General features: G+C 39.6%; 2 protein-coding genes and 1 long non-coding RNA gene across 3 annotated transcripts; 1 reads left to right on the top strand and 2 right to left on the bottom strand.

The window, feature by feature from the left end:
• Positions 1-3,595: 3,595 nt before the first annotated feature.
• On the bottom strand, positions 3,596-4,524 carry LOC134285941 (uncharacterized). The gene is made up of 2 exons (XR_009996822.1): positions 4,243-4,524; positions 3,596-4,012 (listed from the first exon to the last, which is right to left on the bottom strand). It is a non-coding gene; the product is annotated as an uncharacterized LOC134285941 (long non-coding RNA).
• A 60,191-nt stretch (positions 4,525-64,715) lies between these two features.
• On the top strand, positions 64,716-140,039 carry LOC109407009 (sialin). Its single transcript, XM_062850677.1, has 4 exons — positions 64,716-65,214; positions 115,003-115,217; positions 137,956-139,032; positions 139,191-140,039. The coding sequence occupies exons 1-4, from the start codon at positions 65,172-65,174 to the stop codon at positions 139,401-139,403; spliced, it is 1,548 nt and encodes a 515-aa protein (XP_062706661.1). The 5' UTR covers positions 64,716-65,171; the 3' UTR covers positions 139,404-140,039.
• On the bottom strand, positions 88,489-95,026 carry LOC134288776 (uncharacterized). Its single transcript, XM_062854648.1, has 3 exons — positions 94,569-95,026; positions 88,565-94,509; positions 88,489-88,506 (listed from the first exon to the last, which is right to left on the bottom strand). Exons 2-3 carry the CDS (start codon positions 94,427-94,429, stop codon positions 88,489-88,491), a joined length of 5,883 nt encoding a protein of 1,960 aa, XP_062710632.1. The 5' UTR covers positions 94,430-94,509; positions 94,569-95,026.
• Positions 140,040-144,179: the final 4,140 nt, after the last annotated feature.

Here is a 144,179-nt window from a genome sequence, read left to right as displayed (position 1 = left end):
TTGTACCATTTGGGCAGGTGTACCTATTTTGGGCACTTGCCGCTATAACTAAGTCAACTTCAAACCGATTGATTTGAATTTTTGTACAGAGTTAGATACTGTACGTGTCTAACTCTATACAAAATTTCAAATCAATCAGTTTGAAGTTGACTTAGTTATAGCGGCAAGTGCCCAAAATAGGTACACCTGCCCAAATGGTACAAGACCCTATATGCAAAAACATATCCTCTATATAGAGGGGCCCCCATAACACTGTGGCCCCGGGCCCCCACATTTCTAAATCCGGCCCTGAATTTGCAACTCATTTTTTTAAGAAATATCATCAGAAATTTCTTCAAGTGATTTGTATATTCAAGAGTACTATAGGTAATCATTCATTATGGAATATTTCTGCAAGGAATTCTTGGAAAATACTTGAACAAATAAAGTTTTTTTCAAGAATTCCTTCATAAATTTCTCCAAGGATTCTCGTATAAATACAGGGGGAATAACACTTCCTTTCTTAGCCGTAAAAATCCGCATTCATCCGTTGCTAACCGTCGTTGACCGCGTCTAACTGTTGTTCAGTTAGCAGCGGTTAGCGATGGTTAGGAACGGATAAATGCGTGCGCAGCGAGTTTGGTGGGTCGATCAAATGGAGGACGATCGGCGGACCCTACGCAGAGTGTGGAACTGGAGACAAACAGCCATGGACCGAGTGGAATGGAGTCACTCAGGTCTTAGTCTGACCGGTAAGATAAGGTAAGGCTTTATATATAGTGTTACGTTTGTAAATTAGTTGTGACGTATGTAAAGTAGTTTTAAGAATTTTCCATGAATTGGACAATGCAATTCTTGGAAAATTCTTCGATTGTTGCATGGAGTGTGTTACGTTTGTAAATAGTTGTGAACATTTTGTCAGTTGATTTTCCATTTTATACTAAGGTTTGTACATCTGTCCCTGAATTTTAATGTACATTTGTAGTGCTCCAAACATTTTAGGAGTGATCCAGTACAAAACACACAAGCCGTCCCCTAACACGGACATCAAATTGTAGACGGTCTTGTGTTGTTGCTCAAATCAGGAAGCCTCTTTAGGATTAGTAATTCCTAGACCAAAACAAGCTATGAATGCCGCAACAGATGCTGCGAACTAAAAGGTGAACTGCCAGAAAAAATACGATTACAGGATTGACTGATTGACCAAGAACAAAAATGAAACCTCGTCATCCTGGGTTCGGACTTAGTTATCTATTTGGATAACTGGACACTAGACCTGTTCACTTTGAAACTTTTTTTCTCCGATTCTCCGTGACACATCAAATTATCAATCCACATGTAAAACCAAGTCTTCAGTCCAAAATTGAGCCAAATTGATGAAGATTTAAAGGTGTATCAAATCGATTTTGTGTTTTTTTAGCCGTTTTCACAGGAATTTACTCAGAAATTCACAAAATTGCTCCGAAAAGATGCCGGAGATACCGTTAAGATATAGTAAGAACAATACTCTACAACTTTGCCGAAGACACTACGGTGTTCAAATTGCGTATTTCGAAGTTATTCAACAATTTTAGTTAAAAAATCACGAAAAAACACGATATTTTTACGATTTTACATATAAAAGTCATGTAATTTTACATTGTTTTACGTGACTAAATTGATTAGCGATTACTCCTTTGTATAACGAACATTTCGTCCATACATCGTTTTGGTGTAGGAATTAGTTTTCATTGACTAATTATCAAAAGTATGTCACGTTGATACTAAAAATCGCACAGAGTTACCAGCACGAATTAAAACAAAGTTACCCATGATTAAGACGTCATGCCATCGTATTCTAATGTCTTTTGATTTAAGTATCAGAAATGGTGCAGATGGAAAGGCTCGAGCTTGCGGATCAGAAGGTCCCAGGTTCAAGCTCATATACATGATAAACTTTTTTTTCTTTCTTTGTAGCAGTTAGAATGATGAGTCTGCCATGACTTACACGCAATCTCCCAAATAATAATGATCGGGACCTGCCAATTAAGCCCATTCGAGGACTAGCTAGATATTTAGTTTATACTTGTTGACAATAAATCGTGTCGACGATATCAGAAATTGAGAAATATTGAGCATTTGCATGATAATGATCAATTTAGCTAAAACAATTCAATACGATGATTAAACTGCTTCTGGATGCAACATTTTACAGACAACTGTGGGTGGAGCTTACTTGTTATCTATCTACCCACAAATCAATACAACTACACGATGAAGGGAAACTTCATTCTTACTATGCACTCCACGGTTCCGAAACAATGCCATGATGCCAAATTGCAATGAGATGCAGTGCGTAGTTTCATCAACTTATAGCAGGATCGAGACGCAAAATAAATGCTATTCCAGGACTCGAACCTTGAATCTTCGAATCCACAATCTCATGCTCAACCAACTGCACCAAATTTAAACTGATGCAGATGAGACAAAGAAGTGTAATGACGTTTAAATCATGGGTAACTTTGTTTTATTTTATGCTGGCAACTCTGTACAATTTTTAGTCTCAACGTGACAAACTTTTGATAATTAGTTAATGAAAACGAATTTCTACACTAAAATGATGTATGGACGAAATGTTCGTAACACATAGGAGCAATAGCTAATAAAATTAGTCACCTAAAACAATGTAAAATTACATGACTTTTTCATGAAAAATCGTAAAAATATTGTATTTTTTGGTGATTTTTTAACGAAAATTGTTGAATAACTTTGAAATACGCAATTTAAACACCATAGTGTCTTCGGCAAAGTTGTAGAGCATTGTTTTAACTATATTTTAACGGTATTTTCGGTACCTTTTTGGTGCAATTTTCTGGATATTGAAGTACATTTTCGTGAAAATGCTTGAAAAAACACAAAATCGATTTGATACACCTCTAAACCTTTATCAATTTGGCTCAATTTTGGACTGAAGCCTTGTTTTTGCATATGGATTGTTAATTTGATGTGACACTGGTAGGTCAAAAAAAGTGAACAGGTCTACTGGACACAATTTATGTTATGTGTTGCATGTTTGTGTTTTGTGCATTTGTAATGTTCCATTTTATTTTGCGTATCTAAGTTCCCAGACGTGGGGCCCGATACGGAAAATAAAATGTGCATTTGTAAGGTTCCAATGTATTCGTTATATTTTACTTTTCCCACTAGCTCAAAATGTGGGGCTCGATACGGAAAATAAAATGCGCATTTGTAGGGTTCTTTCAGCAGTTGTCTACATTGTGGTACCCATCGGGAGCACAATGCATTTGTAGTGTTTCGCAAAACTCCAATGTTTTCGTTACATTGGCGCCCAACGTGGGGCTCGATACGGAAAATAAAATGAGCATTCGTTAGGTTCCAATGTTTTCGTTACATTGGCGCCCAACGCGGGGCATTGTGCATTATAAGGTTCCAATGCATTTTCCGTTACATTGTTACATCCGACATCGCGATTCTTGAAAAATTCTAAAACACTCCTATTTACCATCCTTCCAAGTGGTCGGTTGATGGCAGCGATGATCAATATATTTGGTGTCACCAGACTAACTAAATTACGTAAGCCAAACGCTTACCAGATAACTCCGCGAGTTAAATTGCCACCAGGCTAACCTTAAACTAATTGCCACCAGGCTAACTTAAAACTAATTGCCACCAGGCTAACTTAAAACTAATAACGCCAGCGAATTCTGGCAAAGGATATAATCTAACGCCATTAACCAACGGCCAAAGAACTGCCATCAACCAAGCATTTAATCTTCATCTATCTTTACTGTTGCGGACGCTCATATCTGATCTACTCTAAGTTTACCTAACCGAAACCAGATGGATCAACAAAGAAACAATAAACTATAACATAAACGTGGGTTTTTTAGTTGGGCGCCAATGTAACGAAAACATTGGAACCTTATAAATGCGCAAGGCCCCACGTTGGGCGCCAATGTAACGGAAAATGCATTGGAACCTTATAATGCACAATGCCCCGCGTTGGGCGCCAATGTAACGAAAACATTGGAACCTTACGAATGCTCATTTTATTTTCCGTATCGGGCCCCACGTTGGGCGCCAATGTAACGAAAACATTGGAGTTTTGCGAAACACTACAAATGCATTGTGCTCCCGATGGGTACCACAATGTAGACAACTGCTAAAAGAACCCTACAAATGCGCATTTTATTTTCCGTATCGAGCCCCACATTTTGAAGCTAGTGGGATACGAAAAGTAAAATATAACGAATACATTGGAACCTTACAAATGCACATTTTATTTTCCGTATCGGGCCCCACGTCTGGGAACTTAGATACGCAAAATAAAATGGAACATTACAAATGCACAAAACACAAACATGCAACACATAACATAAATTGTGCCCAGTTATCCAAATAGATAACTAAGTCCGAACCCAGGATGACGAGGTTTCATTTTTGTTCTTGGTCAATCAGCCAATCCTGTAATCGTATTTTTTCTGGCAGTTCACCTTTTAGTTCGCAGCATCTGTTGCGGCATTCATAGCTTGTTTTGGTCTAGGAATTTCTAATCCTAAAGAGGCTTCCTGATTTGAGCAACAACACAAGACCGTCTACAATTTGATGTCCGTGTTAGGGGACGGCTTGTTTGTTTTGTACTGGATCAGATGAACAAACCTTAGTATAAAATGGAAAATCAACTGACAAAATGTTCACAACTATTTACAAACGTAACAATAGTGAGTCTAAGAGTAGTTAAGAATTTACAAGAATAATGTTAATCAACACATTTTCTAAAGCATTTAAAGTGTAGCATATGCAGAGATATCAACAACTTTCGCTAATCACCATTCCACGGCCGTCAATCACATCTGACTGCCCATTATTGCCAGTTCATCCGGAAGTTCGAAACCAATTGGCGCATAATTGAATTCACAATCTGTGAAATGTCACATCGTCGCCGTCGTTGTCACCGCTTCTCTTGTAAATGCTTGCCAAGACCACACACTCCGTCTGCATCATTCATCATTACCCATCATTGCATTGGCCCAGGCTCGCTACAAGGATAAACATAATCAATGTGCAATTTATTTTCAATTACCACGAAGCGTAAATTGCTTGTCTATTTGCAAAACTTGGTCCACTGAAGCATCCAGCCCATTCTGGGAATCCGGGGCAACGGAGCGCACTACTGCCAGGTAAGTAACACGAAGTCAAGACTGGTACCGTCTGGCGGGCTGGCTGGCTGTCTGGCTGTTTCTTGGAAACATGCATCCCAGATTCCAGGCTTGAATCCCTCGAGAGGAAAGATTGAGCTACATACATACCACCGTCAGCCAAGCCAACCACTTCAAGGAACGGAAGTGTATGATGAAGTCATAATATACCTGGTTGCGAACGGTGCCGGATACAGTTTGCCTTATCGCCTTCGTGAAGATGTTTCGTTGCACCGAATGTGGTGAAACTTTAAGCCTGCCTTGCCAAGAAAGTGAGTGGGTGTTCGTTCACTCATATTCGGTAGAGGCGGCAGATGGTATACTTGAGCTTCAAAGCGATAGTTTCTTCTTTGGATGCACCTACCGTGGATGTATTCTAAATTTACAAACTATGTGAGTATTCCAGGTAGCAAAAAGTATTTGAGGGTATTTTGGACTTATTTTTTGACACTCCCTCCCCTCTTGCAAGATTTTTTGTATGAGAATCCATATATATTTGCCCGACGCGCAAGATTTCTCACATATTGATGTCGAATATCGCACTTTCATGCGTTAAAAAATCCATTTCATGACATCAGAATTCATATCATTTATTTGGCTATTCATTTTTCAGTCTTTAACACCATCTTAAGTTCTGATCCGCCATCTTGGATGTTAAACCGTCATCTTGGATATTGGCGCCATTTTTGGAATTCAGGCATCTGACGGGTCCGATTCCCGGTCGGTCCAGGATCTTTTCGTAAAGGAAATTTCCTTCACTTCCTTGGCATAGAGTATCATCGTGCCTGCCACACGATATACGCATGCAAAATGGTCATTGGCAGAGGAAGCTCTCAGTTAATAACTGTGGAAGTGCTCATAGAACACTAAGCTGAGAAGCAGGCTTTGTCCCAATGAGGACGTTACGCCAAGAAGAGAGAGAGAGAGCATCTGTCTTCTACCAAATGTACCGATATTGCTTGACTTTACAGCCTAAACCTCCATTAAATACTAACAGTCGCCATCTTGGATATTATTGTTGCCATTTTTATACTCTAGGCATGTTTCCCATACCAATTATACCCATATTGCTTGGTTTTAGAGCCTGAAACTACATTGAACAGCTACAGTATCGGACAATAAAAATGCATCAAAGCCGTTTTCCCATACAAACTAGTCAACTTTAGATTACCATGTCTCAGTTACTTCTCAACCGATTTTTTTCATTTTTCTGTGACGAACTACAAAACATTTCAATTTTCAAAAACTGTTGATAAAGTTCAGTGATAATTATTGTTACAAAAAAATGCACCAAGACGATTGTGCGATATTTGCCAGAAAACCATTCGCCAGAATGCCATTGGCCAGAAAGACATTTGCCAGAAAGTACCATTTCCCAGAAAACCGTTTGCCAGAAAGAACCATTTCCCAGAAAACCATTTGCCAGAATGTACCATTTCCCAGAAATTTTCCAAAGTTCTCAATCCAATCTAATGATAATTAAAAAAAAAAATCTAATTAAAAAATAAATCGTGTTCTTTATTTGTTTGGGATCGATTAGCCCACAATAACGATTGTAAAAATGTAAAATTTTATTTTTGTTCAGATTTATATGCCAAAGTTAAATGAATTATCGGAACTGATGTAAGAGCAAACAAGAAATGATTTTAGAGTAACTTTTAAAGAAAAGCCTATAGTTTGAAGAAGGGCAAATCACTCTGAAGCAAAAAAATGATGTGGAATCAAAACTTTTAAACTTCACAATACATTAAATCTGTTATGTTATTCAAATATTTTATTGCGCACAACAGCTTATTTTTTCAATTAGTACATTTCCACAAATTTGTCTTGTGGAGAAATTGATCATGATGTGGATCCAATTAATCAAATATTATTTTGACGGAATTTGATCCATACTCATCAAAGATTTTCCTTTCTTCAACACATTCCCAACTTTTACTGATATGGAATTTTTGGCTTTATTTATATTTTTCAAAGATTCCCTGCTTTCAATTGAAAGTAATTTTTTAAGCTCTTTAAATAATCATTTTTGTGCCAAATAGCAAAATTATCCGGAATTGTTGATCACACACTTAAGTCAATCGAATATCATATACAAAAACCTTTCGGAAGCAACGAGTAAAATACACAGAATTAATAACTCAAGCGACGGTTTCACCTATACCATTAGCCTGACTGTCACTGACCGAAAGCCATTACCATTAGGCCGAATATCACTTGATCAAATGCTATAAAAAGCTTGTTCTTGAGGAAATTAATTCTAATAATTCCAGCATAGTTTTTTCCTTCTTTTAATCATCTGCTGTTCTTTCTGGATGAACTTATTAGTTTATTTGCGCCATTTCTAACCAATATATTCTCTTATCACGGTAATTGCAGTATGTGAGCTTAACATATTTGGGCTTTGGTATTATGGCTAATGGCGCTCCGGTTACTGTTGTAGAATCTTAACATCAATGGTGTTAGGGCATTCGACTGAAGGCCGTTGGGTCGAATGTCATTTGATCAAAAAGTTATTTTGCCGAATGGCCATGTTTTTTGTCGTTTTCTCCTTTTATGCTGTTAAAATAATTGTTGAAGTTGGAGCTACTGTATTTTAACCATGAATCTTTCCTTCTTTTAAATATAGGAACAATAAACGGGTCTAAGATCTGTTATTTTTTTCAATAATTAAACTGTTAGTTCCGCAATACCAACATTGCTTTATGGTTCTAACATAATCAACAATTTATGCCAAAAACTAGTCTTACAATGAAACTAGAAAGAACAGCCTGTGTTTAGAAGAAGGAAAAATTCACTATTTGAACTAGCCAAGTAACCACGGTGCTGAAGCCTTATTGCATGTAGATACACGGTGTATTTAGAACAATTATTACTTTACATGAACATTCAAGGTTGATTTAAAGTGAAAATGGCAATTATGCGACTGAACTAAGATTATACCAGTATAATCTTAATCTTAATTTGATTTTATAATTGACCATTTCCACTTTAAATCAACCTTAAAGTTGCATGTAAAGTAATGATTGCTCTAAATACATCGTATATCTGCACGCAAAAAGGCTTCAGCACCATGGTTACTTGGAGAGATATTAGTTTAGTTGTATAAAAATAGTGTTTTGCATCGAAACCGTTGATGTTCAACTAGTGATTTTTGCCTTCTTTTCCTATGTTCTTCTTAGTTAGTAAGACTAGATTTTGACATTAATTGTTGATCGTTGTAAAACAATACGGAAATATTAATATTGTTGAAGTCGACACTGATTTTTCATTTGGGCCTAACTGACATTTTCGAGTTCTCCTCATCGATCCTCTCAAATGTTATCACAGAATGTGTATTAAGTTTTCCAAAGATTTTTTGGCTGAAATGCGAAGAAGACGACTGCATGTTGCTATAGAAACAAAAAGAATAATGATTTTGTTCGTTTTGTTCAAGTTATTAGCGAAAGAGAGAGTCGACGAAGAGAAATCGATCAAGTCAGTTAGGCCCTTATGAAAAATCATTGTCGAAGAATCAGCTAATTATTGGAAAACCGAACAAATTTAAGAAACCGTTCCGATTCCTGTTCCATAATCACTGAATAGCGATTCGTGATCATCATTCTATCCATTGACCAATCGGCCTAATGTACCTCGGTCAGCAGTATTTTCACCATACCAGATGTTTGTGGACCTATGCACTTATTGCCTAGTTACATTGTAGTCTCGAGCTTAGTATCATACAGGCGTATCTGTAATGATCGATATCTCTTCATCGATTTTCTCTTTGCTTAATAACTACCGGTGAATCATTTCCAGTTGTTTTCGTTGTTCTAGTTCTAGTCGTTCTAGAGATCATCCTAGCGGTGAACATATCAGATTATTGTAAAAGATTGAAACTGACGACAATTTTTAAGTTAATGGACTGAAATTAATTCTTGGGAAATGAATAAAATTTCTATTTGCCCGAAAGTACCATTTGCCAGAATGTACCAATCCCCAGAATTTAATATTTAATATTAAATTCTGGGGATTGGTACATTCTGGCAAATGGTACTTTCGGGCAAATAGTATTCTGGCAAATGGTTTTCTGGCGAACGGTTTTCTGGCAAATATCGCACAATCCACCAAGACAAAAAATGTTATAGCAAAAAATGGTTACGTCGTATCATTATGGTGTCTTTGGCAAATATATTTCTGTTGTGTTGCCAAATAAGTTTGCTGAACAGACCAACATAATTTGACTTCAACATTTTTTGATATACAATTTTTTGTCTTGGTGCATTTTTATTGTCAAAATTCAACCTATCTGTAACTTTTGTAACAATAGTTATCACTGAACTTTTTCAATAGTTTTTGAAAATTGGAATGTTTTTTTCGTCACAGAAAAATGAAAACAATCGGTTGAGAAGTAATTGAGATATGGTAATCTAAAGTTGACTAGTTTGTATGGGAAAACGACTCTGGTGCATTTTTATTGCCCGATACTGTAGCTGCCATCTTAAATTTTCAGCCTCTATCTTGGATTAAAAACCACCATCTAGGATATCCTGGTCATAATTTTTGGACTCCAGACGCATCTTTCCTAAGGACTGTATCGGAAATTAGCTATAAACGTTCACAATTGCCTGAAAAATAATCTGCTCGAAATAAACATAACTTGATTTTTGGAGATACTATATAAATCTCTTAAATAAAGAATGGCGGTCCTGATTTTCAAAAAAATAATCATTTAACTTGGACTCACTCAAAGTGCAAATTTTCGGTAATACCAATCCGTGTGGTCAATTATGAAATTTCTTTACCTTTCAAGGACACCTTTAGAAATCCCTTCGTGCATTTATTCAGGAACTTCTTCAGGGATTCTTTCAGAAATTCCACAAGGGACTTTTCTAGGAGTTTCTCATTCGTGAATTCTCTCATGGGCATCTTGCGCATCGTCCAAACATTATTGCAGGCATTGATTCCTTCATATTTTTTCCTGCAGAAACTCTCCCAGGAATTTGTTAAGAACACTTGCCTCGGATTTCCAAAGGAATTCCTCATGGAGTTGCTTCCGGGATTCCTCATGGGATTTCTTTAGGATTTCCTCCAGGTTTTCCTTCAGGAATTCATCCTGGGTTTCACCTGAAAATTTCTTCTGTGTTTCTTTCAGGAACAACTCTAGAGATAATTTTAAAAACTCCACCAGGGATTGCCCCGGAAACACTGTTTAGAATTCTGTCAAGAGTTCCTCTTAAAATTCTTCCGGGAATTCCTCCAGTAATTAATCCAGTTCTTTCTCCAGGGACTGTTTAGAGATTTCCTTAGGAGTGCCTCTAGGAACTGTTTCCGGGTTTCCTTCTCGCATCACTTTAAAGAAACTGGGATCGTTCACCGTGTGGTCCGTCGCACCAGAGTCTAGGAACCACTGTATTTTCACCAGCTCTTCTTTTTCTTCCTGCAACGCCATGAAGCAAACGTCCGCACGATCCGAGGTGCGGTTTTCTTCAACCACCATGTCTGTTCTATTATTTCGGTCTTTTACCACCTCGTCCGGGCCCATATAGCCGAGGCGGTAAACGCACGGGTATTCAGCATGACCATGCTGAGGGTGACGGGTTCGATTCCCGGTCGGTCCAGGATCTTTTCGTAAAGGAAATTTCCTTGACTTCCTTGGGCATAGAGTATCTTTGTGCCTGCCACACGATATACACATGCAAAATGGTCATTGGCAGAGGAAGCTCTCAGTTAAAAACTGTGGAAGTGCTCATAGAACACTAAGCTGAGAAGCAGGCTTTGTCCCAGTGAGAACGTTACGCCAAGAAGAGGAGAGGAGGACCACCTCGTAATTACTCGGACTCACTGGCAAACGCACACGACAGTCGGCTTGTTTATGTCCAATTTTGCCACACCGAAAGCATCTCAAGGTTCTCCACACATGCCTGCTCGTCATTGGGGACTACGAAGGTTGATGAGCCGGGAAACACTCTTTCTTCCTACGGGGTTTCTTATGGGAGTATGAGTGAAAAAAAAGCAAAAAATCTTCCCTCCTTCACTTTCTCACAGAAAACCGCAAACAAAATCATCACCTTCGTAGTCCCCAATGGCAACACCCTCACTTTCTCGCTTATGTTCGACCGCAGGGGCCAACATATTTTTCTTCAGGCTCACATCGAGCAACCGCTTTTTGACAAACGCCAGTGTCACACCACCGGGAAGCGTCTTGATGGCCGTCACCAAGGTAAGTAAAAAGAAGGTAATCCAATATGTCAGATTGCACCATTCGCCATATTGGAAAACCTATCGACAGCTGGCAAGTTTGTGGTTAATTTTTTCACTAGTGAGATAACAAACAAAAACTTTAAACCCTAGCAACGTAGCAACCCCACAGAAAACATTCACGCTAAACTATGTCAGCACTAAAATCGGATAAACTCCATGACACTCGTCAAGTGTTTACTACTTACACAGATTGCAAATTAGCTTGTACACTCACTTAAGCAAATATTTTGCAATATTTTCGGCATAGCAATCTGTTTTGGTTAAGAAATCACCATTGTATTCATAATTCACAAAAATGTGGGGGCACGAGCAAATTTTAAACCTGAGGGAATATTGCTCATTTTATGAGTGCCATGGAAATATGTCAACATTGGTTATCCGTGTTGAGAATGTTGTAGCCGATGCGGCGCAGCAACGCTTCCCCGCCACCTGGGTGCGATGACGTCACGTTTTCGATTCCCGCATCTTGTACTAATGTTTAGGGAACCCAAATGCATTGTCAATGGGGGAACCCATTTGATGTTGGCTGCAAACAATCCTATTGGGTGGGAATAAGCCATTTTACGAGACGTTTCGGATCAGCTGATCGCTCATTTCATGAATGAAAATTTGACAGGAGGTTGCGCCCAAGCCCGTGAGTGTTAATATCAATATCAACACTGTTGTCGTTTCGTAAAATAGACTATAGGGATTTCATATACGTGTTCGCCGCGGTGTACCGCGCTCCCCGCATCCACTTACTGCTTTTACGCTAACACCTTCCTTAAAAACACCTTGGCCGTCACCACCGAATCGAACGACGCAGGCATGGTCATCAACAAAATTTAATGGCAAATTGCATCGGACTCTTCCACTACCACACCGCTCTCCTTCAACTCACGAATCAACCGATCAAATTTTAACAAACGTTCCGGCAACATGAATATTTTAACCGGAGGAGCTGCTTCCGAATAAATAACTGGCCGGCAACATCACAACGCTCGAACACTGCCTATGGCGTGTCCCAAATTTGTTTCGGATTCGCACAGTCCTTCACAAGTTCAAGTTGATTATCCGTGATGGCCGAAACGATAATCGCTTTGCACTTTTTCTCCGCGGCACTTCGCTCCGCCATTTGCCTTTTCTTCTCGGTTTTAACTTGCGCGGAATCGTCGGTCATCTCACGCAACTCCTCAATTTCACCGATCTCCCGGAAGACACAATCCAATAAACCGTGCATTTCGAGGACGGTTTCCATCCGGAACTTCAAGTTATGGAATCCGGACCCGTCGAACGCGGCGACTTTCGCTTTCTCGTCCATATCTGGCGAAGCAGATGAACGCAGGCGCAAGACCGAAAGCTATACAAGTGATGAGAGCTACCTTGAGGTTCTACGTACCATAAGAACGGCTCCGGGGCTTAAGGACTTCGGCGAGGACGTACAATAAGCAGTGATGGAATTACTCTCCTCATGAAGCAATTCGCGAGTGTAAAGCCAACACAAGGCTTACTCACGAATCGTGACCATCACGAGACAATCACTTGAACCGCTTTCTGAAGTCACCCTTCCCAAGGTGATACGAACCAGCTAGCATGTCATGCCTGGAATGACAAATATGTTGTGGGTTCCACCCGTCGCAGCTTTGCAGCGATAGCAGTTGCTGAGTATGCTTCAGGCGGGTTGCTAGAGAATCAATCTCTCTGAGCAACGATGCATAACGGGCGAAGTGAGAGCGTTTGCCGTAGCCAGGGCGAACTGCGTGGTGCGCTCAATGTGTGCGTTTAAACTGAGCTATGCAAAACGAATAGGATTTATGACGTAGTACCGTGCTTGTGATAATACACATGCATAGTTTTACACAGTCTTGCGAATAATCGCGACCATCACGAGACAATCACTTGAACCGCTTTCTGGAGTCACCCTTCCCAAGGTGATACGAACCAGATAGCATGTCATGCCTGGAATGACAAACATGTTGTGGGTTCCACCCTTCGCAGCTTTGCAGCGATAGCAGTTGCTGAGTATGCTTCAGGCGGGTTGCTAGAGAATCAATCTCTCTTAGCAACGATGCATAACGGGCGAAGTGAGAGCGTTTGCCGTAGCCAGGGCGAACTGCTTGGTGCGCTCAATGTGTGCGTTTAAACTGAGCTAAGCAAAACGAATAGGATTTATGACGTAGTACCGTGCTTGTGATAATACACACGCATAATTTTCCATACTGTTGCGCGTGCATCTGCTTGAGGCGACGGAGAGAGTCATGACACTCACATGAGCCGTATCCAAGTCAGGATGATTGTAGCAAAACAAGGGTGACCGGGTGACTATGATGGGATTCTGTCTTTTCTGGTGTTAGCGACTGTAGAGAGAGCGAATCAGAAACCGCAGAGACAGGGTGATACAAGTTTGGTGTTTATCAGCTTTTTTGTGACTTGTACGCTGATGCTTCGCGACACTGGTTTTACATGCTGTTGCGCGTGCATCTGCTTGAGGCGACGGAGAGAGTCATGACACTCACATGAGCCGTATCCAAGTCAGGATGATTGTAGCAAAACAAAGGTGACCGGGTGACTATGATGGGATTCTGTCTTTTCTGGTGTTAGCGACTGCAGAGAGAGCGAATCAGAAACCGCAGAGACAGGGTGATACAAGTTTGGTGTTTTTTTCAGCTTTTTTGTGACTTGTACGCTGATGCTTCGCGACACTGCTCACGATTCCGAGAGTAAACAGTGTGTGAGTTTATTCGCACCCGCCTGCTTCGTGAGTAAGAAGCAAAACAAAAACAGAAACACTCATGAGCTTTTATTCGTGAAGAACTAGTGGAGGTGTGGGTAGTGCATTTTGTTGTGGTTGTAATAGCAAATCCAGTGATTATCCAAGCTGAAAAAAGAATCGAAGAACAAAAGCTCTTCGTATAAAGAGCTTACATCGATATGGACCAGTAGGTCTGTGCCAATAAGGGAGAGAAAAAAAAAGAGCTTACAGCGAACGTCGTGGGAGACACTTCGCAGGTCCGAGCTGTTACTCCACAAGTGGCTCTCCAATGCGTCGACATAGACGAGATTACTGCTGCGGAAGATGTAAAAACTGCAAGGAGCAAATGGAAATAGGAGAGTTGAAATGTCAGTCCGACTGAGAAGGCCTTCCGGGACGTAGGTAGCAGTTATCAAGCTTCCAGTGTATGCTGCCGACAAGGCGTTGTGAATTGGCAAAGTGGAAGTGTGGTTGTCAGTATGCTCACTGCGGGGCGGGTTTCCCTGCAACCAGAGATATGCCAGGAGTTTGGACATATGGCACGGAACAGCTGAGGACCAGATATATCGAAACGGTGCAGTAGATCCGGAAGGATGGTCATAAAGCAAACGAGTGTAAGAAGCCATCAAAGTGCATCATCTGTGAAAATAAGGGGCGCAGGGACCACTTCACTAGTGGCCCAAAATGTCCACCGTTCAAACAGGCGATGTCCGGTAAATCTCAATTTGATACCGCGCAGCAAATGCTATGGCAATCCACGAAGGAAGCGAAGTGCGACGTAGCAATCATCTAGGATCCGTTCCGTATCCCATCCGGAAATGGTAACTGTGTAGCGGATGAAGTTAAAACCGCTGCGATTTGGACGGTTGATATCTCCTACAGGAAGTTGTGTATCGCGCGACACAGGGTGTTGTGATAGCCAAAGTCAACGGCTAACGCACCTCCACGCTGGACGATAGATCAATTCAATCAGGTGCTCGACCTAATATTGGAGACTTGGCAACAAGAAGCCGGTCGTCATCGCCAGCGATTTTAATGCCTGAACGGTGCAGTAGGGAAGCCGCTTCACAAATTCCAGAGGTTGGGGCCTGCTGGAAGCATTGTCTAGATTGAACGTAGTTTTAGACAACGAAGGATCCACAGGCACCTATCGAAGAGATGGAAGACATTCTATTATCAATGTTCTGCAGTCCGGCATTAGCGAGAAGCACGAATTGGAGAGTTTATGAAGACTATACCCATAGCGATCACCAAGCGATCCGATCCAAGAGATGCTTACAAAGTGACTACAGCAAGGATAAAAGGCCCAGCTACTCCACCCGAGAGGTGTCCAGAAAAAGCTGAAAGCTATAGTGGATGGACTGTTCCCGCAGCACGAGGTTTGGCCTCCTGTAACGTATGAGGAGGTCGCTGCTGATATGGAGAGATCCCCGTAATTCCAGCCAGGAGCTCATCACGGTAGCGAAAAGCTTAAAAGCCAAGAAAGCGCCAGGACTAGATGACATCTCCAACTTGGTTCTGAAAACAGTAATATTCAACAAAACCCGGATATGCTTCGAAGCAATTGCAGAAGTGCATCGACGACGAAAACTCCCCCGATCGTTGAAAGCGGCAGAAATTGGTTCTGCTGCCGAAGTCCGGCAAGCCACCCGGAGATCCATCAGCGTATAGACCTATATGTCTGCTGGACACGGCTGGAAAACTCCTTGAGAAGGTGATCTCCAACAGACTCGGAAATTACACAAGGTGAGATCGAACTATCGAGGGTGCAGTTCGGGTTCCGAAAAAGTTGTACATCTACGCTATACGGTTAGTTGTTCAAGCAGTCGAAGCGGCCATGAAGCATAAGAGAAGAGGGAATCGCTATTGTGCGGTCGTGACTTGAGACGTGAAAAAGGCATTCAACAGCGCTAGTTGGGAAGCAATAGCTAGATCACTACACCGGATGGGACTTCCCGAATATCTCTGCAGAATGTTGAGGAAATACTTTCAGAACCGGACGTTGGTCTACAAAACGCGTGAGGGACAGAAGAGTGTAGGCATAACAGCGGGTGTTCCTCAAGGCTCTATCCTGGGCCCGATGCCGTGGAACGCGATGTACGATGAATTGCTGCAGTTACGTTTACCAAGAGGAGTGTAGATTGTTGGCTTCGCGGACGCTGCCGTACTCATAGTAATCGGTGAGTCGCTGAACGAAGTGAAAAGTACGGGCCACGGCGGCGGTAGAAATGGTCGAAAACTGGATGTGCGGGAGGAAGTCATCAAAACCAAAGTATTGATGATCATTGATCAGCAATCGAAAGGCAGTACAGCATGTTAAATTTTAGTCGGAGAACTTACCATCGACTCGAGGCGAGAAACGAAGCATCTTGGGGTGTTGATCGACGACCGGCCAACTCCAACAGCAATGTCGCCTGTGCCTGTGAGAAAGCGGCCAAAGCAATTGCAAATCGGTGGTCAGGAGCGGTACAAGGAGACTCCTTGCCAGCGTGTCGACGTCGGTACTTCGGTAAGAAGCTTCTGTCTGGGCAGCTGGACAGCTATCAAAGAGGAACCTGGCGCGGCTGAATAGCACATACAAGCTGACTGCTATGAAATTAGCCACGCGGATATTTACCCAGTTAGCCTAGTGGTTAAGGCTTACTTACCTTACCCATCAGGCTAAGGCCGGGGTGGCCACTGCTGTACATAGTAGCCGTCTCCATTCCACTCGCTCCATGGCTGTCTGTCTCCAGTTCCGCACTCTGCGTAGGGTCTGCAAGATTCGAAGGGACTCGAGAGTGTCCCTGATACTTGAACTACGCACATCACTCGATCCATCGTCGCCTTGATCAATCGTATCAGTTTATCCGGGAATCCGTATTCGTGCATAATCTGCCATAGCTGTTCTCGATCGATTGGATCATACGCCGATTTGAAATCAATGAACAAGTGATGTGTGGGCACGTTGTATTCGCGGCATTTCTGCAACGCCAGGCGGATGGCGAACGTCTGGTCCGTTGTAGCGCGTACACCCATAAATCCAGCAAAGTGGTTAAGGCTATGGATCGCCAATCTGGAGAGGCGAGTTCGATTCCCGTTTCGGTCGGGAAAATTTTCTCGACTCTCTGGGCATAATGTATCATTGTACTTGCCTCACAATATATAAATTCATGTAATGACAAGCAAAGAAAGCCCTTCAATTAATAACTGTGGATATGCTCAAAGAACACTAAGTTGAAGCGAGACAGGCCAAGTCCCAGTGAGGACGTAGAGCCATAAAGAAGAAGAATATTTACCCAAAAGCTCAACTTTACATGCTTGTTATTTCATTCGACGAGGTTCAATAAATTCAGAGCCCCGAAATCAGGATCCCAAAATATGAATTTTGCATTATGCTCATTTCCGAGTATCGTTTACACAACTCCAGCCAACCTTAAAATGAAGTCAAACACAATTCGCTACAATTTTGCGATTCCGTTTCTAAACACAGCGGTGGTGCTTTATGATTCCGGCTGGGGCTCCCCACTAGGGTGCCCCACTTGCACAGTCTCGATTTGACAGACGAATCGGTATTATTTATTTCATTCGGATATATCCAAAAGAAAAAGCGGCTTAGACTATTGGCAGAAAAAAACCGGGAACCCACAGGAAGGATTCGGAAAAAGATTTATAGCAATAATTCCCCACCAGCCTCCCCCTGGTACAGAATATAGCCGTGGTACCGTCACTGCAGGAAAGACGACTGTGCCACTTTATGTGAACAGCTGAGAGTTATGATGGCATAAAGGACTTCAACTGATTAATTGTATTCTTCTTTTTATCAATCTTCTGTTTTTTCTAATTCTTTTTCTATCTGCTTTCTGCTATTTTATCTCTTCTATTTTCTATCTACGATTCCTTGTTTCTAGTCTATCTTCTAATAACTCTGCATAATTCTCATCTGTTCTGTTTCCCCTGTTTTATATCTTCTATCGTCAATCTTTTATCTAATTTCTTCTATTATTTATCACTGTTTTTCAATTTGCTTTTCTTATATATTTTTCCTTTCCTTTGTATATTTAGTCTGTGCTGAAACGAAATTTTACTAAACAATCTGTAGTGGATCATGTACCACTCTACACCTCCACGATCCCTTTGGGCGCCAAATTCTTGACTTATGAACCTCTTCCCCAAGGGAGGGCCCGCACCGGAGACCGGACGACGACCGACACTTTTCAAAAGTCGGATTACGTCAGCAATCTGGCAAACGGAAATCGAAGTGCGGATTAAAAAGCATGGCGTGCCACACAGAGCTACAGTACTACACAAAGAAGCTCGTGCACGGTTTGGGGATCGGTTGCGTCCCATTCATATTAATCTTTCACTACCCGTGATCCGTGCAGTTTGGAAGGGACGAAAGCAGCTCGTTGTTTGTATTTCGTGCGTTCTGAGCAGCGCGGTATACGTTACATAAATAAACTGAAGTTTATCTTCGTGAAAGGAGCTTTCTCCGATTGGAAGCTATAGAAATCCGGGAAATTTGGTTCGTTATAAATAAGATAGTTAACTACACCGTACCGCATCGCGCACTCGGTACATATTTATGAAACGTGGTGGCGCCATAATGGATGGTGCTGAATACCAAATGCTGCATTCATTAAGAAATGAGCATAAATAAGAAGGGGAGATGAATATGAAATTAAATTCCCCGGCTACGTGCAGGATGTGAGAGCTATATTTCCGGCGCGTTGTAAAGGATATGTCGTCGCCTAGTGTCGTCGCCTAGTGTCGTCGACGAGTGCCCGCGCGTGAAGAGAAGTGTGCGCCCCGCACACGTTCGGAACGAGGAGCAAACTTGTCATCATTATCAGGCAAATGCCAACCCGTTAATGGTGGCTTCAAACTCCGGTGCCGTATGCGAAGGGCTCATAATGAAGCCGTTTTGTAGCTGTTAGTGCTGATGAGGAAATTGTTTCGATGGGAATTCTATGAGACAGTTAATGAGATGTAGTAGTTGTGGTTTTTCTATACGTGGGTTTTCCAACAATATGTCAAAATTGTGATTGACAGGCTATGTTCATTTTATGTGTATTTTTAAAGGAGATAATCTATGTTCCCTTTAATGATTTTTTGATTATTTCCTGGATAACTTCACTGATTGATTAGTCAATGAAGTCTTTATTTTGCCAACTAAATTTATCATTTGAGCCTGGACATTTGAGATTTTTTATTCTTCAACCACCTAACCTAATTTACAGCTCATTTGTCCACTAGGGCACCCCGTGAGCGATTCTAATTGGCGGTTGCATTTACACTTTGTACACAGCGCCGAAATGTATTCTATTCTAATTCTACCTTTTCTAACTGGTTGCCTTTGCGCTGCTGTCACTTTTCTACCCTGTCCATGGTAGAATGATGAGCACGAGGATGTTGATGTGCGATTCTTGTTCCTTTTCCAATCCGTTTGGGGGTCCAATATAAGTTGCCGTTAGCCGATATCCAAGTTTCCGGGTCCGTTGGAGCATATGCTCAGAAGAGGGTGAGGTGTCAGCCGCTCTGGGGGGGAAGAGTAACTAAAAATTGCAAGTGCCGGGGCTGGGATCGAACCCATGACCATCAGCTTATGAAGTGAACGTGAAGCAACTACGCTACGGGCCCACAGACTCCAAAATAGATATTTCCAAAAGATTTCAGGAACGTTTCAGGGGAATTAAGGAGTCTTTTAACCCTCAAAGGGATACCTTAAATGAAGGTCCGTTTTGGGACCCTGGGGTCCATTGGACCCCAACATATATTCTCGTGTATCTCGTGATCCTTGCTTTTTAAAAGGGTGATGTTTTCAGCAAAGATGTTAGATATGTCAAGACCTATCTAGTGATAAATAATTTAGTACAGAAAATTTCCGCTAGGTGGCGCTACAGAGCATCCGAAAATGCTCTTAATCAATAGGATGAAACGTACTTAAGCAAGCGGACACGACGCTCATAACAATAGGGTAAATCGCGTTTCTGTAGATGGGTAGACATATATGTCCTGCGACTCAAAAGGGGTCGTTCAAATATTACGTAACGCTAGGGGACCGAGGCGGTCACGCGCTGTGTTACGCTTTATACAAAATTTTCAAATTTTCTGTACAATAGTTGCTACGTGGAGTAGAGAGGCATTCTAAAATTATCAAGTTTTGCGTTATATATCGCAAGATCCTGACTACTAGTAGAGTTGGTGTCTTCGGCAAAGTTGTTTGCTTTAGCAAAGTTAGTTGTGGGATGATTATTGACATAGTGTCTTCGGCAAAGTTTTTTGCAAACATCGGCCTTCATAAAAAAAACCCCAATAATTCATATTAGCCCTTCAGGATGCGCGTTGTACAACGGCGTAAAACACCATCAAAAATCTCGCTCGTCGTATACAGCGCGAGTGCGGTGCAATTTTAGGATCGAATAGGCGTGCGTCCTAAAAGGTTAACACTATAGAATCTACAGACTTGCGGATACATGGTTGAGTAATGAAATGGATTTTTATACATAATACCTAATTACTACATCAACGAGTAACGCGTAGTCAGACGATCATCTTTACATAGAACAACAAAATGATATCTTTTCATTGGACTAAGATATCGGTGAAATAAATTGATTGTGCAGGAGCATCATCACATCAACTTAGAATATTTTCTCTCGATCGAGATATCAGGTAACAAATGTATATTACAAAAGTCTTATTCATATGTAATCTTTGCAACTACACTTTCGCCACCTGGTGAGTCAATTCTGAAGTAAATTATCCATCAAATTGGAAGTATTCATATTGTTTGTAAATATTTTGCATCAAGACATTAACCTCAAAAGAAGTTTACTTTTTTAAGAACGTTTGTCGCTCAGGGTATCTAGGATGCTGAGCAAATATGTATGTTTTAGCGCCAGCTTGCAGAAAAGCATAAGCATAATTTTTATTATCAAATAGATCTTGATGTATTTAACACTTTTTTCCGAAGACACGAGCATTCTATGCATTCAGAATGTCAAGACATTGAAGCTTTCAAAGCGTAATCTGAATACACGATAGTGCCATCTGGGAGGATTTTCGGCGTGGCAGTCGCAATTGCAATCAAACGATCAGATATTCTCCTTCATCCGACGTTTCGATGTGTATTACATCTTCTTCAGGGAATTCTATGTTTGAGACAAGATAATTATACTATATATACTTAACATTAAACAATGGAAAAAGAGGCTTACAGGGGTGTTAATCGCTTTCGTTTTGAAAGGCTTTGTGGAAGCATAATCCGTCTGATAAACTATTTAAAAAACGTTGGAATCGACTTCTTGAACACTAGTTATGTTTTTGCCGAATTCGGTTCGCACTTCTAACAACACTACTAACGGCCAATTTGTTTAAGCTAAGTGGTGAATATGTGTGGAACCTATGTGGGGACAAGTTAAATGCTAATTTACCCTATATGCGCCATAAGTGCTGCTTAAATGCAGGTTCTGGCCCAATATACGGCTGATTAAATGCTTAAATTTCCTATCCCCCAGATTGTCAAAAATAAAAACAAAATATTTCCCCTGCCCATTTTATGGCTTCCCTTTTTCTCTTCTATTTTTATCCTCTCTCTCCTGTGCAACTTTTGAGGCTTGGGGTACATTTTGATATGCAGTTGTTGGTTTTTTGGCTGATTCCGGCGAAATTGGGATTTGATCTCTCGATCCTCGGATTGACGATGGTGCTGAGCCGCGCAGCGATGTAAGCTATAGATGATTAGATAATGTGCGTTGGTTTTTTGATCAATTTAAAGCAGTTGCTTCGTCAGATATACTTTGTGCCCGGCATGTGCTGATAATTAAATCGAGCATTGGAAAGTAGCCAAAAACATGGAATTTATTTGCCAAAGTATGTTTTTTAGTTGCTACTCTATAAATGACAGCACAAGCGAATGATAATGGCATCTACAGTCGGGGCACATAAATTAAAAAGTGGAAATGTGTTGTGGGTTTTAGCATCACTTATTCCACTCAGCAGATTAATGGCACTAATGTAGCAGTTATGCTGCTTGTTGACCAAAACATACCGTGCATCTGAAATGCTACATAACTGCTGTCAGATTTTAAGTAGCATTTCAATTGCTAATATAGGGCAGTTTAGCAGTCGAACTGCTTTCATACGGCAGTAAGCAGGTCAAATGCAGATATAAAACAGAAATACGGCTTATTCAAATGCTTAATGGTTACCTGGGTGGCTACGCCACTGGCAGCATAGAAATAATAAATCGAGGGCTAGCTGAAGTGGATAAACTTGTGGATAAAGATGAAACGCAGAATTTTGAAAAAGGTTTCAGTGCAATTTCGAAAGACTGTTCCCGGTTGGGTGACAAAACGTTCAATGCCAAAAAGGGCAAAGGGACAAAACGCTGAAAAAAGAAAGAATTTGTTTCCTTCAAAAGAATAAAGAACTCACTACAGCCTGGATTTGCTGGTTGGGTCACGATTGCGCCCCGATTAGCGAATCGTGTTCGTTCGTTGGAGCAATTGACAACTAATCGAAATGCTCAAGACACAAGCAAGTAATATTGAGAAATACGTCGCGAAACACTCACATGCTTGCACAAACGTTCTGTAACAGTAGCAGTAGCAACTCGACACTCGATCTCGTTTTTGTAATGACGCAGTTTTGCAGAATATTTCGCTTTTCGAAGCTGGTAGCGCAGACAGTGCTTGACAATCATCATCCAGCGATTGAGGTCCAAGTCTCATGCCCTGTACCGGTTGCATGTATACGTTACTCGACTATACTGGGTACAACTTTTGAAAAGCTGATTTCGAGTCTTTGAATGCAGAACGGCTGCAAATCAACTGGAGCCAGCTCGAGTTAATGGAAGATATTGACGAGGCTGTTGGATTCTTTACTAACTCCGTGCTGCAAGCAGTTACGACACACGTCCCGCCGCGACGGTCGCCCAGCAAACCGCCTTGGTCTAATGGTCGACTTCGTCTGTTGAAACGCCGCCGATCTTCTTCTTTGCGTTACTGTTGTAATCATCGATCGCAACAAGCTAAACTAGATTTGAACAGGACAACTCGAGAGCATAGGAGCTACAACGCATTTTTGTATTTTCACTATAAGTTTCGAACAGAGCAAAGCCTCAGAACCAATCCAAAAGGTTTTTGGTCATTCGTAAACTCCAAAAGAAATGAAGTCGGCCTACCAATATCGATGTACCTTGATGAGGTAACAGCCAACTGTGCCGCCGATAAATGTGAACTTTTTGCTGCACAGTTCAAACGCGCCTTCAACCGATGCCATGGATGCTGGTAAGCAGGTGGATGCGGTTTATCTGGATTTGAAAGCAGCATTCGACCGCGTAGATCTTCGAATCCTTCTCCAAAAACTTGCAAAATGTGGTGTAACAGCTGGCTTTATTGATTGGTTTGAATCATACCTCACCAAACGTCGACCATGCATTGCAAACTTTTAGGCGTTTATATTTCTGCCCCAATTTATAAGTCCCTTTTTTATTCTTTTTGAGTGGTTATCATCTCTCTCACTTGTTTAGAGCTGTATTGTATCTGTACGGATCAGAATATATCGATAGCGTAAAAGTTGTGCTAAAAAAGAACTCAAGAAAATTATCAGATATTGAGGACCTACAATGAAGATTTTTTTTTTGGAACTACACCATAGACTTCCATTTTTTCGTCAAATCATGCTTATTTTATTGGAACTTGAGCTTTGATAACAAATTAATTTAAAGATTTAAATTGTGAGGCACCTTGGGCGTTAACGGGTTAAGACGAGCCAAGGATTCAGATACCCACTGTACTAGAAGTCATTGTATTGTGCTCTGGTACGTTCCATTCTGGAATTTGCTGCTGTGGTATGGAGTCCATTTCACATAAGCTGGATTACTCGAATTAAATCCGTGCAGAAGAAATTCGTGTGATTTGCCCTGAGAAATCTTCCCTGGCCTGATCCGGAAAACCTGCCTCCATATGCGGAACGCTGTCGTTTTTTGGGGATCGATACTCTGGAGGACCGGCGTTATGCGTCGCAAGCCACTTTTGTTGCAAAATTGCTCAAAGGTGAAATCGATTCGCATAACATATTGGCAAACATCGATATCTACGTCCCTGAGCGGCCGCTGCGAAACAGGAGTTTCGTTAGTCTCGGTAGCTCAAATACTTTATGCTGGTAGCACGATCCGACTAGACACATGACAATGAAATTCAGCCAAGTTTTCAATATCTTAGACTTCAATGTACAAACTTTGACGCTGCGTAACCGTTTTATAGAATATTTTAGACGTAATTAAGTTTGTGCTGTTTATGTTTTAAGTATGTTTTATATGTTTATATTCATTAAGACCATTTTTATGTCAGATGGATCAAATCAAATATAAACATAAATAAATAAATAAATAAGTATATAGGACTCGCAACGCGACGGCGGTCAGACGTCAAACTCGTTTTGACATCAATTTTGACATTGGCAGTGCTTTTTAGTTGGGTTTTGCCCCAATCCCAAGTATAGTTAGTTAGTTAGTTAATTTATTTTCGACACTTTACACATTAGTGTGCATTCGTGTCGGTCCTAGGGATATTTTACAATTTACAAATACATGAAATCGTTCTTCTCACAGCTTACTGTACAATCCTGTATCATGGAAAAATTTCAATATGTTTTAATGGTTTTTTTGTTCGTTGTTCAGAGCACTTCGTAAACTGGTTGAGTCTATGTTGTTTTCCCGTCGTTCATTATCGTATTTTCTGCATTGCAAAATCAGGTGCTGCACATCCAGAAGTGTACCACAGCATTCACACGAAGGAGGGGGTTCTTTCTTCAGTAGGAACATATGTGTAAGCCGCGTGTGACCAATCCGGACTCGCGTCAGCACGCGTTGGTCGGCCGCACTACCATGATCCTTCCACCTGTACGTATCGTGCTTAACTTGTCTCAATTTTGCTTCTCTGCGTCCATACCATTGTGTACTCCAGCGGCATCGTATCGCTTGCTTCACCGCTCTCAAGATGTCCTCACCTGGGATTGGGATACACAGCGCAACATTTTTTTGTCTCAAGAGCAAACTTATGTGTCTCCGAAGGATTTTGGGCCGCTGAATCCGAATCCGGGCTCAGATTTGCTCTAACACGCCACAATTTTGAGTTATACCTCAATTTATAGGGCAAAATATGCGATTTTGGGGTTTTTTGACTGCAAGCCATAAAGCGTGGAAATATATTTTTTAAGCAATCAAAAGGGTAATTGGTCAATTAACATATAAATTAACGACTCATGCAAAATATTTCGTTTTACCTAATCAAATTTGACAGATTTAAGCATTTTATGTTAGTATGAAAACTTGCATGCAACTTTTGGAGGATGACTTGTATGGGAAATATCGTACCTAACATAAATCGCTTATAACTATCAAATTCGATTTGGTAAAACGAAATATTTTGCATGAGTCGTTAATTTAGATGGTAATTGACCAATTAACCCTTTGATTGCTTGAAAAAAATATTTCCTTGCTTAATGGCTTGCTGTCAAAAAAGCCCAAAATCGCATATTTTGCCCTATAAATTGAGGTATAGCTCAAAATTGTGACGTGTTAGAGCAAATCTGAGCCCGGATTCGGATTCAGCAGCCCAAAATCCTTCGGAGACACATAAGTTTGCTCTTGAGACAGACAAAAAGTTATTTTTTGTTACGCTGTGATATCAATGAGGTTTTGTCGTCTGGCCTCAAACGCTAATCGGTCAGCTTCAGTGTTTCCGTTGACTCCAGCGTGTCCCGGAATCCAGCAGAACCGAATGGATTTGTTTCGCGCTATTTGTTCAATTTCCTGTATCCACGGATGTTTAGATGTTCCCGCTTCCAACGCCTGCAGACAACTAGCAGAATCTGTAAGGATCGCTATTTCCTTGCCAACATTCGGTATCGAAACCGCCATCTTTATGGCATATGCCTCGGCAGAGAAGATGCTGCATTCCATGGGAAGGCTGTAAGTTCCCACTAAGCCGTTTGTATAGAAAGCGGCTCCTACCGTGTCCTCAGACTTCGAACCATCCGTATAGAAAACGGTTGATTGGTGGAAACGTGTTGACAGCAGTTGCCGAACAACAGGGCGTACTTTTTCCGGTGGGTCTCCGGCTCGAATGGTTTTCTTCACGTCCCATACAATCGATGGCTTTCTCGCATGCCACATATAATCACTATGTCGGACAATCTGGGCAACTGAGGGGAGTGCTGTTCCCGTGAGTTCGACTAGGCGATCCGATACTCGTCGGATAAGAGGGAGAGAGTTGTTGTTACGCTATTTTGCCAGAAGTCGAATGGCTACCTGCGCTGTTGATTGCAGTGCTAGGAGTTCAAATGGTAAAGTGCCAGCTTCGGCCATGATCGATTCTATTGGGCTTGTCGCAAAGGCACCGGAAGCTAACCGTATCATCTTATTGTATACAGGTGCGAGTGTCTGTAGAGTATCAGGTCCTCCTCTACTCACTAAACCGATTCCGTATGTAAGCTTTGAAGTGATAAGGGCGGAGCCAACCTGTAATAGGGTTGTTCGATTGCCACGTGGGAGTTTTCCTCCAATCATCTGTAGGATTCGTAGTCTTGAATCACACGATTTCTTCACTTCTTGACAGTGAGGTTTAAAGGTCAGGGTCCGATCAAGGGTAAGGCCTAGAATTCGTAGACGGTTCGTCCTCGAGACGGTGATTCGATCGATAGTAACCTCCTGCGCCGGCGGCCGACGCGCATTGGGGCTACAATAGAAGATGTGCGACTTTTTTGCAGATAAGGCAAATCCAACGCTTTTGGCCCACTGGTCGACAGCTTTGACGGCAGTTTGTAGTTTACATCGACCTTCTTCTTTTTTTCTTCGTACAATGAGGAGGATGTCGTCAGCATACAAAATAATTTCAATTCCGTCCGGTAGCACGCGAAAAATGGGTTGCATTGCGACAAGAAAGAGGGTCACCGACAGAACAGAACCTTGCGGTACTCCATTTTCCAGCGGGTATTCCTGAGAAAGGTGTCCTCCTACAGAAACCTGGAACGTTCGATTCAAAAGAAAGCTCTGAAGTATATTCAACATACGACCACGAATTCGCCAAGACTTTAATGTTCGCAGTATGCCATGTCGCCAGGTTGTGTCATATGCCTTCGATAAGTCTAGAGAAGCTATCAAGCAGTGTTCATCTGTGGTTGGTAAAGACCTTTCCAGTTCGGCGAAGTATGTTTCAGTGCCATGCCCCGCGCGAAATGCATGTTGACGATTGTCGAGTCGCCCTCTGGACTCAAGCTCGGTGATCAGGCGACGATTAATGATACGCTCGAAGACCTTCGCCATACAACTTGTAAGCGAGATTGGCCGAAAAGCATCAGGCCCGGAATCATTGCAGTTTGATTTAGGGATAGGAACAACGATAGCGTTTCGCCAACTGGCAGGAAACTCACCATTGCGCCAAATTTCGTTCAGCAGATGAAGAAGCGTTGTTTTCACGGACAGAGGAAGACGTTGGAGCAACGGATATCCTACCATATCTGGACCTGTAGAGGCACCTCGCCCTTTGTCGAGAGCCCACAGTAGTTCGTTCAGGGTAATATCAATATTATACACGTCTCCAGTATTGTGCGAAACACCAGGGGACACTCGTTCTGCTGCCGCCTTAATCGTTTGAAACGATGGGGGATAGCTAGATGTCGCCGATCTATCGCTGTAAGCTTTTGCCAATTCTTCCGCTGCTTCAACGGGATTATCCGTAAATCCATTCTCTTGTTTGAGTACTATTGGGCGATGTTGACGATTGCCACGTAGAGTATTAACAGTTCGCCATAGTTCAGTCGTAGGGTAATTGTTCCCTTCGTTGTGGTAGTACCTAATGTTGCGGTAGTGGCAATTGAGCACTTTTTCGACTGAAATGTTACCAAAAGGCATTTTTAATAGATGTATTATGCTTAAATTATGAGATTGCACCATTTGTGTGGTTAAGATTTGCCCAAAAACCTATTTTAAAAAATATTTTCCTTAAATTTTTTGCTGCTGTGTTCCTATTGTTGCGGTAGTGTTCCTAATGTTGCGGTATCCCATATGATTTCAATGGCATACCGCAACAATAGGAACCAAAATTAAATTTTACCTCCATAATAGGAACAGTGTGCCTAATGTTGTGGTAAGCGATTTATGATCGAAAACAGAGAGAAACGATAGTTTTTATATTTTTCCAAGCAAATTTGGATAGAAAACTACCAACTAACGTTTTGCAACCCTTCATTAGATGGTACGATCATTGTTTTTAAAATGAATTTACCTTAATACCACAACGATGGGCACACTTACCCTAGTGCTGTTTGGTGAAATTTTCGCCACAAAATTTTCCCACGATTGTTCCTTCGCTCGTTCGATTGCCTTCCGCGCTTTAGCTCTAGCTTCCTGGAATCTCGTCAATGCTGCTGGCTGATCTGGGTCATGCTGCTGGAGACGCCGTAGTGACCGTAGACAGTTTCTTCTTTGTCGGATTGCTGCTTTGACTTCAGCGCACCACCACGGCACCGCTTTTGGTCCAATTCGGCCACTGCTTCGTGGAATGGATTTCATCGCTGCTATAGTAATCTACTCAGTAAAGCTGCTTACGTCCCACTCAACGTCGGGTCGGATGGTTTCTGCTGTGATTCGTTCGTATAATGACCAATCAGCTTCGTTGTACAGCCATTTTCGTCGCGTTGTTCGTTCTTTCGATAAACCGGGCAAGGACACGGTTATCGGGAAATGATCGCTGCCATGTGTGTCCGGTAGAGTTCGCCAGACGAACTTATGAGCCAGGCTCTCTGAGCAGATTGTCACGTCTATCGCCGAAGTGTTTCCTGTAGCCGGATCAATTCGAGTTGCAGAACCGTCGTTCAATATAATTAACTTTTTGGTTAGAGTCAATTCGGCGATAAATCGCCCAAGCACATTTGAATTTTGAGACCCCCATGCGAGATGGTGCGCGTTAACGTCACCAAGAAGTAACACCGGTCCTTCTAGTTGCTCGAGTAACTTACCAAATGCTGCCTGACAGTCAGATGAGTTCGGTGGAATGTACACAGACACCACAGTTACCTGAATCGGTGCGTAGAGACGTGCAGCAACATAGTACAAGGTTGTGTCAACATGTATACGCTCATAGGGTATACCTTCCTTGATGGCAAGTCCTGCTCCATGTTGCCAGTAGTGTACACTGTTGGAATGCAACAGTAATGTGTATTGCCTGTCGATGAAACCCGATGTGATAACCGACTCATTCACTTTCGTCTCTTGAAGCGCTATAACACTGGGTTCAAGGTCGGAAATGAGAAGTTTCAATTTGCTTAAATTGGCCCTTAGACCACGCACATTCCATTGAAGCGCAAAACAATAGCCTGACCGACTATCTGTGGATGCTAAGGTAGTTGACGATGACGTCGATGATCTTCTTGTATTCAAGTTAGCTGTGGAAGAAAAAGGTTCCACGGTAGGCTCTGCGGTTGGTTGTTGTTCAAGAGAGAAACTTGCCTGTGGGACGCTTTGCCCCACAGTGCCAGCTGCTGTCGAAACCATTACACAAGTCCTCCTAATACCGACAACAGCCGGCACCGGGGAAGCGCTTTGTGTAATGTTCGTCTGCTGTCTTCTTGAGGGATCTTCCAGTTGTGTTTCTGGTACAAATTCGTTGCTATCTGTAAAGATACAAGGCGCGGCAGTACCTGATTGATTTTGAAAAACATGAGAACTGACCTGTGGGACGTCTCGCCCCACAGTGCCAGCCGTTGCCGAAACTACTACACGATTGCTTCCAGATCCACCGGCAACAGCTGGCACTGGGGAAAGACTTTGTGTAGTATTAGGACTATCTTCGTCGTTAGCTGCGATGCTGTTTGATGTTGGTGGGGGTTGGTTGTTGTTTTCGATTGTTGGTCGGCGGCCATGGCAAAGAAGGGCTACCCCTTCCCCCTGCCGTCTACCCATTGTGTTCGATGTTGTGTTCCTATGGGTTCATTCAAATATTACGTAACGCAAAATTCGACAATTTTTGACCCCCTCCCTCCCCCACGTAACAACTTTTGTATGGGAAATTTTGAAATTTTGTATGAAGCGTAACACAGTGCTAGACCCCCTCCCTCCCCCATCAGTGTTACGTAATATTTGAACGAACCCTATTCGTTATTCCATCGGCTACAGCGGTGAATTCGTTATCAACGGGTTGGGGTAAGACGTCCCGGACAACTCCTTCAGCCGGCTGTACTTGCGTCGGAAGAGGTACTACACATTCCCAACTTCCGAACCGATTAGTCTCGTTGTCCGTGTGCATGCCGAGGTTGACATTGTTATCCGAACTTTGTTGGAAAGATGGGCTATCGAAAACGCTGTTTTGACGTTATCTCCGATACCTCTGGTTCCTCCTCAGAATAATCCATTTCGGTGAGGTCGAACGTGCCAGTAGTAGTCTTTTTAGTTTTCGGGGGTGGGCTTGTATTTGGAGAAGTGGCCGGTTTGTTACTATCACTTTTTGGGAGACGTCCACGCTTCGTCTCCTGAATGGCTGGCGAGTTGTTCCTCGATCGGGTGATTGGGCCAGTTGTCGCTACTGTTGCTATTTTCTGTTCTCTGTGGCGTGGTTTTTCTTGGCTGGCGGATTGCTCGTTGCTACGGTGTTGATGTTGATGAACATTTTGTTGCTTTACCTGGTTGATGAACGACATCATCTGTTCAATTTTTTCATCTTTCCTTTTGCTTTCTTCTTGCAGCCTAGCAATTTCCTGGTCCTTTTTTACCATGGCCGCTTCCAGATCTAATAGCTTCTTCTCGAGTGCGTTTTGTTGGGCTGCTACTTGGGCGTAACTGCCACCTGTTTGCAGCTCAGCGCGTTTTCTGGCCTCAGGAAAGGATATGTTTTCACGTACTTTAATTTTAATCACATCAACCTCTTTTTTATACACCGGGCATTGTCGGCTGGTGGGTCGATGATCTCCTTTGCAGTTCAAGCATAAGGGTGCTTCGCTACATTCATCGCCATGGAAATTGTTAGAGCAATTGACACAGCGTTGTGGTCCAGGACAACGGATGCGAGTATGTCCATAACTGAAACAACCATAGCAGAGCATGGGATTGGGAAAGTATGGGCGAGTGGGTAGACGTCTCAGCCCCACTTTCATAGTTTCCGGGTATGTTGTGGTACAGAAGGTCAAAATTAGCGCAGGTGTGTTGACTTTTTTTCCTCCCTCATTTTTGGTGATTCGTTGGACACGGGTCACTTTCTCACTACTCATTTCCGCCAAAATATCTTTCTCTTCCATCCGGATCAGTTCGGAGGAAGACAATATGCACCTACTAATGTTCAATTTTGGATGAGGAACGACTTCTACTTCGGTTCCATCGATGAGCTTCGTCAACTTTAGTAGCTTGGCAACTTGGGTTGGATTACGGACATGCAAGGTATATTTGGTTCCGTTTGCTTCTGTTCTCGCATCTTCAATTTCTCCACCGGCACATGCTTCCACCGACTTACCAATTATGTACGGGTTGATTGGTAGTTGTGCACCATCCTTTCCGGTCATCTGCAGAAACGTCAACTCTCCAAATTGATTGGTAGGATCCATGAATTCCGGCAATCTACGCTTGACGGACCCCCCTGGGTCACCGCTACTAGCGGCCGCCATGATTCACGCTTGTTTCACAGCTTAGATGGCAACGGTCACCCGTTACCTACCCCAAAATTTAGCGTATAGAAAATACACGAAACTTATAAACTTTTCGGTGTTTTTTTTTTATTTCCAAGAAATCTTGCTTCTAGCGCACCGCGATCTACACCACCGAAAAAATGAATGAATGTGGTAGGCTTGCCTGCTGACAGTTTATTGTATTACTCCTCCGAAGCACTTTGCGCACATAGAAAACCACTTTTTTCGGTCGTTTGTTCTCGAAATTTCACAAATCTTCACTAGATAACGAATCAATAGCACTTCCCGCACCGACTGAACAGTTTTGAGATTGCGGCGATCGCGAAAACTGGAGAAAAAACCGTGTTTTTAACGATAGCACGTACTCTAACAACCGAACGAAACGGCGTGAATCCCAAGTATAGATGACAGCTCTAAGGTATGCTAGATCGCCATTTTTTCCACCCATATTTAAAAATTAGTTATGAAATCCCAATTGAGCTCTGTGGAAAACAATTTACCACTACTAAGGCAAAGTAGGATCTAGCATACATAAGAGAACTCTTATCTATACTTGGGCCCCAGCCAGTGAACATCATACCATCGCGATGCATCGAGACAGCCTAGCCTATCTAACGAGCACCCAACGAACGGATCGGCACTGTATTTGCATAAATTACTCGTTTTCAACGTTTTTTTGCTTTTGACGTTTTGCACTTTTTGACATTTTGGCATTCGATGTGTTGTTCCTAAGGCCTAAGCCATGTTTCACGTTTCAGAGAGCGAGCAAATGCACTAAAGTGACATTAACCTTCGTAGCAACGTCACTCTTATCGCACAGAGGGACGAACTAAAAAATAGTGGGACATTGAGTTTTACGGCAATATTGTTGATTATAGCCATTCGATGTCTTGGGAAGGGTTTAATGATTTTTTAAGTACTTGTACTTTTAAAAGATTTAACTTTTTTTGTTAAGATGGGTATACACCCAGATAAAAAAATATTTGTTGTTAGTAGTCAAAACTGAATGGCGTCTATGAAAACATTGCAGATGAAGTTTTTTTTTTGAGAAGCTATGTCAAAGACGGAAAAATTCCATCTCTAAAATTAAGTCTGAGCAATAATTGAGCCTTAAATTTTATACCCCCTTCAAAAGTGTTTTTTCGCCATAACTTTTTTGTTCTAATTTTTCGGTTTTACAATGTTTGGAAAAGTTGGAGATACTGTAAAAATGCGTATATTTTCGGAAGGGTGTAAAATTCTATCTCATCGTTTTAAGGTGGTACGGCATTTTTTTCACTTTTTCAGTATAAATTTCAAAGCGTCCAACTTTAAAAGTAGCAGATATTAGCAGCATAACATTTAAACAGAAATTAATAACTGTCGAAGCATATAACAAACACAATGGGATCGAGCGGGGTTCTTAGATTTTTCAAATTAACAATTACTACTGTTAAACCGTTTTTTTCTGTATAACTTTCGTGAATAAGTTTTTAGTTGTTTTTGTGTTCTGCAAAGTTGTTGAGATTTCAAAAATACACGTTTTTGTAGAAAATAGCAAATGACTCAATCTTCAATTAAAAGCCTCTACGATCATAAATTTTTATAATAGAAAAAAAAGACAAAAAAAAAATATTTATGGTAAATCGAAAAGATAGTACAGTTTTATCCTTTCGATGTTTTGTTCTTTCGAAGTTTTGTCACTTTGCACTCGGTTTTCGATAACAAACAACGCTACACAGTATAGGCCTAGCCGCTTCAATGCTTGTAATGCATCTCTGATGTGCTGCATGCATTAATATTGACAAGAAAAACAATAAAATTAGTCGAGTACATCATTTTTCGGAAGTCTTTTAATGGCTGCGTATGTGTGGACTAGACTAAACTAGACTACATGGATTTTAGTGTAATTTGGAGATTGCGCTTTTCCAAAAGATCGTTAAATTAAAAAAAAAAACTATGTGTTATGACATTCAAATTATTCATCATGGTTTGATAACAACAGGTTAACTAGCAGTTTCATCTTACCCTGCCCATTTCAACTGGCGCCGGTGATCCTTAACACCTTCAAAGCAAGTCATCTCCACTAAATCAACAACATTAACCATTCAATTCATGCGGATAAACTTTGTTTACTTCAAGTTTACCGCAATCTTGTATCATACCATTTAAGAAATGCGAGAGCCCCCATTAAGCTGTTGTTTGAGTAGACGATCCTTCTTTGATGTGGTTGACTTGAGATGCCGGCTGATGTGATGTTTACCCAACCCATTCATGCATGGAAGGAGCGTAATATGTTCTAATCAGCCACAATGTTGCAAAATCAAACTAAGGGCATACGCCTACAATATTTCAGTAACAAATTTTGAAAACGACGTATAATCAATGGTGTATCATTGATTATACGTCGTTTTCAAAATTTGTTACTGATTTGAAATAAATCCACACTAAGAGCTACCCAGGAACGCATCACCTAGAACACTACTGGAGACGACAGAATGCATGAATGACTGACCGGTTGATGGCAACCTTCGGACCAAAATACACAAAAACGAGTGCGCGCAGTGCGGTATCGTTTGGCAGGAAATTCACCGATGCGAATCTTCCAATCAAGCGAGTATCACATGACAGCGAAACGCCATCTGCTGCAAAAGCAAGAAAGCGATTGCTCAGAAACTGCTTTACCGTTGAGGAGGTTGGCAATTTGAAATGGAAGTTGCTTCCAGCAGTTGCGGTAATTCTAAACTTTTGTGACGCGAACGACATTTTTCCGTCTTTGGCTTTTTCCATTTTTTAACGGGATATAGTCTTTTCGAAATATTGCCACCTCCGTTTTGTTCGAAATTGGTTTTGGTAAATTAATAATCATTTACCTACATCAAATTCAAAAAATCCAGGTGCTACCCTGATCTTTGCTCTTGTTCTGCACGGAAACCGTTTTCAAATATAATACTTCATTATTTTAAAAAAGTTCATGAGTAGTGCGGAAATGGATCTAGTTTCGCCTCAATATGCATAGCTTAATTTAGCAGAACAGAGGGATTACAAAACACCGCATTAAGTTTAAAATATTTTTTTTTTTCATTTTATTTTATTTTATCTTTATTAACCCTGGAGCGATCGCGCTGTTGTATTTTGTACAACACGTTGAAAAAAATCTCGCTTTTTGTACTCAGCATTGGCGTGGTGCTGACGGTGGTGGCCAACCGCGCGAGTTATGGAAGGTTAATGCCATTTTTTTTTTGCCCGGGCCTAGTTCATCTCGGGACCCACAGCTTTAGTGGCCTTCCGAAGGGAGAACTCACCTTTTGTAAGTACCGTGATTTCGGGTGAAATTGATCAGTTTTCATAGTTTTTGGCATTTAATTTTTGGATATTCATCGATATGGTTAAGCTCAATGCTTTAAAACAAGTACAAACATAGTTTTTATCAGTATACGAGGTTGAAACTTTGACTGTAAATCATGTTATTATAATAAATATAATTTGAAATACAACCCAAGTAACCACGCTGTTGAAGCTGCACGTATTGCATATAAAAAGCGCATATGTTGACATGCATTGCCCTATATTAACCATTAGAGATGAATTAAAGTGACAAGTGGCGCCACTATTGTTGACTTACGATTATATTGGTATAATCGTAATTCAACATACAGGGGATGGTCAAAATGATTGGGATAGGCAACTTTTTATCTCCCACAAAAAAAATCAACATGCTGTAACTTTTCATGGAGTGCATAAAAAAATCTCAAATTTTGACTGTTTGTTAACCTGTTATATGTGCATCATTGGTACAAATTTGGGCTCGATTGATTAATATTTCGTGAAGTTAGAACCGTTCGGGTGAAACACTATTTTTTGGACAACTAAATTTTGCACTGTCATGTCTCGAAAACCAGTGAACCGAATTGAATGATTTTTTTAACGTTTATCAACAATATATTGATACTTGATATGACGTTATAAAATTTAATATTTTCTCACGACGAATAAAGTTATACCAGGTTGAATTTTTTACCTATATAGAGGAAAATAAGTCAAATTTACAATATTGCGATTTTTTTTTTCGACTTAGACTTTGATGCAATTAATTTCGTCGTACTCATATTTCGCTTTCGATTTCGCTGTCACTCTCAGTCGCAGGGTTTTTGCAACTCGCCCGATAATGTGACAGTTTTCGCCGACCGTCTCAATGTTTACCATTAAGGTCTTTTGTTCTCGGTCCACCAGCTGGTCATGTTTACACAACAAAACCAGCTGGTGCACCGATGTTTACGTTCATCCTCATTGTTCTCGGCTACCAGCTGTTTATATTTTCATAACAAAATCAGCTGGTTTTGCCTGAATCGGGGAAAGAAGGCGAAAATGTGTCATAAATGTTAGGTTAGTACCAAATTAGGGTGAGTTCAATTTCGTCGCTTAAGTCTGATTATTCGTAAAAAATACAATACCACACAAAAATTATTAAATGTGTCCTTCCTTCAATCTAAATAGGCTCTAATATATCTGATAAGGGATAATTTGAGAACAAAAGTGGAAAATCTTTGGATATCCACACTAAAATTGATTTACATTGATGTAAAAAAATACATTTTTTTTCAAGAAAAATCCAAAAAGTGTCAATCCATGATAACTTTTTTCAACTTTCAAAAAGTACCTATGTTTTAATAGTTTGTGAAGCATTTACATATTGTTAGTATACGTTCAAAATTTCATTCAATTCAGTTCACTGGTTTCCGAGATATGACAGCTCAAAAATGAGTTGTCTAAAAATAGTGTTTTACCCGAACGGTTCTAACTTTGCGAAATATTAATCAATCGAGCCTAATTTGTACCAATGATGCACGTATAATAGGTTGACAAACAGTCAAAATTTGAGATTTTTTGATGCACTCTATGAAAAGTTATTGCACGTTGAACTTTTTTGTGAGAGAAAAAAAGTTGCCTATCCCAAACATTTTGGCCATCCCCTGTAATTCAACATTAATGGCGCCACCTCCCACTTTAATTCAACATTGGTTTATATAGAGCAATGCATGTCAACATATGTGCGTTATTTATGGAATACGTACAGCTTCAACAGCGTGGTTACTTGGGAAAATAAAAAAAAATACTTTCGGGGTGCAATCGATCAGTCAGTGTAATATTTTCGTTAGTGCTGAAAATATTTTTCCTACCAGAAATAACCACTCCAGATGTTTGCCAAATTTTTACCAGTTTACTGAATTTTCAATTATACTACATAGTTTAAAGTTTTATAAATCCTAAAAACGCCTGAAAGTATGCAATTTTCTTACTAAATATGTGATAACTTTCAAAAAGTATAATTTTATGCATAATTTTGAATAAACTTTTTAATGACGAAATCGGGTTTAGCGAATACTTAGGAGCTAGAAACATTTGTCCGAATATTTATTACATGTGCAATACTGCTACGGTAACAAAAGTTTGAAAGTGTCTTTGGGGTAAGCCTAACACGCAATTTGAGAAAATATTTAATTTAATACAGAAAAATGTGACTAATTGGCTATAAAACATGTAAACTCATCACTCAATAACCCTTGAGCCAAATGATGGCCATTTCCCACATATATTTTTAAGTTTAGAGTGTTATTTTTGACAAATAAAAATGCTCCTCACGTCGATCAATTTTACCCGAAATGACGGTATGTCAGGGGGTGGGATTCGATATCAGGTCCTCGGTGTGATAGTCGGGGGTTTTGACCACCACACCATGTACGCTCCTTGTTAGTGTTTTTGAGACCTCGTAGCCATTGTTACGATACAAACAACATTAAATAAATTATATCACAGATCAGATCAACATCAATTTTCTATCACTTCACAAACGTGTTGATTGTAATTGTAAAAACGTTTTCAAAATTAAACAATTGTACGCAACAAATAAAAAAATACTAACTATTCGCCAAAAAAACTAGCAATGATTGTTTATTATGCCTCTTAAGTTTCTTAAAGATCATACGTGAAATTGTATTGAAATCAATTTGCTTGCATTGTTTTTTCACAAATCAAATTTTAAATTAAAGCAATTCATATATTATTCAATAACATATTTTACATGCATGCTTTTTCAAGATTAACGATTGATTAAATATTTTTCTTATGATTTGATCAATGATAATGATTAATTTTATAAATTAAAGTGATTAAATCTTTTTTTACTTTATTTTCATAACTTTCCAACAAACATTATTGCTGTACAAGAGTGGAACAAACCACACTTAAGCAAACTTTAGCCTAAGAAACTGTTGTTCAACTAGTTCTGTTTCTTGGGTTATAAATATAACAATTCACACTTTAATAGCGAAAGGGTGAATTATTAAAAAAAAAAAATGCGATAAAAAACTTAATAACGTGGAGCGGACCTGGTGTGGTGGTTAGAACACTTGACTATCACGCCCAGGACCTGGGATCGAATCCCACTCCCGACATACTCAATAAATGTGAGTTCTTCCTTCGGAAGGGAATTAAAACGTGGGTCCCGAGATGAACTAGCCTAAGGTTAAAAATCTCGTTATTATAGACAAAAAAAACTTTAATAACAAAAGAGGAAAAAGAAAAATAAGGATAAGATGAAGGCAAAAAAATATAATGATGATGATGAAAAAAAAGAAGAAGTCAAACAAGAAAAGGAAGGATGGGAAGACGAAAACTATAGAATAAAAAAGAAAGATGAATAAGAAAAAGACTAAGGATAAAAAAGCAGGAGATAAAACAGGATAAGAAAAACAGTAAGTATGTGTATACCAGAAATGCATTGTGGATACTAATCACCACACGCAAAACAAGAAAAGCTACCAAAAATTGAGATATGCCTTTTCTACCAATTTATGTATTAAAAACGTACAGAAAATGTGATAAATCATAATCCATTCGTTGTATTAAGATGCGCTACACGGTTCCATAGCTTCCATACCACTACACACAAACACCTCCATTCAAACCCGAGAAGTTGAACCGGGTTGCGTCTAAAAATAACTTTCGCTTCGCTGCTGAGCTTCGCGTGCTATTGCCCATTGCACGGTGACGTCATCAAGAAATCGCTCTCTTTCTCTCCTACGGGAAATTAGAAAACAACAGGACCAACACCTGTCAAATTTGACAGGTACTGGTCCTGTTGTTTTCAAACTCTCTGAAGGAGTAAAAGAGATAGAATTTCGCCGTGAAGTGGTCTATTGTCTACATAGAATTTTCCACTTGCAAACAGCAACCTGCTGGATGCGGGCTTTTCAGTGCACAATGGGTCTAGAGTCGTATTTACGAAGGCAAAAATGTTTCTGCCAAGTTCTGTCATTTCTTTTTTTTTCATTATTGTGAAATGATTACGGTCAATCAAGTGTGGCTTATCCAAAAATCTGCTGATTAATTATTCTCTATACAATATCAGAATGTTTTACAAAGTTATAGCAAATTTACAAAAATAACACATTCGATTGATTTGATTGATTTGTCTTTATTCAAAAGACTTTCAGCCCTTGGATAAAACATTCGAATCATTAGAACTTTTCGAAAAGTTTTCAATAAATTGCAACTTTTTTGCCTTCGGTCATATTTTAGTCGAGTCCAACGATACATGAAGACCAATGCATTAGTCACAAATTTTCAAAATTTAATTTAATTCGGTTCGCTTAGTCCTAAGGTACAGTAATTTGATAAACGGAAGTCAAAAACTAGATATAGATAGAAGGGTTCTAATTTCGTGTAAAGTTGAATAATCAATCAAGCCCAAATTTGCACCAATTAAATCAAACTCGTTGAGGAACAAGTAATCAACATTTGAATAGTTTTGGTGGACTTTATAAAAGGATACAACTTGCTAAAAATGTTTTAGGCAATTTTTCAAACTTGGCATATTTAAGTCAAGTCAAAGGTTTTTCAAAGAGCTATATATTAGTCATAAATGTGCAAAATTTCATTTCATTCGGTTCACTTAATCCAGAGATATAGCAGTTTAACTAAGAACACTCAAATATGAAACATTTTACTAGAGTCGCTCCAACTTCGTGTAAAACTATCCAATCGAGCTCAAATTTGTACCATTTATAGCTAATTAGTTGTGCAACTAGCAGATAAAATTTGAGAATATTCCCTACACATTATAGAAAGTTACAGGTTGCTGAATATATTCGAGATAATAAGTAAAAGATACATGCTTCTACTAATTTGCAACTAACGCCGTCTACTGACAGAATCCTGAGCTAATCAGATAATCAACTGAAACGCCTTAATAAACCAAACAACATTGCCGAAGAAACCAACTTTCTAAGTAATCAGAGTTCTGAGATATATGGAATATAATAATTAATTTATCGTCAGTGCTACCTAGTGGTGGAATTTTGAATCAAACGGCCCATCACCAGTAAAACCTTGGCTGGCCTAACAACTTTGCCAAGTATACCGAATATTTAAGTAATCATGGTGCTAAGATGTACGGTATGGAAATTTCACCAGTGCTACGTCTTGCTGTCTGTGATATCTGTCATACCAGAGACAAACAGACGTAACACTGATGAAATGTTTGTATTAAATATCTCATCATCCTGGTTACTTAGAGAGTTGGTGTCTTCGGCAATATTATTTGGCTGGTCAAGAACTAATTAATGATGAGCCGTTTGATTCAAAATTCCACCACAAGGCAGCGCTAGTGAGCAAACAAATATTATATTCCATATATCTCAGGACTCAGATCACTTAGAAAGTTGATGTCTTCGGCGATGTTGTTAGGTTGTTTACGGCCGCTCAGTTGATTAGCTGATTGGTTCAAGGTTCTGTCAGTAGGCGGCGCTAGTTACGAATTAATTGAAGCATGCAACTTTTATTTATTATTTCAAATATATTCAGCAAGCTGTAACTTTTTCAAAAATGCACCAAATATTCTCAATTTTTTCCTGCCAGTTGCACAACTAGTAAGCCATAAACGGTACAAATTTGGGATCGATTGGATAACTTTACATAAAATTGGAGCAACTCTAATAAAGTAGTTCATATTTGAGTGTTCTTCGTTTAATTGCTATATCTCTGGATCAAGTGAACCGAATGAAATGCGACATTACACAATTATGACTAATACATAGCTCTTTGAAAAACCTTTGACTTGACTTAGACGCGTTCAAAGAAAACAAACTTACAGCTTGTTGATTACTTCACGAAAAAATATCAATCATTTGAATGATTTTGCAAATGTGTAACTAGCGCCGCCTAGTGGACCATTAACTGTAAGCCCTTGACTCACTTAACAACGTTGTCGAAGACACCAACTTTCTAAGTGGTGAGAGTCCTCAGATATATGAAATTTAGAATTTGCCGTTTATTGGTGGAATTTCTAATTAAACGATCCATCACCATCCATCATGGCATTCAAATAAAATTATTAGAAAGCAGATTTTTGAATCAGTTTAACCAGACGAACCACCCTAACATAACAATAATAGGGAATAGGGTCAACAAATGAAAATAAACTTTCTAAAACACAATATGTGTCTAAAAACTTAAAGCTGAAGCTTAAACAGTTTTGTCTTCGCAAATACGGCTCTGGACCCATTGTGCAGTGTGGCGGCTGTATCACTTCCATCACCAAGCCACGTTTGTGTTGATCACGATGGCTTTCAGCCTCTTGTCTTTCCATGTGCAGTTATAGCCGTGCTGGTTAGAGCGCAGGATACTGTGTATCACCATGATAGTGTCTCGGTTCGATTCCCGCCGCCGCCCGTATTTCTTTTTAAACATGTATTGGTATTTGATGCCACCGCTGCTGCCATGATCAGTCTAAAAATAGAACAAATAATGAGAACCAGTGTGAACACACGCACACATGCGAAATTTTCCTTTTCCAGATTCTAGGAAGCCAATACAATTTTTGGTATACTGCCACCTACCAATTTTTGTATTTGCAAGGCCCTAATACAATATTTGTATATGTTTCATACCCAATTGTATTAGAATCTGCCAATCTCAGGTTGCGTGCAGTTATTTCTTGTTATTTATCTCGCATTATTTTGAGATCAAATTTGAAGATGAACCAAATGAGCTTTAAGGACTGAGAATTAAATTCATACATAGCTATTGTAACTATTCATAATACAGTTGAGCCAAAAAAGTCTTCTGCCAGGTAATGATCTCTCAAAGCTCCAATAATTTTATAAAACGAGTAACACTACGTGATTGTCATCAGGTAAGCACACACAATCTGGCATGAAACCCGAACACTAACTACGATTGCAAATACATTTCATCACCCACCACTCTCTGTTTACCCCAAACCAACTTCTGCTAAAACATCACAACAGTTATTAGCTCATGCTTACGATGAGTATTGATTGGAGGAACACCGCTCAGTCCACCCAACGCAACGTCACGACCCAACTGCATCAGCATTATGAAATTCGCACGACGACGAGCCTCCGACATTACGTCGGCCGGTGAGGGACGTCATCGTTTTGAGAGAATGCCGAAAGAAAGCACCGGTCGCTAGAGAAATTAGTCATTGCCGTCATTAAAACACCTATATGAATAATATGAGCTCGTCGCAAGTCACAACCACGTGCCATTGGAAGGGTCACCTTTGCGTTCCGCGCCTTTTTAGCTGAATGTATGGCAATGCAACAAGTCGCTGTTCAATTGATACAGCAGAAAATGAGAAAGAGTAGAAATATCCTACAACCAACAACGGTACTAGCTTTCCACAGGCAGATCAGATCAGAGTCTGATGTCTTTTTTTTAAGTTGATATTCTGGTTCTTCCATTGCATTATTGCCTCACAGCCAGTCTCCTAATCGAAATCTGCACGGATTCTGGTTTGTGAAGACTGCTTAAGCAAGACCGCATCTACGGTTTTATTTCAGGGTTATACTAATGCAAGTACCGGTGCGCCACAGTGGTTCTCAACTAGGTGAATGGTCAAATAGAACAAAAAAATAGTTCTTCAGCACAACAATATGCCAGATTAAATCATGCGTTTTCTTGCCCTACAAAACTTCGTGAGAATTAGGTTCCACATCCTTTTCTTTAATAACATCAATTTGTAAACATTCTGATTTATCGACCGTATTCTATTTATAAGTTAATTATTTTATGGCTTTATCGGTATTTTTCTACTCAGAGTATAAGGGAGTAAAGATCAAAGTGGCTAATGAAATGATAGATATGGTATCAGGTATCAGAAGACCGGCTACAGAGGCACGTTATCCTCCATTTGGGACATTTGTGCCCTCACCATAATAATAGCCTATTTCATCATCTACCTGTGGGAAAAGGAAGGAAATAAATATATAAAAGGAAGGATAAGGATAGGGAGAAGGACAGGTAGGGAATTAGGAAAAATACCCTGGAAGAGGGTACTAACTCATAAGCGTACCACAATGGGTTCAAACAGCGCCCTGAAAAGGACACTGTAATAACACATAAAGCAAAAGAGAGCCTACAGCTCTTTACCACAGCGGGTTAAGAACAATAGAATATCCTGAATATTCAGGGTCTCTGAAGTCAGTTTCACTTAATAAGTTTTTATCGAATACTCGGAAACTTAGTTGCGCAAAAACTGGACAGTTACATATCAAATGATACGAAGTTCCATAATTGGATTCACAGCTATCACATGCGAATGAATCAGCGTGCTGAAAATTCGCCATGTGAAAGCTGAGTCGGCAGTGGCCAGTCAATGCTTTGACCAGAATGCTGCAATTCTGCTTTGACAGATTTGTAAGATACTTCGCCACCCTTGGAGATGGCTCAGTACAATACAATTTGGTTTGACGACATGACTAAAAACTATTCCAGAATTGACTGTACAGCAGCCCAGGTGTGAATCTGAAGCTTTACCCACCCAACACTTCGATATCGGAATAGCTGGCTCAGGGCCAATGAAGTCTCATTTCCAGCGATGGAAGAATGGCCAAGTACCCATACAAGGTGAACAGAGTTTGCAGAATTCAGCTCCTCGATTTGAGTTCGACAAGCGATAACTATCTTCGACCTGGAGTTGGTCGAAGCAAGTGCTTTCATAGCAGCCTGGCTATCTAAACAAAAGTATATTACTTTGCCCATTACGTGCTGCTGAAGTGCTGATTGCACACCGCACATAAGAGCAAAGATTTCGGCCTGAAAAACGATGCAGTGTCTACCAAGTGAGTAAGACTGATACAGCCTTAGCTCACGAGAATAAACACCAGCACCTGCTCGACCTGCGAGAAGGGAGCCATCAGTGTAACATACGATGCCGTCTGAAATACTTCTTTCCAGATATCCAGATGTCCACTCTTCCCGGGAAGGGAATTTCGTGGAAAATGTCCTATATGGGAAATTACAAGCAATTGTAAGATCACTTGGAGCAAGGAAAATTTTATTCTAATTCATTAAAAGTAGAAACAACGAGGTGTGTTAATGTGTGATTCACAGGAGTTTCCTCTAGTAGACCGAGTACCCGTAGACGGTAAGTGCAAGAAAGAGCTTCTTGTTTGAGATGAATGTGTAGTGGAGCAACGTCAAAGAGAACTTCGAGCACTGCCGTGGGAGTTGAAGTGAATGCTCCAGACATCGCCATTAAGCACATCCTTTGGATATGGCCTAACTTTAATTGGATCGTTCTCATTTCGCCCTTTTGCCACCACACAAGACTTGTGTAGATCCATTCGATATACTTGGGTTTTAGACCCCAAGTTGTACCAAAGGTTCGCTGGCTTTGTCGAATGCCATACAAGCCTTCTTGATTCTGAACTCAATGTGAGGTATCCAGGAAAGCTTGGAATCAAGAATGACTCCAACGTACTTTACCTGTTCAGTCACATCGATTTCAGAATCAAAGAGACGCAAAAATCGAACGCCATTACGGTTTCGCCTTTCCGTAAAAAGAACAATAGATGTTTTACTCGATTAACCGAAAATCCATATTGGCGATACCAATCCTCAACTACCTAAAGGGCGCTTTGCATCAGATCGGAAAGGATGGTGATACACATACCAACTAACAATGCTAGGTAGTCATCGGTAAAACCATAAGAAGGAAAACCACTATCATTAAATTGCCTCAATAGCGTATCTGCTACGAGATTCCACAAAAGCGGTGACAAGACTCCCCCTTGGGGGCATCCACAAACACTCAATTTCCTAATCCCTGCTAGACGCAATGTCGAGAAGAGATATCGGTTTTGAGCATTTGATCAATCCAATAGGAAATCATTGGAGATATACCATGACTCCGTGCGATCGATTATGCTCTGATACTCACTCCTTACAGAAAGGGATTTTTTTATTATTTATTTATTTATTTATTTATTTATTATTTTTATTAAGCTGGTACCAAGGTTCTCAGAAATGAAATAATTCTCAATGAAATTTTTTTCACAGGTAGGGTTCATGTAGGGTATGTGTGCCATAAATAATCTCATGCTCCCATATTCATCCTATTCGAAAACAAGCGATTACGGCATCGATTGATTCCGTTCTTTTTGTTTTCATGCTTGCTCACTTCCAACAAAAAATACAAAAAATAAAAAAACAACGCTTCAATCCATTGTTTTTGATGAAAATGGTAGCCACATGCTTAATAAGGGAACCATTACCCTATATATGAACAAAAACCAAAATTGAAAAAAATCTGGGTCGTCTAATTTTCCAAAAACTTCAGTGGAAAACCAACATTTTCCACAGATACCACTTACTTTGAAAAATCATAATTCAAGAACGAAGCATTGTAAAAACAATGTTTTTTTTGTGAAATCGTAAGCAAATTTTCTAAGCAATTGAAAAAAAAATTACAAAATGAAAATTGGTTTCCACAAAATTTTTCACTGTTGGGGAAAATCGGTTGGAAAAGTCGGAAAAACTATTTTTACACTCCGGGAAAATTCTAAATAATATATAATTTTGGAAGGGAATTACATAAGCTATATTCTGCGGAATTTTCAAGATGTGATTTTTCTCCGTTCCTGAGTTATGACCAATTTTGTGTTATTTTTTCCAGATGTGCTACATGAGCCTTTTTTTAAATCACAACTTAAGAACGAAGCATCGTAGACACAATGTTGTTTGTGAAATCGTAAGCAAATTTTCTCAGCAATCAAAAAAAATACAAAATGAAAATTGTTTTCCACAAAATTTTCCACTGTTAAGGAAAATCGGTTGGAAAAGTCGGAAAAACTATTATCGAAGTCCGGAAAAATTCCGAAAAAAATATATTTTTGGAATGGAATTACATAAGCTATTATACCTATTCTATAAAATTTTCAAGATGTGGTTTTTCTCCGTTCCAGAATTATAACCAATTTTGTGCAAATTAATAATCAAGACGGTCGAGAATCAACCAACATCTGGACCATTCGGAGTGTCTACGATGCTTCGTTCTTAAGTTATGATTTTTCAAAAAAAAACGGCTCATATAGCACATCTGGAAAATTTACACAAAATTGGTCATAACTCAGGAACGGAGAAAAACCACATCTTGAAAATTTCACAGAATACATTTAGCTTATGTAATTCCCTTCCAAAAATATATTTTTTTTAGAATTTTCCTGGAGTGCGAAAATAGTTTTTCCGATTTTTCCAACCGATTTTCCTCAACAGTGGAAAATTTAGTGGAAAACACTTTTCATTTTGTATTTTTTTTTTCAATTGCTGAGAAAATTTGCTTATGATTTCACAAAAAAAAAACCCTAATTAATCCACCTAGCGGTGATGGCGCCTTTCTCGTGCCTTTGAAACCCCATTTCAATAAAACTCAAGGGAAATGTTTATGTATATCGTACTTTCATACAATTAACAGAAAACCATTTCATGATACCAGAAATCATATCGTTTATCTGGCTTTTAATGTTTGAGCCTCAAACTCTTAAGAAAAAGACGCTATCTTGAATTTGAAGCCGCCATTTAGGATTAAAGATTGCCATCTTGGATGTTCTGGTCGCCATTTTTGGAATCCAGACATTATCCCCATACCAAATATACCAATAATGCATTGTTTCAGGCCCTAAAACTCCATTAAACAGCCGCGAAATTGAATTCGGAGCCGCCATCTTAAATTTTAGATCGCCATTTTGGATATCCTGATTGCCATTTTGGACTCTTTAAGTCTTCCCCATACCAAATATACCAATATTGCATGGTTTTAGAGCCGAAAACTTCATTAAACAGCCGTTAGAGCCTAAATCTCCAACAACCAGCCGCCATTTTGAAACTGAAGCCGCCATCTCGGATTTTAGATCGCCATCTTGTACATTCTGGTCGATATTTTTTGACTCCGGCATCTTCCATGGTTTTAGAGCCTTAAACTTCTTTAAACAGAAGCCATATTGAATTTTAAGCCACTATCTTGGATTTCAGACCGCCATCTTGGATATTCTAGTCGCCATTTTAGGAGTCCAGACATCTTCCCCATATTAAATATTCCCATATAGCATGCTTTAAGAGCCTAAATCTCTAGTAAACAGCCACCATCTTGAATTTTGAACCGCCACCTTGAACATTTGGCTGCAATCTTGAATTTTGAGCCGACACCGTTCAAAAGCTAATATTTAACGCGTGTGCATATTTGTGATCAATGTTATTCAATTGATCACAAGATCTAACACTTAGTTAGATGTCAACGTGGTAAAAATCTTGAAATTTATATTTATTCATTGTTAAAATTCCAAAAGCATGTTGAAATGTACAGTGGCGCTTACATCGACTATGCGAATATGGGCAGTAAATCTGGTCTCCAGTGTTGATTTCCGCACAAAACTCGTCAACCATGCTAAAGGTTACAAAAATTGCCGCAGTTTGATTTATCGCATGATGGGCTAGTTCAGTTTTATATACGGCCAGTTCTACCGGAGCTGTTCCGGATCACTGAAATGGCCATAACTCCGGAACGCCTTGGCCGATCTGGACCATTTTGGATAGCAAACAATTCCGGTTCGATTGAAGCTATAATCCGAAAAATCGGCCAATGGGAAGTGCGTGAACTTATTTTGCGCACATACATACATACATACACACATACAGACATAATCTCAATTCGTGGAACTGAGTTGATTGATATATGCGACTTGATCCACCGAGCCTTTTTTCGAAAAATCGTTTTTTGAGTAAACATATAGTTTTTTTAGTACACTAAGTGTGCGAGAAAAGCAAAACACTACTTTCGAGCTTTTTTGCTTTAGTTATCTAACTAAACCAATAGATTCCAAGATCTTTTTGGTAGCAAATTTAATAATCTTTCAAATGCGAAAAAAAAAACATTTTTTTCACCGGTCGGATCCAGTTTGTTTGCTAACGTTAATAAGGTTATCAAAAAATCCTAGCCTTGCTGTGTCGCATACATAGGTTCAGTTCAATTTTATATTTAGCCGCTTTCAGAGGGACACCGGAACTGGGTACGGCACTACCGGCTGTCTCTAATGTGGTCCTAACCTATTTCTTTTATAACCAGTCATCAGGTTATCAGCAAAGCCGTTATTTGTTGTATCGCATGCATGGGTTTGGTACTCTTTTATATTTGGCCACATCCGTCGAGACCCCCGGAACCGGTTCCGGACATCTACCGGTTTAGTTATGGTCTGATACTGTTTTCCTGCTAACCGTTCATCAGGTTATCGAAAATGCCGCTGTTTGATGTGTCGCATGCATGGGTTTGGTACTCTTTTATATTTGGCCACTTCCGGTGGGACATCCGGAAAACTACCGGTTCAGGTATGGTCTGATTCTGTTTTCCTGCTTACCGTTCGTAAGATTATCGAAAATGCCTCTGTTTGATGTGTTGCATGCATCGGTTTGGTACTCGTTTGTATTTGGCTACATCCGGCGGAACATCCGGAACCGGTTCCGGAACACTACCGGTTCAGATATGGTCTGATACTGTTTTCCTGCTTACCGTTCATCAGGTTATCGGAAATGCCGCTGTTTGATGTGTCGCATGCATGGGTTTTATTTACTTTTATATTTGGCCATTTCCGTCGAGACACCCGGAACTGGTTCCGGAATACAACCGGCTGTCTCTAATGTGGTCCTAAACTATTTATTTGGTAATCAATCATCAGAATATCAGAAAAGCCGTTATTTGTTGTATCGCATGCATGGGTTTGGTACTCTTTTATATTTTGACACTTCTGGTGGGACATCCGGAACCGGTTCCGGAACACTACCGGTTCAGATGTGGTCTGATACTGTTTTCCTGCTAACCGTTCATCGAATTATCGAAAAAGCCGCTGTTTGATGTGTCGCATGCACGAGTTATGTTCAATTTGATATTTGGCCACTTCCAGCGAGACACCCAAAACCGGTTCCGGAACACTACCGGTTCAGATATGGTCTGAGACTATTTTCCTGCTTACCGTTCATAAGATAATCGTAAATGCCGTGGTTTGATGGGTCGCATGCATGAGTTTGGTGCATTTTCATGTCTGGTCCCTTCCAGGGGTACCGGTTCCGGAACACCTAAATGGCCATAACTCTGGAACGGCTGGACCGATCCGAACCATTTTCAATAGGAAACAATGGGACCAGATTCCGCGTCGAATGAGCTGTCGATCGTTAAAATCGGTTGATATTTACTATCTAAAAGTGAGGTGACCTTTTTTTGTACACATACACACACACATACATACACACACACACACACATACACACACACAGACATCATCTCAACTCGTCGAGCTGAGTCGATTGGTATATGAAACTTGCCCCTCTGAGGGCTCTATCGAAATTTCATTTTTGGAGTGAACATATAGCCTTTCGGTACACCTTGGTGTACGAGAAAGGCAAAAAACATTGTGTCTACGATGCTTCATTCCTGAGTTATGATTTTTCAAAGTAGGTGGTGTCTATGGAAAATGTAGATTTTCCACTGAATTTTTTCCGGAAAATCAGGCGACCCTGATTTTTTTCAATTTTGTTTTTGTTCATGTATGTATATATAAACCCTACCTGTGAAACAAAATTTCATTGAATTCTGAGAACCTTGGTATCAAATCGTACGATAATAAAAAAAAGATCCCCAGAAGCGATGCATGCACTGCACCAGGCTCGGATTTAAGGGGGGGGGGGACAAAGGGGGCAAGTGCCCCGGGCCCCCCAATTAGGGGGGCCAGAAAATCTTGAAGTACCATATATTTGTTTTCAACGAAACCCCACGAAGGGCACTATAATAGACGTTTATAATTTATACATGTCCTGTGGTAGTTATAATTGAGATCTTAAAGAAAACCCAGATTAATGATTGACTATTATCTAAATTTTCACTTGAGAATAAATCGAAAACCAAAATGTATGATTCTTGGTGTAGTATTGGACAACTACACATTTTTCAGTGTAGTAACTTGAAATTACTACACAGAAGCGTCTCTATAGAGTACGAGAAAGATAAAGTTGAATCGAACGAATGTTGGAGTTACTGAGGAAGGTCCCAAATGTGACTGAAACGTCGGACAAGATTAAACAGCAGCATTTGTATTTTGTAGAGTCTGAAAAGTTCATTTCACATTACATTCCATCACAGTATTCATATTTGGAAATTTGGGGCAGTTTTGGAAACTATGTCCAAAAACTCTCGGAACATTTCATTTTACATATCTTTATGCTGGGTTTAACAGAAGTTTTTGGTATTTATAGCTGCAGTTGCCTCTAAGATACCTATCTGTATTCAATCTGAATCATGGAATAGTCGTACAATTTTGCTATTCCTAATGAAATTGCTTTACGTATTTAGGTTTTCAACTGAACGCTAAGTTCGAAAACTTGCATAAATTTGCATAAAAGTTTTTCCAAACAATATGACATTTACGTTGTAAATCTGAAGGTTTTTTTTTAAATATTTGTCAAAACATAAAAAAAACGATTAATTTTTCATCTATTTAAGGACAAACGTCTTGAAATCCCGCTTCATCAGTGTCTCAGAACTTCAGACGCACAAATCTCAAGAAGCTTCAAACAACAGTGCATTTTATTATTCTGTTCTTACTCACTTGTAATAAGCTTTATATAAGAAGATCAGGTGCGCTAATTTTGTTAACGAAGAGATTTGTGCCCTCGAAATCGCGACTAGCTGCCAAAGTCGGTCATTGTGGGGGCCATTTTGAGATTCTAACAAGTCTGTCCTCAAATAATTTGTCAAAACTTTGAGGGATTGCTGCATTGGGAAAGCTTTTATTTTTTTTAAAAAGACATCAGAATGATTTAATATTTAGCCTGAATATTTTTAACAACGAAAACAAATAAAAATTTGGTTATTATAATGAACAAAACAGGTGCGTAATTGAAATAAATACGGATAATAAACAGGATTTTAAAAATGTAAATGTATTCCTCCAAAATGTTGTTTTTGGGGGCCCACTTGATAGGGTTCGCCCCGGGTCTCGAAGTCTAAATCCGGCACTGCACTGCATAGCAAAGAACAACACAATACTCATTGAAGATGGAGTGAGAATAAGCATAGCAATAAACTCGACAATGTAGGCGAATATTTAGCAAGACCATGCCAAGGGTGATAAGTTCGGTTCCCCGTCAGTATAGGAACTTTTCGTAATGTAAAATTCCTAGACTACTTGTTTATAGAGTACCTACACCATATTATACACATGCAAAATGGTCAGTGGTAGAGTAATGCGGGGCAAAAGATCGCAGTGGGTATTTTTCTGAGGACGAGTTAAGAACCCAAACAAATTTGTATGGGTTCGACACGTAATGGGGTCAGTTATTCGTCAATAAAAATTGGAACAATTTTGTTATGGTTTGGCAGAGTTATGCAAAAAAATTGTGTTTCTAGGTGTTTTTATAGAATTTTCGGACCTTTTGGAATAATAATTTATAGTAACAGGAAGAAGAAGAATCTCATAACCTCTTGATGTCGGAGAATCGTTATCCCACACTCAGGCAAATAAACCTAAGATTATTATAAGGTCTAACTTATGAAATGGCCTTTAAACAATTCATAACGGCTAGAACGATTTTCATAAGGTCGGTCTATGACGCAGAATCGACTCACAGTTTGGCTTTTATACACATTTAGCAACACGATATTCTCAATCTCAAGCGTCGATAGCCGCGTGGGTTGTGCACGAGCTCAGTGAACTCGACGTTCATGGATCGATTCCAGTCTGCATCATTTTACGATTTTTCTGCTCTTTTCATAAGTTTATCTTATGTTATTAGGTCATAATAAGCATGTTCAATTTTCATAAGGTATTCTTATGGCATCCATGATTTACAGTTATGGCTAAATTTCATAAGGTATTTTGATGAATTTCGGTAGTTTACTTCGCTGAGTGCATAGTAGTTCGCGACGTGCACTCGAATAAACAATAAACTACCGTGACCGTACCTAATTCCGTTCACTTAAGGCGATGCACTAAGTCTAACAGCTGTAGAAAACACATCTTCTGCATTTAATGGCTGTAATTGTGCAACGCTGTTTCATTATGTCTCTACATTGCTAGAAAAATATAATCAAGGTTGCAAGTACTCCACTTATTTTGAAAATGGCCGCCAATTTTAACAAGTTGTTGTTCGTAATTCCAATCAGTATGCTCCTAACTCCGTTCACTTGTGTTCCTAATTCCGGTCACTCAAAGTAATTATCATGTTGACCAAATAATCATATTGTTATTGTTTGTTATAGTGATAGTTAAATTTTTTTTGTGTAAAATACATTTATTTCCGCATTAAAATGTGTTAGTTTTATAATAATTTGAAGTAATAATATTAGATTTTTTCACTGTTGTTGCACATTTTAAAATTTTTCTGGATTCTTAGAGTTTTATCAATTTTCAATGATCTCATTCATTCAAAAAATCTTTTCCGTCATTTTTGCTTCTTACTACATGATTTCAATCAGAGCACACACTAATTGAAAATCAATTCCTTTTCATTTGAATAAATTGTCACTCAAATGATTAGCACAGCACGAAACACGCAAAACATTGCAAAATTCCGCCAGACTGAAAAAAAATCGAATGTCGCGTCAAAGTCGGGTCAATTTTTACCAAATTTTGGACCACTATTGGGCCAACATCGCAAAACTGTTGCGTCTATATTGGGTTTGCAGGCCAAAATAAAAACAGGTCAATGATAGGTTCATGTCGGGTATGACGTCATCTATGACGAATCAATCTTTGAACATATGCGAAAAAATATTTAAACAATTTATGCTTGCTGCTGGAATTAGCAATGAATGATATGTACCGGTCATCTATCGTCATAGTGCCTTGACTGATGCTGCAGGAGTTGGTTGTTCCGATTGTACTGCATTTTTTTCAGAATTCCTACGCATCCATATGTTGATTGGAATTAGGAACAAGTACAACCTCTAGTATCCTAATTCCGGTCATGTGCTTTTTTCATTTCCAGCATCATGAGTCGTCGACGAAAATTTTTTTTGATGTTGAATTTATAAAAATATGTCCTTTACTGTTTTGCTTTGATACTTGTTTGATTGATTTTGTTAGTATTTCAATGAAAATACAATTAATATATGAATTGATGCAATTCCCAGATACCGAAAAGAAAAAAAAGTAGTATGGCTGCCAATTGGATGATAAATAACATTTAATGTATTTTCACAATAATACGTAAACAATCATGAAAATTTTAATTATAGTCTAGCGTGTACATAATTATTGAAAATTTTAAAAACAATTTGCAAAAGATTTGCGACAATTTCGGCTAATACTCGTCGTTTTGATTCAAGTGAACGGAATAAGGAGCTGATTGGAATTAGGCGCGGTCACGGTACTAGGGCTTCTTGTAGAAAAGGAACTTTGCTAAAACTCGACAGTGTGGCAAAAGTTCGCACTAGATTTCTGAATCTAGTACATCAATATAATTACAGAATCTTTGGAGCAATAATGGTTTCATATAGAAACCTGAGACGAGACTCACGAAGAGAAAAAAAAAAAAGCAACGTCAAGTGTAGCTCAACTGAGCTGTCAGTTGTAGCCCGTTTGATTACGATACCTAAAACGAAGAAAGTATTGCTATCTGAGATAAATTCTGAAGCCAAAATTCACTCCTGGCAGCATTTTCTTCTCCTGTGCTGTCAAAAATAAATTGTAAACAAAATATTCCAATGATTACTTTGCTTGGCAATTGTTGGCGATGCAAAATTTCACCTCAACATAATTTTGTGCGTGAATGGGATTCAGTCACACTGCATGTGAGATGATGCGGTCACGTACGTGTTTGAACCATCAACCCAAAACATAATGTCAACACAGACAGAAAGAAGAAAAAAATAACAAACTGGAGAAAAAGAAGACCGTCTTCGCGAGTCTCGTCTCAGATAGAAACTACTAACCTGAAATCGTTACGGCAGAGGGTTTGAACTTAGTTTTGTAAAAATATCGATTGTAAGGCAAACATTATGTTCACCCATTTGAATCAAGAAATGAAGAATGGCTAAAAACATTTTAAAACATTCTCTTCGTCATCCTCGTCGTGTCTTTCCGTATTTTTCTAAAGGTTTTTTGTTCATCTACTTTACCGGGGTCTTTCATAGCTTTTTCACAGTTATAATTTATCACCATACTGACGGGGATAAGATTCGATTACTGTCCCGTTCAACAGTTTTGCTGTATTCTAAGTTTTTTTTGCATGTATTTTGTGCAACGTGTATCGTTATGATTACCCCACAATGTATGTTGACAACTTCAGTAACGCGACAACTTCAGCTCTTAGTTAATAGTTGTGGAAGTCTTCATAAAACACACTCTATACAAATGCTGGACATCAGGTCGTATTCCAGTTGGGCCGTAATGCCAAGAACAGAAAGAAACAGATTTCATGGCTAGAATGGAAAGACGAACATGAATTAACATGAAAGAAATGAACATCACACCAATAAACTACCCTGTACAAGGTGCGAACTTTTATTGAAAATTGTATTACTAAAACTACAAAGGGAATGCGAAAAAATCTAGTACTACGTTTTGAAGGCAACATGATAAGGACCCGTTTAACGAAGAAAAACGATAATATTCTCTTTTAGGTTAATAGTTATTTTGTGAAGTCTGTTAGGTGCGAACTTTTGCCCCGCATTACTCAAGAATGTTCTTAGCCTGTGGAAGTTCTCAAAGAACACTGAGCAGAGATGAAGGCTTTGTCCAAGTTGGAACGTTCCGCCATAAAAAATTGAAGCGAAAGCAGGTTTTGGGTAAATATAGAGGCAAAAATGGAGCAGGGACTCAGATACGGGCCATTGACATCGTGGTTTACATTAATACCAAGGTCGAAGCCAGGGGTATTCATACATTCGGCTAGGAGTAAAGCTACCCAGTAGTTATCTAGATAAGGTTATTCAATTTGAGAAACACTGCCATATATCGAGTAGCGGATACCACAAAGTGACATCACTGCAAGAAGGTAGTTTTGCATATGTTTCCAGCGTCTTAGTTCAGATTGGGTTGACACAAAATCAAATGGAAACCGGTTCGTCCATGTAGCACTCCGAACCAATGATTGGCAACCAACCCAGTTCTCCACCGGTTTTGCTTTTGAGATCTGTCAAACTCTGCACTTACAGAAACATTAACATAATAATTTAGAGTCATGGTCGCATGTCTAGTAATATTTTCAGTTAAATAAATTCTTCACAACAAGTCATCAATCTAGCTTTAATACGAACAAGAATCAAAACAATCTAGACTGCATTAGCCCAGTAAAACAGAAATCCATCACCCGACTGGTTATCAGCGCAAAGATAACAACTCGTACACCATCAAACATTAAAAAACGCGACATCTCAACCGCAACTGAACACACAAACTTCAACAAATCATCGGAGATCCAAACACATTTTTTTCTACAAACAAACAACAAACCTGTTTGTTGCATATTTGCTACTCTGTATTGTTCATGTACCATATATTCCTCCCAAAATATCCAAACACATCAAAAAAAAATAAAGCCGGTAAATAAAGCATAAGTAGCCGCGCGTGGTCGGCGACTTGTCCCGGCTAATAAACCCACACCCAGGTACATATTGTCATTCGAAGTGAAACCCACTTGCCGATTCCAATCACAGCCATCGGAATTGAATCGAACGCATTCAAGCCGGCTGGAAAGACCTCAGACCGGCTAACGCAAAGATTGAAAGAGAGAGAGAACGTGACTCTCTCACAGTTGTGGCGGGCGACGTGACCGATCAACAAACAAACACACACACCCAACATAGGATCGCGCGCATGTTGAGCATAATTATGCTCGCGTCGCGCGGTTAACATATGTGGAGAACGGAGAGTACTAGCCGTTATGTTGGCCACAACCGAGGTGAATATTAATGAAGAGGAACGCACAAAGCAATAAACATGCGTTTCTCGACACGGCAGCCGGTGTAATAAAATGTTGGAGCTTGGGAATTCGAAGAACGATTTAAATGTAATGTTTTTATGTGAGATTTATGAATGTAAGGAGAATAGGGTGTATCTGAAAAAAAAAACATATGACAATGTTAGTATAATTAGGCAACCACTGAGGCAAAAACACTTAGGATTTTCATAAGTTAGAATTTATGAATGGACGATTTTTCTGTTTCATTACTCGCTTATTTATTTTATAGCTGTTGTGCTTGCGTTTCATACCTACAACCAGGGCCGGGTTTACAAATGTGGGGGCCCTTTATTAAAGAATATTTTTTTGCCGATTTAACATGCACACTCATTGCACAATTATGGGTCACTCAAGGGACAACCATTTCATAATATGAATCGTTTTTCATACAAAAATAACAATTTCATTATTTTTATTTTATATTCTCTTCATTGAAACTCCTTTTAATTGTTATATAAAAATCTGCTTGTAAAATTCACTTTAGGCAGTAAAAATTACTAAAATGTTGGTGAATAATGAAAACCACAATAATGGGTCAAAATTGGCTGTGTAACAATTATGGGTCAATTTGTTACCTATTATGGGTCACTCAAGAGGAATCGTCTCAACAATAATGTTTTGTCTAAACTATAGTAGAATCTAAAACTGGTCTCAAACCTCTTAATGAAGCGTGTTTTCACGATTTGGAATCAATTTTTCAAAATTGGGACAAAATCTCCAACACAACCACCGATAAACGCCTAAAAGTATGCAATACCCACGTACGCTGATCTGTCAATATTATGCTGCACAAAAAGTGACCCATAATTATGTGATTTTCGGTGTTCCTTGGCACAATAATGAGTCACTTAAATTTTGCCTGAAAAAAAAGCTTTAATTAGCTGCAGTCACATGAATTTCTACATTTAGAACGTAAATTATACCTTTGTTCTGGTGACGATACCATTTCGCCCTTGAAAATCACTAAAGTTCGCTTTTACAGAGCTTATGAAAGCAGCGCACGCACTTTCCGATATTCGTAATCGAAGCGTTACTTTGACAGATGGTTTTACGACGAACAAAAAAATATTGAAAATATGTATGTTTTGACATATAAGCCTGTGTGCGATACGTATAGTGACACAAAACAAAGCAACTCATGAACGAAAAATGATAATGGCTAACAAAAACTTGCAATTAACTAGTATTTATCTATTGAAGTGAAAAGTGACTAATAATTGTGTGTGACCCATAATTGTGCAATGAGTGTATATAATTAAAAAATGTACATTTTACAAATTTAACAATGAAGCTATTAATATTGTTGTGGAAGAATTTGAATCTTGAACAAAGCTAGGAATATTGTTGAAATTTACGGATTTCATACTCTGACGTAAAAACAATGATAAATGAAGTATAGTAGAAATTCGTGTAAGAGTTCATAGCAAACCAAATAAATTTATAGCTAAAATTAAAAAAAAAACAGTAAAAATTATAGCGCAATCGGTTGTGTCGCTTTTATGAAATTCTAAGAAAATTTCTAGAGGATCCCTACTGCAATCTCTGAAGAAGTTGCTGGACGATCATCATATAGAATGAACACTTAACAAAAAAATGTTCTTGCGCGATTGCTAGGGGAGGTTCACAAAACTCTAAAATCAAAAACTCTTACAGAAAATGCTGAAAAAAATTATTAGGAGAATTCATGATAGGTTACCGAAAAAAAATCTGAATTAATTTATAATAGAATTTCCTGATAAATTTCTTGAAAATCTTCAGCGGTAAACCCGGGTAAATTGTTGGTCGATTTCTCCACAAATTTCTTCTAAAATTTTCTCAAGGAATCCATGTATTCATCCTTATTTTAGTAAGCCAATCTCTCAACTCCAAAAATTCGGACTGAACTCTTTGAAATAATCTGCTAGATTTCTTACAAAAAAAAACTGTTTTGGTGTTCTCCGATTTGAGTAAGTTGTAAACTGCCTAGTGAAATCAGACCCAAGAACTCCAAAAATACTTCTAAATTTTGAAATAAAAAATCCTTATAGTTCCAAAAACTCTACAGAAAGTTCTTCAAAATGTTTTTAAAAACTCTCAAATTTAGAGATAGAATTTTGGAATTAATCTAGAATTCAGTCGAAGATTTTCTTCAGGATTTTCGGTAATTTTTCTTAAAGAATTACTTAATTAATTAATAAGTTTCGGTGACAAAATTTAAAATTTCATAAATAGCTGGACATGTAATAACAGACTTCCTCAGAATAATCACAGCACGTCGCACACACCTTGCCAGTAGACAGTAATTTTAAATCAACTCAAAAAAGTTCCTTGCACTACTTTTTCTTTTTCTTGCTTCACTTTTTTTTCGTGAAGTGAAATTTTGTGGGGCCCCCGAAATGTGGGGGCCCGGGGCCCTGGCCCCCTGGTATGAGTAGAAATTTATCTCGGTGCAGAATGTAAGCCACTTATGCAAACTTAAATAAAAGAACAGTCGAACGCGTTCCTTGTCCTTTTATTTTAAATTATCGATCAAGAAAAATCGATCATTTTATTACTCGGTAGATCCAAGATGCAATGTCATGCCATGATTTAGAATATAATTAATTCATTCATAATCAATAAAATTGGAATACGAATATTATATTACTTGCGCCATGAAATTCATAATGAACAATATCGATTTCCATAAGCATTAGTAGTTGAATTCAATAAGTGAAAACACACGATAATCATAGATTTTATCCGATGATAATCATAAGCGAAAATTTATGATTTTGTTAAGGGACTGGATATTGAATTTTTCCCTCATAAGTGAAATTTATGGCTTTCAACAATAATCGTAATGTCGCCAAATCATAAGGGGTTCTTACGTTCTTTCTAAGTTTTTTGCCTCAGTGTCTCTTGTTTTCGAAATAAATGAGGAGGCATTAGGGGTTTTTTTTATTACCATTCGGGTTTGGGCCAAAGGGTCACAGGTTTTCATGAATCTTTTTCAACAGGCAGGACTAATGGATTTGAACAAAAAAAAATAAAAAAAATCAGAGTCACCTATTTTCCCGGAAAACCCAGGTAGAAATTGTTTGTTTCCCCCTGACACTAGGGGATTTTTTTTATTATCGTACAAATTGGTACCAAGGTTCTCAGAAATTAATGAAATTTTTTTTCACAGGTAGGGTTCACATATATATGAACAAAAACAAAATTGAAAAAAATCAGGGTCACTTAATTTTCCGGAAAAACTGAAATCATAAGCAAATTTTCTCAGCAATTAAAAAAAATACAAAATAAAAATTGTTTTCCACAAAATTTTCCACTGTTGAGGAAAATCGGTTGGAAAAGTCGGAAAAACTATTTTCGTACTCCGGAAAAATTCAAAAAAAAATATTTTTGAAAGGGAATTTTATAAAGCTATATTCTGTAAAATTTTCAAGATGTGGTTTTTCTCCGTTCCTGAGTTATGACCAATTCTGTGAAAATTGTCCAGATGTGCCGTTTTCTTTGAAAAAACATAACTCAAGAACGAAGCATCGTGGAGACAAATTGTCTTAAAGAAATCATGCGCAAATTTTCTCAGCAAAAAGGAAAAGCGACACAAAATATGTTCTCTACGAAATTTTCCACCGTTGAGGAAATTTACAAAGAAAAGATGGAAAAACCTTTTTTTAATCCGGATTTTTTTACCTTTTAACTCAAATTATCAATATGTATTTTTTCTTTGTTTCTCTGTTTTATTCTTTTGTTAAATCTACATTTATTTATTAACAATTGCTATTGTTTATTTTTTCATCCGGCAAGACTGCCTTTGGCTCACAGCACTGGAACATTTTCTTTTTCTGATATTACCAAGAGGAAAGCAAACTTTATTTACTAAGTTTTCTGTTATATCTGAAAATTCACTAGCAAAAATGCTTCGTTCATCTTTTGGAATGAATGAATGATATTTTTTTGTTCCAGGAATTGGAACAAGGTTACAAAATCTTTCCAGGAGTATTTTTTCAGCCTCTGAATAATCATCTTCTATTGCAAAAATAAATTCCCAGTCTTTCTTAAATTGGTCTTTTACTTTTTGTTTTGTGATGCAGCCCAGGCAAAAAATTGTTTGGCGTTGTTAATTTCTGCTGACTTTCTGATACTAGCATCTCTAGCCATTCGCTTAATGTTGCCAATACAACCAATACCATCACACGGACCTTTTCCATGTGAAGTCGGAAAAAAGAGCCATTCTGCTTTTATTTGAAAATCATTTTCATGGTTGCACACATTTTTAAAATTGGATTTATTTTTGTATTGCTCTCCGCAACCGTCAGAAAGATAAATTATTTTTTCGAGCTCTGGAAATTTATTTTTCAATTTTGAAATTAATTTACTTTGAAAAGCATAAACTGATGTCGTGTTATGCTTTATAAAATCAGCTATCACAACGATATTTAGTACTTTTGTAGAAGATTTTTCTTTGTAAAAAATGAGGAAGGGATGTATTGTTACTTGAGATCGCACGAAATATTTTCCGCAAAATCCATTTGACACATTATTTCCTTGTTTTCAATAAGTGAATCCTTTTTAATTCTTATATACTTAAGCTGTTTATCTACTTTAAATTGATGAACAAGAAACTTCTCTGTGTGTTCCTGCAAGCTTTCCAAGAAATCATTACCATTTTCTTCTTTGTTAATAATTTCACAACGAGGTGAAATAATCCAAAACCAATATTTTACTTCATCAATGTTATTTTTGTCCAAATTTTTAGCAACAAAATCTAACAGTTTGTTTGATTTACATACTTTGCAAGATCTTAAGTAATAAACATCTATACTATTTTCACATACAAGTTGATTTATCAAATAGTCGCTAAGTTTTTTTTCTGTGTTGTACTCTTCAAAGCAATTAGTTTTTCTCAATCCCTCAAACATGAATTTCATCTTGTACCGACTTTTCGAACCCTCTAAGCAGAATACCCTCTGCGAATGAGTGTAATCACACATCGAAAAAAAAAAGTGTAAAATTCTATGACAAATGATGCACATAATTGGAGCGTGGGATATCATAGAAGTTTACATGAGATATCATATCATGTAAAGTTCATAAAGTATCATGCAAACTTCCATTATATGTCATGTAAATCAGCATGACTCTGAGTGTTTACATGACATAAAACACAAATTTACATGATATATCATGTAACCATCATAACATTAAGTTTACATGACTAAAATGAAGTTTACATGACGTGTAAATCTCATTATTTTTATCTGTGCAGTTTCGTACCTTTTAATTCCGCCCTATATTGCTTATCCTTTGACAGATACGCGTATACCGACTACCACTTGTAATCTTCCTCAGTGCCAGTTATCCATAATAACTGACACTGAGGAAGATTACAAGTGGTAGTCGAAATACGCGTATCTGTCAAAGGATAAGCAACATAGGGCGGAATTTAAAGGTACGAAACTGATTAAACTCATTCGAAAAATGAATTTCATGTTTTCATGTATCATGCAAACACATACATTTATTGCCGAAGAATCCTTTGTATAAACGCACTGTTTTGGTTTGAGCTTCCAGAAAGATGTAAATAAAACAGATTCGTTTTCGCACGCATGAGATTCTAAATAATGTTTATACAAAGCATCCAAAGGAGCAAGCAAAAGTCGTTTTTGAAAATTTTGGCGAGTACCGTTGGGTAACTTAATGGATATTGTATCTTTCAAACCAGGAAATGGCCGACTGATGTCATCCCTGAGATAAAAACCAACAACTTAGTCTTGTAGATCTGGTCCATGAGACGGTCGCCCTGGTTTTGACAATGGTTGAATTCCCAAATCATATTTTTTGATTCAGTTATAACAGATTTAATCTTTTAAAAACAACTTTGCTGTAACATTTTATTTAAAATTCGCAGACCACATTTTAACGTCGTTTTTTTTTTATAGCTGAGAAAAATTGCTCATGATTTCATTAAAAGACTTCGTTTCTAAGATGCTTCGTTCTTGAGTTATGATTTTTCAAAATAGGTGGTGTCTGTGGAAAATTTTTGGTTTCCACTGGAGTTTTCCGGAAAATGTCAAAAACTTTGTTTTTGTTCATATATATGTAAACCCTACCTTTGAAAAAAAATTCATTAAATTCTGAGAACCTTGGTACCAATTTGTACGATAATAAAAAAAAAATGCCCAGTTGTATCATAGCAGTTCGACTGCTAAGTTGCCCTATATTAGCATTATAAATGCCGTTTAAAATCTGACAGCCGTTGTGTAGCATTTCAAATGCACGATGTGCTTTGGTTAACGAACATCACAAACTGCTGCCTTATTGTTACACCACTACCAAGACAGATGAGTGATGCTATAATTGCTACACAATTATTTTTTTTAATTTATATGCCATGGCCATTATTATTCAGATGTCCTATCACTTATTGCTGGCAACGAAGCAAAACATTGGGTTAACAGACGTTTTTCTAAATAAATTCCATAATTATTTATTGGTTTCTTATGCCATCGTGTCTCGTGTCTGTTGTCCGGCGTGGTACTCAAGCCTTAAATAGATAAAAAAAATCATTGCACATTATCTGATCATTTTCAGTTTATCCTGTAGCGCGGTTCAGCACCATCATCAACCAGAGCAGATCGAATCCCAATTTCAGCGGGATCAGCAAAAAACAACAGCCTCAAAAGTTGCAGAGTGGAGAGTGAGAGAAATATGAAAAGAGAATGAGCAGGATATGAAGCGACTGAAATGAACAGGGGATTATTTTTTTGTTTTTATTTTGGACAATTTGGAGGATATGACGAATAAGCATTTAATCAGCCGTATATTAGTCCAAAGCCTGCATTTAATGAGCCATTTTACGAAGGGACAATTTTCATTCATAAAATCGTCTCGTAAAATGGACCATTAGCACTTATGGCGTATATAGGGCAGATTAGAATTTAATTACCTGCAGTAAAGGCGCATATAATGCTGAAAAAAATGCAGTTTTAACTTATTGGTTATTGCATATTGGTTACCTGGGTAAAATCGCACAAAATGTAAGGTTGTCGTCAACGTTGATTTTCCTTCCCGCTCATCAAGGTCCTAGATATTATCACCTGCCACCCCTTCTAACAGTGATGGAATTACTCTCATCATGAAGCAATTCGCGAGTGTAAAGCCAACACAAGGCTTACTCACGATTCCGAGAGTAAACAGTGTGTGAGTTTATTCGCACCCGCCTGCTTCGTGAGTAAGAAGCAAAACAAAAACAGAAACACTTATGAGTTTTTATTCGTGAAGAACTAGTGGAGGTGCGGGAAGTGCATTTTTATTGTGGTTATAACAGCAAATCCAGTGATTATCCAACATAAATTAATGTTTTATGCTTCATTGTTCTAGAAGAGCAGCACTGCCAGTCGTTAAAATGCGTTTTTCATCAAAATGCAAAAAACTCACGAAGCTTCGCGAATCACATGCGAGTGCTTGCCAGCTTCGTTTACTCACGAATAAAGAAGTGCGAGTATTCTCGGGCCCCTGGTTTTCACGAGTACAGTCTAGACTCCTACTACACGGCTTCTGTCTACACGGTCACCTATTACACGGATTCCCATTACACGGCAGTCCGTGTTGTGGGAATCACAGAGCTTATGGGATTTCGCCTAATTACTGTTTACAAAATGTAAGTGGCAAATCAAAAAAGGTATCATTGACCGTTGAAAACCCCTCCCAGAGACAATTTCTGGCTACGCCACTGGAGCGAATATCTCAGGCGTATTACAAGATAGCTCCATACTTTCTCCCGACACGAATGCCTACTATGGTTAAGTGTCGTAAATAAATAAATAATAATAATAATAATAATACTAATAATAATAATAATAACCATACTTTCTTTGGCAAAGTTGCAATACTAGACTAGATCTACCACACAATGCCAACTATCATCCAATTAGTTGGCAATTTGGTCGATAGAGGCGCTATGTAAAAGTGGTTGCTATGTACACTCGCCAGTAGAAGCACTCATAAATTATCACATGCGATATCTCAAGATCTACTTTATTTGGAACAATGCTATCTTCGGCAAAGTTGTTCAGTAGGACAAAAACAATCTGGTGAATCAACAATTAGTTTGTGATTTCGCCGCTAGGTGGCGCTAGTTGTCAACTAAAATTTCAAACTTCGATATCTCGAGATCCAGAGCAGATAGAAAAGTGCCGTCTTCGGCAAAGTTCTTCAGGAAGTCAAGAGCAATCTGGTGATTCTACAATTAGTTGGTGATTTCGCCGCTATGTTTGTTTGTTTTGGTTTGTGTCTATTCAGCTGCAATCTTCATCACTTTCCATCTCTGCCTTCGAATGGTTTATTTTGACAGATGTGTACATATAGAAAAAAAATGTTAAGGTTTTAGGACCACCCTACCCAATCACTACCACACTGAACTTCATTGAGAAACGGTATGCAGAGCTTGTTGTTGTCCTAGTGCTCTCCTCCGACCCACGTTTTATGCTCTGTATATCACACACAGTTTTCGTTCCCGCCGTTGGTTGTGAACACGCACACCCATCCAACCATCAACCCACTCAACAGCATAACACTCCCGCAATCGCAACGCATGCCGCCGACGACCTATGCTCAATACTTACTAGCTCGCAGGGCACCCCCGTCCGTACCATCGTAAGCTCAGTGGAGACAGACGCGCATTTTCCACGGCAACCGATCATCCATTCTCTCACGAACCGCGTCGGCAGTCGGACGTAGGTAAAACTGTGCGACGAAGCGTTTTACACCGCGTGGCGTTGGCTGTTCTGTCTGTTCCCTCTCAATCGAACCTTTTCCTCCCTGCTGAGGTGTGGTGTGTAGTCAAAGAACGACGCGCGTATAGAAGAAGAACCGGCGTGGAAAGAAGATTTTCTCCTTGTGAATTTTGACCGCGGTCGTTGGCTGTTGGCTGTTGGAAGAAGCCGCCTAGTGAGTCGAGATTTTCGAGTGAAAGTGATATGAAAGTGTGAAGGATTTATTGGGCAATTTGGTGCTGACAGATTGAACGTGTTCGAACCGAGGATTACCATCTTAGCAGATCTTAACAGCAAGACAGGAAGGAAGGATACGCAACCACAATGGGAGACCACGCAGTGCCTCCGAAGGGAAATGTCCTGGGATGTAAGTGTCTGTGTGCTGGTGACGAAAGACTGAAATACGTTAAAGGTCAACGCGTCCTGAGAAAACCGTCTGGGATGTGCTTTTTGCTTTGGCAAGTTAATTTCCATATGGCACCTAGTCGTGGATGCTGGGCAGGATAGGTCTCTCAAGGTTGAATGGATGAAGATGGGAGATGTTTGGTCTGGTTACTTTTGGCCACTTTTGGTGTGTATTTCGGTAGATGTGAAGGACGTGTTGTTGTGAAGTTGGTATAACATTCAACTTGCTGGTAAAGGTCATTCGACGTTGGGAAGGGGATTGACGGTAAAGATGTGAATTGTGGAAAGATGAAGAAGATTAGAGGTTGGTGGAAACTCAAGTGCCGTGGCGTACGAAAGAAGAAAATTGCTCTACTTTTTTTTCTTTGATTTGGAATTTCATTCGGAAGGAATGTGTATCGTGCAATCCATTTCGAGTTGCACGAAAAATGCTTATGTTAATGCACGCTGATTTGAAAATAAAATTAAATTCTTGTGTATCGTTTATAAAGTTTAAGCTTCTTCTGTCTTGAGAAATACAGTGGGTCTCAAAATTAAGTAGGGACTCTGTATTGGAGATATTAAATTCTGATGTTTGGCTGATGTTCAAAACAAATTTTGGATAGGTGATGTTCATGCATGCACATGATTTTAAAGAATTCAAAATCATTTATGTTCAAGGGCCCATGTTACTAGCCAAAGTGAAAAGCACTGCAAGACTCTCTCATTCAGGGATACTCACTCAGTAGTGAATGTTCTAGGATTACGGACAGGATTTTTCCTGAAATTCGCTTGGATTAGAGAGGTTTTCAGTTCGAGGCTGGTTCATCTCCAAAGTTTTGGAGTAACTAACTTTTTAAGTAAAAAGAAAATCGAGTTAAGTACTGTTCCTTTGAATTTCACTAAGATTTCGCATCCTTTGACAGATACGTATTTCGACCTCAACTGTAAGGTCGCCTTCAGTGTCTTGTACTTGACTCGATTCGAGTCAAGTCAAGTACAAGACACTGAAGACGACCTTACAGTTGCGGTCGAAATACGTATCTGCCAAAGGATGCAAATTAGGAACAGTACTTAACTCGATTTTCTTTTTACTTTCAGATTTTCCCCTAACAAGCCCAGGTTAATCATCATTAACTTTTTGATTAGTTTACGAATTCTTAAAAAAAAAAACAAAAATTTTCAAACATGAAATTAGTTGAAGGCTTGTTGAATAGCTCAATAAATAATAAAATGGTCTTTTCTTGGGTTTTTCTTGGGTATTTCATTTATTCAATTTGGCTGAGATTGTGTGGGAAAACTCGATCCATGCGACAGTTACAGGTTCTGCCAAACCACACTGGATGAGAACACTGTAACTATTGAGTCCCTGAAGAAGGTCCCAAAGAGACCGAAACGTCGGACAAAATAAAATAACAGTGTTTTGATTTTGTCAAGACTGAGAAGCCACAAAACAAAGTTTTATCCTGATCGTATTTTAAAAGAAATAACGAAAGATCTCTTAACCTCTTTAGATCACAATTCTTACATGAGTCACCTAAAATTTCAATTATGAGTTGCCCATTTATTCAAATTTTATAGGTTTGGTACCAATCATTCTTTCATTCTTTCACGTCGACTCCCTCAGCTTCGGTAGAAACTACTTCTGAAAGGATTCTCCTCAGAATCCTGAGAAAATTCTCCTCAGATTTATGAGAGAATTTTCGTCCGAATCATGAGATGAATTTCAACCTTGTTCTCAATAAAATCCTGACAGTATTCTCCACAGAATCCTGAGAGGATTCTTCTCAGAATCCTGAGACGATCTTCCTCAGAATCCTGGGAGGATTCTCCTCGGAATGCTGATGAAATTCTCCTCAGAATCCTGAGAAGTTTTATTACAAGTTTTATTTTTGTGTTAAATGTGCTATTTTAACTAAATATTCCCCTAGCATTAATGCACATTTATAGGGCTCCGGCAGAATAGAGGCCCGCAATCCTATTTCGATTGCCAACATTTAGGCCATTTCGGGCCGTGATTAAGTACTAGAGATGTAAACCTTTCCCTAGCACAGATTTCAAGCTATAGAACTCTAGTGATGAAACCCGAATCGGGATGCCCCCGTAGGATTAGAAATTCCCGGACCAAACTCAAGCTATGGAAGCAACTAATGCTGCGAACAAAAGGCAACCTGCCAGAGAAAATACGATTACATACTGGATTGACTGATGGACCAACAACATTAGTGAAACCTCGTCATCCTGTCATCGGAAATTGTTATCCAATGAATAGGGTAACAGGGCAAAATATATGTTCTGTGTTGTATATGTCCTTATGTAATGTCCTAATTTATTACGCATTTGTAAGGTTCCGCTATAATATGTTATATTTTTTATGTGCATTTGTAGTGCTTCGTTATTTTTTCGTAATAGTTTCTCCATAGTATCCTGCGAGGATCCTTGAACGGTTCTTTACAGAATCCTGGGAGAATTCCCCATAGAATCCTGAAAGGTTTCCTCACTCAATTTTGAGTCAGTTCTCAACAGAATCCAGAGTAGATCGTCCTCAGAATCCTGAGACGATTCTCCTTGATCCTGAGCAGGGTTGTTACAACAGCGCGGATTTCGCGAATTTCGCGGATTTCGCGATTTTCGCGGATTTGGCGCGGATTTGCCCCTGGAATTCGGCCCTCGCGCGGATTTGGCGCGGAATTGGTTTTGCTGTTCCGTCATGCAAATTTTATACATGATTTTACTCTGATTTGTATCATATTTTTTGTGTGAGATTGCCTTCTTTTGATCTATCAACCAGCGCTTGACGAATCCCTTCGACGAACATTATTCTGTGAATCTTGTATATGCAAATACTGATAGTTAAGCCCTTTTAGTGCTTAAAAAAACTTTTATTCCCGTTGGTATGAATCCTAGAGCCTTTGGACAGTATGTTTCACAAATAATTCAATACGAAAATGATCTAGAAAGCTCTGAAGTCTGAACTAAACTAGGTTAATTACATTACATCTATGTAGTTTATTGTCGTAGCAATTATCTTCATTTTGCATAATTAGTTATAACAACCTGAAATGATTCACCTTTAAAAATGATCATCCGACACAACATATTATCTATTGGATTTAGAGGAATAAACTAAACTTCGAGCTCTACTCCGAATACTTTCTAGAAATTCTATAACAAAATCCAAGTAGTCAGGTCTTCTTCATGGTGTATCCACGGAATTCCTCTATAGATCTTTTCTGATATTGTTCTTTTCTTGTTGATCTTTTTGAATGATTTTTTTAGGGTTAAAGATTCAGCTTTATCTATAAAAATCTCGAGTGATTTGTTTCGCAATGGCTGATTTTTTTCTGTAAAAAAATCCTTTAAAAATATCGAAAGAAGATTTTTCTCGAAAGAGTTTCTGACACAACTGTAAGACTTTTTAGTTCCAAAGTCGTGCACGCTGGCTGTAGTGTATAACAAGCGCGCACGGCATTGGAACAGAGGGGACAAATTCCCTACGCGCATGGATTGATTGATCTTTTGAAAAATGATTCTAGGAATTTCATTACAAATATTTCTCAGGAATCCATGGCTGGAGTAATCCATCCATCAGAAGCCACTAGAAGAGCTCCCGTAACAATAGATTTATCGTTGAAATTTTCAGAGTGGTACACCGCATAGTTATAACGCTATTTGTAGTAGAAATCCTTCGATCATTTTAGAACAACTGTCGTGGCACCATGAAGGAAATTTATAAAAAAAAACATATAAATCCCTATGAGAATTCGAGTGTAGAATTAGCATTTAAGTTAAAATACACATTTATAAAAATTAAAAAAAAACCTATGAGAATTAATAGTGAAAACTTTGGAGAAAACCCCTGGGGAATCTTTAAAGGAATTCATGGATAAATAACTGGACAAGTACCTGGAAAAGTTTTAGAAAAAAGGAATTTTAAACCAGCAAGAAAGTCTTTAAAAAATGTCTTTCAGGAATTTTCCCAGAATTTCCTCCAATGATTGCAGTAGGGATTTTTTAGTATGTTAACTGCGGAGGAAGGTATTTTCTGTTTGTACAAGCATCTCCCCATGTGTTCCTTTGAAATTTCTTCAGTATTTTCTCAAGACGCTGTCCATAAACTACGTAGTCTTATTTTTGACCATTTCAGAACCACCCTCATAGACTTTGTCCATACAAAACTTTCGAAATTAGTATGAAGCGTAGACTTTGACCAGGCCACCTCCGCTTCCTAACAGTCTGCAATAATTCGTAGACGAGCCCTAACGTATTCTTCCTGGATAATACTTATCTAGAGTTTAAGTCTCTTTCTATAATGTCTCACTGGGATTCTCCAGACATTGCTATTTTTTCAAATTTCTTAGAATTACCTTCACAATATCCTACTCAAATTCATGCTCATAATTTTAAGAATTACTCGAAAATGTTTGCATTAGGTACTGTTAATAAAAACTTCAGAAATTCTTTCCGTTTCATTCAGGTTTTTTCAAGGATTTTTAAGGGATAGCTCCATGATTATTTTTTTAATTTTTTCCAATATTTTCTTTGCTAGAAATTTCTTCACAAATCTTTTGGTATATTCTCCTGAATGTCGGACTCTGGCAGATATCTTTAAGAACGCTCTGTAGATTGCTACAGCGATTTATCTAAAAATTACTGAAGGAATATTGCTGAAAAAAACATGAAATAGAGTTGTGACAAAACGTCTTCAATTTGCAGAAAGCTTAGAACATTTAAGATGAACTGCGTTAATTTACGAATCAACAGTTCAACTCCCACCGGCACTCAATTAATCCATTCCAGTTGAAAGTGCCTTTCCTTTATACACTATTGTAGATTGTTCAAATTTTATGTTCAATATATACGTAATGTAGAAAAATGAAACTTTACTTCCACACTCTCGCGGATTTGGCGCAAATTTAATTTCACAATCGCGCGGATTTGGCGCGGATTCAAATTTTGCTCGCGCGGATTTGGCGCGGATTTTTTTCCACGCTTCTCGTAACAACCCTGCCTGAGTGAATTTCCCTCAGAATCCTAAGAGCAGTGCTGCTATTGGTCGAGATCATCCCATGACGATGGACAAGTAGGCCTTTCATCGTCATAAAAGGAAGCGAGCACTCGCGCACTTCGCCATGTTATTTCGCAATAATCAAGCATCATAACGAAAACTTCCAAATTGTTTTGACATTGAAATTTTTAGGCTAGTCGTTGTATTTAATCGATCGAGAGGACATATATTAATGATTTAAAGAAATCAAACAATAACAAAATGCATCGATGTATTGTTTACAATCATATCACGCTTCGTCATGACCGAAAAATGAGCGAATATTGTTAGACTCTCTTAGTCATCGTCTCCCGATTCGATGACATTGAGAGAGGCACTTCTGTAAAAATCACGTGACGACTCGTGCTGTCATTGACGCTTTCCAAGCCTGCCTAAGAGGATTCCTCTCAGAATCCTGAAAGGATCCTTTTCATGATCGTAAGAGTGGTTCCAGAGTGGAGTGGAGTCCTGAGTCCTGAGAGTATTCTTCTAAGAATTCTGAGAGGATTCTCCTAAGAATTCTGAGATGATTCTCCTCAGAATCCTGAGAGGATTCTCCACCGAATCCTTTCTCAGAAATCTGACAGGATTCTCCTCGGAATGCAGATAAAATAAATTCTTCTCAGAATCATGAGAAGAATATCCACAGAAACCTGGGAGGACTCTGCTTATAATCCTCACAATCCTGAGAAGATTCTACTCAGAATCCTAAGAGGATTCTCATCAAAATTCAAGGAAGATTCTTCTCGGAATGTTGAGTTGATTCTCCTCAAAATCCTGAGAAGATTTTTCTTGGTAAAATGAGAGGATTTTTCCCTAGAATCCAGAAAAGATTTTCTTCAAAATCCCAATAGAATTTTCAACAGAATCGCGAAAGCATTTTCCGCACAATGCTGAGAATTCTCAAAATCCCTGGAAGATTTTACTCAAAATCCAAGGAGAATTCTCCTCAGAATGCTGAACGGATTTCTCTCAGAATCCTGAAATATTTCTCCTTTGAATCCTAAGAGGATTCTCCTCAGAAGAGAGAGTTTTCTCATCAAAATCCAAGGAGAGGACTTTCCTCGGAATGCTGAGTGAATTATACTCAGAATCCTGAGAAGATTCCTCTCAGAAACCTGAGAGGATTCTCCACATAATCCTCAGAGGATTATCTGCAGATTCATGAGAGGATTATCCTCAGAATCCTGAGAGGATTATTTTCAGATTCCTGAGATGATTCTTCACAGAATCCAGAGAGCATTCTACACAGACGGGCTTGGTGGTCTAGTAACTACCGCTTCTAATTCGTATGCAGAAGGTCCTGAGTTCAATCCCTGGCCCGTCCCTTTTCTCCTACTTTGTATCTTTCTATGTACTTTCTCCTTCCTTTCTAAATAAACAACTCGTGTACAATTCATATGTTCCTTCATAGCCATCGCTAGTGCAAGAAACGGATTGAAAAAAAGAAAAAAAATCCGTTTCACTTGCATCCAACTTTCACTGAACAGTATCTGTTAGGTAACACCTACGAGTTATGCAATCATGTGAACTGTGCCGCACATCTTCGGAATCATAAAACACACAATTCTATCACCTTACGCCTGGCATCCACACACCAATGTGTGAGCCCTTGGCCAACCAAATCCCACCAGCTGCGTGAATTTGTGCAGACGTAGAGGTATATTTGGTCTGATGTGGATACAAATGATTGCAATAATCAATTCCTTCTTCTTCCCCATATTGACCTGCAACCAGACGTGGCAGACGCCATTATCGCCTAAAAATAGAAGATCACCAACACTCACACACTGAAGATGCCTGCTTAGTCCCTGGGAGATATCTCATTGGTTCCTTGTGTGAGTGTAGCTGGTCTGGCGATATTGGAGTAGCATCCACGGACGGTCAATCAAGCTCAAGTCCAAGAATCCAGTGAGCATTCTCCACAATTCAGAGAGGATTCTCCATAGAATTCTGAGAGAATTTTTCACAGAATCTCGAGACAATTTCTTCAGAATCCTGAAATAATTTTCTCCCGAATCCTGAGAGGATTCTTTTCCGAATACTGAGAGGATTATGTTAAGAATCCCAAGAGGAATTCAGTCAGATTCCTGAGAGGATTTTCCCAACAATCATGAGAGGATTCTCCCCAGAATTCAGAGAAAATTCACCGCATATTCTAATGGCACAAATTTCCCAAATGGAGGAGAACGTGCCTCTGGATCCGACCTACTGATACCACATAATCCTGAGAGGATTCTCCACATAATTCTGAAAGGATTCTTCTCAGAATCCTGAGAGAATTCTTCTCAAAATACTGTGAGGTTTCTCCTTAGAACACAGAGGATTCTCCACAGGTTCTTGAGAGGATTCTCCATAGAATCTCAAAATTGTCTGGTGAAACATTATTATTGAACTACTAAAAAAATCTGAAATATGGCTTAAGTAAAAAATTGTGGAAATTAATAATAGAGGACTCTTGCAAATATGACACCACATACTTTAATTCTAAATATGAATTATAGTAGAAAATGTGGGTAAAATTTTGAAAAATAAAGACTGTACCACAATAATACTTTGAAAATTCTTAAATAATATATGTCCCAAATAGATTTCTTACAATTATGCTGGTCTTAGGGCCGATTTCTTCACCTCGGCTTAACCGGTAAGCCAGGCTTACCCATACAGTTAAACCTGGCGTAACGCTTAAGCCTGGGTGAAGAAATCGCCCCTTAGTGAAGTATTTGAAATAGATAATGATACTTATACGTATGAAATCAAAATTACACCTGTCTACAGCATTTTTGAACTCGGTAAGCTGATAATCATTTTTAGTGTAGAATCCTGAAACGGGAAGGATAAATACAGAGGAACGGTTTTTCCGATTTTTTTAGGCTGACGATTAGAAAGCAATTTTTTAAAGCAAAGCTACCCATTTCATACACCTCATTTTCCGTAACCAAAGCTCGGATTGAGCTTAAATTTTTACTGTAACTCACTAACATCTCATATTTCAAATGAACGTTGGTAAAGAATTTTTAAGTTGCTTTTTTCATTAAAAAATATTTTTTGAAAATTTTGCCAAAAATTTTGCCATATAAAAATTAGTTTATATGTATATAAGCTTATGAAGGAATTAACAAAATGAAAGACACTTGATAATAGCTTATAATCTATTATAAGGTGTCTTTCCTTTTGTTATTTCTGATCTGAGAGCATCAATCAATAGTGGAGCGATTTTTTGTCAATAAAGCAGGAACAAATCCCATTTCTTTTTTTTGTCACAGTGCTCGTTGACTCGTCAAAGGGAGACGATATAAATGTATTTATTGAAAAAAAAAATCCCAAATAATTAGGGAAAATCGAGTAAACTCATCGGATTTGTTAAGAAATTTTTTGAGCGACTCTAGTTTCAACTTAAAATTTAAAAATTGCTTGATTTTTTTTATTTGTGCTCCCCTTTAAAATGTTGAATTCCGACCAAAATTTACTGAGGGGGAGGGGGTCTGACATAAAGGAAAATCGAAATATAGTGAGGTAATTTGTCTGAAACTCAAGTTGATAACTAAAATAGCTTCTAATTATTGCTTATTCAATTTAAATTATACTATACAATTTTTAACACGATTGGGAATTATAGATGCTTCGTGCCAAAACTAGAGTTAGAAGCGTTCGTTCACCAAATTTAACTATATAAAAATGCTTATTTATCATGCTTTCAAAGTTGATACCCATATCAATACTGTGACTTAAATGTAATTCCCAAGCATGTGTTTCCCCCAGCTTACACTACTGTTCCCATGAAACCAAACAGCTCTCGCTTTCATTCATCTCGTAACAGCAAACTCACCAGCAATTAGACATTTGTCACGAATCGTGTCATCACAATAGCCTGCTTCGGCTTAAAATCCCCTTATCCACCTTACCCAACACCGGCATTGGGATGTCCTCCTGCTCCGACGACGCCGACAGTCAGTGCCGGTCAGAGGCATCAACAACGATGTGATAGCGCACAAAACAAACGATTCTAAATTTAATCACACGCCACCGCCACCAGCCAGTAGCCGTTCAACGTGCGTGCATAAATTAACTAGACCGCTTTTGGATTTCTCATCTTCTCTCACTGCTGCCGTGGTTCTGAGTGATGGGATAATTTTAGAAAACCACTCGACCGGCACCCATCGTATTGGTGATCGCGGTTGAACTCCGCAAGAATGTGCGGTTGAGGCTTGCGAAATTGGTTCGCAATTCTTTTAGCAAAACCGGAGGAAATTTGACGAAAAGAGCAGAATATGGAATGTTCTAGCTAGAAAATCGTCGATAGAATAATATCGACAAAACACACAAATTGACGGGATTTCTTGAAAATCCTTCCCCAGCAATTAGGCCCGGCTCGTCGTATTACACCTTCCGATGTTAAAGAGTGGACAAGAGAGTTCATCACCTTGTTGCAGTCCCCGACGAGATTGGAATGAACTTGGTAGGTCACCTGAAACCCTTACGCAGTTTTGCACAACGCCCATCGTCGGGTCAGCTTCCCAGGAAAGCCATTTTCGTCCATGTTTTTCCATAGCCCTGTATGGTCAATATTGGCGTATGCTGCCTTGAAACCTGGTGTTCACGGCATTTCTGAAGGATTTGCCGTACGATGAAGATCTGGTCCGTTGTCGACCGACCATCGATGAAGCCAGCTTAATAACTTTTCACGAACTCATTAGTTGACAGACGACGGAAGATGATCTGGGACAGCACTTTGTAGACTGCATCCAAAATGGTGATCGCTCTGAAGTTCTCACATTTCAAATGGTCACTTTTCTTGTGAAAGGAGCAGATTACCCCTTCCTTCCACTCCTCCGGTAGCTGTTCGGTTTCCCAGATCCTGACTATCAACAGGTGCAGACAGGTGGCTAACTTTTTTTGGGCCCATCTTGAAGAGTTCAGCTGCAATACCATCCTTTCCAGCTGCTGTGTTGGAGCGGGTGTATGGCATCCTTAACTTACCTCAGAGTGGTAATTGGCTCATTAACGTCCTCTGCTGCATTGACGTAGTCGTTCCCTCCCGTGCCCGTGTCGTGTTCTCCCGTGCCTACGTCTCCTCTCACGCCATTGAGGTGCTCGTCGAAGTGCTGCTTCAACCTTTCGATCACCTCACGTCCGTCCGTAAAGAGGCCTCCGTCCTTATCCCTGCATATTTCGGCTCGCGGCACGAAAAAGACGGGTTTGCCGTTTCCGTTTCTGTTTGTAACGCTCCACGTTCTGCCGGGTTCCTTGCTGCAGCATTACCACCCGTGCACTCCTCGTTGAACCATTCGTTTCGTCGACTCATAACCACGTACCCGATGGTGCTATCGGCAGCGTCGTTGATGGCTGCTTTTACTGTTCTCCAGCAGTCCTCTAGAGAGGCCACATCGAGCTCGCCCTCGTCTGGCAACACTGCCTCGAGATTCTACGCGTATGCTGAGGCGACATCCGATTGCTTTAGTCGCTCTAGGTTGTACCATGGCGATTGTTATTAATCACGGATAGTTTTGGGCGCAGTTTGACCATCACCAGATAGTGGTTAGAGTCAAAGTCAGCGCCGCGATAGATCCTGACGTCGATAAAGTCGGAGAAGTGCCATCCAACAATCATAACGTGGACGATTTGCGATTCCGTCTACTCTGATGATCTCCAGGTGCTGTGTTGGAAAAAGTTGCTACGTATGTTTTTGAAGACGGCGACATCAATGAGTCGTAAGCCGCCTCCTATGATGATCTTGACTTCGTGGCTTGCGCAGCGGTCGTACTCGCGTTTGTTACAGCAACTCTGGTAGGTGGTATGATCACCTCTAAACCATAGGTTCCCAAACTTTCGAATGCGTGACTCCCTTTTACCAGCAGACATACTTTTCACGACCCACCATAAGGTACACCGGGGCAAGTTGAAACGGGTGGGGCAAGGTGAAACACGAAGTTTTAAAATAGATTCCAATACAATTTGGAAATTTAGCCTTCGCTAAAAGATGGTTTGAATCAAAAACTATGTGTTATGGCGATTGAACTGTTTATCATCATTAGAAAACATTATGTTAACCCACTGTTTCATCTTGCCCCACCCGTTTCAACTTGCCCCGGTGTACCTTAGACATTTCCTCATTTGATGTCTGTTACAGTAAAATATTAGACTGTCCCTCGCGACCAACTGGACAAAGGCCGGTGATCCCCAGGGGGGTCGCGACCCACAGTTTGGGAAACCATGCTCTAAACGTTCGCACCATTGTTCCTGTTCAACACACCTCCTGCAGCGCTACGATATCAAACCCGTGGTCCTTCAGTAGATCGGAGAGTGTGCATGTGCTTCCAATGAAGTTGAGAGACCGGCAGTTCCACGTACCGAGTTTCCAATCCTAAGTCCTTTATGTTCGCTGGGGTCCGTTGGTCTCGCTTTATATTATTCGGTTGCTGATTTTCCGTTACTGCAATGTTTTTCTTTTGCAGCTGGCTCTTAAGACCCCTAGTTTCCCGAGGATCTTAGTGCACAGTTGAGCATAGAGTCCTTCCCTGGCACACGAACATCGATAAACCGCCTTCTAACATAGGGATCAGATGCTATTGTGAGCTGCTCCTCCTGGAGAACAGACGCTCAGGTTTGCCTGAGCCTATGTCCAACGTTTCCACCGGAGTTGGCTATCCGATCCACCCTAAGATTGCTAGCAGCCCAGCTGGTGCCACACAGAGGTAGGGAAAGGAGTTGCTGGGCAGATGCTAGTGATCTCAATGCGATCTGAATCGCTTGAAATACCCACCGTGCCTAATTCTGCTTAATTCATTGTACAACCATGATCCAATTATTCAACATCGACATAACTTAAACTATGAACATTTTTTTTTAAGTGGAGTGCATTTTGGGAAATTCTGTTTACGTTTGGTCAATGTTATCTTAAGGGAATTTAATTGTACTCAGAGCGGCGGGGGAGTTAAAGATTTCAAAGCAGTTCCAAGAGTGTTCCAGGAGAGTTCCAGAAGGTCCCAGTATCAGGGAAGTCCATAAATTGTAATGGACGTTCCAGGAATGTTCCAGGGAGTTTCAGGGGCTTTTCAGAGGTATCCCAGAAGATTTTATCGGTGTTACAGAGGTTTTAAGAATGTCGTGCCAGGAGTGCTTCAGTAGTTTCATGGGCGTTAGAAGAGGTTACGATGCTGGTCCAGAGGTGTACCTGGGATCGGAGGGAGTTTCCGAGAGTATCTGGGGTCCCTCCAGGTTTTAGACGGGGTCAGGAGTGTTACAGGGGTTTCAAAAGGGTGTCAGGGTCGTTCCAGAAGTGTTCCAGGGATTTGAATGGATGCCAAAGTGGTTCCCGAGGGTATCAAAGGCACTACAGGGGATTTCAGGGGTTTTTTTTGGAGGGAATTTCAGGAGCGTTACAGGGGTTTCATCGAAATTTCAGGGGTGTTCTAGGGGTATTCAATAGGTTTCAGGGGCGTTCTAGGGCGCTTTGGTGATGTTTCAGAGGTGTTCTTGGGGATCGTCAAGGGTTTCAAAGGGTAGTCAGAGGGTTTCCTGAGTGTTTTAGGAGAGAGGATTTCGAGGGATTCAGGGGAGCTCTATGGGATTTCAGTGGGAATTCCAGGAACTTTCAGAGGATTACAGGAGTTTTGCAGGGCTTTCAAAATCTTCTCAAAACACCACACTTTTGTCTTGAACCGGCTTGAGACCCCTCTGAAATATCCCGAAAACCTCCTTGGAAGCATCCTTAAATGTTACACCACCATGCCAAACTTGAAAACGGGTTTTGCATTACACCGGTCTCCAACTATCGAACCAGTTGATAGTGAGGGAGCAAAAACAACCCAGAAGCTTTTGTAGTGTAATTATTATCAATCATTTACAAATAATTTTATCGCCGTTGTCACCGCCAAGCTACTTTCAGTGTACACTAAAACCTCTTTTTATGCACTTTTAATTTATGCACCTGCATAAAAAGAGGGAAACCTACTCAGAACCAATATTGTGCATAGGAAAATTTAATAATAGCAGGGGTAGGGGAACTGCGGCCATAACGCCCATAGGGGGCAAGTTGCGCTACCCTTGTTTTATTCAAACCACGTTATTTTCAGAACTTTTTTCAATTGCAATCGCTAAAATAAGAATAAAAAATGCTTCTTCATATTTGAGTTTACATATTTTTACTAAAAAAAAATACAAAAACTTAGAAAAAACATTTTGGTTACTTTTGATGTAATTTTAGCCTGTCAAATGTTTGCACTTTTTTACATCATTTAAAAGAATTTTTTTTCTCGCTATCCCCACAAACTGTTTTGCTGGGAGTGTGTTATTTGTGTACCAAGCGGAAAAAGTATCGAAATTGACCCTTACATTTTTTTACAAGGGTCCAAACTTCTGAGGCATCTGTGGGGTAAAATGCCCACCCCTAGTTATTTACATGAAAATAGCCATTTAGATCAAAATTCTGGCACAAATTATGTAGAACACAAGTTGGAACCAAACAACAGCACTTTTTTCACTATAAATAAGTTTACTAATCACACAGCCATGCGTCATTTTGTAGTAATTATTAATAAAACAGCTCACTATGACATTTACATGGAATTGACCCATATTTACAGGTGATCCATAATTATGTAATGACTGTATACCATTCACGAACAATAACAGTTTACAATAAACCAGGCGCGCAAGTATATGTTCACAATTTGGCATCCTGGCGTTAGCTGTGGCTAGTGGCGCGTTTTACCCCGCATTAAAACTAAAATTCTGAAAATTAAACTTTTTTTCAAATATAAATTTTTTAGTAGTTATGCATAAAACTGGTTTATGGTTTCTTCCATTTGGAAGGAAACATGTTGGTGCTTCATGTTAGTGCCAAAAAAATGTGTATTATAAAGTGTTTCGTGGTTAAAACTGGACTCTTCCTTTACGTGGGCGTCTTACCCCCAGTTCCCCTATCAGGAGATCTCAAGGGGGTCTGAGGGGGTTTTCGAAAGCATTGCAAAGAGTTTCAGAGGATTTTCGACGGGTTTTGGAGGCGTTACAGGTGCGTTTTCGGGAGTTTCCGAGGGTCTCACGTGCTGTAAACATCCGAGTGGGGATCCGAGTGGGTCTTATAGGGGTTTCGGAGGCATTCCTGGAGTTTTTCCGGGGGTTTGGAGCGTCTCAGGTGCGTTACATGGGGTCCGAGTGTCCAGGGTCCAGGTTTCAGGAGGATCTTGGAGGCATTTCAGGAAGTTTCAGATGATTTTCAGAGACATTATCACAATATCTTTTGAAGCGCCCCTGCAATATCCTTTGATTTAAAGGTGTTCTTGAAACCCCCTAATACAACCCTGACCTGTCAATGCCTCGAAACACCTCTGAAAACTCCGTAACCCCATTGAAACACCCTTTGAATCGTCATAATCAATTTGACATGCTTCTGAAACCCCTTAGTACGCCTTCAATAGGCTCCCTGAAATACATCTGCACCCCCCTTGAAACGTCCCTGAAATGCTATCAAGGGCCCTAAAACGTCTAGGAATGCCCTTGAAATGTTCCTGAAACAGTATGAAAATTTCACTGAAATGACTCTGAAATACCTTGAAACGCCCTTTAAAGGCTCCTGAGATCCCCTGAATTACCCTTAAAGCCGCTTGAAACGTCCCTGGAACTTTCTTAGCACTATTGAAATAAGCCCCTGAATTCCCCGTAATCACATTGCATTAAAACGCCAACAAATCCTAACAGAACGTCCTAAGAAGGTTCCCCCTGAAGCCCCTTGGAAACATATTTTTTGCGCTTTCTGGGAACATTCTGGAAACCATCTTAGACCCACCTCAAATGTCCAGGAGCAAGACCTGTTCTAGCGAACTCGATTCCCTCATTAAAGTCCGAACTTCATTCATGCATCAATTTCCCTCTTTAAGTCTTTTAATTCATGCACATTATTAACACTGAGAACAGACATCCAGGCTAGAACAAATTTCATTCAGAAAGTTGTGTAAGGATTTGAATCTTCACTTGAGTAAGGTTGCAAACCAAGTCACGATAACAACACTAACGCCGCCAAACACCATATTGCCACAGTCAGTGGTGAATTGAAACATTTGAATTGGTGGATTAAATTATTACCTATGGGAAATTAACCGATTGCAGCGCCACGCTATTGCCTCTTGTGTTGCCGATGAAATAAAAAAGTTTGCAGTGTACTAGTTGCCCAAATTCGAAAAAGACCATGCGTCTCCATTAAACTGATACCACTACATCAGAAGCGCGCAGAACTTATGGAGATAATCTCGCCCTGGAACCGATTAGCCGAAATCGTGACAATACGATGAATGACAGGTCTACTAGCGCCTCCAAGTGTAAATGAGCCGTCACTCTCACTTTCGGCAAGACAAGGCGGAGAGGGGGCCAAAACAGAAAAAAAAGCACACATCACCTGTCACCGATGAAGAATGAGAATGGCTTGTCTGCCCGGTCTGCTCGTTGACCCATTGCGCTGGCTGGGTGGCAATTTGCATGTGGCTATTTTGGGTTTTCTGTGATTTACTACGTATATGAATGTTTTGTTAGCCGTTGCTTCGTTCAGCGTATTCTTGTGGGAGGATGAGGATCGAAATGCATACGTTGGATTCTTCACTTACGTCAGTTGGGTGTTAGTTTTTTTGGGAGATTTTCGATTATTCGAAGAATATTACATTAAGTTTTTAACAATGCCAACTTCAGCAGAAATCTCTAGCATGGATTTGTAGCTTTGCAATACCTTGTAAATCTGCTCCGTCTTTACGAATTCATTGACAATTTTCTTAACAATAACTTAACTTTAAACCACCGAGTCATTACTCAATCCAAGTTTGTTTGGTTAGTTTGGTAACTACCAAGATGCCACCAAAACTCAGGATAAACCTAATAATAATAACTTTCTTTAATAATCATAATTCCTGAAACAAAAATCACTCGACACGTCTCTGTAGCCAAATCACGACTGCTAATAATACGATGCATCCGATACGCCCTCAAAATGATTTTATTTCGCACGAACCGCCTCAATTTCGCTCATCCACCACAGACGTCTTCCACGACCTACAATGAAACACGCCGCACCGTTGACCACAACACCCACCACCATACAGCTCATCTGCACCATACTGCTGCCCTTCCTTCACGTGACAGTGTGCAGTGTAACCGGCCGGCGGCGTCGGAAAATCCATCGATATTTCCCACACGCGACTCTCAGCTGCTCAACAAACGCACCGCTGCCAGCTACTACGGCGCAAGGTCAAACAGAGGACAAAAAGTAGTATTAATTTTGCTCTCGACTCGAATATTTCTCATCGACCGAGGCTCACAAATTGTGTCAAATTGGCGAAATCGCACCGCACATCACCATTTTCACCCCCTCTGATGAAAATGGTTCCAACAACAGAAACCGATATGAAATATTTTTAACTGTTGCATTTCGGTCGTCCCGCCGCCCGGCTCAATGACTGTATGCTAATTTTGACGGTCTGTTTTGATGGGGATCAGTTAAAAGTCAATTTATCAGAGCTGCCGGATACCACCGCCACCACACCGGTGGTGCGGTGCCACATACGACAATAATAATTGTCGGTAAATCACTTGGCGTCTCCATTGTTTCGGGGGGCTTCAATTGACAGGTCAAATACTCTCAGCCCCGCCGCAGGGCGGCCGTCGGCGGGGGCATTGTTTCAGCCAGCGATAATTGCACGGTTGGTTCAAGTAGCACTTGCTGGCCGCGTGCCGGTGACGTGATGTACCGTAAAATGGAGTTGCGTTGACCCAGACAACCAGTAATCGTATAAGATGTTGCATAAGATGATAAAGTGGAGGCCATATATGGGCATGTCTCCATTTAGGCGCATGTAAAATGTACGCATATCACCTCCACTTTAACATCTTATACAACATCTTATACGATCACTGGTTGACTGGGGAGTAGTTTGATCCTTGTGATACAAAACTCAAATTTTTGAAGGAAACAAAATTTAACAAAAAATTGGTATTTCTTTGGTGTCATTCAAAAATTACGTCCAACGTTCAAGGGGAAAGAGTGTTTATGCAGTGCTGTCACTGTAAAATCAGAGCTGCTTACTCCAGGTTTCCAAGTTTCAGCGCCCTTATACTGGTATGCCCCCAAGGCCCAAGGAAATGCATTCCCCATTGCGCCAAATTAAGAGTTATTTCGGGAAAACCCCTGCATGCAAACTTATTTCACGAAATTTTTCTGTGGTTATCGCGGAAAGGACCTTCTTGTCGGAATTTCTTTTATAAGATGAGCAAGAATTCTTCCTAAAATTTCTATAAAATTCTCCAAGTACCTCTAGGGACACCATAAATACCTTTGTGATTTATCAAACATTTTCTGGAATGTTTACAGAAAGATTCTCGTAAGTTTTCTTAGAATGATTTTAGTATAAATTCATCTGAAAATTCCTCTTAGTATCCTTTCAAAATGCATCCTAATCTATGGATTTCTTTAAAAACTTCTCAAGGGCACCCTCCAGAGATACTTTCAGGAATTCCCCCAGAAATTTGCCCTGGCAGCTCTTCAGGAGCTTCTCAAGGAATTTCTCGAAATATTGGACCTCGGGTTTCCTCAAGAATTTCTTCAATGAATCTATAATATTTCGGGAGGTTCCGTTAAGTATCACTTCATTTATTCAGAGATTTTGTCGGGTATTCATCTGGAAATTTCTCTAGAAATTCTCAAGAGATTCTTCTGAAAGTTCTCTAATAGTTTCTTCAGATATTTTTGTCCAGAAATTCCCCCAAAAATTTCAAAGAATTTCTTCTCAGAGTTTTCAAAGGCATCTCCAGGTGTTTTTTGTAAGGATTTCCTTAAACTATCTTCAAGGGATTACTTGGAAATTCTTTAAAGAATTCTTCAGCATTTATTTATTGTACAATTTCTAGAAGAACTTTTGAAAAAGCCCTGGAGAAATATTTCCAAAGACATCCCAGAGGAGATACAGTGTCGGACAAAACAATAAGACCACCGGTTCTATTTCATACAAAATGGCCAAGTTTGACGATGTGATATTCGGTTTCTAGTGAAACGATTTGGCTGAAACTTTGGCAGTCGACATGGAATTACTGGAATCAAGATTTGTATTAAATTGATTGAGTTCTGTTCACTACTTCCACAGTTGCAGTACAACGGTAACGTCCCCAAGTGTAAATGGCATCCTTTAACTTAGTACTTGTTTATCAATCATCAAGCATCAGATACTCTCATATATCCTTTGGTAATATTGAGTAGCAATATAGGACTACTATATAGCAATAGGACTACTATATAGCAATAGGACTACTATTATATAACTTTTGATGTAATGAACAGAAGAGCATTTTTTATTATCGTACAAATTGGGCCGAAGGGTCTCAAATTTTCATGTAACTTGTTCCACAGGTAAGGCTCATGGTTAATGAATAAAGAAAAATTGAGAAAAAATCAGGGTCGCCTATTTTCCCGGAAAACTCAGGCGGAAATTTATTGTTTTCCCCTTACTTTGAAAAATCATAACTCAAGAACGAAGCATCGTAGAAACAAAGTTTTTTTTTAGAAAATTAAAGCAAATTTTCTCAGAAATTCAAAAAAAATTTAGTTGGACAAAGTTTTCCACAAAATTTTCCACAGTTGAGAAAATTCGTAAAGAAAAGCCAAAAAAACAATGCCTGAACTCGTGAAACATTTTCAAAAAAATGTTTTTGAAAAGGTTATTTTATAAGCTTTAATTGCTGATATTTTTGAAATGCACTTTTTTCGTTTTTGAGTTATAGCCAATTTTGTTTAAAAATGTCTAAATGTGCCATATAAGCCTTTTTTTCTGAAAAATCATAACTCAAGAACGAAGCATCGTAGAAACTAAGTTTCAAAATGAAAATGAAATCAAATTTTCTCGGGAATTCAAGAAAAATATTATGTGAAAAAATGTTCCACCGTTCAGAAAATTCATTAAGAAAAGCCGGAAAACTATTCCCGAATTCGTGGCAAATTTTCAAAAAAATATTTTTGAGAAGGTTATTTTATAAGTTTAATTGGTGAAATTTTTGAAATGCACTTTTTTTCCTGAGTTATGACCAACTTTGTGAAAAATGACCATGTAAGCCTATATGTATTAAATGGTCATTTTTCACAAAATTGGCCATAACTCAGGAACAAAAAAAAAGTGCATTCTAAAAATTTCAGCAATCAAAGCTTATGAAATTACTTTCTCAAAAATATTTTTTCGAAAATTTTCCGCGAGTTCGGACATAGTTTTTCCGGCTTTTCTTTATGAATTTTTACAACGGTGGAAAATTTTGGGGAAAACTTTTTCCACTTCTTTTTTTTTTGATTCCTAAGAAAAATTGCTTTCATTTTCATTTTTAAAACTTAGTTTCTACGATGCTTCGTTCTTAAATTATGATTTTTTCTAAAAAGGCTTATATGGCACATTTGGACATATTTTAACAAAATTGGTTATAACTCAAAAACGAAAAGAAGTGCATTCCAAAAAATTCAGCAATTAACGCTTGTAAAAAATAACCTCCAAAAATATTTTTTTGAAAATTTTCCACGAGTTCGGGCATAGTTTCTCCGGCTTTTCTTTACAAACTTTCTCAACTGTGGACAATTTTGGGGGAAATTTTTTTTCAGTTCTTATTTTTTTTAATTTCTGAAAAAAAAACTTTGTTTCTATGATGCTTTATTCTTGAGTTATGATTTTTCAAAGTAAGTAGTGTCAAGGGAAAACAAAACATTTCCACCTGAGTTTTCCGAGAAAATAGGCGACATTGATTTTTTTTTTCAATTTTTATTTTGTTCATATTTCCATGGGCCCTGCCTGTGGAAAAAGTTTCATTAAATCAGAGACCTTCGGCCCAAACTCGTACGATAACTAAAAAAAATCCCCTGGAGTAACATCCTCATCGGGTCGAGCCTGCATCTCAGCTTCGAGCCTGTTTACTATGTAGACTCCTATGGATTCTGGCCAAAGTCTACGCTCCATAAAAATTTCGAAAATTCTTTGTGAACAACAGTCTACGCGGGAGGAGGGGAGTCTGATATGACCGAGAATGATTCTACGTAGTTTATGGACACGGCATATAACATTTCCAGCTCAACGCACGAATCGCGTGGATGCGATCTTTTTCAATCCAAATGAAATTTTGCTCATGTATGAGCTTATATCTGAAAATGTTTTTCATGTTACTATTTGTATTGCAATATTTTTTACCTTACTTCTGTAGAGCCTCGTGGCCGTGCGGTTAGCGTCACCAAACGTATAAACGTACCATACCATGGGGTGAGGGTTCAATTCGCGCTCCGAGTGATGAAACTTTTCGCAAGAAATGTTTCTTCCTCGTATCCACTGGTGCTCGTAATGTGTGTCGTGTCCGTTGTTTAGTGCTAAATTCCATTCAGTCTCTGGCTGAAGACGGTGTCCGTGTCTTTTTTTAAGGGCTTATGATAAAATGTTGAAATATAAAAATTAAAACTTGAAAACGGTTTGTTGGATCGAAACCGTGTCTTCGAAGATTTTTGAAGATAATTGAAGGACTCTTAGAAAAAAATGCACCGAGAGTAATATTCATCGGGGATCTATGTTAAATGTCATATAATTTCAATTTTCCAAACCTTGCCTTTCGTTTTTTTATTATTATTTTTCTGTAGTGAGTTTCAGCTTCAAATTTTGCCAAGTAGCCCAGGATGGGCATGCTTCTTTTAACTATTTTTACTCGAATTTTTATTTTTCGTCGAATTTTAAAACGACACAAGGAAACAATTTTTGACATTGTTTTATCTGAAATAGATTAAACGTACAAGTTTCAATGAAAATACTATGCATATTTTTGAAAATAATTCTCCTTAGTAATGTTTCACACAAGTACCTTACCATAAATTTTCTTGTTTGTGGTAAGCTATAGGTATCACCTGGTTGATGCAACGGATGATAATTCATTTTTTGTTTAAAAATTCAATATTTTCGGCCCTTTATATTTGTAAATATTAAAAATTGTGGTGAGATTAGTTTCATTCAACTAATTTAAAATCTTTTTCCACAAATTGAAAGCTGAATATAATACCTTTCGATCTTCTGAATACAAGTTTTGCGTCCGATTGATGAAATTGGCTAGTTTAAGGGACGATCTCCTTAGATTTTAGCAAAATTTACGAAAATATATGAAGAAATGTGTTTTTTCAAAAAGAAAAAAAAAAACAATTTAAAAAAAATCTTAACGTTGATTTGATATACAGGCACAGACAAAATGATCGGGACAGGCAAAATTTTCACTTTTCAAAAAAATTTCAATTAGCTGTAACTTTTCGAAAAGTGCATCAAATATTCCCAAATTTTTACTGTAAGTTCTCCAACTAGTTGTGTATCAGTCGACAAAATTTGGAAAAGATCGGACAATTCTTCACGAAGTTATAAAGATTTTTGGAAAAGATAAAATTATCCGATAGCCAACTTAGAGCTGTTATATCTCCGGATTCAATGAGCCGATTGTAATGAAATTTTGACCATTTAAGACTTATATAATAAACTCTGAAAAACATTTGACTCAACTTGAAATTTTTAGCAAGCAAAAAAGTTATAGCGATTTTATATTTTTCACGATTTTTTAGTAAATTGGTCTATTTTTAATATGCACCTCATTACTTTTTCAATTTATTGGCGGCTATGTTGTTACTTTCCTTCAAAACGCATTTATATATAAGTCAATTAGAGGGAAACTAAATGAACTATAATTTGCATCTTGAATTTTTAGTTAAGTCAATAGTTTTTCATAGCTCATTATATAAGTCTTAAATGGTCAAAATTTCATTGCATTCGGTTTATTGAATCCGGAGATATAACAGCTCAAAGTTGGCTATCGGATAATTTTACCTTTTTCAAAAATCTTAATTACTTCGTGAAGAATTGTCCGATCTTTTCCAAATTTTGTCCACTGATACACAACTAGTTGGAGAACTTACAGTAAACATTTGGGAATATTTAATGCACTTTTCGAAAAGTTACAGCTAATTGAACATTTTTTGAAAAGTGAAAATTTTGCCTGTCCCGATCATTTTGTCTATCCCCTGTATCATATGTAGCCGAGTTACAGTAAAAAAATCAGCTCAATCGGAGCATTGATTACGGAGAATAAGATGTGTGAAGTGAGCGACTTTACTTAAAAATAGAACGAAAATCGATTTCAAATCTTCAACCTAGTAAGGAAAGTCGAAAAAAATCCACTTTACTGTTGTTACGTAGGAACAAAATCGCGCACTGATCTTGAGAGCAATTTTATTATAGCTTCAAACTAGAAATACCAATTCATTAGTTAGGCGAATTTCGGCCTTAAAGTATGATATTACTTACATAAACAGTGCACGCTTCAGTTTAGACGTGAAATTATGGAGCCTTGATCTACTGATTCGTCAAGCTGCTGGGATATTTAAGGGGACTTAATTATCTTTAGCACACATTTCGGTTTCATTCATAACCTACCAAGAATCAATACATTTCATTCTCCTACTACGGGCGATTTGAGAGGTATATCGATGAATTCCAATAATTCCTGAATGTAATATCTCGTTAACTAACATATTATACAATATTTCAATTGGTAACTTACAGTTTTAAGATGAAATTAACGTATTTATATCCTACTAGATGGCATGTGTTGTAAAACATAAACAATCAATTATACTTTTGTGAAGCAACTAGGGATTTGTGTGCATGTATTCTACCTACTGTCCTGAAAGCGTGGTACAATACTAACGTGCTTCAACGGGCTGTAATGAACCCGTTTTGCGCCGGGTTGCCGGTTTCGCGCTCGCAGCAACATCCCCCTCCCCGTGAGGATCAGTGGGATCCTCTACTCCATGATCATCTACGTTCAGTACCGCGAGTTTGGATACCGGCCGTCTGAACAATCCTCCAGCTGTTTGTACTAACACCTGCCGAACCCTACCATCTCTGCCGACAGTAACGTCCAGGACGCGTCCGCGTACCCAACCGTTTCTTCTAGTCTCGTCTATCACGATGACTAAGTCTCCTGGCTGCACCGGCTTTGTATCCTGGAGCCACTTCACACGTCTCGTCAACGTCGGTAAGTACTCTAGTACCCAACGCCTCCAGAAGTGGTCAATCTGCATCTGAAGCTGGTCCCATGATGTTCGAACAGTTCTCGCTGAAGCTTCCATCTCCACCATAGGCTGTTTCACTCCTGTTGAACTGCCAAGGATGAAGTGATTTGGCGTTAACGCTTCTTGCTCCACTGAGTCCAACGGTAAGTATGTTAGCGGACGCGAGTTCACGATCGCTTCTGCTTCAACTGTCAGCGTCTGCAAGCCTTCATCGTCCAGCTTGTCGTCCTGGGGAAGGCTGGTCATAGCGTTCTTTATGGAGCGTACCAAACGCTCCCATGATCCTCCCATGTGGGGAGCAGAAGGCGGAATGAACAACCACTTCGTCTCCGTATTCGTAAAAGTTGTCGCTGCGTTCTGTTCGATGTCTTTGATTTGGCTTCGCAACACACGATCCGCGCCGATGAAATTCCGACCGTTATCGGAATGTATTTCCACAGGTGCTCCTCGTCGACAAACGAAGCGGCGAATGCAAGCAATACACGACTTGGTCGACAGGTCGTGCGCTATCTCAACGTGTACGGCACGTATGGTCAAACACGTTATCAAGCAAATCCATCGTTTTGAAGTTGCGCGCCCTACTTTAACCAGGATTGGCCCAAAATAGTCGATGCCAACGTAGCTAAACGGGCGAATACCTGCCGATAGACGAGCAGCTGGAAGTGGTCCCATCATTGGAACAATCGGACGAGCTTTGTACACTCTGCACCATTGGCAGCGGCTGATTACGCTCCGAGCTGTTGTTCGTAGTCGCGATACATGGAAACGTTGACGCACTTCGTTGACTACTGTTTCAAAGTTTCCATGTAGAAGTCTCCGGTGATAATCGTCGAGAAGCAGATACGAAACACGGTGTTTCCTCGGTAGTATAACGGGGAACTTGACGTCGACCGACAAGACTTTCGCCGCGGCAATGCGGCCATCAACTCGAAGAACACCCTTGTCGTCCATAATCGGTGATAGGTTCCATAGTTGGCTTGTCCTCTCGAGTTTCAGTTGCCTTTTGTCCAATGACTTGTTATTCTTCGAAAAAATTGCTACTTCATCGCGATACGATTCCATTTGAACCAGTTTCCAGATCAGGGTTTCCGCAGCCTGTAATTCTTCTTGGTTTAGGTTCAGGCTACAATAATTTTCGTCGAATACTTTGCGTTTCAATTTTGTTATGAATCGGATAACATAGGCCGTCGCTCGCAAAAGGCGGTTCCATTTGGAGAACCGTTCGAAACAGATTACGTTTTGTAAAACTGGCTGTTCTTTATGCAAGAAACACGCTCTGAGCTCCTCATCTGTTGATATGATGTACTTCTGTTTAGGCCACTGCCCCTCGGACTGCTGCAAAAACGGTGGACCACAGAACCAGCGGCCAGATGCTTTTAGGCACGGTTTACCGCCCCATTTCGTGGCATCATCAGCGACGTTGAGTTTGCTTGGGACGTATCTCCACTCTTGAACACGGGTCGTTGACAGAATTTCTCCAACTCGGCATGCTACGAATGGGCGATACCGTCGATGTTCCGACCGAATCCATGCCAAAGTTACCTCGGAGTCTGACCAGTAGACGCAACGATTGATCTTGACGGTGTGATTTTCACGGACGAATGTGAGAAGTCGAACTCCTAGAACCGCTGCCATCAGTTCTAAACGAGGGATTGATACGTATTTGAGCGGCGCGACCTTTGTTTTCGCAGATACCAGAGCGCACTTGGTTGTTCCCTCCGATCCGACGACGCGAAAATATACCAAAGCAGAGTATGCCGCTTCGCTCGCATCCACGAAAATGTGAGCATCCAAAGTATCGTAGAGGTCGGAACTTGCTCCATCAAAGTAGCAGCGCGGTACTCGAACTTCGACAACGTCCATCAGCAACTCAATCCACCTCGTCCATTTCTCGTAGATTTGATCGTCGATGCATTCATCCCACTTAATAGCACTTCTCCAGATGTCCTGCATCATTATCTTCCCGTGCACCAGGACACAGGCCAGCAGCCCCAAGGGATCGAATAGGCTCATGACGCACTTTAGCACTTGGCGTTTCGTTGGCCTTGCTCCGTAGTCGATTAGCGTTCCGATTTCCTCACGGAACGTCATGGAAAACTGTAGAACATCCTCCTTCGTATGCCATAGCATTCCCAAAACGCGTTCTGAATCGGTTTTCAGCCCAAGATCTTTGATGTCTTGCTTAGGCGGTTCTCCTAGGTACTCCAGAATGGCTGGCTGATTGGAGACCCAATGTCGCAATTCAAATCCGCCTTTTGAGTGAATCCACCGGACTTCCCCTGCTACAGATTTTGCCTCGTCGATCGACTCAAAGCTATCGAGGTAGTCATCCACATAGTGGCATTTGCAAATCGCCTCTGACGCCCGTGGATACTGTTTGGAAAACTCCTCTGCATTGCGGTTCTTTACGAATTGTGCGGATGACGGGGAGCTGGTAGCTCCGAAGGTGAGGACGTCCATCATGAATACACTGGGCTCGTCATTCGGGCTATCACGGAACAGGAAACATTGTGACGGACGGTCTCGTTCAATGACTCTCACTTGGTGGAACATCTCCTTGATGTCACTGCTCACTGCCACCGGATATTGTCGAAAGCGGAACTGCACGGAAGGTAGTGGTACCAGGAGGTCTGGTCCAGGAAATAGAGCAGAGTTCAGACAAACTCCATCGACCTTTGCGGCTGCGTCCCATATCAAACGGACCTTTCCAGGTTTTTTTGGGTTACAAACAGCGCCTAATGGCAGATACCAAATTCTTCTGGGATCGGCTTTCGCGAGTTCGTCCTTGGTAGCCCGATGAGCATATCCTTTTTCCTGGTACTCATTAATTTGTTGGTGGATATTTTCCTTAAGGAGTGGGTCCCGGGCCATTCGCCTCTCGAGGCACTCCAATCGCCGCAGGGCCATGGGGTAGCTGTCCGGCAGTTCTACAAAATCGGATCTCCACAGCAGACCAGTTTCGAACCGATCACCCATTCGACGGGTCGTTTCCTCCATGGTTCGTCTAGCCCTCACTTCTTCATTAGACTCTAATGTTTCCTGGCAGCCGACCGCACAATCTTCGGCGTTGAAATAGTCCTGCATCAGGCGATCCAGTTTGACCTCAGCTTCACACTCGCACACATAATAACTATATTCATCCGTGTTTTCTGATTTGTCCAGGCTTCCGTATATGCACCATCCTAAGCGAGTCCTTGCTGCCACAATCCCGCTGTTTCCTTCCTTGATCTTCAGAGGAACAGCCAGTTGTAGGTTTCGCAGGCCAACTAACAGCTTCGGTGTGACGTCCTCGTAGCTACGAACAGGCAGGCCCTTCAGGTGTGGGTGATCTTGTTGTAGTTCGGTGAATCGCAGAGTTTGTGACGGCAAATTCAAGCAGTCTACGGTGCGCACGTTCATTAGCTGGAACCGCTTATTCTGACCCATTTCCGACACTTCGAGTGAGACGATCTGTGACTCGTCTTCTGTCCTCGTCATGTTAGCGGTCCACCTCAGGCATAATGGGACTGTCGGTCCTTCTATTTCCAGTTCTCGAGCCAGACTTTGCTCGATCAATGTCGATGAAGAGCCTTCATCCAAGAAAGCGAAAACGGTGACAGTCTTGGATTTCCCATAGAGCGTTACTGGAACGATTCGGAATAGAATCGACTGTCCGCAGTGGTGATGCACATGGTTTTCTGTCGATGATACAGTCGGTTTGACCGCTTCTTCAGGTTTACCGTGGAGCAATTGGTGATGGCGGAAATCACAGCCGTTGATTCCACATCGACTAGAGACTCTACATATGCGGCGGCCGTGAGGGTTGAGGCAGCTACGGCAAACTTTCAACGTTTGGACATTTTTCCAGCGATCTTCTACCGAGAGTTGCTGAAATTTCGTACAGCTCTTCAAACGGTGTCCTGCTTTTCCGCAAAACAGGCACGGCTTCTCATCTACAGACTTTTCCTTCACTTGATTGGTAGAAGACCGGACCGGTGTTGTTTTGTTCTCGGAGTGTGCGTTGACGAAGCTTCTATCCTTGTTGCGAGACTTTTCGCTTCTAGCGTGTTGGCCGGAAGTATAGATTACCACTTTACTTACTGATTCAACCACCATCCCCATGAAATCGCTGAAGGTACGCAAACTCGCCTCAGGCTGAAGCATCAGATGTTGTGCCCATTGTAGCTTCACGTTGGCCGGCAGCTTTTCGACCAGCTCCTGCAGAAGTGCTGGGTTCGATAGGTGTGCTTGTTGACCCGCCGCAATGAGATGTTGAGCCAGATTTCGAATCGATATTCCAAAATCGATCAGTGAATCCAACTTCTCTGGCTTAGGTGCCGGCGTTTCGCGTACATTTTGGATCAACTTGTTGATGATGATCTCCGGACGGCCATACAGGGTCCGAAGAGTCTCCAGTACGTTTGGTACTGACTCGGGCGATAGCAAATAGTATCGAACAGATTTCAGCGCGTTGCCTTTCAGGCATCGTTGCAAACGTGCAAGATTTTCAACATTGTTGAATCCGCATGCCGTCGTGGAATTGTGGAAACTGCTATAAAATATAGGCCACTCCTCTGGATCACCCGAAAACTCCGGCAAATCCCGGGGCAAGACTTGCCTTGCTGTCAGTTGCTCTGGAGAAGGACGTTGCAAATTATTCTGCATGGGCTCGAGCTCTGAACCCCGGAGAAATCTGTCGCTGCGGCCGTATTGTCCTTGAGGAGGGTGAGGAGGGAAAGGTGCAGAATTGTGCCATTGCGGATTACATTCCGAATCAGATATACGAAATCCGAATGAACTGTCGACGTATCTTGCATCTCCACGAACATTTCCAGATGGTCTTGGCACTGTTGGGTTCGCGTGTAGGTTCGAACGACAGTTTCCAAGTTCAGGTAAGGTGGCTCGACCAGCAGGGGCGTCCAACTGGAAATTTAGATCCGTCTCCCGCACCATATCGAATACCGGGGAATTTGAGTGCGCGTGCCTGAGCCGCGTCTGCTCGTTTATCGTTGATTCGACCAACGGTGGTCCCAGGGGAATATGCTTGGGTGCGAAACGGATTCGCGGGCCAGACCTGCTCTTACCTGTTGAAGAATCTTGTTGAAGAACTTCAATTCTACTCTGCCTCAGATCTGGGTTTGGTTTCCCAGTCAATCTTGTTTGACTATGTGCCACAGAAGAAACCTGACACTTCGGTAGTCCTACAGTGTCACTGACATTCGTAACGATCTTTGGTAGAGCTCCTTCGCGGAATCGTTGGCGATCCTGTGAATTTCTAATAGAATCGCCACCATAAGCTCCCTCTTCTTGCTGCGAGATCAGCATTCTGCACTTCCGCAACTGGGCTTCTAGGTTCAGCAGTCGTTCTGCTGATACGGGCTGTTGCTCGCACTCTGCCAGCTGGCTTCGAAGGGACTGTAATATGGGAATGTCTGCTGACGACTTGTTGGTATCTCCGACAGGGACGGTAATAGCGGGTACCTGGTGCGACGAATTGTGGCCTTCGTCGTCGTTTTTTGTCGCAATATTGATGTCGCTACTTTTAGGTAGCTGGTGGTGCAGAGGGGTAAATCCGGGTGGATGTACAGTGGAAGCTAATCCGGTGGCGACGTTCTGTTCAACCCACGCTTCAACCTGTTTTTCACGAGCCTCAATCTCGTTCACACGGCTTCTTACGCTCCGGTTGTCCCCATCGTCTCCTGCCAGTGACTCCTCTAACTCGTACATTTCTTGCGAATGTTTCTTCTGCATCTCCAGCTGCCTTCTTTCTAATTCCAGTTCCTTCTTCTCTAGCTCTTGCTGTTCAGCCAGGCGTTTGCGTTGCAAATCTGCTCGTCGGCTGGAGGTCGTCGACCTCTCTGAAGCTGGAATTGATGGTGTACGACATCTGGGACAGATCCAATCTCGACTTGAGATGGACTCGTTTACGCCAGCACAGGTAAAATGCCACCACTTGTCACATTTGTCGCAGGCTACCAGATCATCTGCTACATCTGGGTTCTCACAGGCGGTACAGGTGCAGATCTCGGACCGTTCGAGGTCCATCGATGCAACGGAAGGCTTTTCAGTGGTCATTGTTGTTTATTTTGAAGATTTTGTTACGTAGGAACAAAATCGCGCACTGATCTTGAGAGCAATTTTATTATAGCTTCAAACTAGAAATACCAATTCATTAGTTAGGCGAATTTCGGCCTTAAAGTATGATATTACTTACATAAACAGTGCACGCTTCAGTTTAGACGTGAAATTATGGAGCCTTGATCTACTGATTCGTCAAGCTGCTGGGATATTTAAGGGGACTTAATTATCTTTAGCACACATTTCGGTTTCATTCATAACCTACCAAGAATCAATACATTTCATTCTCCTACTACGGGCGATTTGAGAGGTATATCGATGAATTCCAATAATTCCTGAATGTAATATCTCGTTAACTAACATATTATACAATATTTCAATTGGTAACTTACAGTTTTAAGATGAAATTAACGTATTTATATCCTACTAGATGGCATGTGTTGTAAAACATAAACAATCAATTATACTTTTGTGAAGCAACTAGGGATTTGTGTGCATGTATTCTACCTACTGTCCTGAAAGCGTGGTACAATACTAACGTGCTTCAACGGGCTGTAATGAACCCGTTTTGCGCCGGGTTGCCGGTTTCGCGCTCGCAGCAACAACTGTATTTGTTTTCGAACTCATGGCATGATTCTACACCAAAAATGATCATCAGCTTACCGAGTTCAAAAATGCTGTAACTAGTGTTATTGTTTATGTATAATTTTTGACAGTTGCTGAACTCATTTACAGTTTCAGCAAAAGAGATAATCGTACATACCGAGTTAAATCTACTGTTGAGATCTCAGTAAAAAAAATAGCAAATAAGGAGGTCTTCTCTCTTCTCTTACGATTTCGCTACGAATTTCATGAGAGGTTCTTTTATTTTTTACTGAGATACCTAAGGGAGTTGTTGATCCTATGGAACCCCTCCTTCACACCAAAAATCGATTGAAGGTTTCAGCAAAATTTTGCTGAATTTTGCCGAGCTGAAGGTTTCAGTAAACATTTTGCTGAAATTCGGCAAAATTTTGCTGATTTGTTCAGTAAACTCTGCTGATCACCAGTAACGTTTAGCTGAAATTCAGCAAACTTTGCCGAAAGTTCAGCAAAAAATTTTGCTGAACCCTTCAGCTCGGCAAAATTCAGCAAAATATTGCTGAAAGCGTTTGGTGTGTTCATACAGGAGTGTCTTCTGGAAATCTACTGAATGTCCCTTCTGAAATTCCTCCAGGAGTTCCTCTGGGGGTTTCCTCAGAAGTTCCTACAAACATTTAGTCAAGACTATTTTTCTGAAATATCTCTTGAAATTCCTCCGGCAGTTCCTTCTAGGGGTCCCCCAGAAGCTCATCCAGAGATTCCACCAAAAATTACCTAGGATTGGATGAAGATACCCTTCTAAAATTATTTAAATAGTTTCTTCTGACATTATTTTAGGAAATCCTTCTGGGATTGCGCACTAAAAAATGCAGGGTCGAAAACACCAATCACTTCAGCTGTTTTTTTTTATTCTCCATGAGTTTTTTGAGGTTCCTTCAGCCGTTTCTTCTGCTCTTTTTGTGATCTCAGCTTGAGTTTTTTGTTCAATTCATCCATACAGCTTCTGCTGGGCTGTTTTTAAATTCTTCTATCGAAATTCTATAGGATTTTCTAATGGGTATCATCCAAAAGCTTCTTCAAGGAATTCTCCCGAAGTTTACTCTAGGAGTCCTCCAAGGTTTCATCTGGAAAATTCTCCTGAAAATCCTTTAGAACGTTTCACTTTCAATTTGTGTACTTACTTTAGTAGCTTTAGAACGTTCTCCTGAAAATCCTCAAGGAGCTCCTTGTGAGAACCCTCCAGAAGTTTATTTTATTCCTCTTTATGTTGCTGGATTTTTTTGAAGAATTCCCCAAGAGTTCTTTCTGAGAGTCATTCAGAATTCTCTTGAGAAAATTCCTCACAAAATCCTTCAAACAATCCTCAGAATCAGAAGCTCCTGAAGATGCCTTGTGATCGAAGTATAGGATTAAGCTCCAACAGATATCCTCCTAGACTAAATGCTTGTAGCCATTAAACAATGCCTGGAAAAACCCAAAGAAGAATATCTGGAGGAATCTCCAGAAGAAATTCCTGGAGTATCCCCAGAAAGACTCCTTGTAGGAATCCTTAGAAGCAATGTATGTACGAACTCCCTGAAGCAGTTTCAGGAGTAGTCTCAACCAAGAATTCCAAGATTTTCCAGACGGCATACCTGGAGTATTCTACAGATGCAGTTTGTGGCTCTCTAGATGATTTCTCACGGTAGGAAGAATTAGGCCAAGTTGAAATTAACGGATAAAAACAAATAAAAAAAAAATGAAATCTCATGAAGAACCGAACTAACAACATGATGCTGAATAACATTTAGATAATTTTCAGGTACAATCTTTGTATGGGTTTTGTTCACGCAAATTTGGAAAAGCATGATGTTGTGTACAAACTGAGAACTGCGAGTTAATGGTTGGCACTTATGCTATGAATAACTATTATGAAATAATAACTACACATAAATTTACCTGAATCAAGATTCGAGTTCGAGACCCGTCGATTGTCAGTCGTGTGACTTCCTAGAGATGATAAATTGAAGCACTCAAATCAAAGCATAAAATTCCCGTGGTTAAAAAATGATCACACTTCGACTTCTATACAGTAGTGATGAATTAGCACATAACAATCTGGTTAACAACTGAACAACACATTAGTTCAGCTGCTGTAAAAAAATAAGTGTTCTTCATCCTGTACTCTGAGTCGAAGTATGATGAAACGACAATTCGACACATCATACAGATACATGTGCTAATTCGTACATAAGCTTAACAAGAAGCAGAAATAGGTATTGTTAAACTATTTTATAAAGGAATTACTGCAAGTTGAATAGAAATTTTATGAAACTCATGAAAAGTGTTTTGGATCATCGTTTTTCATACCGATACAAAAGGCTGAAGATTGACTACTTTTCCAATTGAAAAAGCATTTGTACAGTAATATGTGCAGCATAATTCTAATTCAGCTGTTTTTTTTCTGTTCGGGTTAGCAACTGCGACCAGTATTTAGATCTTTTGTGGCATTACCCGTATCCTTAGTATTTAGTGCATGTCGTACTACTCCATTGTCATTGAGAGGCAATGAAGCATCGATTTCTGTACAGTTCTTGTTTTGTTATCCCAGAGGTGTAAGAAATCGATTGCGATGAAAAGGTTCCGTTATCATAGAGATTTAAATCTCAGTGAAAGAGCGCCCCTAATCAAACACAATCCATTCGCATTTTGAGAAAAACAAAACGGTGGTACTGATATTTATCCATGCATCGGAACTCTAGCCCCATCCATGTCTTACTTCTAGTTTAGTCCCAGGACAACAAAGAAAAACCCGGGACTTTAGGCTAGTTGCAAGAGTCTGTCAAATTAGAGAATGTGTTCTGCAATAAGAATGCACGTGAGTCCTTGAATTACCAGAACTTAACAGTCCTTGATAGGTTAGTACGCAATCAGATACGTAAAGCATGTTTGTTTTCATAACATCAAGTGTAGTCTCGGGTGGGCAAAGTCCGATTCTTTAACTATCAGCAAGGCAGAATAAATGCCATTTTCAAAACTGTCACCAGTAACAAAGACTTTGTACCATGAATCCTTATTACCAAAACACATTATCCCAACTTGACAAACCGGATGTCACTAGGGTTCGGTTTGGTAGATCTTGAACCGTAACGCAACACATAAAGGCGATCTACCAACGTTACGGGCTCCGTTAAAGATCGAGCATATTTTAAACCCCCTCAACCATTCATCCATCAGCACGGGTCTCCTGACACCTTGGATTTTGGTTCCCTGTTAAGTGGACTTTTACCCCCGGAACAGGTGGTCCGTAGTGTTATTCTTAGCCAATTGAGACAACCGCTACCGACACTACACAGCTATCTAGGCTGATCGGGAAACGAAGCTAACATTGATGGTTAACTTCATATGGACCCGAGCAGCCGGTAATTCAGCTGTTATCACTGTTATAAAGCAACAATTGAACATGCATGCTTGTTTGTGGCTTGCCATTGTTAGTTGGAAATCCTCACAAAAAAATTCCGGGAGGAACCCCTAAACGGAATTCCTGGAGAAACCCCAAGAAGAAATTCCAGAAGTAATCCTCAGATGGAATTCCCAGAAAAAAAAAACCCCAAGGTAACTTCTTTGAGAAAGCATCAGACAAACATTTTAAAGAAATTTTTGAAGAAATACTCAGATCTAGACTCAGATGACAATCCCAAGAAAATCATAGATGCTTCAAATTGTAGGTGTAATTCCAAAGTTTTTGCGAAGGTTTAAGAATTCTTGTCAAGATGATTATGAGAGAATATTTAAAAGCTGATCTGGACATGTTTAGAAAAAAAATATTCACAATTCCAATTAGTAAGATTTTCGAGGATTTCAATTTGATAGCAATAATTTCGAAAATTCAGCAAACTCTGGTGCAATATCAATAAATTATAAGATTCAAGCGTAAACTTCTGAATTCCTGGTTAATGAATTGAATCATTCAATTTTATAGCGTTTTTCAGTTTTTATTTTAAAAATTAGCTCCAAAATTCCATTAAAAAAATTAAACAATACTGTGTCATCATGCTTATATTTAGAATTCTTAAATTTCTTTCCACACCTCACCACTGCCTTGAATTGATAGATAAGCAATACTCATAACAGTTTTTGAACAAAAAACGATATGGATAGTCGAACTTTAATTCATTGCCCGTGGATTGGTATCGAATGTGGCCCACAACCGTAAAATGTTGAACAGGCCTGTCTTAAAGAATACCTAGAATATCACATTTATTTCACGAACAATGCAATGTTGGTAGATGATGGACTTATCGATTCTATCCCCATTCTACGGTACCTACATCCACTGCAATTCAGAGATGCCAGTTATCTTAGTAAATAGGTTACAGATCATCTGTGCTTTTCTGATACTAATGCCGGTCAGGTATAACTTTATATAAAATTAGTCCCATGACTAGGTCATTCGATTCGATGTGGAGATGATCAACACTTGTATGAAGCCAATAACAGCAGCAGTAAAATATTGACAAAAAAAACAACCCTCAATATTTGGAAAGCTGCTATCACTTCCAACACACGCAACCGCACAGCTTCTTCGGCACGAACGATTCACCAATCGCCGCAAACAGTAGAGGTATAATCAAGAAACGATAATAAGTCAATTAGGTTCAATTTTTGGCAATCGGTTTGCGTGCCCAGGAAAAGAAAAAAAAACAAGACTAATTGACCAAACCACCCGAAACATCGTCGTTTGATTATAAGCTCCAGGAGGGAATGTCACACGCTGGTTGTGCACACAGCAGAATATCGATATTTGACATTCACTTATCCTTCCGAAGGCCATCGATGTCAGTCACCGGGACTTGAGGTTCCGATGGAAAGCGCTAGTCAATGAGTACGCCGCACAGCAGCCGACCGAATGAAAGTGAAAACTACTACCAACGCCGTCGTTTCGGTTTTTGGGGAAAATTGGAAGTGTGGGAGCATAGGGTGGAAACCTGAGAGAGATGAATTCGCACTCTTCAAAAATTGTGTGGAAAAGAGAGGGAGCTGAAATGAGACTAGTGAAAACCAAACGCATGTTGGTTTTGAAGAATCAACAGGTGTCAGCTATATGCCTGTCGGCGGATTACTAATACCAAATAACGAAATATGTATAACGGATGTTAGGGTGTATCTACGGATAATGAAAATTTGGACGTACGACACTTAACGGATCAGTTCATCTCGATTTTGATCTCCAGTGGATACAAGGATGTGATGGGTTTATTGGTGAGCTCGTTCCATGCTATTAAAAAACAATGAGGATAACATGAATTGCAACTTTTGCCAAAGTGAATCCAGATTCATGTGTTGGTCAATCACGAAGTAGCAACTTCGGATTATAAGGTTATGCTCAATTAGTCCTCAGCACCACCATGGGTGCTCAGTGCAAGTACATTCAATGAAATGCTCATGATGTCGTATACGTTTCAGATAAACTTATTTTCAACCCAATTTCAAATGAGTCTAGCCCTGCCAGGTTGTGTATATCTTTTTCTTCTTCTTTATGGCTCTACGTCCCCACTGAGGCTTGGCCTGCCTCGCTTCAACTTTGTGTTCTTAGAGCACTTCCACAATTATTATTTGAAGGGCCAGTGCATGAATTTGTACATTGTGTGGCAAGTACAATGATACACTCTGCCCAGGGAGTCGAGAAAATTTTCACAGCACAGAAATCGAACCCACCGTCTCTGGATGGGCGATCCATAGTCTTAACCACTAGGCTAACTGGAGGTCCCAGATTGTGTATATCATAAAAGTTTATTTGTACATATATCAGCCGAGCTTGATGAAGTGTGCGTGAAATAAACACAGAATAAGGTCACTGAAACTAAATTGGATCAAAACTACGACTGATCACTATCGCAACAAGTCAATGAACTCTAATCGGACCCTCATAAACACCTCCCCTTTCCATCAAGAAGTTTTCCTTTACTGGTCACTCACAGCTTAAAGATGCATCGGAGCGCATCCAAGACATACGCATTTCTCGCTTGATCGGAACGAACATGTTGGACATGCCTTGAGTTTAAATGATAAAGTGGAAGCGGTATTACTTTATCATAAACAGGCAAATCCAGTACGAGCATTATCTCTCATGAGAATTATTTATGATCGATTGTGCCAGCAGAACACTTGTTGCAAGAAAACTATAGAACACTGAACCGTCTGATGTGGAAGCAGCAGGGTATAATCTGAATGAATTGTTGTAGTGAACAACAGAGGGAGCTGCGCGGTTCAACATTACCTTTCAAATAAAGATAATAATACCTCACTAGCCCTATTCGGTCAGTGTGAAAATATTCATCAAACGTAACTGCCATCGCCGTACCGTAACGGGCATAATTTGACGCATGGATTTGCATTTTAATTGGCCGGGGCACTGTCATTGGGAAAGAAAGGTGTCCGCCGTCGTTGTGACGCGGACCCAACAGAGGAAGTTTTTTCTAGTTTGGTGATCAATTCAATTAAAGCTTCAACTAATTTCCCACTTCTTTCCTATGGCTGCATTTGAAATCCCCTCCGCCTCATACGCGAAAGATCCATCTTCTCGATAGTCACGGCGGCTGGCTGATGCCACCGCGCCAGCTTTCCATACGAACGAGTAGCGTTGTCATCATGTTGGTTGCATTTCCTCTTTCGAGGCGCATAACTCCCTCTCCTCCGCGGTGATGATGGTGCAACATATGACAGGTTTTGTAGCTGAGCTGTTGTGGTAAGCATTGCCACGCTTAAGTTCAACGATTATTGCAAACGCATTTAAATAATATCCCGTTTGGCTGTCAATTGGCAACACCATTTCCGGACCGATATCCAGAGACACCTGTTTTAGGCAGAGAAAGAAGCCAGGAGCCATCCATCATGTGCCGGATGTCGACTTTCTTGGCTGGCTGCGTGGGTTTGACATTAATAAAAAATATCCGATTCCGGGATTCAATGCTTATATACTAGGGAAGAGATTTGTGCCTCTTTGAGAAAGATTTGAAATAGAAATCACGCAAAAATGTTTTCTGCTCTTCAAAATTTCTCGACGAAAATCAAAAAAATAAAGAAATAAATAAACGCAATTATTCATTAAAAGTTTTCTTTATAAATATCATATAGCATGGATACTTGCATAATTGTTCCCAACTTTAACATAGCAAAGGTTGGTTAACCTTCACATACCCGCACCTTGACATCTCATTTTCAAAATGCTGGCATTTCGTCCATTTTCAGCCAATTTTTTTGAAGTCGCCCTCAATCGATCATAATTTGGTGCTAGTTTATTATACTCAAGTGGCCATGCAACATCCGGAACCATTCCGGAGATATTCCGGATTGTACTGTGGTCAGGGGGGTGCCAAAATGGCAAAAAGTGATTATTTCGTGGGTTATTGTATTTTAATCATCAATTTTCAGCGTAATTTTTGTTGCGAGTAATGAAACACAACTGCAATAACCAGATTTTTATAAGTTGACCGATCCGGACCACCGTGACAGGTTCCGCGGGGGCCTCATTGGGAACACTTTTGGTTTTCAACCAAAACATGTCATGCGACGTATCAAACTTCATGATTTCGAGAGAATGAGACAGAAAAGTTACACTGAAGTATGTATCAACTGATATGGCCGCTCCGGAACACCTGAAACAGGTTCCGCGGGGGCCTCATTGGGAACACTTCTGTTTTTCAACCAAAACAAGTCGTGCGACGTATCAAACTTCCTGATTTAGAGAGAATGAGACAGAAAAAGTAGACTGAAGTATGTATCAACTCATATGGCCGCTCCGGAACACCTGGAACAGGTTCCGCGGGGGCCTCATTGGGGACACTTCTGTTTTTCAACCAAAACAAGTCGTGCGACGTATCAAACTTCCAGATTTCGAGAGAATGAGACAGAAAAGGTAGACTGAAGTATGTATCAACTGATATGGCCGATCCGGAACACCTGGAACAGGTTCCGCGGGGGCCTCATTGGGGACACTTATGTTTTTCTGCCAAAACAAGTCGTGCGACGTATCAAATTTCCTGATTTCGAGAGAATGAGACAGAAAAAGTAGACTGAAGTATGTATCAACTCATATGGCCGCTCCGGAACACCTGGAATAGGTTCCGCGGGGGCCTCATTGGGGACACTTATGTTTTTCAGCCAAAACAAGTCGTACGACGTATCAAAGTTCATGATTTCGAGAGAATGAGATAGAAAAGGTAGACTGAAGTATGTATCAACTGAAATGGCTGCTCCGGAACAACTGGAGCAGGTTCCGCGGGGCCTCATTAGGGACACTTCTGGTTTTCAATCAAACCATGTCGTGCGACGTATCAAACCTCATGATTTCAAATGAATAAGCCAGAAATGATAGACTAAAGCCTGTATCACCTAATATGACCACCCGGAACATCTTGCACAGGTTTTCCGGGGCCTCATTGGAGACACTTCTTGTTTTCAATCAAAACATGTCGTGCGCCGTACCAAAGTTCATGATTTAGAATGAATGAGCCAAAAATGATAGACTTAAGTCTGTGTCAACTAATATGGCCACCTCGGCATATCTAGCACAGGTTCCGCGGTGGCGTCATTGATGACACTTCTGGTTTACAATCAAAACCTGCCGTGCAACATATCAAACTTCATGATTTCGAATGAATAAGCCAGAAAAGATAAAACTACGTAGACTCGACTCGGTATCGACTTGAAAGGGCGCTCTAGAAAACTTCCCATAGGTTCCTTTTAAATTTAGATTAAGCAATCCACAAAACGTACACAAGCTGTATATTTTCTGAAAAATCGGCATATGTTTGAAAAAAATAAAAGGTTAGATGTTTATTTCCAAAACTACTTTTTATACTTATAATATGAGATGATACATACTTCAGTCTACCTTTTCTGTCTCATTCTCCCGAAATCATGAAGTTTGATACGTCGCACGACTTGTTTTGGTTGAATAACAGAAGTGTCCCCAATGAGGCCCCCGCGGAACCTGTTCCAGGTGTTCCGAAGCGGCCGTATGAGTTGATACATACTTCAGTCTACCTTTTCTGTCTCATTCTCCCGAAATCATGAAGTTTGATACGTCGCACGACTTGTTTTGGTTGAAAAACAGTAGTGTCCCCAATGAGGCCCCCGCGGAACCTGTTTCAGGTGTTCCGGAGCGGCCATATGAGTTGATACATACTTCAGTCTACTTTTTCTGTCTCATTCTCTCGAAATCAGGAAGTTTGATACGTCGCACGACTTGTTTTGGTTGAAAAACAGAAGTGTCCCCAATGAGGCCCCCGCGGAACCTGTTCCAGGTGTTCCGGAGCGGCCATATCAGTTGATACATACTTTAGTGTAACTTTTCTGTCTCATTCTCTCGAAATCATGAAGTTTGATACGTCGCATGACATGTTTTGGTTGAAAACCAAAAGTGTCCCCAATGAGGCCCCGCGGAACCTGTCACGGTGGTCCGCATCGGTCAACTTATAAAAATCTGGTTATTGCAGTTGTGTTTCATTGCTCGCAACAAAAATTACGCTGAAAATTGATGATTCAAATACAATAACCCACGGAATAATCACTTTTTGCCATTTTGGCACCCCCCCCTGACCCCAGTACAATCCGGAATATCTCCGGAATGGTTCCGGATGATGCATGGCCACTTGAGTATAATAAACTAGCACCAAATTATGATCGATTGAGGGCGACTTCAAAAAAATCGGCTGAAAATTGACGAAATGCCAGCATTTTGAAAATGAGATGTCAAGGTGCGGGTATGTGAAGGTTAATGGTTATGTGTTTACCACACCGAAAAACTCCCGGCGAAGAATCTTCTGAATCGCTCACTGTTAACGTTCTGCGACGTACGATAAACTCCCGACTAAGAATCTTTCAATTCTAGCCGCTCACATGTGCACTGTTTTTTTTTTTTATGATGGACATCAAACTCCTGGCAATGAATTTTTCGAATCTAGCCGCAGAGTTGGTTATTTCTCACACTTCCATTAGAAAAGTGCAGATTTTGATGCAGCCTCGAAAAGTGAGCCTTGGCGCCCTTTGGTGCGAAGAGAGAAAAAGAAACGCATCGCAAAGAGTAACATTGAGACTCTACATAGTGCACCATGATTTGCTTCGCGAGTAGAACAGTCGCTGCTCGCGTTCAGTACTTCTCTCTATCTTTCGAACGTCGCGTTTGAAAAAATGCATGTTTCCGTGACATCAGCGTAAACTACGGTCGAAAGCATTGGAAAAAGTCCGACGGAGGCGTTTTTTCATTAAATTTACGAACATTTTTCGTCTTGGCCGAAATTAACCTGACAGGTTTCAGAAGAACTGTAGAGCTTAGTTACGCTCAATATATCTCGCTATTACTGGAACTACAATCCTCTGCTAATGGTCACTTCCAACGTACAAAAGCCAGATTCGCAGAAACTGTTGCCTCCCAAGCACCTTTCCTTCCTATCCCAGGTTCCCATTGGTGTTTGATAATATGTTTTTTTTTCTAAAGTGTACCCATGAGTTGCGCTTACCGTGGATTAATTTTTGAGAATTCTTAAATTTTTGAGAATTCTGAAAATTTTCAATACTCCACGCAGATCTTGTCCATGTAAGAACAACACAGCGCAACATTTTTTTGTCTCAAGAGCAAACTTATGTGTCTTCGAAGGATTTTGGGCCGCTGAATCCGAATCCGGGCTCAGATTTGCTCCAACACGTCACAATTTTGAGCTATACCTCAATTTATAGGGCAAAATATGCGATTTTGGACTTTTTTGACTGCAAGCCATTAAGCTTGGAAATATTTTTTTAAGCAATCAATAGGTTAATTGGTCAATTAACATCTAAGTTAACGACTCATGCAAAATATTTCGTTTTACCTAATCAAATTTGATAGATTTAAGCATTTTATGTTAGTATGCAAACTTCCATGCAACTTTTGGAGGGTGACTTGTATGGGAAATATCGTACCTAACATAAATCGCTTAAAACTATCAAATTCGATTTGGTAAAACGAAATATTTTGCATGAGTCGTTGATTTAGATGTTAATTGACCAATTAACCTTTTGATTGCTTAAAAAAATGTTCCCTTGCTTACTGGTTTGCAGTCAAAAAAGCCCAAAATCGCATATTTTGCCCTATAAATTGAGGTATAGCTCAAAATTGTGACGTGTTGGAGCAAATCTGAGCCCGGATTCGGATTCAGCGGCCCAAAATCCTTCGGAGACACATAAGTTTGCTCTTGAGACAGACAAAAAGTTAATTTTTGTTACGCTGTGCAATCATAAGTATTTTGTGCAAGGCACGGGGAAAAATCGCAATCCTATCCCAGATTTTAATTCATGGACAGAATATCATGGATAAAAATACTTAAATGGCCATTTAATCAGTAGTACCCCATAAATTTGCTCTATGGTCGGAGATGGGCCCATATAGCCGAGGCGGTAAACGCACGGGTATTCAGCATGACCATGCTGAGGGTGACGGGTTCGATTCCCGGTCGGTCCAGGATCTTTTCGTAAAGGAAATTTCCTTGACTTCCTTGGGCATAGAGTATCTTCGTGCCTGCCACACGATATACGCATGCAAAATGGTCATTGGCAGAGGAAGCTCTCAGTTAATAACTGAGGAAGTGCTCATAGAACACTAAGCTGAGAATCAGGCTTTGTCCCAATGAGGACGTTACGCCAAGAAGAAGAAGAAGAAGAAGAAGAAGAAGAAGGTCGGAGATGGGAAAACTGATTTATTTTGAGAGTGAATCGCTTCCGATTCACTCTCATAAAAGAGTCGACTCTTTTGATCGATTCAGTAACTCATTTCCGGAATTTGAAGGAAACTGTAGTGTTTTGATATGAAACAACTCTCTTTCGTATATTTCTGCAAAGTTTCAGAGAAAATCCACTTGCATGGTACGGAAACGACTGAGCATGACATAGTAAAATCGAATCACTAGTGCGAGCGGGCCACACAATGTAAAAATGAAACATATCAATAGGCAAAACTCACTAATTTCAGGGTCGAATCATCGTTAAGTGTGCAGTTAAGGTAACTCTTTTGGCAACTCGTTGGATTTGAAATGGGCATCAGTGAATCGCAACTCTTTTGAAAAGAATCATGCTTCACTCACTTGGTTTCGCGAATCGATTCTTTGAGTCGATTCGCAAGTGAGTTACCCATGTCTAGTCGGAAGTACTGTACAATTTTTCAACAATTTCAATTTGACTGTTCATTTTGCACTTTTGAGAACCCGTAATTATATTTTCACATCGTGCAGTAGGAAGTTTTCCAATAAGTCTGACGTGCCTTTCCACCATTTTGTTGATGCCATGAAACAGCTCTCTACTTTCCGAGGGCACGAGAAGAGAAATCTCTTTCTCTACGGTGCGAATGCACAAAAGTGCATAAAGAGAGAGAAGAGTGAAAAAAGGAAGAGAAATTCACATCAAGCAAGCCGCACACGTGCTCACTGTTTACTTTTTGGGATGGACAACAAAGTCTTGGCATTCACAACAAAGGTTGCAACTAACATTCCTTCCCTCTCCCAACCTGACTGCAAGGACGTGGCCAGCGCCGTTATTATACCATTAAAGAGAGCCTCTGAAGCGTGCACAGTGAGAATGTTGACCACTCCCAGTCAATTATTCAGTAGATTCATTGTGCAACTGTAATTGGTTCGGGTCAATCACGGAGTAGCAACCATAGATATGTGCAATCAGTCTAAGCTAAGCTGGACAACAAACTCTTGGCAATGAATTTTTCGAATCTAGCCGCTCACCATTTACTTTTTTCGCCGAACAACAATCTATTGACTAGTAATCTTCCGAATATAGCCACGCACAAAGTTCAAGAAAAGAAGGCACATAAGATGTTATGACGCACCCAAGCTTTCGGACGTTATTTCGCAAAAAAAAAAACGCGACTCAACGACCGAGACAGTATGGCCTCGGACGTTGTGATCCGGCCCCCGCACATTGGTCGGGCTCCATACAAAGGGGCGGCCAAAACTCTCAAAAAACGAAATTGATAATTTTAAACTTTATTTCACCTTATAACAAAGTTAATGTACTGTACTTTTATGATTCTTAATTAAAAGAATTCCAGCTTTTGTATTTCAATGACATTTTTACTGCCAAAGTGGCCTAAGTCATAAAATTGAGAAATGAATTATTCGAAAAAAGTAAAATAATAATATTTTGAGAATGGAATATATGTTTTAAGTTATCCAGCATATGAAAGCTTGTTATTGGACTGTTTGAATGCACGTATGGTGCAAAATTAATATGTCACAAAACTTTTTAAATTTTCATATATTGTACCTTAGAAATTTCGGTAATTTTTAAGTTAAAAAACGGTTCGTGTCGTCACGTGTCGCCGCAATTTCGAATAGTACATCTTAAACATCATGCTTAGAGCTGCCTAAAAACGTTTAAATATTTTGCAGAAATTTGCAGTTTTTCAAATTAGAGCTATTTAAAAAAGTCATGTTTTTTCATATATTTTACGATATTTTCCCATTTATTACTGAAATAAAATTTATCTTTCCACATTTTTCACACGTTTTGAACAAACTTGATTGGATTTGATCGAAAGATAATCATTTATTTAAATCCGAATTGATTTTCTAACAAAAAACGCAAAAAATATGGGGTTCACTGATTCTCACCGTTTTTGAAATTATTGAAATTACGTAATTTTTAAATACCCCTTTTTAAACACTAAAAACACTATATACCATATCTAGGCAACCTATAACTTCGATTAAACACATAAAAAGAGTTTTGGCCGAACTTTATCTTTTTCCGACCATTGTGCCCCGCACAAACTTATAATTTACTTTTCGCATCGGAAAACAAACTCCCGTCAATGAATCTTCTGAATCTAGTCGCTCTTACTATCACTGTTTACATTTCATGCCAAACAATCTCAAAGAGATTTCATTGCCAATAGACCGTTTTTGCAATATTTAGTCACAATTTGTAAGCATTCTGCTTGAGATCTGGCTTAGTTTTTACCAAAGTGCCAATTCTAAATTGGTCAATATTTGCAAAGTTATATTAACTCTACTTACTATGGTTATACTAGCCTAGAGTACCATCGATGTTCGACAATCTCGGAACGAACGAAATTAGATGAAGATGATACAATTTGGTCTTAAAACATAAATGAGATTTTATTATTACACTAGTTTACAACATGTTTAGCGTAGAATAATACCGTCAAGGCGCCATTCACCGTTTGCCTTCGAATATTTTTTCATTATTTCAATATTATGATTGAATGATATGACAATTTCCCTTCAATTTCACCAATACAACACTAATGTATTGTTACCATGTCAAAACGCTCATTAGAAACATTTAAAAGTATCATTTTGACACTAAAGTGTGTTTACATGAAGCAGGTTTCTGCTCGTTCACTGTATTCATAGTGAAAAACCAAAAACTGCGCTAAGGTGATTTAAGCGATAAACTAAATGTAGTAACGTTTTTATTCAACCAAGAAGCAATCAAGTTCACATATTAGGTATGTATTTTGTATTACCGAAGTAAGTTTAACAAGAAAGTACGATTACTCGTACTTTTTAATTGAAACAAAAAGGCACGGTAAATGGGTACCCTAAAAATCAATGGTCTCCATTCACCGTACCCCATATTGTCCCATATATCTAGAAAAAATCGAAAATTTAAACATTCGTTTTTCTAATAAAACTTGCAAGTTATTACTTGAAATGAATTTAAATGAAGAAAATTCCCTTGGCTGGGTTGTTTTGATCATTTTTAAACAAAGTAGAATAAAATTTCTCATACACGGTGAATGGGTCCCTACTACCACGGTGAATGGTGACCTACCACGGAATTAGGCGACCTTACTACCCTTTACTAATTGTACTATATCACCCAATTTTGTGAAAAATTGTCTACTTCTGTGGATATTGCTTTAATTTTAACCTATAATGAAGGTAATTAAAAGCGGCACCAACAATGCACAGTGTACAAATTCGATCAAAAAAACGGACGCAATTCAGTTCCGGCCGCTAAGCAAACGACAGATACCCATTCCTAAGCAAAAAAACTCCGGGGAATCGAATGGTGCCAACCCCTTTCCAGAAAAACGTCGCCAAGTGTCTCATTTTGGCCATTTTCCCCTAAATTTGTCAAAAATACTTGAACATATCAAACTTGAACCAAAAAAAGTTGGGAGGAACCCTGAATATTTCATAAAACTTCATGTACCAATGAGAGGCAACTTGGTTTAGCAAATATTTTTCACTTTTGATCACAATAAGTGTCTCATTTTGTCCAATATCCCCTATAAAATGAGAATATTTGAGAAGTTCGGATGATTTTCAATGAAAACCATGTAAACCGTTCAAAAGTTATGCTACTGTATGGAGAAACGCCAAACAGATCGTCTCTTGTGCATCACATTCAGAGATGATGTCCCATTTTGTCCAATATCCCCTATCAATAAAGAATATTTGAGAATTTCTGATGAATTACAATAGAAAATCATGCGAAGTCGTTCAGAAGTCGTGATACTGAATGGAGAAACCCCAATCAGATCGTCTCTTGTCCATCACATTCAATGAAGTTGTCTCACTTTATCTAATATCCCCTATAAATTAAAAAAAAATTGAGAATTTCAGATGAATTTCATCAAAAAACCGTGCAAAGTCGTTCAGAAGTCGTGCTACTTAATGGTAAAACCCCAAACAGATCATCTCTTGTTTATTATATTCAGAAATGATGACGGGTCGTGCCTCGTCAATCACAATCAGAGATGGTGTTCCATTTTGTCCAGTATCCCCTATAAATTAAGAATATTTGAGAATTTCTGATGAATTTCAATAAAAATCATGCGAAGTCGTTCAAAAGTCATGCTACTTAATGGTAAACCCCCAAACGAATCGTGTCGTGTCCATCACATTCAGAGATGATGTCCCATTTTGTCCAATATCTCCTATAAATAAAGAATATTTGAGAATTTCAGATGAATTACAATAGAAAACCATGCAAAGTCGTTCAAAAGTCGTGATACTGAATGGAGAAACCCCAAATAGATCGTCTCTTGTGTCATTAAATGATGTTGTCTCATTTTATCTAATATCCCCTATAAATTAAAAATATTTGAGAATTTCAGATGAATTTCATTTTTTTTTATTTGTGAATTTTAACTTAAGCTAATTCTTCACGCATGAATTTCATAAAAAAAAACCGTGAAAAGTCATGCTACTTAATAGTTAAACCCCAAACAGATCATCTCTTGTTTATTATATTCAGAAACGATGTCTCATTCTGTCCTTTTTCCCCTACAAATTAAAAAATACAAAAAAAAATATTCAAAGTAAAAAAATATCAGATTTTTGAATGACTTTGTATGGTTTTTATTAAAATTCATCTGACATTCTTAAATATTCTTAATTTATAGGGGATGTTGGGCAAAATGAGACAACATCATTGAATGCGATGGACAAGAGATGATTTGTTTAGAGTTTCTCCACTCAGTATCACGTTCAAAAGTCGGCTTTGCATGGTTTTTTGTTGAAATTCATTCGAAATTCTCAAATACTCCTTATTTATAGGGGATATTGGACAAAATGGGACATCATCTCTGAATTTGATGGACAAGACACAACCCGTTTGGCGTTTCTCCATGCAGTAGCATGATTTTTAACGACTTTGCATGGTATTTTGTTACAATTCATCCGAAATTCTCAAATATTTATAAAATTTATAGGGGATATTGGACAAAATGAGACACTTATTGTGATCAAAAGTGAAAAACATTTACCAAAACAAGTTGTCTAATATTTCTACATGTTTTTTTTTGAAATATTCATTGTTCCACCCATCTTTTTTGGATTTAAGTTTGATATATTCAAGTATTTTTGACAAATTTAGGGGAAAATTGCCAAAATGAGACACTTGGCGATGGTTTTCAGGAAAGGGGTTGGCACCATTCGATTCCCCGGAGTTTTTTGCTTAGGAATGGGTATCTGTCGTTTGCTTAGCGGCCGGAACTGAATTGTGTCCGTTTTTTTGCTCGAATTTGTACACTGTGCAATGTTTATAAGACTGGTGTCAAATGACAGCCCTTATTTGCCCCGAATCCTCTTAGATCCACGGTGAATGGTGCCTTGACGGTACCCAAAACGTGAAGGAAAAAAATACAGTAGGTAGAGCGGAATGCTTTTGTTTCGACTTTCCATACAAGGCTGTCGATTTGAAATCGGTTTTTGATTTATTTTTATGTAAGTTGCTCTCTTCATACATCTCTTTTTCCGTATCCAATACTCCGATTGAACTGAAAGTTCAACAGTAACTGGCTAACATCTAATATTTCAAATGTACGTTAAGAAAGACTTTTTTACTTGATTTTTTCCTACAAATCTTCATTATGTTTTGGAAATGTTGGTTCAAATGCAAGTAGATTGGCCGATTATATCTCGAATCCCACTAATTTGATGCAAAAATTATGTTCAGATGGATGGAAAAAGATTGAAAATTGGTTGACCGCAACGCAAGATAGGGTGACGTTGGCTATTATCGGAAGGTTTGTTTTTTCGCCATGAGGGGTTTTTTGTCGACCAAATTTCCTGAAAGTTGTTCGAATAATTCGTCTTGATTGGGAAGAATTTGAGGCCAACTCTGAGTGCAACAGTTTAAAAAAAACCATGACGAAGAAAACAAAACTGCCGAAAATACACAATTTCCCCTATTTCTATTTTAGTTAATTCGAATTCCATATTTTTTAAAACTGTAGAGCTCGATTTTCAGGAATATCTTAAAAACTGTTCTACTTTTTTTTAAAGCAACTTATATGTTTCTGACAGATTTTGGGCCGCTGAATCCGAATCCGGGCTCAAATTAGCTCCAGCACGTCACAATTTTGAACAATACCTCAATTTATAGGACAAAATAAAGTAGACGTTCGATAAGTGCAACATATTTACGTTTCAGTTACCGAATGAAATTCGCTAACTGCAACGACTGACAGCCGTCAAATAGTACTCAAAAACATCACAATGCAGCTGTAGTGCATCCAAAAAAACATCGCAAATCTGTTAACGTTTTGTTTTTGACAGATAGCGGTGCGATAACTGCAAAATTGTTGCACTTATCGGACTTGCAGTTAAAAAGCATTGCAGTTAAACCATTTGCACCGAGCGAACGTTTACTGTATGCGATTTTGGGCTTTTTTGACTGCCCGCTATTAGGCATGGAAATATATTTTTTAAGAAATCAAAGGTAAATTGGTCAAACAACATCTATATTAACGACTCATGCAAAATATTTCGTTTTACCACATCAAATTAAATAGGTTTAAGCATTTTATGTTAGTAAGTAAACTTGCATGCAACTTTTGGAGGGTGACTTGTATGGGAAATACCATACCTAACAAAAATCGCTTGCAAAACCCCCCCTCCCCCCTAAAAGCGTGACGTAATTTGTGCATGGCCCCATATTCAATCGCCAGTGAGGTTCTTGTTTGATTTCATGCTTCGTATTTTTATAGATTCCTGAAAATCCTTGAGGCCCGTCTAGTCTAGTCTAGTGGCTAACGTTTATGATTCGTTCAAGTTATGATCCCAACCCAGCGAACTGTGCCGCAGAACCTCCAGGCACCATTCCCATAAAAAAAAACAGAATATCACCAACACTCACACGCTGAAGATGCCCAAGATGCCCAAACTGCTATCTCATTGATTCCTTGTGTTAAGAGACGAACCAGCCAAGGGCTGAAAGTCTCTATAATATAGCAAAATCAATCAATGATTCCTTGTATGCGTGTGGCAGATCTGACGATACAGGAGTCAATCAAGCTCGAACCATAGATTCCCGAAAAAAATTACTAATTTGTTTAGAAATGAGAAAGAATTCACCAAGAACCTTGTCAAAAAAAATAAAGGATCTCTTCAGTATTCCTTTTAAAGTTTATGTCGTGAAGATAACTGTTTCTCACTGTTCGGAATAACTTTTAATTGAACATGAACCTCGGAGTATGATTTGAAATCCTCTCGTCTAGAAGTTTCGAACACATAATAGGGTCTGGGACCATTTGGGCAGGAGCACCTATTTTGGGCACTTGGTGCTATAACTCAGCCAATTTTGAACCGATTGACTTGATTTTTGAGACACGATCAGATAGTATCTAGCCATGTGCAGAAATTCAAGTCAATCGGTTCAAAATTGACTGAGTTATAGCACCAAGTGGCCAAAATAGGTGCTCCTGTCCAAATGGTCACAGACCCAATAAAAAAAACTAATTTGACATTTAATTTCTGAGCTTCTGATGTTAGTTTTGTTAGTGGAATTTCATTGTGGTCATGTCATTTTGAAAACCAGTATGGGTCGACCTCACAGGTACACACGTTTTTATCATTTCCACAAGGGCATGCACTATAATGCATAGCAATAGCTATGACCCCGCGGTGAACGATGGCATGGGCCACGCGACGCTCAATAATTTCGCTAGATCCAACTCGCCGGGCTGGACCGGTCGTCCGGTTACGGATCGCTGCCCAAGTCTCATTGTCTTGCTGCATCAGAATGTCTTCCCCATTTCCATTCCGTTGTTGGTGTTGGGTTCGCCGCCGTTGTCGGTTGTGTCAATATTATGGCACCGTTCAACAGTGACGATCACTGCCCTAGGTGATTGTCGCCGGTAGCGCAATTACTCCCCGTCACTCACCGTTACAGATGTTTGTTTAAGACTGAATCTATAACATAAAGCCCCATATTCCCATATAAATTTAATTGAGTTCAAATCAGAACAAAAGAAAAATCTAATTACCTGATGCACTTGAACTTGTCGAGGTCGTCGGTATAAAATGCGCCTCTCGCATAAAACATATTCAAACATTTCTCTGTCATCGAGTTTAATTACTAAGTCTGAAGTTTTCAATCCAGAACTTGATCTACCTAGGTATATGTTTTGATCCACAAATTTCTTTGCAAATATTAAGAAAATTTCCCAGCCGCTAAATATAGCATTTTTCCATTCTCTCCCATTGCAGCGCTGGTCCCGGCCCGTTACATCCTAGCCGTGCTCGGTTCCATCGGTATGGCTATCATTTACGGGCTGAAGGTGAACCTGAGCGTGGCCATGGTGGCCATGTTGAACCATTCGGCACTGGCCCACGGTGGCGCCGCTCCGGTTCACGAGATGACCGAAATGCACAGCACCGAAGAGGTCTGCAGCCAGTCTGGAAATTCGACGGAAGCGGTCGAGGTAAGTTATATGTTGCATCCCTTAACCATAAATAGATCAGTGATTCACCGGTGTGGGCCGTACGTGCGCTCCTATTTTGGGCCCTGCGAGAAAAACGTCACGTTAGGAGTTTTCTTGATAGAGATGCACCACCAGATGGTAGATGGTAGAACAGACACGCTTTAGTTGAGTTAGAGTTAATCAATCTCAAAGGGCAGTGTAGTTTCAGGTGGACCCATAAGGGGAGCGCTGATGGCAACATTGGGATCGCTGGTCTTGCTTTAGTTTTAAAACGTTGTTTTTTATACTAAACTTTATATTGGTAACATTAAATGGCTAACAACACAACATTAACTTGAAATCCATTGCATGCATTGCATTCATGTACTTATCGATCAGACTAAGGCCTGAGTGACCTCTGCTGTACGTAGATATCGTCTCCAGTGTGTCTCGAGTTCCGCACTCTGCGAAGGGTCCGCACCGCAAGTCATCCTCCACTTGATTGACCCACCTAGCTCGCTGCTCACCACGTCTTCTTGTACCGGTCGGATGACCCTCGAGAGCCATTTTAGTCGGGTTGTTATCCGACATCCTGATTACGTGACCCGCCCACCGTAGCCTTCCGATTTTCACGGTGTGGACGATGGGTGGTTCTCTTAGTAGCTGATGCAGCTCATGCTTCATTACTTCCATCTGCACTACGCCGCCCAGGCATTGATGTCACTCGCTATTACCACTGGCCTTCGCCCTGTTAGCACGGTCGTCATGCAGTAGAAGTAGAGCATCTGCGTGACCTACTCGATCGGCCACCGTGAAGGCACATAACAGCTATAGAAGAAGACCCCGTTTAGTTTGGCGACCACGAAGTCCTAATAGGTAGTTGACAACAACTCCTAGACGGGGTATTTACCCATCATCCATATCGCCACCATTTTTCTGGACCCATCCGCCACCCAATTGCCGTTGCCGGCGGGTACTCGGTATGGGCCCGCTATGATGCGGTGGCCACCTGTATCTCACACTGTTGCCGCAGTGCCGTGACGAGCTCTTCCGCTTCGGTGGCCTCGCCTAGGTTTTTCACCTTCATAGTCGATTCTGCTGTAAGAGTCTTCACCTCCACCGCTTTGCCAAGGATCTCTTCCGCCAAACTTTTGTAGGCGGCGCCCTTGCGTTCCTTGTCGCGCATGAGCTCTAGGATCATTTCACCCATACGAGTACGTCTTATACTGCGCACGTCGGCTCCCAGATCCACGAGCTTGGCATCACTTCGCATCGTCTTCAAGACGTCCGAGTACTTAGACTGTTCGCTCTTGATGATGAGCGCGTTGCCTTTCTTTTGCTTGCTACCTACTCTTCAACGCCTTCTTGGTTGAGCGTTCCTCATCTCCTTTTTTTCTTCTTCCTCTTCCGCTCTACCTTCGTTCAAGGGGAATCCTCCCCTTGGTTCACCATACTCTGCGATTGCTGAAGGCCTAACAACGGTCGTAACCCCCTGTTCCCTTCCATCCGGGACGGGCCAGCCTTTTCAGGTCCACCCTTCCCAGCTTTCCGGGACGCCTGGCAGAGTTCCGACTTACCGGCATTACAGCCGACCTTCGGGGTTAGTATTCTCCTAGCCTTGCGAGCACCGGCAGATAGTTCCTTACCTGACGGCTGCCTCACCTGCTTTTGCGAGTGCTTATCACAAGCAGTCGCATCCGCCACATCTTTTGAACTTCCTGCGAAAGCGAAGGCCTTCGTCTGGGTAGACTCCGTAACCTTTACTTTCGCCGGTTCCGCCGCTGCTGCAGTTTTCACGAGTCTCACGTGATCCTGTTTGGCATCGTCCATCGACTTACGAAGTCGCAACAGGGCCGTTTCAGGTCCTTACTTATGTTGAGCTTTGTGGACGCAAAGTCGATGATCTTGCCAAACTGCTGCTCAGCCACCTCGATCGCGGAAAGCCCTTCTCGATTTTGGTTGAGGGCCCTCATCAACCACGCTCCGTCCAATATCTCCACCGGCAGGCTCGCCGAGGAATGGATCAGAGCTCCCATGCTGGAGCTGCGTGCGAAGCTTCCCGCTCCTGCCTCATCGCTTCTCCTCAACGGTGATCTAGCCAACCCACTTTTTGCGACGGGGTTATTCTCGCCGCTACCACTAGCTTCTGGTTGATTTGTTTGTTTGTTTGTTAGTCTTCATAATTAATTCCACGAGTTGCACGGTAAAGGATGCCCACCAGGATTGAGCCCAGCTTTAACGAGGTAAGGGATGAAATACTGTGGTGCTCAGATACTCCACAGGCTCCGTTAATAATCGAGCATCTTTTTCATCCCCTCGATCACTCATTCATCGGCACGGGTCGCTTGACACCTTGAATTGGGGTTAGTAGTCCTATTCTTAGCCGGCGACTACGCGGCTGACTCGTAAGCGAGAGGGGGGTTGGGTTCGTCTGGCCCCGGGACTGTAATCCCTGCTGCGCTAAACAGGTACGCTCCTTGATTTGTGATCCTGTTTCAGCAAAGCCATAATACATGTGTTTAGCACTCTGTTTACGCGCTCGGCGTTGTTTACCATTGGACAATAGTAGGTCATGTGCTTAATTTGGTATCGAGCAAATAGCGTTCGGAATACTGCGGAATGGAACTGTTAGTTTGCGAAGACATATTTGGCCCACGGCCACCCACCAGCATTACAGTGCAGTGTTGCCTGCTGTTAAACAAGTTCACGGTCCTACGAAATCTAGCAAAATGAGTTCTCAGGATAACTTTGCAAGTTTTGCGTTGCCCGTCGATGACGCATCGTTGGCATCATCGTTGTAGATGGAGCTTCACTTGCTATGCATAAGGAACACGATCTCTCTCCGACGTCCTCTCTCTTTATCATCGGCGTAGCTAGAGGGGGACCGGGGGGCCATATCCTGGATCTCTGCCTCTAAGAATAAACCTTCAGTTGTATTATTCCGAGTTCATTCTTGTCGGGCTTACCCTAAAGACAGTTTTATATACTCCTATACAGCATACGCTCATCACAGAGCATAATCATATAGAAATAACAAATGACATATTCCCGGAAGGATCTTTGCAAGAATTGTTGAAGAAACACGAAACAATCACCGGAGAAAACTCTTAAGGTGTCCCTGTAAGAATTTCTGATGCCCGAGAGAAATTCTTGAAGAATTTCTTGGAGGTATTTTTCGGAGAACTCTTAAATGATTGATTTCTAGGAAAAATGCTTGAATTCACCTGAGGGAATTCCTGGACGAATAGCTGGAATGTATTCAGAAAGAAATGTCTGGATGAATTTAAGAAAGAAACCGTGGTGCATTTTATAGAGAAATTCCTGGAGGATTCCGAAATAGTCTTCTCTGAGTGAATCCCAGCAGGATTTCCTGGAGAAATGTCTGAAAGCGCTTTTAGCAAGTAAGTACTTACATGTTTAAAGTAAGTCACAGTGACTGTGCAAGAATCACAGGCTATATTCCTGAAAGAATCGCAGAACGAATTCTGAAGAAACTACTACTTTGCAGGGGCTGCAGTGGACATTCTTGAAGGAATTCATGGATGGATTCCACAATAAATCTATGGATGAATTCCTTAAAGATTTCTGTGGCGATAATTGTGAAAGAATTCTTGGATGACTTCTTTGATAATTTCCTGGTTCCAGTATCCATTTAGAATTATCTTAAGAAATTCCAATACAAATCGCTGTAGGAATTTCTCTAGAAATCCTTCAAGTAATTAAAAAAAGCAGATAATCCCGCAAAAACTCTTGGGTGAATCTCTGGAAAAGATAATGGAAAAACTTCTGAAGGAGTTCCTAGACAAATTTCAGCACGAATCGTTGGAGGAGCTTCTGGAAGAATTCCTGGAGGAATTCCTGGATGAATTCCTGGAGACTTCCTGGATTTTCTGGAAAAATCCCTGAAGCAACTCCTAGAGGAATCGTTGGAGAAAATGCTGGAGGAACTTCTGGACAAATTTTTAGCAGAATCCCTGGAGTAAAATTATTCCATTATTATATTATCAAATAAATATACATAGACACGTTCAACTCTATTCCTGGAGAATTTCTGAAAGCATATAATACTGAAGGAGGAATTTCTGAAGGAATAATTTAAAGGATTTCCTAGAGACATCTTTGGAGAAATTCCTGGGCAGATGCCTGGAGCAATCCCTGGATAAATTCCTATATGGATTCTTGGTGGAATCTCTAGAAGAGTTCTTGGAGGGACCTCTGGTAGAATGCCTGGAACAATCCCTAGATGAATTCCTAGAGAAATCTCTGGAGGAATTTCTGGATAAAATCATGGAGGCATGCCTTAAGGATTTCTTGGAGGAATTTCTGTATGAATAACTAAAGGAAATCCTGGAGGAATTCCAAGAGAAATTTCTTGGGGATTCTTGGAAAAATCCCTGTAGGAATTTTTGGAGGAATCCCTGAATTAATTTCAGCACGAATCTTAAGACAAATGTCGGAAAGATCTTCTGGAAAAATTCGTGGCGGAATCCTAGGAGGAATTCCTGGAGAAATCCCTAGAGGAATTTTTGAAGAAATTGCCGTGGAGCTATCCCTGAATGAATATCTGGAGGAATCTCTAGAGGAATTCTGGGACGGATTCCTGGAGAAATCCTGGAGAAATCCCTTAAGCAACTCCTAGAGGAATCGCTGATGGAAATCCTGGAGGAACTACTGGACAAACTCTTGGCGGAATCCATGGATAAATTCCTGAAGAAATTTCTGAAAGTATATCTGGATGATTTCCCGGAGAGGAATTGTTGAAGGAATTACTGGTGGAATTTCTGAAGGAATAATTTGAGGATTTCCTGGTAGCATCTTTGGAGAAATTTCTGGACGAATGCCAGGAGCATTCCCTAGATAAATTCCTAAATGAATTTCTGGTGAAATCTCTAGAGCAATTCTGGAAGGGACTTTTGGTAGAATATCCGGGGCAATTCCTGGATGAATTCCTTGAAAATTCTCTGGAAGTTTTCCTGGATAAAATTTCTGTTGGCAACCCTGAAGGAATTCCAGGAGAAATTCCTGGAGGACTCTCTGAAGAAATTCCTGGATGAATTCCTGTAGCAAACCCTAGAAGAAATCCTGAAGGATTCCCTGGATGAATTCCTGGTGGATTTCGAGAGGAAATCTGAGAGGAACCCCTGGAGAGACCTCTTGAGGAATTCCTAGAGCCAGCCTTAGAGAAATTTCTGGCGAAAAATTCTTGGAAAAATACCTGGGGGAATTATTGTAAAAACCCCTGCCCTGGAAAAAATCCTGCAGCAATTTCTGGAGGAATTTCAGGAGGAATGCCTGGAGGAACTTCTGGAAAAATTCCTGATGGAATCCCACGAGCACTTCCTGGAAAAACACCTATAGGAATTCTTGGAGCAATTCAGTGGGAATATCCCTGGAAGAATTCTTGGAGGAGTCCTTCAATGAATTCCTGCAGGAATCTCTAGAGGAATTCTGGAAGGAATCCCTGGAGAAATTTCTGAAGAAATTCCTAGAGAAATTCGTAGAGGAATTCCCAGAGATTTTCTGGAGAAACTCAAGGAGGAAATATTGGAGGGATTTCTGGAGGAATTCCTAGAGGAATCCCTGGAGAAATTTTTGAAGAAATTCCTAGAGGAATTCCCACAAAAAAATCCGAAGGAATCTCTGGAGGAGAAATTCATGGAGGAATCCCTGGAAGAATTCCTGGAGGAATCTCTGGAAAAAATCCTGGAAGAATCCCTGAATAAATTCCTGAAAGAATTTCTGAAGGAATCCATTAAAGATTTCCTGGATAAATTCCTGGATAAATTGCTGTAGAAATTCCGGAAGAAATTCCTGGACCAATTCCTGGATATATTCTTGGAGAAATTCCTAAAGAAGTACCTGGGGTAATTTCTGGTGGGATTCCTGGAGGAGTCCTTGGATAAATATCTCGATTAAATCCTGGAGGATTGCTTGGAACAATACCTGGAATGGTTCCTGGATGAATTTCGAGAAGAATTCCTACTGAAGCAATCCCTGGAGGTTTTCTAGGAATACACCCTGGATAAACTCCGGGAGGAATTCCTGGGGAAATTTCTGAAGGAATCCTTAGAGGATTTCCTGGAGAAATTGCTATAGTAATTACTGAAGGAATTCCTGGATCATTTCCTGGACGAATTTCTGAAGGAATTCCTGGGGTAGTTCCTGATGGAATTCTTAAAGGTATTCCGGGAGGAGTCCCTGATTAAAATTCTGAAGAAATGACTGTAGGAATACCTATAGAAATCTTTGGAGGAACTTCTAAAGGAATCCCTAGAGCAATCCCTAGTGGAATTCCTGATGGAATACCTCGAGTAATCCCCGGAGAAATTTGGAGACATGCCTGTAGGAATTTCTGGAGGAATCTCAAGAGGAATTCCTTGAGGTATCTCTAGAGGAATACCTGTAGAAATCTCTGGAGGAATTCTTGGAGGAATTCTTGGAGCAATCCCAGGAAAAATTCCTAAAGAAATGTAAGGATCAATGTCTGAAGGGATTCTGGGAAGAGTTTCTGAAGAAATCCCAGGAGGAAGTACTGAAGAACTCGCTGAAATTTCTGAGGAAATCCTAAAGGAATCTTAAAAAAGAGTATGTAGAGATACTCTTGGAGGAATCCCTGTAGCAGTTCCTGAAGGAATCCCTGGAGGAGTTCCTGAAGAAACTCCAGGAGGAATCTCGGTAGCAATCCCAAGAGGAATTCCTAAAGGGAATCTCTAAACAGCTCCTGGAGGAAGTCTTGGATTAATTCCTTGAGGAGTTTCTTAAAGAATTCCAGGAGCAAATCCTGAAGGAATCCCAAGAAAAGTTTTTGGAGGCATTTTTAAAATAATCCTGGAAGTTGTTCCTGAAAGAATCACAGAAGGAATTTCCGGATTAACCACTGGAGGGTATTTTGGGGGAATTAGTGAAGAAACCCCATGATGAATCCAGGAAGCAATCCCACGAGGAATTCCTTGGGGAATCTCAGGAGAGCATTCTTAGGGAATTCCTGGAAGAGTCGCTGGATAGAAAATCTAAAGAAATCCATGTCTGCAGTAATTTCTGGACGAGTTATTGAAGGAATACTTGAATGGAATTTTGCAATCTCTAGCGGAATTCTGGAAGAAATATATGGATAAATCCCTGACGAAATCTCTGAAGGGAATACCTGCAGACATATCCTAAAGGATATCTGGAGAAATTCCTAAAGGAAACCTCAAACTAGAGGAACCTCTAAAGATAACTCAGGGCAAATCCCCGTGTCCGTGTCTATTTAGATCCCTAGAATTCTTGAAGGAATCTCTGGAAGAATTCATGATGGAATTCAACGCAGCAAGCTATGGAAAATTCCTGGAAGAATGGTTCGTACCCCTTATAGGGTGACCAAGGGTATTATCGGCAGGTTTGTTCACTTTGTCATTGGTGTTTTTTATGAGTCGAATTGCCTGAAATTTGGTCATATAACTAAGCTTGGTTGAGAAGGATTTGAGGCGAAATCTGAGTTCTACAGGTTTCAAAAAACCCCCCATGACGAAGAGAACAAAACTGCGAAAAACACGTAGTTTCCCCTAGTTTACCCCTAGTTTTCCCCTATAAACTAGAAACATATCTAAAACAGCGGGCGCATCTCCGGACAGTTTGGCGGATTCACGTCCTTTGGAACGAAATGGACAGAATTGGCCTCATACCACTCCAGGACACTTGAAGAATAATGGCATGATGCCAAATCTGACCAAAATAGCGGAGCTTTGTCGTGCTGCTGTAAGAACGACAAAAGGCCCTTCTCGGGGCACTCAGATTTGTAGATCACGCCATTTACTGTGCCGTTTGTTACGAAAGGTTCACTCCTCAGCCCGCAAGAGCAGATGGCCTGCCAAATGAGATATTTGGAGGAGAACTTCGACACTTTCTTCTTCTTAAATTTGTCGTCCACATCGAACTTCCTCTTGCCGGTGAAAAACTCCAACCTCGGAATTTGCTTAAAATCGGCTTTTATATACGTTTCGTCGTCCATCACACAGCAGCCATATTTTGTTAGCATCTTCTCGTAGAGCTTCTGTGCCCGAGTTTTAGCCGTCGATTGTTTCCGTTCATCGCGGTTTTGGAAGTTCTGTACCCTGTATATATGTAGTTCAGCTCTCTTCTTTGCATTCTGGACGTAGCTCTGCGACATGCCGATTTTTTTAGCCAAATCACAGCTTGAGACGTTGGGATTTGCTTTAATCATCCCGCTTCACCTTTCCCTCCGTCTTTTTGTTCTCCGGTCCCGGTTTTCTTCCAGCTCCTTTGTCGTGGTCCTACGTCAACCGCTCCTGGAACCGCTTCAACACTGTGGAGACGGTTGAATGGTGAATGTTCAATCCCAGCTGCCGGTGCGACAGGTCAGGATATTCCAGGTGTTTGGAAAAAAAATGTTCTCTCGACTCGCGTTGCTTCACCTCTATTTTCGTTGAATCGAATAACACGACTTTGAGTTTAACAGCATGTAAACAATGCACAGCAATGAGAAAGTGTGCGAAATTTGATTGATTTTTACCCAATGCCCTGTTGAATGTGTCGCAATAATTTCGTGTTCGCCCTTTAACCGTTATGTGTCCGATAATTTTTTTGCTTTTTTCTACACCGTGCTTTTTAAATGTGCTCAGAGTTATAACAAATTTTCAATTTGTTCGTTTTTATTTTAATTTTTTAGATTTTTTTTATATTTCCCTCTTTTAATTTATTATTTACAAATACAACTCTCATTTTATACAAGTTTTTCTCTGGTTGGTCTTCTCAACCTTAGCAAATGAATATTTCAAATGCATAATTGCCAGCCTAGACAATGACCTCATCAACAATTTTTTTTTTTTCAATTAGTCCCACAGAGCAGTGAACTTGCCGAGAGCGGCATTTCTAATAATTAAAAAAAAGTTTTCACCAAGTCGTAATGTGACCGTCAATTTTAATTATGCTTAACTCACGCTGTCGTCATCGTTTGAGAAAAATATAATTTAATTACAGAATGAATGCGCGAATGCTAGCATTATTTTATTCCTCAATTCGACATTTGGTGTGAATCAATCGATTGAGCAAGCCGTAATCTGTTCAAAAACTCATACTAATCCGGTACAAACCAGACAACGTATTCAGTTCGTTGCACATCGCTAGGAGTTAGCACCTATATTTCTCAAATGGGTGAACATGTAGCTACCCGAGCAAATATTGATTTATAGTCCAATCAAACTTTCCGTTTATCAACTGCCACATGATAAAACGATAATGCCTATCTATATGGTTGAAAGCTATAGATAGATAGAATCATCCCATTCCTTGCGAGAAAACGACAACTCAGTTGTCTCTCGAAAATCATTTTTCTCCATAATAAATAAAAACCAGTCAAATCATTTGCCGGTCACATTTCAATTGACATCAATATACGCATGGCATCCCAAACATTCGGCAGTTGGCGACACCATCGACTTGGTTCGAACTGACCGGTTTGGAATTTGAAATTCTCTCACCAATGAACCAATTGATGAGATAAATTCCTGGCTCAATTAACCCTCGGCTATGGACGTGCGTAAAACTGCTCCCGATTGGTTTCACTTTCGTTCGTTTTCGAGGAGAACCAGGGAAGAACGGTAGAAAACGAACGAATGTGAAAGGTGTTGTTAAGGTCTGAGTTCTTTAGAATGCGTATGATCTTTATACCACTTATGATTCTCAAGATTTTTACTACAATTTCTGTTAACTTGAAAACCACAATGCTTATCTTACTTTTCACGTTATAACAAAAATCTATAAATTTGTTCTAATCAAATTTAAGGTCCTGGAACAGACGTAGTGTGATGCTTAAAGCACGTGACTACCACGCCGAGGACCTGGAATCGAATCCCATTCCCGAGAATCTCAGAATATGCGAGTTAAAACAAATTTAAAGAGCTGCAATCATTCTTATATCAGCGAAGTGTACGCTTTACATTGTAACAATTTCGTGGAGACGCATGGTCACACACCATGCCAGTTAGTGGTAGATGCCGCTTAGGGGCCGTCCATTAATTACGTAAGGGTTTATGGAGGGAGGGGGGGTTTAAGAAATCTTACGCGCCATACAAAAATATTTGGACTTTCATACAAAAAATCTTACAAGGGGGGGTGGGGGTGTCGAAAAATCGTTAAAATTGCATTACGTAATAAATGGACAGCCCCTTAGTTCGCGTCGAGTTCTTTGTGAGCAGTAGCAGAGGCCGCTCAGCTCCTTTTGATTTTGTTCTTCGTCGATCACAAGTATGAATATTGTTTGGTGAGCTCGTTCCACATTTCATCATAACATCCAAGTTAGTTTTCAATTTGCTGTCATGCTGTGCTCATGTAGTCTAGTCTAGTCTACTGAAAAATCCAGAAAATATTCAATCAGGTCGTTCTTGAATTTTCTCCCCTACTTGTGCTGGTGACGATGACAATGCGCTTTTTAGTGATGGTGTGAACAGGGCAAGAACTCTTCAGTCAGAACATGCGTCAGTCCAGCCGCCAGTCCAGCCCACAGCAAGTGGTAGTTGAAGTAGCTGATGATATCGTATCGGTCAGATTGAATGACCCATTTTCATTAAAACGTTATATATAGATAGAAGTACTTTCAGATCCGCCAGCTGGCGTCAGTAGCAAGGGGGAACGAAAGAACAAAAATGGGCAGTACAACAGTATTATCGTTAATTGTTAAGCGTGGTATACAAGTTATGTATCTTGTTGTCATGTGCGTTTGATGATATCATTGATATGTGACAATAAATTTAGAGATGTATATCGCTTTGATAGACTGGTGACATGATTATTAAATGATAATGTATCGAGAACTTGATTGCTTCCAATTCGTATCATGGATGATTTTTTTATATAGTTTTCATTCTTTGCGGTTACAGTTTCTTACCGATTTTGGCAACACGAGATGAATTTTATGTTGCCAAATTGGGGTGTTGCCAAAATCGGTAAAAAAAAATGTGGATTATTTTCAACTTTTATGCGTCAATTTGGCTTATATTATAAATATGGACTATTCACAAGCTATAAAACGATCCCTGTAGGCGACGTTCAAAAATTACGTCATGATTTGTAAAATTGTCGATTTTGGAAAATTTAATGAATTTTGATTTTTTGAAGAAAAGTACGGCTAAAATAACACTACATTTACAAATACAAACGATTTTTCGATAAAACTTTTTGGTCAAAATTTTTTGTTGCCAAAATCGGTAAAAAAATGTTGCCAAAATCGGGTGTTGCCAAAATCGGTAAGAAATTGTTGCCAAAAACGGGTGTTGCCAAAATCGGGAAGGAAATGTTGCCAAAAACGGGTGTTGCCAAAATCGGGAGTAGACAAAAACGGGTGTTGCCAAAATCGGTAAGAAACTGTATTTCAAATAACTGTGCTGAGACGGACATAGAGTGCCTGTCACACGACATACACATGAAACTTTATCTTCAACCACTTAACTTAATTTACAATTTTTTTGTCCACTAGAGCACTGCGTGAGCGATTCCAATTGGCAGCTGCACTTACACTTTGTACAACGCCTAAATGTATTCTATTCTAATTCTACTATATCGAACTGATTGCCTTTACGCTGCTGTCACTTTTCTACCCTGTCCATGGTAGAATGATGAGCACGAAGATGTTGATGTGTGGCTCTTGTTCCTTTTCTAGTCCGATTGGGGGTCCATTATGAGTTGCCGTTTGCCGATATCCAAGTTTCCGGGTCCATTAGATTAAAGCATATGCTCAGCAGAGGGTCAGGTGTTAGCCGCTCTTGGGGGAAGAGCAACTGACGAAAAATTAATTGCAAGTGCCGAGGCTGGGATCGAACCCATGACCATTCACTTTTTAAGTGAACATGTAATCAGTGCTGAAAATTTCATTTCGTCATATCTAAATTCAACCACCTACAGCACATTTTAGGAGCTGAACCTGAGAATATGGTATAAGAAAAACTTGTGTGGGTAGACCAGTTCTGCAAGAAAGTCACGGAAAAACTGCTATTTTTCGAATATTTAAGGAAAATGTCACGGACTACCTTTGAAAAATGCCAAATGTTATTCATCGTTATTCAGCACTGCATGCAACATACAGAGGAAGGTTGCAGTTTTTACCTTGAAAGCACAGACAAACAGACGTCTCACTCTACTTACTTCTCATCGTTACCCTTTTTAACGGTTAGTTCAAATATTTTGTAGTTCGCAAAACGCTCAGGTACGGCGCTCGCATCGTTTTTGCTCCTGTTTGACGTTTGCTCACTGCCGCCATCTACTGAGTGGTTTGCGTAACACAGCTTGGTTAGCATTGGGCGATTATGTTTTCGTGACGATGATTTTTATCGTAATTTGTTCAAAGAGATACATCTGTTTGTCTGTGGTGAAAGTGTTCATAGAACATTGCTGAGATGCAGGCTTTGTCCCACTGGGGACATTATGACAAGAAAAAGAAAATGTATAATGTATGTAATCTCTATCAATGCACTGTTCTCAATTGTGAGCCAATCGCATCCAGTCACCCTGAACGTTGAGAATCCTTCCCGAATAAAAAATACAGTAGAAAAACCGAACGTTTTATTGTAACAGTACTATTTAGAACCATATTTTTACAATAGACAACACTGTAAAAATAAAAAAATACAAAAACAATTAGATGTAATGTAAAACACCATACCGTGAATTGTAAATAAGATTTTTACAGTATATTATACAGGTTGTTAAGTATCGTAACAATATAAAAAATTATTTTTCTCCATATATATTTTTTTGCAAAACCATACATTTTATTGTTAACGAATTGTTCAAAATACTGATACGTGGGTTTAAATATACCGTACATTGTATGGTACATGAATGGTTTCAAACAATAAAATGTACCGTAAATAAATTGTTTTTAATTGTAATTTCACTACTGGTCATACATTTAATCAAATGGTTTTAAAATGGTTTTCTTTTGTTATGTTGTATTGTTTTACATTACATAAACCATATATTGTTATATTATCTTGCCATTTTCCTCCTGTTAATGGCATCTTAGGCTTATTAGATTTATTAGAATGCGCTTTGGGAATTCTCCAGAGCGTTTTGGATAACCCTTCATATATAGGATCGCCCACGTCTAAGTCTGAGTAGTCTCTGATTGCATTAACAGTTGAAGCTTAGGCTCCCATGCCCCACCAGCCAGATAACCGGGTTTTGCAAACTTAGCATTATTTGTGGCAACACTTTGAGCGGCATGATGGAACTATGCCGAGCGCGCTAAGTGTTATTAGACCACTAATGTAGTTGCATGAAGTGGGTGACGAGGTACATAAGTATCATTACAGCGTGCTTAACTGTTATTGCAATATTGCGGCACCAGTTTGACTAAAGTTTGAAATACATAACAACTCATGAGATAACTGTCAAGTTCGATTCAAATATAAGTTAGGTTAAAAAGCGAACCCGCAGACGAACCTATATCAAAAGTCATTTCAGTGTTCAGTCCAGTCCATATGTTAAAGATGGCTCTACGTCAAAGATAAAGTTTGTCAATCGCATTTGATTCGATTGTGGTCGAAGGCAAGTTCACATAAGAGAAGAGGAGAAAACTCCCCTAAATGCAAATACAGCAAGAATAGTGTTGAACTCATCCACTGATTTACGGTAATCTGATCTGCATCTTTCCGGATTGGCCTACATTCGTATTTCTCTCGTCGCACTCTACACACCTAGCCTGCCATATCTCTTGGACCCCTGCTTGGACCTGCAGTTCTTAGGACATCTGGTTTACCACTGATTTAAACATGTTATTGACTTTAAATTGATGTTTCAACTTATTCACGTTTTTTTTCTTTGCTTTCCTTTGCATCAAAAAAGTCACAAACATCAACAAAACAAAGCACGGAAAAAAATCTTAAACTGAATAAATCTGGTGTTTGAATTGAATAGGTCGAATCTGCATATAGGAATCACAGCAAACATACGACCTATTCAAATCGAACACCAGAAATAATTAAAAATTCACGGAAAAATAATGTTTCGGAAAAGTGAATGATTCAAACGTAAGAAAAACAGTATAATATATTGTTACATAAAGATCCAATGTAAACGTATAGTATAGCGAACCATATCATTACAATACACTTTATTGTAGCTGGTACACTGTATGGTGCAGGAATGGTTTTCACTATACATTCTATGGTTAGTTTTTATCCGGGTTATGACCTCATAAACTGCAAAAAGCCAAATTTTCAATATAGTACGGTGTATTACTCCTAAAGAGTAATAGAAACTCGGCCAGGAGTTCGTCCTTTCCAGCAAACTTGCTGTTCTTCAGCCCACTGAAGGTTATCTTCAATTCGTCTAGCGTTGGAGGTTCCACAGTCAGTCCATCGTTATCGAATCAAATTGGGTTTTTAAATTTTGAAAAACATATTCTTTTTGTGTTTCTATACGAAAGAGCACCTTTTTCTGAACCACTATGATTTTTTTTCGGATTTTTAGAACTTTGTTTTGGTACCGTCGTTGGGAGTGAGAATGGGTCAAAAAAGGATACTCAAACATTGTTTGTTAAATAACAAATGCAATTGAAGTCGGAATAACTTTTTATTTGGTTTGTATACTCTTCTATGTGGTATTGATAGTTTAGCAAGAAATTATTACATTATATGAATTGCTTGCAAAACTACAAATGATTGAAAATTGACCCAATCTCACCCCTTAGAGGGGGTGAGAATGGGTCAAAGTATTCGAAATCGCCTATCTAAGAATATAAGTTAATTTTATTGATCATATCTAGTAAACCTACTTAAAAAAAACAATATAACCATGATTAAAAAAAAAATGTAATTTTAAAAGATGATTAATCCACCTAAAAGGGCTAATACAACCGAAAAAAATGTTGAAATTTGATAAAATAACGTTTGTATGTTGTATCGCCATTTTAGCCACCATAATCATCCTCATTTAAAGTTTCAATCTCGATGAGAGGAGGGGGAGGGGATTACAATGAGGGTGGGCCGCATTGGAAGATTGCATAAGAAATGTTTAACCAAACCAAAATTCGACGTTCATTCACTTTCCGACATTGTTCTATTTTACCGGTTTTATAGCCCCTGTATTTCCTGAATCCCACTATCGTCTGGCAGTTTCACGATATTTCCTTAAAATTTCAAAAATGAGTGGAGAAGAAGAACGTTATTAAGTCTATTTTGTGAGCTTACGATATTGCAGTACACTGAACGTTAGATGATGATTAGAGGAGCTGTCCAAACGCATGGGTTTATTGTTATAAATGATTTTAGGCACTAAACGTATGAACACACTCGCTTGACACTTCTTCGACATATTTTCGAAAAAAAGTATGCTTTTATGAAGATATGATAAACATGGCACCACTTTTACGTCAAATGGGAACTGGATAACAGATTGAATTTTTAGTTAAGGTTATGTGCACTCGATAATGTAATTGACCCAATCTCACCCCCATTCTTAATATTTAGACATAGGGTTGCAAATATTGAATTTTTATATAAAAAGTGCATTGACAGCCCACTTTTTTCGTTGCATCAACCAGGTAATACCTACAGCTAACTACTTATAATAAAATTTATGGTTAGGTGCTTGTGTGAAACATTGCGAAGGAGAAATTTTTTCAGAGTGATTTACTAGTAGTTTCATCATATAAGTTTGGCCACAATTTAAACAAAAAACGATTATTGCTAAACATCTTATTCTGCATCATGACGTGTAAAAACATCTTCTCTTTAAAATAACATAAAGTTTTCAATATAAATTCGCGATAGTTAATGAGCTATTTCAAATTTTATGTTTCTCCGTTTTGACCCAATCTCACCCCCCAGACCCATTGTCACCCCCATCGACGGTACCTAAAATCAATTTCAAAGAGATTTTTTGAAATCACCTTTTGACAGCAGGACAACTGCTTGACAGCTGCGCCCAGTACAAAATGCGACGAGGAGTGATTCGACAAATCGCTCCCATACAAAATTCAAATTGATTTTAAATAGGTTTCCGAGCACCAACATTCATCAAAATTTGGATTTCGGCTCAGTTTTGCATGCAGATTCAGAATATGGGATTATCTGAACATCGATAAAGAAGCCAATTCTGTCTGTCGCTTTTCTATTCCGACCGTTCAACGATTCCTCGAAGTACTCTCTCCACCTGATAGCTAGCCACCATTGTTTTGTCTGTCAGTAAGTGTCCATCACGGTCGTTGCGCATGACGAGAGAAGGCGCTGTTCTTTTTTTTTTACACGCCATTGATAGTTTCGTAAAATCTCCGCATATCATTTTATTCCATACTTTCTTACACCTGAGCATATTTTCCTCGTGTTTTTTGTTTTGTTTTTGCGGTAAATTTCTTATGTAATTCTTACAGGAATGATCTCCAAAGAATTCCACATGATCCCCCACGAATTCATGCTGGAATTCCTCCCAGAACTTCCCCGAGGATTATTCCAAGATTCCTGCTGGGTTTTTTTCGGGGCAAGGGTCCGTATACTCGCCTCATTCCATTCATTTTCACTTCTCTTTGCTAAAGCGAGTTGAGAAATATGCAGCAAACGTGTTGTCACAGACAAACAGACGCAACACTTGCGAAATTTCCATCGCCCACGCTTTTAACCCTCTAATACCCAAATTTTTTATTTTGATCTAAATATCATTTTTCGTCATCTAAAATCGATTTAAACATGTTTTGGAAGATGATTCTTTTTAATTCTCGATTTCGTAAATTTCAGTTTTTGATTTTTCTAATTTTTATTTTTGAACATCCCCATACTTTTAAAATTTTCCTGGAAGCCAATTTGGGGAACGGATTTTTTGACATGAAAACATTTTGAGATTTTATGATTATTGTTGAAATATTATTATTTTAAATTGTTTTCACAGAAAATTATTTCTATTATTTCTATATTAAAATTATTATTTATTTTCCGTGTAGTTTTAAGGAAAATAATTTTAGAGTGTATTCGATTCCCTTAAACTATTAAACAAGGATAGAATGATTTGGGAAAAATTTAAAATATGTATGTTAACTGTAGCGATTCAATACAAAATAAACAATGACTTCTAAAAGGTGATTAAAACATCAATTTTTCAATGATTTAAAAAAAATGTAAATACGCTTTAAAATACTCCAAAAATCATTTTGAGATATACAGAACAGTCATCAATATCAGCCAAAAATATAAAAAATATGATTTTCCACGAAACAAAAAATATAAAAATGCTCAAACTATACCCTGTCTAAAGGCGGGATTGGGTATTAGAGGGTTACCGGTCGTTTTAATCTTCATAGTTGTGGCTTTCACAACTAGAGGCGCGCGCATCGTTTTTTTTTGCGTTTGACGTTTCACACAAGCGCCTTCTGTTGACGATATTGTAAAACGCATTGTTTCGTGAAACATTTCCACCGGGTGGTAGTGTGAAATGGGCGATGTTTGTCAATGGTGTTGTCCTGAACGAACACGCAACCCCATCACCAGTGTGATGCGTAAGTCGCTTGGCATTGTTATTCGTTGCTGTTCGTTCGCAGTTGGGATTGGAAGCGAATATATTAATGCTAAAAAAAATCCAAGTGTGGCTTCCAAACGTTCGCTGCTCTAAGAGTTTCTTCAGTACTTCTTCCAGAATCCTCCAGTGGTTTCTTAAACAAATCTTCAAGGAATTCCTGCATGTATTTCCTCAGAAATTCCTCCAGGATTTCTCCCAAAAATACCTATGGCCATTTTTACTCGAATTCGTTAATAAATCCAAAAGTTTCTTGAGAAATAATGCCCAGAAACTTCTACAGAAACTCCATTTGAAAATTTTGAGTTTTTTTCTAGAAATCTTTACATAAGTTAAATCTTTCTCCAGTTATTCTTCCAGTGATTTCTTCAAAAATACATTCAGGAAGTCCATGAATTTTGATAAGGATTTTTTTTCAAAATATGTATTAATAATAATTCATCCAAGAATTCCACCATGGTGTTTTTCCAGTATTCCTCCAGGAATTTCTTCAGCAACTCCTTCTAGATTTCCTTAAGAAATTTTCCTGAGATTCTTTCAGATAGTGCTGCAGGGATTTTTTAAAGATTATCTCCAGGGATTTGAACAGGATTTATACACAACATTCATTACAAAAATCATCTAAAACTTGTTCAGAAACTTCTTCAGAAATAACTCCTGATAGTACTTCAATAGTATAATGGTTTCTCCATGAATGTCAGCCAAAAATTTCTTCAGAAAATTTTCCTTGTTTTTTTTTCAACAATTCATTCAGATTTTCAAAAAAAAAATCAAAAGAAAGAATCAAAAATTATTTTAAGGATTGCTCCAGGAATCCCTTAGAAAACTCTAGAAGGTTTCATTTTCTCTTGCTATTTATTTCAGAAATGTCTCCTGAGATTCCTCCAGGAATTCTATGAATTCAATCATATATTTTCCGCGGATTTTTGTAGTATTATAGTATACTATGGAATTACATAACAAATACTAAAGAATCCCTTCAGGGGTTCCCTGGAGGAATTTCTACAGAAATCCCTGGAGATAACTCTAAAGATTCCAAGATGATGTTTTTAAATTTTCTGAAGAAATCGTTTAAAAAATTTCTACAACCATTCGTGAAGAAATTACAGTGAAAGGAACTGGAAGAATTCTTGATCAAATCTCTCAACTCAATACATTTCTGAACAATGTTCGGAAGCAATCACTCGAAGAACTTCTGGAGAAATCCTCGACAGAATTTCTTGAACAAAAATGACTGAAAGATATTATTGGACAAACATCCCTGAAGCAATTCATAAAGTTATCCTTAGAGCCTATACAAATTGTTGGAGGACAACTTAGTAGCAGAAATTCAAAACGTATCTGGAAGAATTCTTGAAGGAATACCAAGAGAAATATCTAAATAAATTGAATTTTTCGAAGGAATCTCCGAAGGAATACTAGGGAAGTTGGAGAATGTTCTGTAGTAATTCCAAGAAGAATTTTATTAGATATTCCTAGAGAAACGCCAAGAAACAAATTCTTAAATGATTTCTAAAAGAATTCATGGAATAATCTCTGACAATTCCAGAAGAAAAAGGTTTCAATAATCTCAAGAGGAATTTCTTAAAAATGTCTGGAAGAGTCCCAGAGTAATTCCAATTAGATGATTTTACCGAAGGAATTTACAGAGAAATTCTGTAGCAATTTTTCGAGGAGCTCCAACAAAATTCAAAATCCTTCCTGCAAAAAAATATCTGAATTTCTGAAGGAATCGGTAGAGAAATTTCGAAATAAATACCCTGAGAAACATCTGGAGAATTTCCTGCAAGAATGTCTTAAGAAATTACTGAAAAATAACTGGAAGAATCTTTGATGAAACATCTGAAGTAATTGCTAGAGGAACTACTCTTTCATCTGTTTAGGAATTTCTGGAGGAACTGATTTTTTAAAGTTAAGGTGTCATAATGCATCACTGAGCTTGCATAGGAGTCATCGACTTTATGCTTTTCAATGATTATTTGCCTCGCGTTTTTGAAGTGATAAAAAATTGACAATTCTGCAGCAACGCCACTGAAAAAGTATCATCGTAATCACTGAGAGTGAGCATATAGGATGATACGTTTTCATACAAATATTCGCTTTCGTGGCTGAGAATTATCACTTTGAAAATTCGAGCATCACATCCAACATGGCTGCCGATGCTGAGACGCCGTAAAAAGCCTTAAAGCTGGAAGAATATCTGAAGAAACACCTGGAGGAACTCCTAAGTCCTAGGTCCATAAACTTGCTGGTCCTTGGATTGATATTTTCCTTTAACTAGAATGAAAATTACAAAACTATATTTTGTTTTGAGCTTCATTGGGCTTCAGAGAATGATCCCCCTTATTAGGAAAAAAAATATCCAAATAATGTGCATAAGGAAGGTTCAGTCACGACTTTGTGCGCTTCTACTAGTGGAATCCTTTATTAATTTTCTGGCGAACGCCCCCAAGGAATCTCTCAAAAATCGATAGCAAAATTCTTGTGGGAAAAGTTCCTTATTGAAACCCTTGATTTGCTTACGTTCAAATCTTTTGCACAAAGCCGAAAAAAACGCACTTTGGTTTGGAAAACAAATTCACGAAAAATAAACGAAAAAATTATAGCTGGTGTAATGTGCTTCGGCGCACACGTCTAGTTTCAGAGTGTTCCTGGGAAACCCCCAGAATCAGAAGCATTCCAGGATCTTCCAAGGGATTTTAGGGGCATTCCAGGCGTTCCAAGAACTTTCAGGGGTGTTCCCGACTAGAAAATTGTAACAAAATTGTAACATAATCCTAACAAATCATGATATTTATAGCTCATTGTGATATAAACATGTTCAACATTCTTGGTGTTTTAAAAATACTATAACTTAATTATATCACATTATGTTATAAATGTTGTTTCATAACTCATTGTATTATAATTTAGTTTTAATCATCGACATTTGGGAAATATTGTAACAAAATTATATTTTTTTTTTTTTTTTTTTTAATTTCTTTGTATTTGTGAATTTTAACTTATTGCTAATTCTTCACACAAGGGAAATATTGTAACAAAATTATATCAAATTATGATAGAAACCAGCAATCCTGAGGCTAAAATTCTTATCACATTTTGTTATAATTTTGATATGATTATAACAAAATAGGTCTAATCAAGATACCAGTGTACTTTTTGTTACAATTTAAGTTATTTTAACATCATCCTGCAGCTAGTTTTTAACATAATAAGTTAGAGAAAAATATTATAACATCATAACACAATATGATACAAACTTGATATAATTTTCTAGTCGGGCAACCGTTTGCTGATGGCTGGCTTCGAATGCGAAAGGAACCCTGCGTGCCAGGGAATTTCAGGGGTGTTGCGGAGGTTTCAGTGGGTCCCAGGGGTGGTCCATGTGTATTCCATAGTATTCCGGGAACGATTCAGGGTGTTCCATCGGGTTTCGGAGGGCTTCATAAGCGTTCCAGGGTTTTTGAAAGGGTGTCAGGGGGTTCCAGGAAATTTCAGGGTGTTCCAGAAGATTTCAGAGGCGTTCTATAAGGTTTCAAGGGGTTGAAGGGGCGTTCCATGGGGTTTCATTGACGTTTCAGGGATGTTTCAAGGGGTGGGGTTTCAGGGCGGTCCATGGAGATTCAGGGATTTCAGGGGTGTTCCAGCGATGGGGGGGGGGGGGCTGGTTCATGAGCGTTCCAGGGATTTTGAATGCATTTCAGATAAGTTCCTAGGAGTTTCAAGGGGTTTTACAGGGAATTTGAAGTTTCAGGAGCGTTTCAGGGTTTTTATGGGATTTTTATGGCGAATATATCTCTGATATCATCTGAAGCTCAGAATCATCTTAAAATTCCTCTAAGTGCCGTGAAACTTCCTTGAAAGCTCACTAAATTCCCTATGAATCCTCCTGAAACTCCTTGCAAATCTTAAACATCCCTGAAATCTAGTTAGGAAGGTCCGGGACCCCGAGAACCCCTCCGAAACTCTTTTAAAACTCCCACGACGTTTGAAAAAAAAAATCTGATAATTTTGTAACGAATGTAGTTGAAATTTTCGACTACCGGAGTTAACCGTTCAACAATTAGCAAGAATCGGTTAACATTAGGATGAGCCAGTTTAAGAATGCGTTCAACATTCACTTACTATGCAGCGCTAGTGCTCTTATTAGCTTCAGTTAAACATGAGCGTCGTATATTTCGCGTTCTGGACCACCTGCAAGAATACTGCCTTCGGCAAATTTCTCAGAGCTGTAAAATAGAAAACAAGTTTATAACGACATGTAGTTACATCAGTTACATAATATTATTCGTAACTTTGTCTGTGACGCCATTTTGGTTTCTTTAAAATATTACAAGTCAAGTAGTTTCATTACGGTTAGTTAAGGTGACTTGGTGCGTCACAGATTTTTCATAGGAATCATTGACTTTTCGGTTTTTAATGATTGTTTGCCTCGCGTTTTTGAAGTGATACAAAACGGGCAATTCTGCAGTTACGCAGCAGAAAAAGTATCATTACAGTTACCACGAGTGAGCATTTCGGATGATATATTTTTATACAAATATGCGCTTTCATGACAGACTTTTATCACTTTGAAATTTAGAGCGAGATTTCAATGATACTGATGACGCACTATGCGTCCTTAATAAACAAAATAGATAGGGTAATTGATCCGATCATGGAGGAGTTAAGCGCTGGGTTCATGTTTAAACCACAATTGTATCGCCCCAAGCAAACTTTTTACATGGATTGAATTGAAAATAATAAAATCCATCCTTAATCTACGGGAAAATAACGAAATATTGCCACTTTGATGTTGTTATGAGCATTTTATTCGTTTTTGTCTGAAAGAACATTGTGTTCCTAATGTTGCGGTATTTTGTTCCTATTGTTGCGGTATCCCATTGAAATCATATGGGATACCGCAACATTAGGAACACTACCGCAACAATAGGAACACAGCAGCAAACACATTTAGGAAAATATTTTTTTTAATAGGTTTTTGGGCAAATCTTAAGCAAACAAATGGTGCAATCTCATAATTTAAGCACCATACATCTATTAAAAATACCTTTTGGTAACATTTCAGTCGAAAAAGTGCTCAATTGCCATTACCGCAACAATAGGTACTACCACAACGATGGGAACAATTACCCTACTTGGGCTATAATGACCTTAATGCACGACGAAGGTTAAATTAATCAAAAGTACTTCAAATGAATAGTCTTATTTACAAACTTGATTGTGATCGATTCCGTATATTTTATTTTCTCTTCCACAGGATGGCCCCTTCGCCTGGAGTGAACCCCTGCAGGGCACCATTCTCAGTTGCTACTTCTGGGGATACTTCGTGTCGCAGATTCCCGGTGCCCGCATCGCCGAGAGCTTGTCCGCCAAGTGGGTCATGTTCTTCTCGGTGTTCATCAACGTGATCTGTACACTGTTGACTCCGGTCGCGGCCGAACTGCACTACGGAGCCATGATTGCGATGCGTATTGGCGAAGGCATTGGCGGAGGTGTGACGTTCCCGGCTATGCACGTCATGTTGGCCTCGTGGGCTCCTCCAAATGAACGATCGGTTATGTCGGCCATTGTGTACGCTGGAACGGCGTTGGGTACGGTTATTTCGATGCTGATGGCCGGTGTTCTGGCTGGAAGCTTGGGCTGGGAGTCGGTGTTCTACGTGATGGGAGGCTTGAGCTGTATCTGGTTGGTCTTGTGGGTGTTATTGGTTCAGGATAGCCCGAGCAAACAGGCATTGATCAGCGCCGAAGAGCGAACTTTCATCACCTCGTCGTTGGGAGGCGAAGGAGGATCTGGTCATGGTGGAGCCAAGCCGGCCATTCCATGGAAGAAGGTCTTCACGTCGGCGCCATTCTACGCTATTCTGATTGCCCACGTCTGCAACAACTGGGGCTGGTACATGCTGCTGATCGAACTTCCGTTCTACATGAAGCAGGTGCTTCAGTTCAACATCAAGGAAAACGCCGTGGTCACTGCCATTCCCTTCTTGACCATGTGGTTCTTCAGCATGGCCCTCAGTAAGACTTTGGACGCTCTTCGCGCTCGCAAGAAGATCAATACCACGATCGCTAGAAAGACCGCTACTCTGATCGCGTCGGTTGTTCCCATGTGCTGTCTGTTGGCTCTATGCTACATCGGATGCAATCGTGGAGCAGCTGTTGCATTGATGACCCTGGGTATTACTTCGATCGGTGGCATGTTCTGCGGCTTCCTGTCCAACCACATCGATATTGCACCGAACTATGCTGGAACCCTGATGGCCATCACCAATACTGCAGCGACACTGCCTGGCATTACCGTGCCCATCTTTGTCGGCCAGATCACCCATGGAAACGTAAGTATTTATGAGATAGCTATTAATCGCGACCCAGACAACCAGAACCCGTCTACAATTTAGAGATTCCTAATCACTATAGGCGTGTAACACGGTTGTCTGTGGTCCTATAATGATTACTTCAATTAGTACACTAACGCAAAACCTATTCTTTACAGCAAACGATCGGAGCCTGGCGTGTCATCTTCTTCGTGACGATCGGCCTCTACATCATCGAGATCTTCGGCTACACCTTCTTGGGCTCTGGAGAAGAACAGCCGTGGAACAAGGGTGACAAGACAAATAATGGTGCCGTTGAAAATGGTGAGGCGGAAGCAACACCACTCAATACAAAGGAAACGAAACCCAGCTACACAAACCAAGAAGAGTAAAATGTGCTGCTCAGCTCAGAGGGCACAGAATTGAACCGACCCAGTGAATCAACCCACATGACAAGGGGATGGCATCACCCTGTCAGGATGATGCCAGAAAAGCGACAAAAACGATATCAAAGCTCTTGTTTCTTACTTGAGATTTTTCTTAACTTTTACTGCGAAACAAACTTCAATTTTAGAGTTACTTATTTTTGCGACAACTATGGTACTTTTACATATAAATACTTACTATATATACAAGAGGGAAAGTCAATTTTACTTAAGTTTCTCAAATAACAAGCAAAGATTTTTTAACAGAATATGTTTTGTTTTGAAATTTTAACTTATCAACAAAGAGGAAACCCATACCGCCGATCGATCCAAATGCTGCCATATGCAAACTTTTAAATAATTTGATTACAAACACAAAAAAAAACTTAAAGCAGAAACCTACGGCTGAACGGTCAGATCCCTCTAAAAACCTACTTTAGGAACCAAGCAATTAAAAGTTACTTGAAGAGACTTTCTATGAACTAAATTGCAAGCATTTAGCTAAACAAATTAATAATCAAACAAAGAAAACTGTAAAATGAGAAAAACATGTTAGGTAATACTACTAGGCGCACCTATGAAATGCTTTAACTGAGGAAAGGATATTTAAATGTTAGCGTAACACTGCAAAAGTATAATAAACACAATTAAGGGGGGAGCAAATATAAAAGCCAAAATCGATCAGAATCAAAAACGTACAAGGAAACGATCTTACAGTATCGAAACCACATTGAACTTCCGAATTCGGAGCATAAATAGGTGGTTTGCTCAAACGCTTTCTTTTCATTTTAGCCTAGAAAACAATATTGCGTTGCAACATTTTAGTTTTGGAAGTGTGAATTGATATTATGTTTCCAGTTCAAAACCGAATTAGCGACATTTTTTCTTTTACTTCCGCTGCTTTTGCCTTGCGTTAAACACTATGTCGGAAGTGGGGTGCTGTATAGAGTACCAGGTGTACAATACAGCGCCCCACTTCCCACATTGTGTTTAACGCAAGGCAAAGGCAGCGCAAGTAAAAGAAAAAATGTCGCTAATTCGGTTTTGAACTGGAAACATAATATCAATTACGCTAATAAGTGTCGGCGATTTCAAAACTGACTCCCTGGAGAAATACAAGTTAGTTGATAAAGAATGCACTCAGATAAATTGAAAGAAAGCGGTTGAGTTTCACGGGAAGATAAACAAAAGTAAAAAAACAAAAAATCAAGCAAATGATTGAAATGGAAAATGTAAAGCTGCTTAAGTGTAAGGAAAAGTAGATTAAGCTCGAAACAAGAAAATAAATGAAACCCATAGAAAAAGAGAAGAGTAAAAACAATTGCATGAACTACGATGTTATACCGTATATGAAGATACATTTATCAACCCAAATTCGTCAATAAAGTAAAATCTGAAAGCGGTTGTTTGTATTAATCTAAAAAGTATCCCAACAAACACTATTTAAAAAACTGAGTAAACGATCGGAAGTCGGAACGGTAACATTTCTCAATCAGTTGCTGAAAACCAAAATATTTGCCTCCACATTCATACCGTCGGAACGTAGTGCGAGTGATCATGGAAAGAATCCTTGGATTAATTTTTGTAGGCATCCTTTAAGAAATCCTCGCAGAAAATTACTTATTTTCAGTCCAGAGCACCCATGGTGGTGCAGAGAGCCGAATTGAAAGATCTCCATGCTGGGCAACTGCCCGTCATTGCTTTGACCTGTGGTCAGGTCAGGGGGAATGACACTTCCTTTGCTAACCGGAAAAATCCGCATTTATTCGTTGCTAATCGTCGTTAACCGCGTCTAACTGCTGCTCAGTTAGTAACGGTTAACGACGGTTAGGAACGGTAAATGCGAACTTTCCGGTTAGAAAAGGATATGTCATTCCCCTTGGGTCAGGTCAAATTTCTGTCGACCTTCTTTATTTCTTGGTTGAAGCTGCACCACCTTGAGCCGCTGGGCCTTCCTTTGCTGCGATGGCCTGCTGGGTTCCAATCTATCGCTTGCTTGCAGATTTCGTTTCCACCGCCTCGTAGAGTGTGGCCGCTATCGGATTCGGATACCGATGATGGAGTTCCTCCTTGGAGCCACCATGCACGAATTATATACTACAGGCATATCTTGATGAAAATCTGCAGGAGTCTTCTCCACTGAAACATACCAGGTTTCGCGACCAAACCGCGAGTTTTACGATTCCTCAAAACTAACATAGTTTATAAGTCAAAAACAATAAATTGTAAAAAGTTTTAATTGAATTCGGCTCCGTTATGCCTGTGGCGCATGAGCCTAAAATAAATGATTAAGTAAAAAAAGATTTCATGTGAGGCAATGCATGTAATCTGTCCCGTGAGCATGCATTCTTCGATTGGGTAGACGAAGGCCATGTACAGTGTGGTGCATATTTTTTTTCAGATTTTATTAATGTGTATTTTAACTTAAATGCTAATTCTACACTCATGTGGTGCATAACACAGCGTAACAAAAATTAACTTTTGGTCTGTCTCAAGAGCAAACTTATGTGTGTCCGAAGGATTTTGGGCCGCTGAATCCGATTTGCTCAGATGCGGGCTCAGATTTGCTCTAACACGTTACAATTTTGAGCTATACCTCAATTTATAGGGCAAAATATGCGATTTTGGGCTTTTTTGACTGCAAGCCATTAAACAAGGAAATATTTTTTTTAAGCAATCAAAAGGTTAATTGGTCAATTAACATCTAAATTTTAACGACTTATGCAAAATATTTCATTTTACCAAATCGAATTTGATAGTTTTAAGCGGTTTATGTTAAGTACGATATTTCCCATACAAGTCACCCTCCAAAAGTTGCATGCAAGTTTACATACTAACATACTAATAACACAAACAGACGTAACACTTGCGAAATTTCCGTCGACCACGCTTTCAACGATCATTTTAAATTTTTATAGTTGTGGCTTTCACAACCAGAGGCGCGCGCATCGTTTTTCTATGCGTTTGACGTTTCACACTAGCATCTTCTGTTGACGATATTGCACAACACAGTGATTCGTGCAACTTTTCGATAAGTGCAACATGTTTACTTTTCAGTTACCGAATGAAATTCGCTAACTGCAACGACTGACAGCCGTCAAACAGTTGTCAATTGCTGTTGGACGCAGCCAGAATGCACACAAAAACATCGCCATGCAGCTGTAGTACATCTGAAAAACATCGCAACTCTGTTGATGTTCGTTTTTGACAGATAGCGGTGCGATAACTGCAAAATTGTTGCACTTAGCGGACTTGCAGTTAAAAAGCATTGCAGTTAAACCGTTTGCACCGAGCGAACGTCTACTATATATATATATATATATATATATATATATATATATATATATATATATATATATATATATATATATATATACAGTAGACGTTCGATAAGTGCAACATGTTTACGTTTCAGTTACCGAATGAAATTCGCTAACTGCAACGACTGACAGCCGTCAAACAGTTGTCAATTGCTGTTTGACGCAGCCAAAATGCACTCAAAAACATCGAAATGCAGCTACAGTGCATCCAAAAAACATCGCTACTCTGTTGACGTTTTGTTTTTGACAGATAGCGGTGCGATAACTGCAAAATTGTTGCACTTAGCGGACTTGCAGTTAAAAAGCATTGCAGTTAAACCGTTTGCGCCGAGCGAACGTCTACTGTATATGGCATACGTGGGACCGCGCATAACTTGCGAACGAAAGTTCCGATTTTGGTCTTTGTTGTTCTGTTAGTTTCCACCCAAGGAAGGTTTATGAGGCAAAAAACATGGAAAAATTGAGAGGTTTTGAAAATTGATCTTCCATACATTTTGATTGGGGATTTGGTGTTGGCTAGAAACTTGAAAAGTCAAAAAACGCAGTAAGCAAGACAAAGTTTGCCGGGTACAGCTAGTTAAATATAACTTTGGAATAAGTAAATCAGTAACAAATTTTGAAAACGACGTATAATCAATGGTGTAGCATTGATTATACGTCGTTTTCAAAATTTGTTACTGAAATGGTCAGTTTGAAAAACAACCATGCGTTTTATTGTTTTAAACAAGCGCCATTTTTCTGTGTGTAGAGTGACTGGAAGGAGAGTGGCGTCAATGTCAAAATTGGAACCGCGGTCATCTGTCAAATCCATACAAATTCCCGTTCCAAACGAGCAGGAGACCTGTCAAAATTGGAACATGACGCCACTCTCCCTTCCAATCACTCTAGCACTACCAAATCGAAGTCGTCGCTTGAAGCACATGCAAAGTTGCAGCTGCGAAGTAAATTTGAATCTATTTTTTTTCTGTTGCGCATCATGAGGCTAATATATAATAATTATTATTAAGAGCTACCCGGATAAAACATACCATTCATTACATGGTAAATATTATTAACATATGACTGGTTTTATTGTTCACAATAAAACACATAGTAGATATATTGTTACTTTTTACAATAGAAATCAAGCCCATATAGTTCATACAATAAGTGAACATTAGCTTTATTAGTGACTAATTGATTCGATTGTTTTTCAATAGTTCTATAATAATTTAAAGTTACTATCAGTAAAAATTAATTTAAACTGTTTTTAAATAGTTGCAAAAGTGCCTGCAATATTCTCTTGAACTTTTTATTAAAAAAGAGTTTATTTCTCAATTACACTTAAAAACAATTCGTAACAAATAAATAACAATAAATATTGCTGGTTGCTTTCAAAGATGGATTTTTGATGCACTTCAGCTATCACACTATTTCTGTGCTC

Source organism: Aedes albopictus, chromosome 2 (genome assembly GCF_035046485.1).
Source record: "Aedes albopictus strain Foshan chromosome 2, AalbF5, whole genome shotgun sequence".
Taxonomy (NCBI): domain Eukaryota; kingdom Metazoa; phylum Arthropoda; class Insecta; order Diptera; family Culicidae; genus Aedes; species Aedes albopictus.
The sequence above is the reverse complement of the archived record's forward strand: the minus strand, read 5'-3'. Positions and strand labels throughout refer to the sequence as shown.

Coding starts and splice junctions, on each gene's coding strand:
- LOC109407009 (XM_062850677.1), top strand. CDS start 65,172: ATGGGAGACCACGCAGTGCCTCCGAAGGGAAATGTCCTGGGAT. Junction 65,215..115,002: donor GAAGGGAAATGTCCTGGGAT/GTAAGTGTCTGT, acceptor CTCCCATTGCAG/CGCTGGTCCCGGCCCGTTAC. Junction 139,033..139,190: donor GCCAGATCACCCATGGAAAC/GTAAGTATTTAT, acceptor TATTCTTTACAG/CAAACGATCGGAGCCTGGCG.
- LOC134288776 (XM_062854648.1), bottom strand. CDS start 94,429: ATGACCACTGAAAAGCCTTCCGTTGCATCGATGGACCTCGAACGGTCC.